This window comes from Mesoplodon densirostris, chromosome 2 (genome assembly GCF_025265405.1).
Source record: "Mesoplodon densirostris isolate mMesDen1 chromosome 2, mMesDen1 primary haplotype, whole genome shotgun sequence".
Lineage (NCBI taxonomy): Eukaryota > Metazoa > Chordata > Mammalia > Artiodactyla > Ziphiidae > Mesoplodon > Mesoplodon densirostris.
Genome location: NC_082662.1, coordinates 166,689,334 through 166,833,512, shown reverse-complemented (window position 1 = coordinate 166,833,512; position 144,179 = coordinate 166,689,334). Strand labels below are relative to the sequence as shown.

The 144,179-nt window shown below is 41.5% G+C and overlaps 1 protein-coding gene across 1 annotated transcript; it reads right to left on the bottom strand.

Moving 5' to 3' along the window:
* Positions 1-43,388: 43,388 nt before the first annotated feature.
* On the bottom strand, positions 43,389-141,851 carry ADCY10 (adenylate cyclase 10). The gene is made up of 32 exons (XM_060088611.1): positions 141,701-141,851; positions 140,912-141,016; positions 139,633-139,671; positions 139,289-139,432; positions 136,210-136,415; positions 133,819-133,915; positions 129,655-129,743; positions 126,446-126,637; positions 123,841-123,959; positions 122,517-122,593; positions 120,529-120,718; positions 117,309-117,364; positions 107,442-107,595; positions 105,052-105,244; positions 104,446-104,532; positions 99,440-99,714; positions 97,861-97,997; positions 85,934-86,062; positions 84,004-84,285; positions 83,594-83,884; positions 69,414-69,483; positions 68,388-68,619; positions 66,139-66,246; positions 65,450-65,631; positions 61,789-61,945; positions 59,558-59,762; positions 59,383-59,479; positions 58,728-58,843; positions 57,779-57,896; positions 55,679-55,874; positions 44,112-44,300; positions 43,389-43,550 (listed from the first exon to the last, which is right to left on the bottom strand). Exons 1-32 carry the CDS (start codon positions 141,849-141,851, stop codon positions 43,389-43,391), a joined length of 4,845 nt encoding a protein of 1,614 aa, XP_059944594.1.
* Between the last annotated feature and the right edge of the window lie 2,328 nt (positions 141,852-144,179).

Sequence of the window (144,179 nt, the reverse complement as noted above, 5' to 3'; positions counted from 1 at the left end):
AATGAAGAGGAAATAGGCAGTCTACCTGAAAAAGAATTCAGAAAAATGATAGTAAACATGATCCAAAATCTTGGAAATACAATAGAGAAAATGCAAGAAACATTTAACAAAGACCTACTAGAACTAAAGATGAAACAAGCAACAATGAAAAACACAATAAATGAAATTAAAAATACTCTAGCTGCGGGCTTCGCAGGTGGTGCAGTGGTTCAGAGTCCGCCTGCTGATACAGGGGACACGGGTTCGTGCCCCGGAATGGGAGGATCACACATGCCGCAGAGAGGCTGGGCCCGTGAGCCATGACCGCTGAGCCTGCATGTCCGGAGCCTGTGCTCTGCACTGGGAGAGGCCACAACAGTGAGAGGCCTGCGTACCACAAAAAAACAAACAAACAAAAAAAAACTCTAGCTGGGATTAAGAGCAGAATAACTGAGGCAGAAGAACGGATATATGACCTGGAAGATAAAATAGTGGAAATGACTACTGTAGAGCAGAATAAAGAAAAAAGACTGAAAAGAACTGAGGACAACTCAGAGACCTCTGGGACAACATTAAATGCACCAACATTCGAATTATAGGGGTTCCAGAAGAAGGAGAGAAAAAGAAAGGGACTGAGAAAATATTTGAAGAGATTATAGTTGAAAACTTCCCTAATATGGGAAAGGAAATAGTTGATATCAAGTCCAGGAAGCACAGAGAGTCCCATACAGGATAAATCCAAGGAGAAATACGCCAAGACACATATTAATCAAACTGTCAAAAATTAACTACAAAGAAAACATATTAAAAGCAACAAGGGAAAAACAACAAATAACACACAAGGGAATCCCCATAAGGTTAACAGCTGATGTGTCAGCAGAAACTCTGCAAGCCAGAAGGGACTGGCAGGACGAAGGAGAAAAAGCTGAAACCAAGATTACTCTACCCAGCAAGGATCTCATTCAGATTTGATGGAGAAATTAAAACATTTACAGACAAGGAAGAGCTGAGAGAGTTCAGCACCACGAAACCAGCTTTAAAACAAATGCTAAAGGAACTTCTCTAGGCAAGAAACACAAGAGAAGGGAAAGACCTACAATAACGAACCCAAAACAATTAAGAATATGGAAATAGGAACATACATATTGATAATTACCTTAAAGGTAAATGGACTAAATGCTCCCACCAAAAGATACAGATTGGCTGAATGGATACAAAAACAAGACCCATATATACGCTGTCTACAAGAGACCCACTTCACACCTAGAGAAACATACAGACTGAAAGTAACGGAATGGAAAAAGATATTCCATGCAAATGGAAACAAAAAGAAAGCTGGAGTAGCAATTCTCATATCAGACAAAATAGACTTTAAAATAAAGACTATTAGAAGAGACAAAGAAGGACACTACATAAAGATCAAGGGATCGATCCAAGAAGAAGATATATCAACTGTAAATATTTATGGACCCAACATAGGAGCACCTCAATACAAAAGGCAAATACGAACACCCATAAAAGGGGAAAATGACAGTAACACATTCATAGTAGAGGACTTTAACACCCCACTTTCACCAATGGACAGATCATCCAAAATAAATATAAATAAGGAAACACAAGCTTTAAATGATATATTAAACAAGATGGACTTAATTGATATTTATAAGACATTCCATCCAAAAGCAACAGAATACACACTTTTCTCAAGTGCTCATGGAACATTCTCCAGCATAGATCATATCTTGGGTCACAAATCAAGCCTTCGTAAATTTAAGATAATTGAAATTGTATCAAGTATCTTTTTCGACCACAACGCTATAAGACAAGATATCAATTACAGGAAAAGAGCTGTAAAAATTACAAACACATGGAGGCTAAACAATACACTACTTAATAACGAAGTGATCACTGAAGAAATCAAAGAGGAAATCAAAAAATACATACAAAAAAATGACAATGGAGACACGATGACCCACAACCTCTGGGATGCAACAAAAGCAGTTCTAAGAGGGAAGATTATAGGAATAAAATCATACCTTAAGAAACAGGAAACACCTCGAATAAACAACCTAACTTTGCACATAAAGCAATTAGAGAAAGATCAAAAAATAGGCATTTCCCCAAAGAAGATACACAGACTGCCAACAAACACATGGAAGAATGCTCAACATCATTAATCATTAGAGAAATGCAAATCGAAACTACAATGAGATATCATCTCACACCAGTCAGAATAGCCATCATCAAAAATTCTAGAAACAATAAATGCTGGAAAGGGTGTTGGAAAAAGGGAACACTCTTGCACTGCTGGTGGGAATGTGAACTGGTACAGCCACTATGGAGAACAGTATGGAGGTTCCTTAAAAAACTACAAATAGAACTACCATATGACCCAGCAATTCCACTACTGGGCATATACCCTGAGAAAAGCATATTTCAAGAAGAGTCATGTACGAAAATGTTCATTGCAGCTCTATGTACAATAGCCAGGAGATGGAAACAACCAAAGTGTCCATCATTGGATGAATGGATAAAGAAGATGTGGCACCTATATACAATGGAATATTATTCAGCCATAAAAAGAAACGAAACTGAGCAATTTGTAATGAGGTGGATAGACCTAGAGTCTGTCATACAGAGTGAAGTAAGTCAGAAAGACAAAGACAAATACTGTATGCTAACACATGTATATGGAATTTAAGAAAAAAAGAAAGTCATGAAGAACCTAGGGGTAAGACAGGAATAAAGACACAGACCTACTAGAGAATGGACTTGAGGATATGGGGAGGGGGAAGGGTAAGCTGTGACAAAGCGAGAGAGAGGCATGGACATATATACACTACCAAACGTAAGGTAGATAGCTAGTGGGAAGCAGCTGCATAGCACAGGGAGATCAGCTCGGTGCTTTGTGACTGCCTGGAGGGGTGGGATAGGGAGGGTGGGAGGGAGACGCAAAAGGGAGGGGATATGGGAACATATGTATATGTATAACTGATTAAATTTGTAAAAAAAAAAAAAAAAAAAAAGAAACAGAAAACACCTCGAATAAACAACCTAACCTTGCACATAAAGCAATTAGAGAAAGATCAAAAAAACACAAAGTTAGCAGAAGGAAAGAAATTATAAAAATCACATCAGAAATAAATGAAACAGGAATGAAGGAAACGATACCAAAGATCAATAAAACTAAAAGCTGGTTCTTTGAGAAGGTAAACAAAATTGATAAACCATTAGTGAGACTCATCAAGAAGAAAAGGGAGAAGACTCAAATCAATAGAGTTAGAAATGAAAAAGGAGAAGTAACAACTGACACTGCAGAAATACAAAACATCATGAGAGATTACTACAAGCAACTCTATGCCAATAAAATGGACAACCTGGAAGTAATGGACATATTCTTAGAAATGCACAACCTGCCACGACTGAATCAGGAAGAAATAGAAAATATGAACACACCAATGCCAAGCACTGAAATTGAAACTGTGAGTAAAAATCTTCTAACAAACAAAAGCCCATGACCAGATGGCTTCACAGGCGAATTCTATCAAACATTTAGAGAAGAGATAACACCTATCCTTCTCAAACTCTTCCAAAATAGAGCAGAGGGGGTAACACTCCCAAACTCATTCTACGAGGCCACCATCACCCTGATACCAAAACCAGACAACGATGTCACAAAGAAAGAAAACTACAGGCCAATATCACTGATGAACATAGATGCAAAAATCCTCAACAAAATACTAGCAAACAGAATCCAACAGCACATTAAAAGGATCATACACCATGTCCAAGTAGGGTTTATTCCAGGAATGCAAGGATTCTTCAATATACGCAAATCAATCAACGTGATACACCATATTAACAAATTGAAGGAGAAAACACATATGATCATCTCAATAGATGCAGAGAAACATGTGACAAAATTCAACACTCATTGATGATAAAAACCCTGCAGAAAGTAGGCATAGAGGGAACTTTCCTCAACATAATAAAGGCCATATATGACAAACCCACAGCCAACATCATCTTCAAAGGTGAAAAACTGAAAGCATTTCCACTAAGATCAGGAAAAAGACAAGGTTGCCCACTGTCACCACACTTATTCAAAATAGTTTTGGAAGTTTTAGCCACAGCAACCAGAGAAGAAAAAGAAATAAAAGGAATCCAAATCGGAAAAGAAGAAGTAAAGCTGTCACTGTTTGCAGATGACATGATACTCTACATAGAGAATCCTAAAGATGCTACCAGAAAACTACTAGAGCCAATCAATTAATCTGGTAAAGTAGCAGGATGAAAAATAAGGCACAGAAATCTCTGGCATTCCTGTACACTAATGAGGAAAAATCTCAATATGAAATCAAGAAAACACTCCCATTTACCATGGCAACAAAAAGAATAAAATAACTAGGAATAAACCTACCTGAAGAGACAAAAGACCTCTATGCAGAAAATTAAAAGACACTGATGCAAGAAATTAAAGATGATACAAATAGATGGAGAGATATACCATGTTCTTGGATTGGAAGAATCAACATTGTGAAAATGACTCTACTACCCAAAGCAATCTACAGATTCAATGCAATCCCTATCAAACGGCCACTGGCAGTTTTCACAGAACTAGAACAAAGAATTTCACAATTTGTATGGAAACACAAAAGACCCCGAATGGCCAAAGCACTCCTGAGAAGGAGAAAGGGAGCTGGAGGAATCAGGCTCCCCGACTTCATACAATACTACAAAGCTACAGTAATGCAGACAGTATGGTACTGGCACAAAAACAGAAATACAGATCAATGGAACAGGACAGAATGCCCAGAGATAAACCCACGCACATATGGTCACCTTATCTTTGATAAAGGAGGCAGGAATATACACTGCAGAAAGGACAGCCTCTTCAGTAAGTGGTGCTGGGAAAACTGGAGAGCTACATGTAAAAGTATGAGATTAGATCACTCGCCAATACCATACACAAAAATAAGCTCAAAATGGATGAAAGACCTAAATGTAAAGACAGAAACTATCAACCTCTTAGAGGAAAACATAGGCAGAACCCTCTATGACATAAATCACAGCAAGATCCTTTTTGACCCACCTCCTAGAGAAAGGGAAATAAAAACAAAAATAAACAAATGGGACCTAATGAAACTTCAAAGCTTCTTCCCAGCAAAGGAAACCATAAACAAGACCAAAACACAACCATAAACAAGACCAAAACACAACCCTCAGAATGGGAGAAAATATTTGAAAATGAAGCAACTGAGAAAGGATTAATCTCCAAAATTTATAAGCAGCTCATGCAGCTCAATAACAAAAAAAAACAAGCAACCCAATCCAAAAATGGGCAGAAGACCTAAATAGGCATTTCTTCAAAGAAGATATACAGACTGCCAACAAACACATGGAAGAATGCTCAACATCATTAATCATTAGAGAAATGCAAATCCAAACTACAATGAGATATCATCTCACACCAGTCAGAATGGCCATCATCAAAAAATCTAGAAACAATAAAATGCTGGAAAGGGTGTGGGAAAAAGGGAACACTCTTGCACTGCTGGTGGGAATGTGAACTGGTACAGCCACTATGGAGAACAGTATGGAGGTTCCTTAAAAAACTACAAATAGAACTACCATATGACCCAGCAATCCCACTACTGGGCATATACCCTGAGAAAAGCATAATTCAAAAAGAGTCATGTACGAAAATGTTCATTGCAGCTCTATGTACAATAGCCAGGAGATGGAAACAACCAAAGTGTCCATCATTGGATGAATGGATAAAGAAGATGTGGCACCTATATACAATGGAATATTATTCAGCCATAAAAAGAAACGAAACTGAGCAATTTGTAATGAGGTGGATAGACCTAGAGTCTGTCATACAGAGTGAAGTAAGTCAGAAAGACAAAGACAAATACCGTATGCTAACACATATATATGGAATTTAAGAAAAAAAGAATGTCATGAAGAACCTAGGGGTAAGACAGGAATAAAGACACAGACCTACTAGAGAATGGACTTGAGGATATGGGGAGGGGGAAGGGTAAGCTGTGACAAAGCAAGAGAGAGAGGCATGGACATATATACACTACCAAATGTAAAATAGATAGCTAGTGGGAAGCAGCCGCACAGCTCAGGAAGATCAGCTTGGTGCTTTGTGACCGCCTGGAGGGGTGGGATAGGGAGGTTGGGAGGGAGGGAGACGCAAGAGGGAAGAGATATGGGAACATATGTGTATGTATAATGATTCACTTTATTATAAAGCAGAAACTAACATACCATTATAAAGCAATTATACTCCAATAAAGATGTTAAAAAAAAAAAGGAAACAGGAAACATCTCGAATAAACAACCTAACCTTACACCTAAACAATTAGAGAAAGAAGAAGAAAACAACCCCAATATTAGCAGAAGGGAAGAAATCATAAACGTCAGATCAGAAATAAATGAAAAAAAGTGACGGAAACAATAGCAAAGATCAATAAAACTTAAAACTGGTTCTTTGAGAAGGTAAACAAAATTCATAAACCATTAGCCAGACTCATCAAGAAAAAAAGGGAGAAGACTCAAATCAATAGAATTAGAAATGAAAAAGGAGAAGTAAAAACGGACACTGCAGAAATACAAAATATCATGAGAGATTACTACAAGCAACTCTATGCCAATAAAATGGACAACCTGGAAGAAATGGACAAATTCTTAGAAATGCACAACCTGCCAAGACGGAATCAGGAAGAAATAGAAAATATGAACAGACCAATGCCAAGCACTGAAATTGAAACTCTGAGTAAAAATCTTCTAAAAAAGAAAAGACCAGGACCAGATGGCTTTACAGGCGAATTCTATCAAAGATTTTGAGAAGAGTTAACACCTATCCTTCTCAAACTCTTCCAAAATAGAGCAGAGGGAGGAACACTCCCAAACTCATTCTACGAGGCCACCATCACCCTGATACCAAAACCAGACAAGGATGTCTCAAAGAAAGAAAACTACAGGCCAATATCACTGATGAACATAGATGCAAAAATCCTCAACAAAATACTAGCAAACAGAATCCAACAGCACATTAAAAGGATCATACACCATGTCCAAGTAGGGTTTATTCCAGGAATGCAAGGATTCTTCAATATACGCAAATCAATCAACGTGATACACCATATTAACAAATTGAAGGAGAAAACACATATGATCATCTCAATAGATGCAGAGAAACATGTGACAAAATTCAACACTCATTGATGATAAAAACCCTGCAGAAAGTAGGCATAGAGGGAACTTTCCTCAACATAATAAAGGCCATATATGACAAACCCACAGCCAACATCATCTTCAAAGGTGAAAAACTGAAAGCATTTCCACTAAGATCAGGAAAAAGACAAGGTTGCCCACTGTCACCACACTTATTCAAAATAGTTTTGGAAGTTTTAGCCACAGCAACCAGAGAAGAAAAAGAAATAAAAGGAATCCAAATCGGAAAAGAAGAAGTAAAGCTGTCACTGTTTGCAGATGACATGATACTCTACATAGAGAATCCTAAAGATGCTACCAGAAAACTACTAGAGCCAATCAATTAATCTGGTAAAGTAGCAGGATGAAAAATAAGGCACAGAAATCTCTGGCATTCCTGTACACTAATGAGGAAAAATCTCAATATGAAATCAAGAAAACACTCCCATTTACCATGGCAACAAAAAGAATAAAATAACTAGGAATAAACCTACCTGAAGAGACAAAAGACCTCTATGCAGAAAATTAAAAGACACTGATGCAAGAAATTAAAGATGATACAAATAGATGGAGAGATATACCATGTTCTTGGATTGGAAGAATCAACATTGTGAAAATGACTCTACTACCCAAAGCAATCTACAGATTCAATGCAATCCCTATCAAACGGCCACTGGCAGTTTTCACAGAACTAGAACAAAGAATTTCACAATTTGTATGGAAACACAAAAGACCCCGAATGGCCAAAGCACTCCTGAGAAGGAGAAAGGGAGCTGGAGGAATCAGGCTCCCCGACTTCATACAATACTACAAAGCTACAGTAATGCAGACAGTATGGTACTGGCACAAAAACAGAAATACAGATCAATGGAACAGGACAGAATGCCCAGAGATAAACCCACGCACATATGGTCACCTTATCTTTGATAAAGGAGGCAGGAATATACACTGCAGAAAGGACAGCCTCTTCAGTAAGTGGTGCTGGGAAAACTGGAGAGCTACATGTAAAAGTATGAGATTAGATCACTCGCCAATACCATACACAAAAATAAGCTCAAAATGGATGAAAGACCTAAATGTAAAGACAGAAACTATCAACCTCTTAGAGGAAAACATAGGCAGAACCCTCTATGACATAAATCACAGCAAGATCCTTTTTGACCCACCTCCTAGAGAAAGGGAAATAAAAACAAAAATAAACAAATGGGACCTAATGAAACTTCAAAGCTTCTTCCCAGCAAAGGAAACCATAAACAAGACCAAAACACAACCATAAACAAGACCAAAACACAACCCTCAGAATGGGAGAAAATATTTGAAAATGAAGCAACTGAGAAAGGATTAATCTCCAAAATTTATAAGCAGCTCATGCAGCTCAATAACAAAAAAAAACAAGCAACCCAATCCAAAAATGGGCAGAAGACCTAAATAGGCATTTCTTCAAAGAAGATATACAGACTGCCAACAAACACATGGAAGAATGCTCAACATCATTAATCATTAGAGAAATGCAAATCCAAACTACAATGAGATATCATCTCACACCAGTCAGAATGGCCATCATCAAAAAATCTAGAAACAATAAAATGCTGGAAAGGGTGTGGGAAAAAGGGAACACTCTTGCACTGCTGGTGGGAATGTGAACTGGTACAGCCACTATGGAGAACAGTATGGAGGTTCCTTAAAAAACTACAAATAGAACTACCATATGACCCAGCAATCCCACTACTGGGCATATACCCTGAGAAAAGCATAATTCAAAAAGAGTCATGTACGAAAATGTTCATTGCAGCTCTATGTACAATAGCCAGGAGATGGAAACAACCAAAGTGTCCATCATTGGATGAATGGATAAAGAAGATGTGGCACCTATATACAATGGAATATTATTCAGCCATAAAAAGAAACGAAACTGAGCAATTTGTAATGAGGTGGATAGACCTAGAGTCTGTCATACAGAGTGAAGTAAGTCAGAAAGACAAAGACAAATACCGTATGCTAACACATATATATGGAATTTAAGAAAAAAAGAATGTCATGAAGAACCTAGGGGTAAGACAGGAATAAAGACACAGACCTACTAGAGAATGGACTTGAGGATATGGGGAGGGGGAAGGGTAAGCTGTGACAAAGCAAGAGAGAGAGGCATGGACATATATACACTACCAAATGTAAAATAGATAGCTAGTGGGAAGCAGCCGCACAGCTCAGGAAGATCAGCTTGGTGCTTTGTGACCGCCTGGAGGGGTGGGATAGGGAGGTTGGGAGGGAGGGAGACGCAAGAGGGAAGAGATATGGGAACATATGTGTATGTATAATGATTCACTTTATTATAAAGCAGAAACTAACATACCATTATAAAGCAATTATACTCCAATAAAGATGTTAAAAAAAAAAAGGAAACAGGAAACATCTCGAATAAACAACCTAACCTTACACCTAAACAATTAGAGAAAGAAGAAGAAAACAACCCCAATATTAGCAGAAGGGAAGAAATCATAAACGTCAGATCAGAAATAAATGAAAAAAAGTGACGGAAACAATAGCAAAGATCAATAAAACTTAAAACTGGTTCTTTGAGAAGGTAAACAAAATTCATAAACCATTAGCCAGACTCATCAAGAAAAAAAGGGAGAAGACTCAAATCAATAGAATTAGAAATGAAAAAGGAGAAGTAAAAACGGACACTGCAGAAATACAAAATATCATGAGAGATTACTACAAGCAACTCTATGCCAATAAAATGGACAACCTGGAAGAAATGGACAAATTCTTAGAAATGCACAACCTGCCAAGACGGAATCAGGAAGAAATAGAAAATATGAACAGACCAATGCCAAGCACTGAAATTGAAACTCTGAGTAAAAATCTTCTAAAAAAGAAAAGACCAGGACCAGATTGCTTTACAGGCGAATTCTATCAAAGATTTTGAGAAGAGTTAACACCTATCCTTCTCAAACTCTTCCAAAATAGAGCAGAGGGAGGAACACTCCCAAACTCATTCTACGAGGCCACCATCACCCTGATACCAAAACCAGACAAGGATGTCTCAAAGAAAGAAAACTACAGGCCAATATCACTGATGAACATAGATGCAAAAATCCTCAACAAAATACTAGCAAACAGAATCCAACAGCACATTCAAAGGATCATACACCATGACCAAGTAGGGTTTATTCCAGGAATGCAAGGATTCTTCAATATACTCAAATCAATCAACGTGATACACCATATTAACAAATTGAAGGAGAAAAACCATATGATCATCTCAATAGATGCAGAGAAAGCTTCCGACAAAATTCAACACCCATTGATGATAAAAATGCTGCAGAAAGTAGGCATAGAGGGAACTTTCCTCAACATAATAAAGCCCATATATAACAAACCCACAGCCAACATCATCCTCAATGGTGAAAACGTAAAAGCGTTTCCACTAATATCAGGAACAAGACAAGGTTGCCCACTCTCACCACTCTTATTCAACATCGTTTTGGAAGTTTTAGCCACAGCAACCACAGAAGAAAAGGAAATAAAAGGAACCCAAATCAGAAAAAAAGAGGTAAAGCTGTCACTGTTTACAGATGACATGATATTCTACATAGAAAACCCTAAAGATACTACCAGAAAACTACTAGAGCTAATCAATGAATTTGCTAAAGCAGGTGGATGAAAAATAATGCTCAGAAATCTCTGGCATTCCTGTACCCTAATGATGAAATATCTGAAAAGGAAATCAAGAAAACACTCCCGTTTACCATTGCAACAAAAAGAATAAAATATCTAGGAATAAACCTACCTAAGGAGACCAAAGACCTGTATGCAGAAAATTAAAAGACACTGATGCAAGAAATTAAAAATGATACAAACAGATGGAGAGATATACCATGCTCTTGGATTGGAAGAATCAACATTGTGAAAATGACTCTACTACACAAAGTAATCTACAGATTCAATGCAATCCCTATCAAACGGCCACTGGCATTTTTCACAGAACTAGAACATAGAATTTCACAATTTGTATGGAAACACAAAAGACCCCGAATAGCCAAAGCAATCCTGGGAAGGAGAAACGGAGCTGGAGGAATCAGGCTCCCTGACTTCATACAATACTGCAAAGCTACAGTAATGCAGACAGTATGGTACTGGCACAAAAACAGAAAGATAGATCAATGGAACAGGATAGAAAGCCCAGAGATAAACCCACGCACATATGGTCACCTTATCTTTGACAAAGGTGGCAGGAATATACAGTGGAGAAAGGACAGCCTCTTCAGTAAGTGGTGCTGGGAAAACTGGACAGCTACATGTAAAAGTATGAGATTAGATCACTCCGTAACACCATACACAAAATTAAGCTCAATATGGATTAAAGACCTAAAGGTAAGGCCAGAAACTATCAACCTCTTAGAGGAAAACATAGGCAGAACCCTCTATGACATAAATCACAACAAGATCCTTTTTGACCCACCTCCTAGAGAAAGGGAAATAAAAACAAAACTAAACAAGTGGGACCTAATGAAACTTCAAAGCTTCTGCACAGCAAAGGAAACCATAAACAAGACCAAAACACAACCCTCAGAATGGGAGAAAATATTTGAAAATGAAGCAACTGAAAAAGGATTAAGCTCCAAAATTTATAAGTAGCACATGCAGCTCGATAACAAAAAAACAAACAACCCAATCCAAAAATGGGCAGAAGACCTAAATAGGCATTTCTCCAAAGAAGATATACAGACTGCCAACAAACACATGGAAGAATGCTCAACATCATTAATCATTAGAGAAATGCAAATCAAAACTACAATGAGATATCATCTCACACCAGTCAGAATGGCCATCATCAAAAAATCTAGAAACAATAAATGCTGCGAAGGGTGTGGGGAAAAGGGAACACTCTTGCACTGCTGGTGGGAATGTGAATTGGTACAGCCACTATGGAGAACAGTATGGAGGTTCCTTAAAAAACTACAAATAGAACTACCATATGACCCAGCAATTCCACTACTGGGCATATACCCTGAGAAAACCATAATTCAAAGAGTCATGTACTAAAATGTTCATTGCAGCTCTATGTACAATAGCCAGGAGATGGAAACAACCAAAGTGTCCATCATTGGATGAATGGATAAAGAAGATGTGGCACCTATATACAATGGAATATTATTGAGCAATAAAAAGCAACAAAATTCAGCTATTTGTAATGAGGTGGATAGACCTAGAGTCTGTCATACAGTGTGAAGTAAGTCAGAAAGACAAAGACAAATACCGTATGCTAACACATGTATATGGAATTTAAGAAAAAATGAATGTCATGAAGAACCTAGGGGTAAGACAGGAATAAAGACACAGACCTACTAGAGAATGGACTTGAGGATATGGGGAGGGGGAAGGGTAAGCTGTGACAAAGCAAGAGAGAGAGGCATGGACATATATACACTACCAAATGTAAAATAGATAGCTAGTGGGAAGCAGCCGCACAGCTCAGGAAGATCAGCTTGGTGCTTTGTGACCGCCTGGAGGGGTGGGATAGGGAGGTTGGGAGGGAGGGAGACGCAAGAGGGAAGAGATATGGGAACATATGTGTATGTATAATGATTCACTTTATTATAAAGCAGAAACTAACATACCATTATAAAGCAATTATACTCCAATAAAGATGTTAAAAAAAAAAAGGAAACAGGAAACATCTCGAATAAACAACCTAACCTTACACCTAAACAATTAGAGAAAGAAGAAGAAAACAACCCCAATATTAGCAGAAGGGAAGAAATCATAAACGTCAGATCAGAAATAAATGAAAAAAAGTGACGGAAACAATAGCAAAGATCAATAAAACTTAAAACTGGTTCTTTGAGAAGGTAAACAAAATTCATAAACCATTAGCCAGACTCATCAAGAAAAAAAGGGAGAAGACTCAAATCAATAGAATTAGAAATGAAAAAGGAGAAGTAAAAACGGACACTGCAGAAATACAAAATATCATGAGAGATTACTACAAGCAACTCTATGCCAATAAAATGGACAACCTGGAAGAAATGGACAAATTCTTAGAAATGCACAACCTGCCAAGACGGAATCAGGAAGAAATAGAAAATATGAACAGACCAATGCCAAGCACTGAAATTGAAACTCTGAGTAAATATCTTCTAACAAACAAAAGCCCAGGACCAGATGGCTTCACAGGCGAATTCTATCAAAGATTTTGAGAAGAGTTAACACCTATCCTTCTCAAACTCTTCCAAAATAGAGCAGAGGGAGGAACACTCCCAAACTCATTCTACGAGGCCACCATCACCCTGATACCAAAACCAGACAAGGATGTCTCAAAGAAAGAAAACTACAGGCCAATATCACTGATGAACATAGATGCAAAAATCCTCAACAAAATACTAGCAAACAGAATCCAACAGCACATTCAAAGGATCATACACCATGACCAAGTAGGGTTTATTCCAGGAATGCAAGGATTCTTCAATATACTCAAATCAATCAACGTGATACACCATATTAACAAATTGAAGGAGAAAAACCATATGATCATCTCAATAGATGCAGAGAAAGCTTCCGACAAAATTCAACACCCATTGATGATAAAAATGCTGCAGAAAGTAGGCATAGAGGGAACTTTCCTCAACATAATAAAGCCCATATATAACAAACCCACAGCCAACATCATCCTCAATGGTGAAAACGTAAAAGCGTTTCCACTAATATCAGGAACAAGACAAGGTTGCCCACTCTCACCACTCTTATTCAACATCGTTTTGGAAGTTTTAGCCACAGCAACCACAGAAGAAAAGGAAATAAAAGGAACCCAAATCAGAAAAAAAGAGGTAAAGCTGTCACTGTTTACAGATGACATGATATTCTACATAGAAAACCCTAAAGATACTACCAGAAAACTACTAGAGCTAATCAATGAATTTGCTAAAGCAGGTGGATGAAAAATAATGCTCAGAAATCTCTGGCATTCCTGTACCCTAATGATGAAATATCTGAAAAGGAAATCAAGAAAACACTCCCGTTTACCATTGCAACAAAAAGAATAAAATATCTAGGAATAAACCTACCTAAGGAGACCAAAGACCTGTATGCAGAAAATTAAAAGACACTGATGCAAGAAATTAAAAATGATACAAACAGATGGAGAGATATACCATGCTCTTGGATTGGAAGAATCAACATTGTGAAAATGACTCTACTACACAAAGTAATCTACAGATTCAATGCAATCCCTATCAAACGGCCACTGGCATTTTTCACAGAACTAGAACATAGAATTTCACAATTTGTATGGAAACACAAAAGACCCCGAATAGCCAAAGCAATCCTGGGAAGGAGAAACGGAGCTGGAGGAATCAGGCTCCCTGACTTCATACAATACTGCAAAGCTACAGTAATGCAGACAGTATGGTACTGGCACAAAAACAGAAAGATAGATCAATGGAACAGGATAGAAAGCCCAGAGATAAACCCACGCACATATGGTCACCTTATCTTTGACAAAGGTGGCAGGAATATACAGTGGAGAAAGGACAGCCTCTTCAGTAAGTGGTGCTGGGAAAACTGGACAGCTACATGTAAAAGTATGAGATTAGATCACTCCGTAACACCATACACAAAATTAAGCTCAATATGGATTAAAGACCTAAAGGTAAGGCCAGAAACTATCAACCTCTTAGAGGAAAACATAGGCAGAACCCTCTATGACATAAATCACAACAAGATCCTTTTTGACCCACCTCCTAGAGAAAGGGAAATAAAAACAAAACTAAACAAGTGGGACCTAATGAAACTTCAAAGCTTCTGCACAGCAAAGGAAACCATAAACAAGACCAAAACACAACCCTCAGAATGGGAGAAAATATTTGAAAATGAAGCAACTGAAAAAGGATTAAGCTCCAAAATTTATAAGTAGCACATGCAGCTCGATAACAAAAAAACAAACAACCCAATCCAAAAATGGGCAGAAGACCTAAATAGGCATTTCTCCAAAGAAGATATACAGACTGCCAACAAACACATGGAAGAATGCTCAACATCATTAATCATTAGAGAAATGCAAATCAAAACTACAATGAGATATCATCTCACACCAGTCAGAATGGCCATCATCAAAAAATCTAGAAACAATAAATGCTGCGAAGGGTGTGGGGAAAAGGGAACACTCTTGCACTGCTGGTGGGAATGTGAATTGGTACAGCCACTATGGAGAACAGTATGGAGGTTCCTTAAAAAACTACAAATAGAACTACCATATGACCCAGCAATTCCACTACTGGGCATATACCCTGAGAAAACCATAATTCAAAGAGTCATGTACTAAAATGTTCATTGCAGCTCTATGTACAATAGCCAGGAGATGGAAACAACCAAAGTGTCCATCATTGGATGAATGGATAAAGAAGATGTGGCACCTATATACAATGGAATATTATTGAGCAATAAAAAGCAACAAAATTCAGCTATTTGTAATGAGGTGGATAGACCTAGAGTCTGTCATACAGTGTGAAGTAAGTCAGAAAGACAAAGACAAATACCGTATGCTAACACATGTATATGGAATTTAAGAAAAAATGAATGTCATGAAGAACCTAGGGGTAAGACAGGAATAAAGACACAGACCTACTAGAGAATGGACTTGAGGATATGGGGAGGGGGAAGGGTAAGCTGTGACAAAGCAAGAGAGAGAGGCATGGACATATATACACTACCAAATGTAAAATAGATAGCTAGTGGGAAGCAGCCGCACAGCTCAGGAAGATCAGCTTGGTGCTTTGTGACCGCCTGGAGGGGTGGGATAGGGAGGTTGGGAGGGAGGGAGACGCAAGAGGGAAGAGATATGGGAACATATGTGTATGTATAATGATTCACTTTATTATAAAGCAGAAACTAACATACCATTATAAAGCAATTATACTCCAATAAAGATGTTAAAAAAAAAAAGGAAACAGGAAACATCTCGAATAAACAACCTAACCTTACACCTAAACAATTAGAGAAAGAAGAAGAAAACAACCCCAATATTAGCAGAAGGGAAGAAATCATAAACGTCAGATCAGAAATAAATGAAAAAAAGTGACGGAAACAATAGCAAAGATCAATAAAACTTAAAACTGGTTCTTTGAGAAGGTAAACAAAATTCATAAACCATTAGCCAGACTCATCAAGAAAAAAAGGGAGAAGACTCAAATCAATAGAATTAGAAATGAAAAAGGAGAAGTAAAAACGGACACTGCAGAAATACAAAATATCATGAGAGATTACTACAAGCAACTCTATGCCAATAAAATGGACAACCTGGAAGAAATGGACAAATTCTTAGAAATGCACAACCTGCCAAGACGGAATCAGGAAGAAATAGAAAATATGAACAGACCAATGCCAAGCACTGAAATTGAAACTCTGAGTAAATATCTTCTAACAAACAAAAGCCCAGGACCAGATGGCTTCACAGGCGAATTCTATCAAAGATTTTGAGAAGAGTTAACACCTATCCTTCTCAAACTCTTCCAAAATAGAGCAGAGGGAGGAACACTCCCAAACTCATTCTACGAGGCCACCATCACCCTGATACCAAAACCAGACAAGGATGTCTCAAAGAAAGAAAACTACAGGCCAATATCACTGATGAACATAGATGCAAAAATCCTCAACAAAATACTAGCAAACAGAATCCAACAGCACATTCAAAGGATCATACACCATGACCAAGTAGGGTTTATTCCAGGAATGCAAGGATTCTTCAATATACTCAAATCAATCAACGTGATACACCATATTAACAAATTGAAGGAGAAAAACCATATGATCATCTCAATAGATGCAGAGAAAGCTTCCGACAAAATTCAACACCCATTGATGATAAAAATGCTGCAGAAAGTAGGCATAGAGGGAACTTTCCTCAACATAATAAAGCCCATATATAACAAACCCACAGCCAACATCATCCTCAATGGTGAAAACGTAAAAGCGTTTCCACTAATATCAGGAACAAGACAAGGTTGCCCACTCTCACCACTCTTATTCAACATCGTTTTGGAAGTTTTAGCCACAGCAACCACAGAAGAAAAGGAAATAAAAGGAACCCAAATCAGAAAAAAAGAGGTAAAGCTGTCACTGTTTACAGATGACATGATATTCTACATAGAAAACCCTAAAGATACTACCAGAAAACTACTAGAGCTAATCAATGAATTTGCTAAAGCAGGTGGATGAAAAATAATGCTCAGAAATCTCTGGCATTCCTGTACCCTAATGATGAAATATCTGAAAAGGAAATCAAGAAAACACTCCCGTTTACCATTGCAACAAAAAGAATAAAATATCTAGGAATAAACCTACCTAAGGAGACCAAAGACCTGTATGCAGAAAATTAAAAGACACTGATGCAAGAAATTAAAAATGATACAAACAGATGGAGAGATATACCATGCTCTTGGATTGGAAGAATCAACATTGTGAAAATGACTCTACTACACAAAGTAATCTACAGATTCAATGCAATCCCTATCAAACGGCCACTGGCATTTTTCACAGAACTAGAACATAGAATTTCACAATTTGTATGGAAACACAAAAGACCCCGAATAGCCAAAGCAATCCTGGGAAGGAGAAACGGAGCTGGAGGAATCAGGCTCCCTGACTTCATACAATACTGCAAAGCTACAGTAATGCAGACAGTATGGTACTGGCACAAAAACAGAAAGATAGATCAATGGAACAGGATAGAAAGCCCAGAGATAAACCCACGCACATATGGTCACCTTATCTTTGACAAAGGTGGCAGGAATATACAGTGGAGAAAGGACAGCCTCTTCAGTAAGTGGTGCTGGGAAAACTGGACAGCTACATGTAAAAGTATGAGATTAGATCACTCCGTAACACCATACATAAAATTAAGCTCAATATGGATTAAAGACCTAAAGGTAAGGCCAGAAACTATCAACCTCTTAGAGGAAAACATAGGCAGAACCCTCTATGACATAAATCACAACAAGATCCTTTTTGACCCACCTCCTAGAGAAAGGGAAATAAAAACAAAACTAAACAAGTGGGACCTAATGAAACTTCAAAGCTTCTGCACAGCAAAGGAAACCATAAACAAGACCAAAACACAACCCTCAGAATGGGAGAAAATATTTGAAAATGAAGCAACTGAAAAAGGATTAAGCTCCAAAATTTATAAGTAGCACATGCAGCTCGATAACAAAAAAACAAACAACCCAATCCAAAAATGGGCAGAAGACCTAAATAGGCATTTCTCCAAAGAAGATATACAGACTGCCAACAAACACATGGAAGAATGCTCAACATCATTAATCATTAGAGAAATGCAAATCAAAACTACAATGAGATATCATCTCACACCAGTCAGAATGGCCATCATCAAAAAATCTAGAAACAATAAATGCTGCGAAGGGTGTGGGGAAAAGGGAACACTCTTGCACTGCTGGTGGGAATGTGAATTGGTACAGCCACTATGGAGAACAGTATGGAGGTTCCTTAAAAAACTACAAATAGAACTACCATATGACCCAGCAATTCCACTACTGGGCATATACCCTGAGAAAACCATAATTCAAAGAGTCATGTACTAAAATGTTCATTGCAGCTCTATGTACAATAGCCAGGAGATGGAAACAACCAAAGTGTCCATCATTGGATGAATGGATAAAGAAGATGTGGCACCTATATACAATGGAATATTATTGAGCAATAAAAAGCAACAAAATTCAGCTATTTGTAATGAGGTGGATAGACCTAGAGTCTGTCATACAGTGTGAAGTAAGTCAGAAAGACAAAGACAAATACCGTATGCTAACACATGTATATGGAATTTAAGAAAAAATGAATGTCATGAAGAACCTAGGGGTAAGACAGGAATAAAGACACAGACCTACTAGAGAATGGACTTGAGGATATGGGGAGGGGGAAGGGTAAGCTGTGACAAAGCAAGAGAGAGAGGCATGGACATATATACACTACCAAATGTAAAATAGATAGCTAGTGGGAAGCAGCCGCACAGCTCAGGAAGATCAGCTTGGTGCTTTGTGACCGCCTGGAGGGGTGGGATAGGGAGGTTGGGAGGGAGGGAGACGCAAGAGGGAAGAGATATGGGAACATATGTGTATGTATAATGATTCACTTTATTATAAAGCAGAAACTAACATACCATTATAAAGCAATTATACTCCAATAAAGATGTTAAAAAAAAAAAGGAAACAGGAAACATCTCGAATAAACAACCTAACCTTACACCTAAACAATTAGAGAAAGAAGAAGAAAACAACCCCAATATTAGCAGAAGGGAAGAAATCATAAACGTCAGATCAGAAATAAATGAAAAAAAGTGACGGAAACAATAGCAAAGATCAATAAAACTTAAAACTGGTTCTTTGAGAAGGTAAACAAAATTCATAAACCATTAGCCAGACTCATCAAGAAAAAAAGGGAGAAGACTCAAATCAATAGAATTAGAAATGAAAAAGGAGAAGTAAAAACGGACACTGCAGAAATACAAAATATCATGAGAGATTACTACAAGCAACTCTATGCCAATAAAATGGACAACCTGGAAGAAATGGACAAATTCTTAGAAATGCACAACCTGCCAAGACGGAATCAGGAAGAAATAGAAAATATGAACAGACCAATGCCAAGCACTGAAATTGAAACTCTGAGTAAATATCTTCTAACAAACAAAAGCCCAGGACCAGATGGCTTCACAGGCGAATTCTATCAAAGATTTTGAGAAGAGTTAACACCTATCCTTCTCAAACTCTTCCAAAATAGAGCAGAGGGAGGAACACTCCCAAACTCATTCTACGAGGCCACCATCACCCTGATACCAAAACCAGACAAGGATGTCTCAAAGAAAGAAAACTACAGGCCAATATCACTGATGAACATAGATGCAAAAATCCTCAACAAAATACTAGCAAACAGAATCCAACAGCACATTCAAAGGATCATACACCATGACCAAGTAGGGTTTATTCCAGGAATGCAAGGATTCTTCAATATACTCAAATCAATCAACGTGATACACCATATTAACAAATTGAAGGAGAAAAACCATATGATCATCTCAATAGATGCAGAGAAAGCTTCCGACAAAATTCAACACCCATTGATGATAAAAATGCTGCAGAAAGTAGGCATAGAGGGAACTTTCCTCAACATAATAAAGCCCATATATAACAAACCCACAGCCAACATCATCCTCAATGGTGAAAACGTAAAAGCGTTTCCACTAATATCAGGAACAAGACAAGGTTGCCCACTCTCACCACTCTTATTCAACATCGTTTTGGAAGTTTTAGCCACAGCAACCACAGAAGAAAAGGAAATAAAAGGAACCCAAATCAGAAAAAAAGAGGTAAAGCTGTCACTGTTTACAGATGACATGATATTCTACATAGAAAACCCTAAAGATACTACCAGAAAACTACTAGAGCTAATCAATGAATTTGCTAAAGCAGGTGGATGAAAAATAATGCTCAGAAATCTCTGGCATTCCTGTACCCTAATGATGAAATATCTGAAAAGGAAATCAAGAAAACACTCCCGTTTACCATTGCAACAAAAAGAATAAAATATCTAGGAATAAACCTACCTAAGGAGACCAAAGACCTGTATGCAGAAAATTAAAAGACACTGATGCAAGAAATTAAAAATGATACAAACAGATGGAGAGATATACCATGCTCTTGGATTGGAAGAATCAACATTGTGAAAATGACTCTACTACACAAAGTAATCTACAGATTCAATGCAATCCCTATCAAACGGCCACTGGCATTTTTCACAGAACTAGAACATAGAATTTCACAATTTGTATGGAAACACAAAAGACCCCGAATAGCCAAAGCAATCCTGGGAAGGAGAAACGGAGCTGGAGGAATCAGGCTCCCTGACTTCATACAATACTGCAAAGCTACAGTAATGCAGACAGTATGGTACTGGCACAAAAACAGAAAGATAGATCAATGGAACAGGATAGAAAGCCCAGAGATAAACCCACGCACATATGGTCACCTTATCTTTGACAAAGGTGGCAGGAATATACAGTGGAGAAAGGACAGCCTCTTCAGTAAGTGGTGCTGGGAAAACTGGACAGCTACATGTAAAAGTATGAGATTAGATCACTCCGTAACACCATACATAAAATTAAGCTCAATATGGATTAAAGACCTAAAGGTAAGGCCAGAAACTATCAACCTCTTAGAGGAAAACATAGGCAGAACCCTCTATGACATAAATCACAACAAGATCCTTTTTGACCCACCTCCTAGAGAAAGGGAAATAAAAACAAAACTAAACAAGTGGGACCTAATGAAACTTCAAAGCTTCTGCACAGCAAAGGAAACCATAAACAAGACCAAAACACAACCCTCAGAATGGGAGAAAATATTTGAAAATGAAGCAACTGAAAAAGGATTAAGCTCCAAAATTTATAAGTAGCACATGCAGCTCGATAACAAAAAAACAAACAACCCAATCCAAAAATGGGCAGAAGACCTAAATAGGCATTTCTCCAAAGAAGATATACAGACTGCCAACAAACACATGGAAGAATGCTCAACATCATTAATCATTAGAGAAATGCAAATCAAAACTACAATGAGATATCATCTCACACCAGTCAGAATGGCCATCATCAAAAAATCTAGAAACAATAAATGCTGCGAAGGGTGTGGGGAAAAGGGAACACTCTTGCACTGCTGGTGGGAATGTGAATTGGTACAGCCACTATGGAGAACAGTATGGAGGTTCCTTAAAAAACTACAAATAGAACTACCATATGACCCAGCAATTCCACTACTGGGCATATACCCTGAGAAAACCATAATTCAAAGAGTCATGTACTAAAATGTTCATTGCAGCTCTATGTACAATAGCCAGGAGATGGAAACAACCAAAGTGTCCATCATTGGATGAATGGATAAAGAAGATGTGGCACCTATATACAATGGAATATTATTGAGCAATAAAAAGCAACAAAATTCAGCTATTTGTAATGAGGTGGATAGACCTAGAGTCTGTCATACAGTGTGAAGTAAGTCAGAAAGACAAAGACAAATACCGTATGCTAACACATGTATATGGAATTTAAGAAAAAATGAATGTCATGAAGAACCTAGGGGTAAGACAGGAATAAAGACACAGACCTACTAGAGAATGGACTTGAGGATATGGGGAGGGGGAAGGGTAAGCTGTGACAAAGCAAGAGAGAGAGGCATGGACATATATACACTACCAAATGTAAAATAGATAGCTAGTGGGAAGCAGCCGCACAGCTCAGGAAGATCAGCTTGGTGCTTTGTGACCGCCTGGAGGGGTGGGATAGGGAGGTTGGGAGGGAGGGAGACGCAAGAGGGAAGAGATATGGGAACATATGTGTATGTATAATGATTCACTTTATTATAAAGCAGAAACTAACATACCATTATAAAGCAATTATACTCCAATAAAGATGTTAAAAAAAAAAAGGAAACAGGAAACATCTCGAATAAACAACCTAACCTTACACCTAAACAATTAGAGAAAGAAGAAGAAAACAACCCCAATATTAGCAGAAGGGAAGAAATCATAAACGTCAGATCAGAAATAAATGAAAAAAAGTGACAGAAACAATAGCAAAGATCAATAAAACTTAAAACTGGTTCTTTGAGAAGGTAAACAAAATTCATAAACCATTAGCCAGACTCATCAAGAAAAAAAGGGAGAAGACTCAAATCAATAGAATTAGAAATGAAAAAGGAGAAGTAAAAACGGACACTGCAGAAATACAAAATATCATGAGAGATTACTACAAGCAACTCTATGCCAATAAAATGGACAACCTGGAAGAAATGGACAAATTCTTAGAAATGCACAACCTGCCAAGACGGAATCAGGAAGAAATAGAAAATATGAACAGACCAATGCCAAGCACTGAAATTGAAACTCTGAGTAAATATCTTCTAACAAACAAAAGCCCAGGACCAGATGGCTTCACAGGCGAATTCTATCAAAGATTTTGAGAAGAGTTAACACCTATCCTTCTCAAACTCTTCCAAAATAGAGCAGAGGGAGGAACACTCCCAAACTCATTCTACGAGGCCACCATCACCCTGATACCAAAACCAGACAAGGATGTCTCAAAGAAAGAAAACTACAGGCCAATATCACTGATGAACATAGATGCAAAATTCCTCAACAAAATACTATCAAACAGAAATCAACAGCACATTCAAAGGATCATACACCATGACCAAGTAGGGTTTATTCCAAGAATGTAAGGATTCTTCAATATACGCAAATCAATCAACGTGATACACCATATTAACAAATTGAAGGAGAAAAACCATATGATCATCTCAATAGATGCAGAGAAAGATTTCGACAAAATTCAACACCCATTGGTGATAAAAATCCAGCAGAAAATAGGCATAGAGGGAACTTTCCTCAACATAATAAAGGCCATATATGACAAACCCACAGCCAACATCATCCTCAATGGTGAAAAAGTGAAAGCATTTCCACTAAGATCAGGAACAAGACAAGGTTGCCCACTCTCACCACTCTTATTCAACATAGTTTAGGAAGTTTTAGCCACAGCAACCACAGAAGAAAAGGAAATAAAAGGAATCCAAATCGGAAAAGAAGAAGTAAAGCTGTCACTGTTTGCAAATGACATGATAATATACACAGAGAATCCTAAAGATGCTACCAGAAAGCTACTAGAGCTAATCAATGAATTTGGTGAAGTAGCAGGATGAAAAATAATGCACAGAAATCTCTGGCATTCCTGTACACTAATGAGGAAAAATCTGAAAGTGATATCAAGAAAACACTCACATTTACCATTGTAATAAAAAGAATAAAATATCTAAGAATAAACCTACCTAAAGAGACAAAAGACCTATATGCAGAAAATTAAAAGACACTAATGCAAGAAATTAAAGATGATACAAATAGATGGAGAGATATACCATGTTCTTGGATTGGAAGAATCAACATTGTGAAAATGATTCTACTACCTAAAGCAATCTACAGATTCAATGCAATCCCTATGAAACTGCCACTGGCAGTTTTCACAGAATTAGAACAAAGAATTTCACAATTTGTATGGAAACACAAAAGACCCCGAATAGCCACAGCAATCCTGAAGAGGAGAAACGGAGCTGGAGGAATCAGCCTCCCTGACTTCAAAGGATACTGCAAAGCTACAGTAATCAAGACATTATTGTACTGGCAAAAAAACAGAAATATAGATCAATGGAACAGGATAGAAAGCCCAGAGATAAACCCACGCATATATGGTCACCTTATCTTTGATAAAGGAGGCAGGAATGTACAGTGGAGAAAGGACAGCCTCTTCAGTAAGTGGTGCTGGGAAAACTGGACAGCTACATGTAAAAGTATGAGATTAGATCACTCCCTAACACCATACACAAAATTAAGCTCAAAATGGATTAAAGACCTAAAGGTAAGGCCAGAAACTATCAATCTCTTAGAGGAAAACATAGGCAGAACCCTCTATGACATAAATCACAGCAAGATCCTTTTTGACCCACCTCCTAGAGAAATGGAAATAAAAACAAAAATAAACAAATGGGACCTAATGAAACTTCAAAGCTTCTGCTCAGCAAAGGAAACCATAAACAAGACCAAAACACAACCATAAACAAGACCAAAACACAACCCTCAGAATGGGAGAAAATATATGAAAATGAAGCAACTGACAAAGGATTAATCTCCAAAATTTATAAGCAGCTCATGCAGCTCAATAACAAAAACACCAACAACCCAATCCAAAAATGGGCAGAAGACCTAAATAGGCATTTCTCCAAAGAAGATATACAAACTGCCAACAAACACATGGAAGAATGCTCAACATCATTAATCATTAGAGAAATGCAAATCAAAACTACAATGAGATATCATCTCACACCAGTCAGAATGGCCATCATCAAAAAATCTAGAAACAATAAATGCTGGAGAGGGTGTGGGAAAAAGGGAACACTCTTGCACTGCTGGTGGGAATGTGAATTGGTACAGCCACTATGGAGAACAGTATGGAGGTTCCTTAAAAAACTACAAATAGAACTACCATATGACCCAGCAATTCCACTACTGGGCATATACCCTGAGAAAAGCATATTTCAAGAAGAGTCATGTACGAAAATGTTCATTGCAGCTCTATGTACAATAGCCAGGAGATGGAAACAACCTAAGTGTCCATTATTGGATGAATGGATAAAGAAGATGTGGCACATATATACAATGGAATATTATTCAGCCATAAAAAGAAACGAAATTGAGCAATTTGTAATGAGGTGGATAGACCTAGAGTCTGTCATACAGAGTGAAGTAAGTCAGAAAAACAAAGACAAATACCGTATGCTAACACATGTATATGGAATTTAAGAAAAAAAGAATGTCATGAGGAACCTACGGGTAGGACAGGAATAAAGACACAGACCTACTAGAGAATGGGCTTGAGGATATGGGGAGGGGGAAGGGTAAGTTGTGACAAAGCGAGAGAGACGCATGGACATATATACACTACCAAATGTAAAATAGATAGCTACTGGGAAGCAGCCGCATAGCACAGGAAGATCAGCTCAGTGCTTTGAGAAGGCCTGGAGGGGTGGGGGATAGGGAGGTTGGGAGGGAGGGAGACGCAAGAGGGAAGAGATATGGGAACATATGTATATGTATAACTGATTCACGTTGTTACAAAGCAGAAACTAACACACCACTGTAAAGCAATTATACTCCAATAAAGATGTTTAAAAAAAAAAGGAAACAGGAAACATCTCGAATAAACAACCTAACCTTACACCTAAACAATTAGAGAAAGAATGACAACAAAACGCCAACGTTAGCAGAAGGGAAGAAATCATAAAAGTCAGATCAGAAATAAATGAAAAAAAAAATGAAGGAACCGATAGCAAAGATCAATAAAACTTAAAGCTGGTTCTTTGAGAAGGTAAACAAAATTGATAAACCATTAGCCAGACTCATCAAGAAAAAAAGGGAGAAGACTCAAATCAAAAGAATTAGAAATGAAAAAGGAGAAGTAACAATGGACAGTGCAGAAATACAAAGATCATGAGAGATTACTACAAGCAACTCTATGCCAATAAAATGGACAACCTGGAAGAAATGGACAAATTCTTAGAAATGCACAACCCTCCAAGACTGAATCAGGAAGAAATAGAAAATATGAACAGACCAATCACAAGCACTGAAACTGAAACTGTGAGTAAAAATCTTCTAACAAACAAAAGCCCAGGACCAGATGGCTTCACAGGCGAATTCTATCAAACATTTAGAGAAGAGCTAACACCTATCCTTCTCAAACTCTTCCAAAATAGAGCAGAGGGAGGAAGACTCCCAAACTCATTCTATGAGGCCAAAATCACCCTGATACCAAAACCACACAAGGATGTCACAAGAAAGAAAATTCCAAGCCAATATCACTGATGAACATAGCTGCAAAAATGCTCAACAAAATACTAGCAAACAGAATCCAACAGCACATTAAAAGGATCATACACCATGTCCAAGTAGGGTTTATTCCAGGAATGCAAGGATTCTTCAATATATGCATATCAATCAATGTGATACACCATATTAACAAATTGAAGGAGAACAGCCATATGATCATCTCAATAGATGCAGAGAAACATGCGACAAAATTCAACACCCATTGATGATAAAAACCCTGCAGAAAGTAGGCATAGGGGCAACTTTCCTCAACATAATAAAGCCCATATATGACAAACCCACAGCCAACATCGTCCTCAATGGTGAAAAACTGAAAGCATTTCCACTAAGATCAGGAAGAAGACAAGGTTGCCTACTCTCACCACTCTTATTCAACGTAGTTTTGGAAGTTTTAGCCACAGCAACCAGAGAAGAAAAGGAAATAAAAGGAACCCAAATCGGAAAAGAAGAAGTAAAGCTGTCACTGTTTGCAGATGACATGATACTATACATAGATAATCCTATAGATGCTACCAGAAAACCACTAGAGCTAATCAATGAATTTGGTAAAGTAGCAGGATAAAATAATAATGCACAGAAATCTATGGCATTCCTGTACACTAATGAGGAAAAATCTGAAAGTGAAATCAAGAAAACACTCCCATTTACCATTGCAACAAAAAGAATAGAATATCTAGGAATAAACCTACCTAAGGAGACAAAAGACCTGTATGCAGAAAATTATAAGACAGTAATGAAAGAAATTAAAGATGATACAAATAGATGGAGAGATATACCATGTTCTTGGATTGGAAGAATCAACATTGTGAAAATGACTCTACTACACAAAGCAATCTACAGATTCAATGCAACGCCTATCAAAATGCCACTGGCAGTTTTCACAGAACTAGAACAAAGAATTTCACAATTTGTATGGAAACACAAAAGACCCCGAATAGCCAAAGCAATCTTGAGAACGAGAAACAGAACTGGAGGAATCAGGCTCTCTGACTTCAAACGATACTGCAAAGCTACAGTAATCAAGACATTATTGTACTGGCAAAAAACAGAAGTATAGATCAATGGAACAGGATAGAAAGCCCAGAGATAAACCCACGCATATATGGTCACCTTATCTTTGATAAAGGAGGCAGGAACGTACAGTGGAGAAAGGACAGCCTCTTCAGTAAGTGGTGCTGGGAAAACTGGACAGCTACATGTAAAAGTATGAGATTAGATCACTCCCTAACACCATACACAAAAATAAGCTCAAAATGGATTAAAGACCTAAAGGTATGGCCAGAACCTATAAAACTCTTAGAGGAAAACATAGGCAGAACCCTCTATGACATAAATCACAGCAAGATCCTTTTTGACCCACCTCCTAGAGAAAGGAAAATAAAAACAAAACTAAACAAGTGGGACCTAATGAAACTTCAAAGCTTCTGCACAGCAAAGGAAACCATAAACAAGACCAAAACACAACCCTCAGAATGGGAGAAAATATTTGAAAATGAAGCAACTGACAAAGGATTAATCTCCAAAATTTATAAGTAGCTCATGCAGCTCGATAACAAAAAAACAAACAACCCAATCCAAAAATGGGCAGAAGACCTAAATAGGCATTTCTCCAAAGAAGATATACAGACTGCCAACAAACACATGGAAGAATGCTCAACATCATTAATCATTAGAGAAATGCAAATCAAAACTACAATGAGATATCATCTCACACCAGTCAGAATGGCCATCATCAAAAAATCTAGAAACAATAAATGCTGCGAAGGGTGTGGAAAAAAGGGAACACTCTTGCACTGCTGGTGGGAATGTGAACTGGTACAGCCACTATGGAAAACAGTATGGAGGTTCCATTAAAAACTACAAATAAAACTACCATATGACCCAGCAATCCCATTACTGGGCATATACCCTGAGAAAACCATGATTCAAAAAGAGTCGTGTACCAAAATGTTCATTGCAGGTCTATGTACAATAGCCAGGAGATGGAAACAACCTAAGTGTCCATCATCGGATGAATGGACATATATACAATGGAATATTATTCAGCCATAAAAAGAAATGAAATTGAGCTATTTGTAGTGAGGTGGACAGACCTAGAGTCTGTCATACAGAGTGAAGTAAGTCAGAAAGACAAAGACAAATACCGTATGCTATCACATGTATAGGGAATTTAAGAAAAAAGAATGTCATGAAGAACCTAGGGGTAAGACAGGAATAAAGACACAGACCTACTAGAGAATGGACTTGAGGATATAGGGAGCGGGAAGGGTAAGCTGTGACAAAGCGAGAGAGAGGCATGGACATAAATACAGTACCAAACGTAAGGTAGATAGATAGTGAGAAGCAGCCACACAGCATAGGAAGATCAGCTCGGTGCTTTGTGACTGCCTCGGGGGGTGGGATAGGGAGGCTGACTCAAGAGGGAAGAGATATGGGAACTTATGTATATTTATAACTGATTCACTTTGCTATAAAGCAGAAACTAACACACCATTGTAAAGCAATTATACTCCAATAAAAATAAATAAATAAATAACTACAATGAGGTATCACCTCACACCAGTCAGAATTGCCATCATTAGAAAGTCTACAAATAATGCAAGAGAGGATGTGGAGAAAAGGAAACCCTCCTACACTATTGGTGGGAATGTAAATTGGTGCAGCCACTATGCAGAACCATATGGGTCATCCTTAAAACTAAAAATAGAGTTGCCACTTGATCTAGCAATCCCACTCCGGGGCATATGTCTGTAAAAGATGAAAACTTGTTTGAAAAGATACATGCAACTCCATGTTCACTGCAGCATTATTTCAGTATCCAAGACATGGAAGCAACATAAACGTCCATTGACAAATGAATGGATAAAGAAGATGTGGAATGGGCTTCCCTGGTGGCAGAGTGGTTGAGAGTCCACCTGCCAATGCAGGGGACACGGGTTCATGCCCTGGTTCGAGAACATCCCACATGCCACGGAGCCACTAGGCCTGTGAGCCATGTCCGTTGAGCCTGCTCGTCCAGAGCCTGTGCTCTGCAATAGGAGAGGTCACAACAGTGAAAGGCCCGCATACCGCAAAAAAAGAAAAAAAAAAGTTGTGGAACAAATATACAATGGAATATGACTCAGTCATAGAAAGGAATGCAACAACATGGATGGACCTAGAGATTATCATACTAAGTGAAATAAGTCAGCGAAAGTCAAGTATCATATGATATCACTTATATGTGGAATCTAAAAATGATACAAATGAACTTATTTACAAAACAGAAATAGACTCAGACATAGAAAACAAACTTGTGTTTACCAAAGAGAAAAGGTGAAGAGAGGAATTAATTAGGAGTTTTGGATTAATATTATATATAAAATAGATAACAAAAACCTACTGTATAGCACAGGGAATTATATTCAACATCTTGTAACAGCCTATAATGGAAAAGAATGTGAAAAAGAATATACCTATGTATATAACTGAATCACTTTGCTTTATACCTGAAACTAAATACAACATTGTAAATTGACTATACTTCAATAAAAATATTTTTTTAATTAAAAAAGAAGAAAGACAAGGACTTCCGTGGCGACACAGTGGTTAAGAATCCACCTGCCAATGCAGGGGACACGGGTTCGAGCCCTGGTCCGGGAAGATCCCACATGCCACGGAGCAACTAAGCCCATGTGCCACAACTACTGAGCCTGTGCTCTAGAGCCTACGAGCCACAACTACTGAGCCCGCATGCCGCAACTACTGAAGCCCCCACTCCTAGAGCCTGCACTCCACAATAAGAGAAGCCACTGCAATGAGAAGCCTGCGCAACGCAACAAAGAGTAACCCCCACTCGCCACAACTAAAGAAAGCCCGCACGCAGAAACGAAGACCCAACACAGCCAAAAAATAAATAAAATTAAAATAAATTAATTTTTAAAAAGACAAATGTGGTCCCTATCAAATTACCCATGACATTTTTCACAAAACTAGAACAAATCATCCTAAAATTTATATGGAACCATAAAAGACCTAAAATTGCCAAAGCAATCCTGAGGAAAAAGAACAAAGCAGGAGGCATTACCCTCCCAGAGTTCAGACAATACTACAAAGCTACAGTAATCAAAACAGTGTGGCACTGGCACAAAAACAGACATATGGATTGATGGAACAGAATAAAGAGTCCAGAAATAAACCCACACACCTATAGTCAATTAATCTTCAACTAAGGAGGCAAAAATATACGATGGGTAACAGTCTCTTCAGCAAGTGGTGTTGGGAAAGTTGGACAGCTGCATGCAAATCAATTAAAGAACACACCACACAAAAAAATAAACTCAAAATGGCTTAAAGACTTAAATATGACATGACACCATAAAACTCCTAGAACATAGGCAAAACATTCTGACATAAATCATACAAATGTTTTCTTAAGTCAGTCTTCCAAGGCAATAGAAATAAAAGCAAAACAAAACAAATGGAACCTAATGAATCTTACAAGCCTTTGCACAGCAAAGGAAACCATAAACAAAACAAAAAGACAACCTATAGAATGGGAGAAAACATTTGCAAACTACGCAACTGACAAGAGCTTAATTTCCAAAATATAAAAAGAGTTCATAAAACTTAACAGCAGGGCTTCCCTGGTGGCACAGTGGTTGAGAGTCCGCCTGCTGATGCAGGCGACACGGGTTTGTGCCCCAGTCCGGGAAGATCCCATGTGCCGCGGAGCAGCTGGGCCCGTGAGCCATGGCCACTGGGCCTGCACATCCGGAGCCTGTGCTCTGCAACAGGAGAGGCCACAACAGTGAGAGGCCCGCGTACCACAAAAAAAAACCAAACAAAAAAAAACAAAAAAACTCAACAGCAACAAAAAACAGCCCATTCGAAAAATGAGCAGAAGACCTAAATAGACATTTCTACAAAGAAGATGTACAGATGGCCAATAGGTACCTGAAAAGATGCTCAATATCGCTAATTATTAGAGAAATACAAATCAAAACTACAATGAGATACCACCTCACACCAGTCAGAGTGGCCATCATTAAAAAGTCTACAAATAACAAATGCTGGAGAGGGTGTGGAGAAAAGGGAACCCTCCTACACTGTTGGTGGGAATGTAAATTGGTGCAGCCACTATGGAGAAGAGTATGGAGGTTCCTCAAAAAACTAGAGTTGTCATATTATCCAGCAGTCCCACTCCTGGGCATATATTTGGACAAAACTATAATTCAAAAAGATACATGCACCCCTATGTTCATAGCAGCACTATTCACAATAGCCAAGACATGGGACAACCTAAATGTCCATTGAGAGATGAATGGACAAAGAAGATGTGGTACAAATATACAATGGAATACTAATAAGTAATAAAATAATGCCATTTGCATCAACATGGATGGACCTAGACATTATCATACTAATTGAAGTATGTCAGAAAGAGAAAGAGAAATACCATATGATATCACTTATATGTGGAATCTAAAATATGACACAAGTGAACTTATCTATGAAACAGACTCACATATATAGAGAAGAGACATTGTAGTTGCCTGTGGGAGTGTATGTCCTGTGAACCACGTCATGTGTGATGTGGCAGAAAAAGAACAGAGATACTTCCCCCAGCCCACAAGGGCAGCAGTAATGAAATCAGGTTCTCTTGGTCCCTCCCAAATTAGAATTAAGTATTGGGGAGTTTCCTCCTTCTGCTGGGACTCTGACTTCCAAGCTGCACAAGAAACATACCAACCAAACACATACATATTTCTGAGGGTGACTACAGCCCCAAGGGAGCTGGCTTAGCGTTTAAAAGGGAACCTTGGGTACTCTTTTGCCCCTTACAGCCACAGGCCCCCTTCTGACTCCTCTAGGTGATTACATTGCTAACCACATTTCAGAACAAATGGCAGGGCAACAGTCTTGGCTACCAGGGAAGAGGGAGGATACCAATTATAGGGGGAATTGACATCAGGTTTGCTCATTGGTTATGAGGGAAACCAGCAGAGGAGCAGGTCCCTCCTAGCCCTCAGGTTAGGACTGTCCTGGGCAGGTGTTTCCCTTTGATAAACTAGCAGGGTGGAGCTGTTCTGGCCTAAGGATTAGAACAATCATGAGCTCGGGGCAGGGGTTGGAGGGCAAGCACTTGGGCAGTTACTGTTTAGGTTCCATGATTAAGAGGGAGTCAGGTTAGTTAGGGCGTAGGTAAGGCAGGGACTGGTTAAACAGGGGATGTACAGAGAGCAAGAGAGCAGCCATCTTGAGTGGCCTGATCATACACTCCACCCCTACATACACTGCTTGACCCTCACAATCTTGGCCCTCCCCTCTTCTGTGATATCCCTGGGGTCAGGTATGTAGAGGTGCCCTGCAACTAGATGCCACAAATACAATACAAACAACAGCAGCTAAAGGAGGTGAGTAAGACACCTAGTATGCTAAAGATAGTAGCTGTCTATAGCTACTATTGTTTGCACCACCCAAGCAAGTGGGTGCCCTACAAAGGAACTCAGGATGCAAACTAGGGCCCCATACCACTGCCCAGGAGCCTGGAGGATTGTGTTCTTCATGCCAGCTGTAAATAACTCATTGTCTGGGCCCCGATAGTGCTGGGCATATATGGTGGGTTTCATGCCTAGTTTTCTTAATACATCTTTTTTTTTTTTTTTTTTTTTTTTTTGCAGTACGCGGGCCTCTCACTGTTGCTGCCTCTCCCGTTGCGGAGCACAGGTTCCAGAAGCACAGGCTCCAGACGCGCAGGCTCAGCGGCCATGGCTCACGGGCCCAGCCGCTCCGCGGCATGTGGGATCTTCCCAGACCGGGTCACGAACCCGTGTCCCCTGCATCGGGAGGCAGACTCTCAACCACTGCGTCACCAGGGAAGCCCTCTTAATACATCTTGTAGTTTTTCCATGGTTTGCCAATGGAGAGGAGGAGGAGGTACATCCCCTTCATTGGGCCAGGTGGCGCAGCAGGCAGCCATTATCCAAGAGAGCAAGGAAATCACTTTGCCCTCATTGATGGCCCCATATAAATGCTCCGAGAGGGCTGGGTGCCTAGTCACAGAGGCCGTCTTTGATATATCCAGGCCAGTTAACATCATGCCTTCCCCACCAACATCCCAGATATGCAGCAACCAAGCCACGACTGATTCCCTCCCCTTTTGTCTAAATTTGTCACCCAGTTCAACTAGTTCAGTCTGGTTGCAGTGTCTGAGGGTGGCCAGTTAGCCCCACTCTGGGGGAGGGAGCAGATCGTCATCTACACTCTGTGGTCTAAGCTGATATTTATATTTGGTGGTCATCACAGGGCCAGCCACTGGCCTCACTGAGACAAGGAGTCCTATGACCTCATCCCAATCTTCCTCATCAGTGCTCTCGTAGGGTCCCATACTTTGGGGTCCCAATTTGGACAGGCCATGACCATCCGGACTCTCTGTCAGGGAAGCTGCCTCCCCTTTAGCTGGGCCACGCAGCAGGCTAATGTCTCTAATGTCCAATCTTGTTCCCTCAATCTAGCCACTAATGTGTCTGTAGTTCCAGTTTGGGCCAGCTTAGTGTTTTCTCTCAAGTTTTTACTTTTTAAAATTTATTAATTAATTTAGTTTTGGCTGCGTTGGATCTTCGTTGCTGTGTGCGGACATTTCTCTGGTTGCGGTGAGCGGGGGCTACTCTTCGTTGCAGTGCGCGGGCTTCTCATTGCGGTGGCTTCTCTTGTTGCAGAGCACGGGCTCTAGGCGCCCCGGCTTCAGTAGTTGTGGCTCGCGGGCTCTAGAGCACAGGCTTAGTATTTGTGGTGCACGGGCTTAGTTGCTCCACGGCATGTGGGATCTTCCCGGGCCAGGGCTCAAAACCGTGTCCCCTGCATTGGCAGACGGATTCTTAACCACTGCACCACCAGTGAAGTCCTTCTCTCAAGGTTTTTTGTTTTTTGGTTTTTTTTTTGCGTTACGCGGGCCTCTCACTGTCGCGGCCCCTCCCGCCGCGGAGCACAGGCTCCAGACGCGCTGGCCCATCGGCCACGGCCCACGGGCCCAGCTGCTCCGCGACCGGGGCACGAACCTGCGCCCCCAGCATCGGCAGGCAGACTCCCAACCACTGCACCACCAGGGAACCCCTCTCTCAAGTTTTAATTCCTCCTCTAGACGCCTAACCTCAGCCTTGGCTAATAGTTCACCATCCATGGCCTTTCTTAACACAGCAAGCAACGGCCAGCCCACAGCTGCAGCCACTGCCTTATTATCTAACTTCTTTTCTCCCACTGTAATGGAGGCCAATAGCTCTGCAATACCCTTAGGGGTATCTATGAGTTCTCCGTACTCTCTTGGCGGCCCCCATTTATCAAGAACAGCCGCCAAAGGGTCCCACATGCTAGCGCACAGCCACCCTGGAATTTTCCTGGCAACTTTCCATTCCCCATCCTTATTTCCCGACATCTCAGCACTCACGGGAGTTTCCTCGGCCTCCTGGCTGTCTAGACAATTGCTGGGTGCACCTCACAGGCCTGCAAAGCTTGTAGTTGCCCAGCCACAAGACCAAAGAAAGAGCCTGGAGGCACCGACAGAGACGTCAGTGATTTATGGGAGCGGGGAGCTTACACGTCCGAAGCAAGGTCCTGGAGCAACACTGCACCGTGGAAGGCTGACGGCAGGCAGGACGAGGCAGCGGTCTTCTACCAGGGGGAGGGGGAAGCTACCACTTACAGGGGGAATTGACATCAGGTTGGCTCATTGGTTACCAGGGGAAACAGGGAGGAGCAAGTCAGATGTTACTTGGGGCAGATGTTTCCCTTACATAAACTACCTGGATGGAGCCATTCTGGCCTAATTAGAACAATTACCAGCTGGGGGTGGGGGAGAGGAAGAGTAGGTGGGGGCCAAGCACAGGGGCAGTTACCAATTAGGCTCTATGATTAAGAGGTGAGGTCAGTCTCGTATAGATGAGGCAGGGACTGGGAGTACGGGAAGTGCAGAGGGCAAGAGAACAGCAATCTTGAGTGGCCTGATCATACAGCAGGTTCCCCCATACACGTTTTTCCTGTACATTCAAGATTTTGTATTAAGAAGAAATTCAAATGTTGCAGGAAAGAAAGTGGGGCACAAGAGGATGGTCACATCCCAGGTCTCAGGCTAGTCCCTGGGACAGCCACCAAGTGTGGGTTCTTGACATTGTGCAGGAAAGAATTCAAGAGCGAGTCACAGTAAAGTGAAAGAAGGTTTATTCAGGGAGATACACACTCCATAGACAGTGTGTGGGCCATCTCAGAAGGCGAGAGGTCCCAGGGTACAGGGTTGTCAGTTTTTATAGGGTTGGATAATTTCATAGGCTAATGAGTGGGAGGATTATTCCAACTATTTGGGGGAAGGGGCGGGGATTTCCAGGAATTGGACACCTGCCCACTTTTTGGCCTTTTATGGTCGGCCTTGGAACTGTCACGGCGCCTGTGGGTGGGTCATTTATCATATGCTGATGTATTACAATGAGCGTACACTGAGGCTCAAGGTCTAGTGGAAGTCAATTATCTGCCATTTTGGACCTAGTTGGTTCTATGGTTCTAACCAGTTTATGTCATGTCCTCAATGGCTGTCAGTCTTTTAAAGGTTGTGCCCTGCTCCCTTCCTGTCTCACAAACATGCACAAAAGAAGAAAGAATAGTAAAATCAACCTCCATATCCCCATCCTCAGTAATTACTTCATCCATCCCTTTTATCTTTTTCCTTTTTCTGAATTATTTTAAAACAAATCTCCAAATTGTATCATTTCACCTCTACATCCTTTGGCGTGCATCTTTAAAACATATGGACATTTTCTTACATAACCATAACGTCCTGTCACATTTGATGGAAACATTTTAAAAAACACGTTTAAAGGAACAATTCCTTGATTTCATCTAATACCCCGTTCATACTCAAATTTCCCCTTGTCTCAAAAACGGCCTTTTTCCAAATGGTTTCTTCTAATCAGGATAGAGATACGTTTCCACTAAAGATGTCTTGCCTGTTTTAAAAACAAAAATGGGGCAAGAGTGCTCTTCTGTTTGCTTTCTCCCCTGGACATTGTGTCTGAGAAGCGTCCGTGTGAGTACGGAAAGAACTAGGCCATTATTATTAACACCTGCAGGGCCTTCTCTTGTATTGATATGTAAACAGATAGGTTAGGGGGTCCCCAGAGAAAGAGAACCGGGAATGGCTTTCTTGACATAAGAGAAGCCTCTTTGGCCTAAGCCATTTTGTGATCTAAGCCTGGCCACAGTGCTTGCCCTTGAACAGGTCTCAGTAATTAATGATCTTTAGGGAACAGAGGAATGCAGGAACAGAGGAAAGGCAGGCAAACACTAGTGCAGTGATAAAGCAGAGTCCTAGTTCCTCTTAGTTTCTTCCCCTACTTAATAATATATCTTTGAGTTCTGCAGGAACTAAGGCCCCCACCCAGGTGGAGGGTGGGATGATGTTGACCTTCCTGATTTCAATCAGCTAAAGCTTGTACTCTGTCGACCTTTGCCCCAATTCTATGCTGAATTCTCCTCTGCTCAAGCCCCTTTATAAATATGCATGTATCCTTAGCTTAAAACTTCCCCAATTTTGCTGTTCAGGGAGATACTGCTTTGAGAAAAATCCCCGGTATTCTCCTTACTTGCCGCAAGTAATAATACATCCTTTCTTCTCCTGACCTTTGGCTTGGTTGTATCTATTGGCTCTACAGGCACCAAGAGGTGAACCCAGTTTTGGGGTAACAGATGTGTCATAAAGTTGTAAACCATTTCTGGATATTTAGGTTGTTTCCAGTTGTCTTGTGTTGGGACTTCCCTGGTGGTCCAGTGGTTAAGACTCCACGCTTCCACTGCAGGGAATGTGGGTTTAATCCCTGGTTGGGGAACTAAGATCCCGCATGCTGTGCAGCCAAAAAAAAAAAAGTCCTACAACCAGGTGTTCTGTTTTGTCTATCACAAGTGGTACTGTAGTTGTTGTTTGTCCATATGAACTATTAAAGAAAAAAAAAAGCCAAATTCAAATCTCTTGCAGCCACGGAAAAGCAGCTCAGGATGAAAGAGAAGTCGTCCTGGACCTGGAAATGGGACCTAAGTCTGAAGGCGATGCTGGCGGCAATCAAGCTCCCCTCCCCTCCTCACATCCTGGCGAAAGGCTGCTCTCAGGTCGGACTGAGTCAGGTTGTAAGAAAAACAACCGGGGCGGAAGGCAGGAGGGAGCTCTAGAACCTCCAGGAGACCCGGCTGTGTTTACAAGAAGGAAGCACAAATCTTTCAAGCTCTGAGAGTCCCAGGGCAACAGCTGCTTCCAGCGTCTGTTTCCTCCTGCAAACAGGATGTTAAACTATTGTCCCTTCTTGGCTCAGGGTTTGCGTTTAATTGTCCATCCATTCCTTCACTGTGGGCTTTATGGATCTGGCCTTTCTTATTCCAGAATGTAAGGAAGGTCTGGGATTTTTTTTTTTTTAATCTCTCAACATCTGGGAAGAGGAAGTTTGACAGGTTTAGTATTCTCCCATTTGCTTTCGAACCCTGCCATCGAGTGCTGTGTGGCTAACACATTTGTGGTCACTTTGTCCTTTGGGGCATTAAGTAATTTCAGGCCTGTGTACCTAATTACTGCTCTGCTGTGGGCACGGGGGACATGGCAAGGCTAAGGCCGGCTTGCTTAAGGTCTGAGGTTTCTCTTCCCCCAATAAGGACACCCTGGGGACTGAGTTTTGAATCTAGATTCAATCTACGTTCTTTCTCTTGCTTTGAATAGAATTGGGGGTGTGTGTGGGGGGGTGGCTTGTTGTTTTGTTTTGTTTTCTTAAATTAGAGAGTCTCTTTCAACTAGACAAAAGAAACATAAATTCTAAACCTATTTTGTAGGGAATCTCTTAGAATGTACAATAGACCCAGAGGAATATGGATCATTTTGCAAAACCCAGTCATTGATCTTGCTGGCCCAGCAGAACCCTAGGGGCTTTGTTTATAACATGTCTGGGTGTTCCTACAAGCCATTCCTGAAGGAAGTGGGTCTGGCAGAGGGGGAAATGGCTCTGAAAAGCGTATTCAAGGATCTTGGTCCCAAAGAATGTAAAACTTCTGTGGAGCACAGGGGTGCTGGCAGCCAGCAAGTGCCACGCTGCTCTGTGTCCTTTAGCTGAGGCAGCTAAATTGAGCTCCCGGGTTAAAGGATAAGAACCAGCACCGTATCATCGGGAAGGAGCACACAATGCAGAGGGCACAGGGTGAATCCTCTGACACAGGACACCTCAAGACACGCCAGGCTCAGACAGGAGGCTAAGCTCATGATTGAATGTTGGCTAATTGAGGTTGAACAAGAGAGAAAAAAGCCCAAGGGAGAAAAGTGAAATAAACTGAGGAGAAGAGCTAGCAGTAGGATGGAAATAACTGGCCTCCTTCCACGACCTCTCCCAAAAATACCAGAAGAGAAAGTGAAAGGTTTGGGTTCATTGTAAATTTTCTGTCTATTTCAATTAATTTCAAGAGTTTAGATTATGACTTTTCCAGAGCCACCCTTCAGGCCTCTTCCTGCCTGTGAGCCCGCATGCATTAAAGTCATTGCAAAATGCAATCCCTTCTTGTGGAGGCAAGGGCCTGGTAAAGCAACCTCACCGCTGTATGACCTGGGCATTCGACTAACATCTGATCTATTATTAAGCACTAGTTTGGCATCCTGGAATCACATTAATTGGAGAAATACATTTTTAGCCTAACTGGCCTGATACATTTTCTCCTTTGTATTAATAATTCCCCTCTGATCCAAGCTGGTATTATTCTCTGACCAGCCCCTAGATAGTTAAGAAACATATCTATGGAAAAATTTTCAAAGAGCCCAGATTCTTGCATCTTCCCATACATAAAAAAGCACTAGGGCCTCCCTGGTGGCGCAGTGGTTGGGAGTCCGCCTGCCGATGCAGGGGATACGGGTTCGTGCCCCGGTCTGGGAGGATCCCATATGCCGCGGAGCGGCTGGGCCCGTGAGCCATGGCCGCTGGGCCTGCGCGTCCGGAGCCTGTGCTCCGCAACGGGAGAGGCCACGACGGTGAGAGGCCCGCATACCGCAAAAAAAAAAAAAAAAAAAAAAAAAAAAAAAGCACTAAACTCATTAATTTGAGATGTCTGTTCTTTGTGATTAGCAGTAATCTTTTTATGTTCAACTACATGTTTTGTTTTTTTTCCAGAAAAAAAAATTCATATATATTCTGGCTCCTCCCCTACTTCTATGGAACAGTTTCTCAGACAACTGAGAGGCTGTCTCCTGTGATATCGTCCTCAGTAAGACACTGAATAAACTCAGCTCACAGCTCTTAGGTTGTCCATGTTTTTTTTTTAAATAGACATCTGTAACCGCTGTGCGGACGGTTTCTTATTCATCATTGTAACCCAAGTACAGAGTCTGGCTAGCAGAGTTGATGATAAGTAATTTTTGTTGATTTCCCTGGAAGCCCATATAGTTTACTCATTCAATAAATACCAGGTTCCTACTTCTAAGAGTGCTTGTAAGAATTAACTTAAGATGATCAAATGAAAATGTGGTTAAATCACTAATTCACATTTTCTAAGCACTGACTATATATCCAGGCACTGAGCATAGTGCTGGAGATCGGGGACGGGGACAGAGCCTCTGCCCTCTAGGAACTCATAGACTTGGGGAAGAGAGTTCACAGGCTCATGAGAAGGAAGGAAGGAAAGAAAGGGAAAAGAAAGAAAGAAAGAAGGAAAGAAAGAGAGGGAGAGAGAAAGAGAGAGAGGAAGGGAGGAAGGAAGAAAGAAAAGATGGGGCTTCACTTCTCCGTTACTCTCTGTTCCTGAAATCTTCGTAAATTATCTGCCTTCTCCTAAAAAGAATTCTAGCCAGAATCTGCCTTCTCAAGTGATGTTCCTGAGAACTTTATGCTGGAAGCGCCCTGTAGATAATGAGGGGAGCTACCGTGGGAGCTGACAAGGCTCTAACTGTTCAGGGCTGAGGCTGTAGCGCTGAAGACAAAAGCTTGGAGCTTGACCAGAAACTGTTCCTTGGGCCACGGCCAGAGCAAAGAGCTGGTGCTGCCATCTGCTGGCCACGGAGAAGGTGGACCCACACCCCGCCTGTTAGGAGGAGTGAATGGCTACCTGATGGGGAGGGATGGGAACCTGTCACAACCTGTTTAGTTTAGAGGTGAGGAAGCTGACGAAAAGGTCACATAACTGGTTTGTGGTGTAGCTGGGGCCAGAAAGCAAGTTCAGGATTCCTGTAAAGCCTGATGCCTGCTCCTCTGGATTCAGACACGTGGAATGTAAAATCTCTAAGTTGCAGTTTGGCCTTTTCCTACTTCTTCCTCTGTTTTCACTTTCTTTGATCAGTCCTTAGGGAATTACCTCATTGTACTTCTAGTAACAGGCTGCCCTCCCCCTGTCGACCTCCTCCAGTCTTTGCTTTGGCTTGGTCAGAGGCCACTAAAATAAAGTGAAAGAAGTTTTGAAAATCTTGGAGGATGAAGGACTGTGGGCACAACCCAGCCCCCAGTTTCTCCCTGGAGGACTTCATCTGGGAGGTGCTGGTAACGTAAATGAAAGGTTCTGCTCCAGGAGGGGGCATGTAGGGGGGGCTGGAAGGACGGCACTTCACTTCCAGGACAGCACAGCCTCTGCAGAACAGACCCTCAGATGCTTGGCCGAGGACATCTCCTATAAGCTCCATGTCAAACACCTCTCTGCTATAGGCCAAGCGTTGCTCTCACTTTTCTCCTCATGTTCACCCACTCTCCCTTACACACTCACCTATCTTCAACCACACTTGCCCTCCACCCTCATCTGGAAGGCACAGGGTAATCAAAATGACTTCGTGTCAGAGGCAGTTCAGCTAAGTCTTCAGAGATGTCTGGGTTTTGTGTGTGCTACTCTCTCCACGATGCTGTTTGCTGTGTACACACCTCTAGTATAATTACAGTGAAATATGGGCTAAGTGAGGTTGATTTGTGTGTCTGTTTCCTCTACAGGACCTATGAGTTTACCAAGGTCAAGGATTGTGTCTTTTATGTCTTTGTGTCTTCATCTCTGGTACTTAATCAATGCCTGATGCATGGTGATCAGTCAAAAAAAAGGTTAGTTGGATGAGTAAATAAGTGAATGATTAAGATGAATGTTACATAAAATAATGAAGGCAATTAGAAAGCAAGGAATTTTTATGTAGCACATGAGACAAGTGTGCCACTTTCAGGATGACAGCTTTGAAGGGGACAATATTTATGCAAAGTTCAATATTTGATGCATTTGTTTAAAATCAGTCATCTGTCTAATACTAATTTTTTGCTTGTATGGCACAGTGTAATTTTTCAATTCCTTTTTACAACTCTATTATTTTACTTGATACCCACACCCAGCGCTGAAATAGGGAGGTTAGGTGATGAGCCCCCAGGATTATGCTTGTGGCAGAGCTCATGTTAGAACCTAATGCTCTGATCTCCTAGCCAGCTGTCCTTACCACCATGTCAGGGCCCAGGCCCCTGTGACTAACCTCCTGGTATCAACTGGGATTATCCAACCTCCTTAGTAGAACTCAGTTATATTACCAGGAGGAAAAACACAGCTTTGCCTTCTGCAGAAGGACAATGAAATACAGGCCTATGAAAGAACTCACCCACATGGGGCACTGCCTGTGGAAATCACTAGGAGAATTTGAGGTGTACGTTAAAGTTAGACACATCGATGTCCATCAGAAGAACCTCTTTCCAGGATCAAAAGTTGACTAGAGTCAACAAAATAGAAATCCTGGGGCACCTGCTTGAGGAGGCCACCTGGGTCTGTAAAATGAGTGAACACGAGGGAGCTGCAGCAACGCAGAGAGGGGCTGAATCTACACGTGTTCCACATGAACCATCAGAGGCACAAAGTGCCTATAAGAACTGTTCTGCCTGCCAACAAAGAGAGACAGTGACCACAGATGTCTCTAAGGCAGCTTCTCCAACATCTGGGAAATTAAGTTGAATGCTATGACTTTGCTAAATATAGAAATATATCAACTCTAAGCATGTAAAAGATACATCAAAATTGCTAATCTTTCCATTTAAAAATTTATTTCCAGGAGTTCCCTGGTGGCCTAGTGGTTAGGATTCTGGGCTTTCAAGGTGGTGGCCTGGGTTCAATCCCTGGCCGGGGAACTGAGATTCCACAAGCCGCTCAGCCAAAAAAAAAAAAAAAAGTATTTTCACAGATATTTGATGCATGTGGTTAGAGGGGCTTTGGAGGCTGCAGTCTTTGCACAACAAAGGGGTGTCTTTTCAAATCTTGCCCTTACAGACCATGAGGAGAATTTGCTATTTGTAATCCTGGGCTATATACAAAAGATTAAACAACTGGACATTTAAAAATAACCATTTTCAGTTTAATAGATTAACTAGAAGTGTATCTGTTGCAACATGTACCATTTTGATATTAAAATTTTTTGATCTGATACAATTTTGCATGGGCTGAAAATAAACAGGTCAAGCTAAAACAACATGAAAGGCAAAGGGAATTTGTGTAAAGCTGGGAGAAAGGAAAGTATGACACTACCAACCCTTTCTAACCCTCCAGACAGAGGAGAAACCAACAGGTCTGGTTCTGTGTCCGGAACAGAAGGGAATATGCAGGAACCTGGATGGTGCTGCCTATAAAGAAAGGTTAATAATGGATAATCACAAGAGAATGAGTCTTACTAAAATCTTTGTTCTCTTCATGAAATGTTAGAAAGGATTGTCCAGGATATTAACTCTCATCAGGAATTTGTTTTTTTGAATATCCTGCATGTTTACCTTGCCTGATACAACTTTTTCCCATGGTGGGAGACTCAAGAGTGTCTGAAGCCACTGGTCTTCTGTTAACTCAGAGCTTGAGTACCACCATTCCTGAGAGGAGACAAAGAGAACACAGAATTCATCAGTGCTCCTCAGCTTGTGTGGTCAAGAGTGGGGTAATCCCAAAATGGTCAAATGTCCCTGAGCTTTTAAAACCAGGCGAACCCACAGGCAAACAATGAATTTTGCCACCCAAACTAGGATACTAACACATGACTCTTTAAGTAGAAGTGTACATCCATTCACTTATTCAACAAATACCGAGTATAAGGCACTATGCTAGGGACCCAGTGGTTTTTGCATTCTAAGAGTTCATGTTCTTGAAGGGAGGCAACACATGGAACACAAAGTGGAATGTGGTGAGACCTATGAGAAGGTGGAGATCTTGCTAAAGGGGATTTACAGGAGGGGAAGATCCCATGAGAACTCAAAGGGGAAGAGGAGGTGCAAATATCTGACCTATGGACGTGTCACCCCTTTCAGTAAGGGTCCAGAAAAGCCTCTGATGGCCTTTCACACCTGGTGAAACCCAGCCAGGCAGTGGGCTTCTGGGGCTCCTTCGCATACCCTGTGGGCATCCCCTTCCCCAGCTTGCTAGCTGATGCTACATACTTTGCTCATGTTCAGCCAGCATCTCTCCAGCACATTCCCTTGTGCTTCACAGAGCTGTAAGGCTGTGTTCAGGAAGAGGTTGCAGTTCTGCCTGTCTCCCATGAGTATACAGACATAGGCCATCAGGTGGTAGAGCCTTGGGTAGAAGACAGGCCCAGTGGTATTTTGAGCCACCAGATTCTCCAAGTTCTAAAGAAAAAAGCCACATATCAGAATCAGAAACGGGTCCTTGACTGGGAAGATTTTTCCCTCTCAGATGATTTGGGATTATTTCAAGGGTATAAGCAATCAAGCAAAAAAGCATATTACAGAGACATACATAGAAAGTAGTGGAGATTAGATGATAAATGTCAGGTGGAGTAGCCCCAGTGGTCTACCCAGACCAAGAATGTGATATGGGTGGGCTCAATAACCCTTTCTGGCAACCACTTTTTAAAAATGAAACTAGGTCCCCATGAAACTCAGTTACCCTGCTGGGTTTATGATTAACCTCTCTATCTAAAACTTTATTCTCTTTCTTGTTCTGCCTCCCTGTTCCCCCCGGGATTGAGGGGTATCAAAGAAAGGGGGTGACTGAAACTAAGCAGGACCCTGCAGGGCTCTCCCACATACGAAAGCCCTTCTGTGTCCCCTGTTTCCTGTTTGTAGAAAAGGGCTTTGGTCTTCTAGGCCTTCCCTGAGTTCCAAAGGGCAGACTCAAGCAGTTACTAATTAGGGAAGTGAGGGGACGCAGAAAAATAGTCAAGAAACAATAGTTCAATGATAAAACAGGGTCCTAGCTCCTCCCCAAGGGATATACATCACAATCTGATACATATCTTTGAGTTGTTCTGCAGGAACTAAGACCCCCACCCAGGTAGAGGATTGCGACTACATGCTGACTACAATATACAGACCCAGACTGGTTGGAACCAGAAGGTTGATGATTAAGATTCCTGAAACACCACCCTATTACATCACCACCAGCCAATCAGAATAAAGTCATGTACCCTGCAGCCCTCACCCCAAAATGTTGCCTTTAAAAACCCTTCCCTGAGGGACTTCCCTGATGGTTCAATGGTTAAGAATCTGCCTTCCAGTGGGGGGGACATGGGTTTGATCCCTGCTCAGGGAACTAAGATCCCACGTGCTGTGGGGCAACTAAGCCTGTGCACTCTAGAGCCTGTGCACCACAACTAGAGAGCCTGCATGCTGCAACTAATGAGCCTGCACACTCTAGAACCCGCGTGCCACAGCGAAGATCCCACGTGCCGCAACTAAGACCTGACGCAGCCAAATAAATAAATAAATATTAAAAAAATAAAAATAAAAACCCTTCCCTGAAAATCTTTTGGGAGTTTGGGTCTTTTGAACATGAGCCGCCCATTCTCCTTGTTGGGCCTGACAACAAATGCTGTACTCTCCTTCACCACTACCTGGTGTCAGTAAATTGGCTTTGCTGTGTGGTGGGCAAGCAGACCGAAGTTCAGTTCAGTAACAACAACAAAACCACAATATTTTCTTTTAATTACCAAAGCAATATAAGTTAATTTTCAAAATTTAGAGAATTATACCTCAATTGAAAAAAAAATGTAGACATTGGAGAGGGAGGAAAAAACGAACAAACAACTCAGAATTTAGGGGGGAAAATGAGGATAGAAAAAAAATCACTCGTAACTGTAACACCTAAAAAGAAATATTTTCACATTTGGATACATACTCTCCCGTTTTTTTATTTCTTTGCTGTGGACAGGGAACGTTGCCCACCATCGCAGTTCTACAAGAATCAAGCCATTAGCCACTGCAGCCATCCACCGATGGTGGGGCCTGAGAAAAACAGGAAGCATTTTGTGCTTTGGATACTGGCCATAGATAGTTAAGATGCATATCTAAGGAATAATTTCAATGAACCCAGATCCTTGCATCTTCTGTACATAGAAAAGTGCTAAAGTCATTAACTTGAGATATGTGTTCTTTGTGACTAGCAGTAATCTTTTGATGTTCTCCCCAGGAAAAAACTCCTATATATCCTGTCTCCTTCCTTACTTCTTCAGAGCAGTTACTCAAAAGCTATCTGAGGGGGCCTCCCTGGTGGCGCAGTGGTTGGGAGTCCGCCTGCCGATGCAGGGGATGCGGGTTCGTGCCCCGGTCTGGGAGGATCCCATATGCCGCGGAGCGGCTGGGCCCGTGAGCCATGGCCGCTGGGCCTGCGCATCCGGAGCCTGTGCTCTGCAACGGGGGAGGCCACAGCAGTGAGAGGCCCGCATACCACAAAAAAAAAAAAAAAAAAAAAAAGCTATCTGAGAGGCCATCCTCCAGGCTACAGCTATAGTCCTCAGTAAGATCCCTGAAGAAAATTTAACTTGCAACTTTTAGGTTGTGTGTTTTTCTTCAGTCGACACTGCCTTCACTTACACACACACACACACACACACACACACACATATACACACACACTCATACCCACCACAACTGGGATCATACTGAAACAGGAGGGAAGGGGACAGGGAACAATCTTTGAAAGAATAACACAGCCCGAGGACATGACATAAACTGATTAAAACCAAATGGGTCCAAGGTGGCGGACAAGTTGACTTCCACTAGACCTTGAGCCTCAGTATACACTCACTGTAATACATCAGCAAGCTAAATGACACACCCACAGGTACCATGACAGTTCCAAGGATCCATAAGGATCAAAAAGTGGGCAGTGGCCCAATTCCTGGAAATCCCCACCCCTTCCCTGAAATAGCTGGAATACTCCTCCCACTCATTAGCCTATGAAATTACCCACCCCTATAAAAACTGACAACCCCCATACCCTGGTGCCTTTCTCACCTTCTGAAATGGCCCACACTCTGTCTGTGGAGTGTGTTTCTTCCGAGGCCTTTCTCACCTTCTGAGATGGTCCACATACTGTCTCTGGAGTGTGTTTCTCTCTAAATAAAGCCATTTCTTACCTATCACTTTGTCTCTCACTGAATTCTTTCTGCGATTAGACATCAAAAACCTGAGCTTCAGTAAGCCCTGAAACCAGGAGTGTGATCTCAGTCGGAAGACTATGGGTTTTGGCTGGGTTCAAGTCCCGGCACGTGGGTTCTAGTCCCAATCTGAGGTGCATAGTTTCAAAATTAATCACCAATACAGTAACAGTTTTTTCTCATTTACCACCATGTTAGGAATTTTTTCCAATGACATGATTCTTTTTTTTCTTTTCTTTTTTTTAACATCTTTATTGAGGTATAATTGCTTTACATTCTTGTGTTAGTTGCTGCTGTATAACAAAGTGAATCAGCTATATGTATACATATATCCCCATATCCCCTCCCTCTTGGGTCTCCCTCCCACCCTCCCTATCCCACCCCTCTAAGTGGACACAAAGCACCGAGCTGATCTCCCAGTGCTACGTGGCTGCTTCCCACTAGCTATCTATTTTACATTTGGTAGTGTATATATGTCCATGCCACTCTATCACTTCGCCCCAGCTTATCCTTCCCCCTCCCTGTGTCCTCAAGTCCATTCTCTACGTCTTTGTCTTTATTCCAGTCCTCCCCTTAGGTTCATCAGAATCATTTTTTTTTTTAGATTCCATATATATGTGTTAGCATACAGTATTTGTTTTTCTCTTTCTAACTTACTTCACTCGGTATGACAGACTCTAGGTCCATCCACCTCATTACAAATAACTCACTTTTGTTTCTTTTTATGGCTGAGTAATACTCCATTGTATATATGTGCCACATCTTTATCCATTCATCTGTTGATGGACACTTAGGTTGCTTTCATGTCCTGGCTATTGTAAATAGTGCTGCAATGAACATTGTGGTACATGTCTCTTTTTGAATTATGGTTTTGTCAGGGTATATGCCCAGTAGTGGGATTGCTGGTCATTAGTTCTATTTGTAGTTTTGTAAGGAACCTCCATACTGTTGTCCATAGTGGCTGTATCAATTTACATTCCCACCAACAGTGCGACAGGGTTCCCTTTCCTCCACACCCTCTCCAGCATTTATTGTTTGTAGATTTTTTGATAATGGCCATTCTGACCAGTGTGAGGTGATACCTCATTGTAGTTTTGATTTGCATTTCTCTAATGATTAGTGATGTTAAGCATCCTTTCATGTGTTTGTTGATAATCTGTATATCTTCTTGGAAGAAATGTCTATTTAAGTCTTCTGTCCATTTTTTGATTGGGTTGTATGTTTTTTTGATATTGAGCTACATGAGCTGCCTGTATATTTTGGAGATTAATCCTTTGTCAGTTGCGTTGTTTGCAAATAGTTTCTCCCATTCTGAGGGTTGTCTTTTCGTCTTGTTTATGGTTTCCTTTGCTGTGCAAAAGCTTTGAAGTTTCATTAGGTCCTGTTTGTTTATTTTTGTTTTTATTTCCATTACTCTAGGAGGTGGGTCAAAAAGGATCTTTCTGTGATTTATGTCATAGAGTGTTCTGCCTATGTTTTCCTCTAAGAGTTTGATGGTGTCTGGCCTTACATTTAGGTCTTTAATCCATTTTGAATTTATTTTTGTGTATGGTGTTAGGAAGTGTTCTAATTTCATTCTTTTACATGTAGCTGTCCAGTTTTCCCAGCACCACTTATTGAAGAGGCTGTCCTTTCTCCGTTGTATATTCTTGCCTCCTTTGTCAAAGATAAGGTGACCATTTGTGCGTGGGTTTATCTCTGCGCTTTCTATCCTGTTCCATTGATCTGTACTTCTGTTTCTGTGCCAGTACCATACTGTCTTGATTACTGTAGCTTTGCAGTATAGTCTGAAGTCAGGGAGCCTGATTCCTCCAGCTCCATTTTTCTTTCTCAAGATTGCTTTGGCAATTCGGGGTCTTTGGTGTTTCCATACAAATTGTGAAACTTTTTGTTCCAGTTCTGTGAAAAATGCCATTGTAGTTTGATAGGAATTGTATTGAATCTGTAGACTGATTTGGGTAGTATAGTCATTTTCACAATGTTGATTATTCCAATCCAAGAACATGGTATATCTTTCCATCTGTTTGTATCACCTTTAATTTCTTTCATCGGTGCCTTATAGTTTTCTGCATACAGGTCCTTTGTCTCCTTAGGTAGCTTTATTCCTAGGTATTTATTCTTTTTGTTGCAATGGTAAATGGGAGTGTTTCCTTAATTTTTCTTTCAGATATTTTGTCATTAGTGTATAGGAATGAAAGACATTTCTGTGCATTAATTTTGTATCCTGCTACTTTACCAAATTCATTGATTAGCTCTAGTAGTTTTCTGGTAGCATCTTTAGGATTCTCTATGTATAGTATCATGTCATGTGCAAACAGTGACAGTTTTACTTCTTCTTTTAAAATTTGGATTCCTTTTATTTCTTTTTCTTCTCTGATTGCTGTGGCCAAAACTTCCAAAACTATGTTGAATAATTGTGGTGAGAGTGGGCAGCCTTGTCTTGTTCCTGATCTTAGTGGAAATGGTTTCAATTTTTCACCATTGAGAATTATGATCCCTTGATCATTATGTAGTGTCTTTCTTTGTCTCTTGTAATAGTCTTTATTTTAAAGTCTATTTTACCTGATATGAGAATTGCTATGCCAGCTTTGTTTCAATTTCTATTAGCATGGAATATCTTTTTCCATCCCCTCACTTTCAGTCTGTATGTGTCCCTAGGTCTGAAGTTGGTCTGTTGTAGACAGCATATATATGGGTCTTGTTTTTGTATCCATTCAGCCAGTCTATGTCTTTTAGTTGGAGAATTTAATCCATTTACATTTAAGGTAATTATCCATATGTATGTTCCTATTCCCATTTTCTTAATTGTTTGGGGTTTGTTATTGTAGGTCTTTTCCTTCTCTTGTGTTTCCTGCCTAGAGAAGTTCCTTTAGCATTTGCTGTAAAGCTGGTTTGGTGGTGCTGAATTCTCTTAGCTTTTGCTTGCCTGTAAAGGTTTTAATTTCTCCGTCGAATTTGAATAAGATCCTTGCTGGATAGAGTAATCTTGGTTGTAGGGTTTTCCCTTTCACACTTTAAATATGTCCTGCCACTCCCTTCTGGCTTACAGAGTTTCTGCTGAAAGATCAGCTGTTAAACTTATGGGGATTCCCTTGTATGTTATTTGTTGCTTTTCCCTTCCTGCTTTTAATATTTTTTCTTTGTATTTAAATTGTGATGGTTTGACTAATATGTGTCTTGGCATGTTTCTCTTTGGATTTATCCTGTTTGGGACTCTCTGCACTTCCTGGACTTGATTGACTGTTTCCTTTCCCGTATTAGGTGATTTATTCTGACCAAGAAGCCATCCCTTGAGCACTGGCTAAGGGAGTATTCAAATAAGCAGTTATAATGCGATGGGGAAGTTTTCAACTATAAGCTCTTCAAAGAACTTTTCAGTCCCTTTTTTTTTTTTTTTTTTTCTTTTTGCGGTATGTGGGCCTCTCACTGTTGTGGCCTCTCCCGTTGCGGAGCACAGGCTCCGGATGCGCAGGCCCAGCGGCCATGGCTCACGGGCCCAGCCGCTCCGTGGCATATGGGATCCTCCCAGACCGGGGCACGAACCCGTATCCCCTGCATCGGCAGGCGGACTCTTAACCACTTGCGCCACCTGGGAGGCCCCAGTCCCTTTTTTTTTTCTCTTCTTCTTCTGGGACCCCTATAATTTGAATGTTGTGTTTAATGTTGTCCCAGGGGTCTCTGAGACTGTCCTCAATTCTTTTCATTCTTTTTCTTTATTCTGCTCCGTGTTAGTTATTTCTGCTATTTTATCTTCCAGGTCACTTATCCATTCTTCTGCATCAGTTATTCTGCTATTGATTCCTTCTGGAGAATTTTAAATTTCATTTATTGTGTTGTTCATCATTGTTTGTTTGCTCTTTAGTTCTTCTAGGTCCTTGTTAAACATTTCTTGTATTTTCTCATTCTATTTCCAAGATTTTGGATCATCTTTACTATCATTACTCTGAATTCTTTTTCAGGTAGGCTACCTATTTCCTCTTCATTTGTTTGGTCGGTTGGGTTTTTACCTTGCTCCTTCATCTGCTGTGTGTTTTTCTGTCTTCTCATTTTGCTTATCTTACTGTGTTTGGGGTCTCCTTTTTGCAGGCTGCAGGTTCGTAGTTCCTGTTGTTTTTGGTGTCTGTCTCCAGTGGCTAAGGTTGGTTCAGTGGGTTATGTAGGCTTCCTGGTGGAGGAGACTGGTGCTGTGTTCTGGTGGATGAAGCTGAATCTTGTCTTTCTGGTGGGCAGGACCACGTCTGGTGGTGTGTTTTGGGGTGTCTGTGAACTTAGTATGATTTTAGGCAGCCTCTCTGCTAATGGGTGGGGTTGTGTTCCTGTCTTGCTAGTTGTTTGGCATGGGGTGTCCAGCACTGGAGCTTGCTGGTCATTGAGTGGAGCTGGGTCTTAGTGTTAAGATGGAGATCACTGGGAGAGCTCTCGCCGATTGATATTACGTGGGGCCAGGAGGTCTCTAGTGGTCCAATGTCCTGAACTCGGCTCTCCCACCTCAGAGGCTCAGGACTGACACTTGCTGGAGCACCAAGACCCTGTCAGCCATATGGCGTAGACAACTGTGCTAAAAATCTGGCTGGTATCTTGGATTTCTCTTTGCTGGGCGATTTATCCTGAGCAAGACACCATCCCTTGAGCACCAGCTAAGGGAGTATTCAAATAAGCAGTTAAAATGCAGTGCAGGCAACATGGGAATGAGGATCCTCTGGGAGAACACAAAGCAGGACTTCTTAATTTCTCCTGGAAGATGTGGAAGGGATGTGAGATCTGAAGGAAGAATACATGGCCAGAGAAACAATGTTGAAAGAAAGCAGATTATATATATGAAGGCGCTAGACAAGGGTGGATGATTGTTGCAAGAATTAAAAATAGTTCTGAAAGTCTGAAGAGTAGATTTGGGTAAAGGGAGTTAAAGAAAAACTGGAGATGAAGCTGAGGTGACATGCAGATGCTCTATCTTAAAGGGCTCTTTTCAACGACATGACTCTTTTACACAGATCTCACAAATTCAAATGCTGACAGAGCTGGGCAAGAAACATAAATAAGAGGCTGAATGTAGCAAGATAAGAAGCAGAGGGGATTATGTCATACTGGAGAGGGTATGCCCTAAATGTCACCCCTCGTCAATTCCAGCCAGTAGCTGCCCTTTAGGATTGGGGTCTAGAGTCACCAGATACTCCAATTTTTAAAAGAAGAGTAAGAAATTCAGATTTTTTTTAAATGTGAAAGCATCCCAGGGACTTCCCTGGTGGTCCAGTGGTAAAGAATCCACCTTACAATGCAGGGGATACCGGTTCGATCCCTGGTCAGGGAACTAAGATCCCACATGCTGTGGGGCAAATAAGCCCATGCGCCACAACTACTGAGCTTACATGCCTCAACTAGAGAGCCCACGTGCCACAAACTACAGAGCCCACGTGCTCTGAAGCCTGAGCACCACAACTAGAGAGAGAAAAACCCTCATGCCACAACTAGAGAGAAGCCTGTGTGCCGCAATGAAGAGCCCATGAGCTGCAACGAAAAGATCCCACATGCTGCAACTAAGACCCAACGCAGCCAAAAATAAATAAAATATCTTTAAAAGAAAAGAAAAAAAAATCCCAATGTTTAAATACACCATTTCTGACTTAACCAATATTTTTGAAAGGCATATGACTTTTATTTTCCCCTAGTTTTTTAAATACTATAAACCTGAGATCAACATCTTTATAGATAAATTTTTGTTTGCCATCTGATTATTTCCTTAGGTTAGTTCCTAGGAGGAGAATTAAATGATGTGCATATTTTAAAGATATTCATGCATTTTTCCAGAATGCTCTCTAGAAAGTTTATGAGAGTCCTTCAGAGTATGAATGTGTCTTCTCTCATGTTTTTGCGAACTTGATGGTCAACAATACAATGTCTTTTTCTTTTACTGCATTTACTTCAATTTCATAGAAATGGATTGAAACATTGAGTTTTCCTGACTAACCTGTTACATGTTTATTTTGTCTATCAATTATTTATTCAAGAAATTAAACACCTACTATGTGTAACCAAGCAGGACCCTATGGGGCCTTCTCGGGACAGACCGCTCCCACCATGTCCTCTGCCTTCCTCTTATTTGTAGAAAAGCTGTGGTCTCCCAGGCCTCCCCTGTGTCACAAAAACCTGGCTCAAGAATTAATGATTGAAAGGATATGACCATGTAGTGACAAAAATGGCAGTCGGGCCAGGAGCACTAGTAACAATTTAAACAGTACATCAGCCATATGGCAGTCACAGAACCTTTAGTTCCTCCATGAAGTAACTAGATAACAGTACCTGTTGCACATTTCCTGAGTTGTTTTATAGATGTTAGAAGTTAAGTACTTAATGACCATGAGATATAGCCCCTAGACCTACTGGAGCCTGAGGATTGATGGCATTAACCCCTGTGACACTGCCCTGTTACCTCACCATCAGTCAGTCAGAGAAATGTGTACGAGCTGATCACACACCCTGTGAATCTTCTCCCTCACCTTGCCTTTAAAAATGCTTCCCTGAAACCTTTTGGGGAGTTTGGGTTTTTTGAGCATTAGCTGCCCCAGACTCCTTGTCTGGCACCTTACAGTAAACGCTGCACTTTCCTTCACCACACCTGGTGTCAGTAGATTAGCTTTACTGCATGTGGGAGAACGAGCCCAAGTTTGGTTCAGTAACGTGTAAAAGGCATTGCTCTGTGTACTGTGGGAGATACTAAGTTTGATTTTGTGTTCTTTTGTGTTCTTGTGTTCTTTCTACTCCCCACCTCTACCACTCTCTCTCATTCCTGGGCTTCCCAGCCCCATCCCCTTCTGGAACTCAAATCACAAACTCCTTGAGTACAAAGACAACATTGTACACATCTTTGTTGTAATCCCAATAGCACCTATTGTGTTTTTAACCTGTACTGTCTTTGGGATAGGTGAGTTTTATACTTTGCTACTCATTAAATAAAGAGGTGCTTTCTTTTAATGAGCTGCTAATTTATCTACCTGGATTTCCATATATCAGGTTGGCCAAACTTGTGGTACCCCTTTATTAGCACTGAATATTTAAAAGTGATAATGACAGTCAATTCATATGTCATACGTAATGTGCCTGGTATTTGAAAGGAAAAAGAGAATGTTGGAATAAATTAAATCATGTTTAAGATGGTAAAAATCTATTTTTTTAAAACAACATGAAGTTAAGCATGTTTTAAATCCTTCACAAGTAATTTTCTTAAGGAAAGGCATTTGCTCCATCAAATTACATGAACTAAATTACATAATACACATAATAATTACATAAGTCATATGTAATACATAATTACATAAAACAAAATGTTTTATATCCCCAAACAATTTCCATATACTGTGTGAGAACCAGAAGAATGTTTTATGAATCAGAAATATAAATACATGTTCTATGTCAAAGAGTACATACCTCCAAGCAGTGATGACAGTGAACTTCTGTGTTTTTGGAGGCGGCGATTTAGTCAGCTGGGTGTGAACAAATTGCAGGAAGAGATGCTGAGGTTGAGTGTGCTATGAGAGTGGTAGGGAGTGGGCTCCCACCTGGGCAAATTCAAGACTTTTCTATCCAGCAGCAGTGAAAAAGACCCAGCCCATAACAATGCCTCTGAAGATTAAATGAGCTACTATTCTTCACTGGTCTCAAGATGCCTTGTTTTGAAACATTTTAACATCTCTGAAATAGGGATGTGCCTTAAAATCATCAGCATCTAGATTCTACCAACAACCTGAAGGAACCTGCAAGCAGGTTCTTCCCTAGATCATGGGAAAACACCTCAGCCAACACCTTGATTTTAGCCTTGTAAGACCCTCAGCAGAGAACCCAGCCGAGCCCATCCAGACTTTTGACTGCTAAGCCGGGAGATGAGAAAACAAGTGCTGTCATTTAAGCTGTTAAGGTTGTGTACTTGGAGACATAGCAGTAGACAAGGAATTCACCGGCATTCAGTTTCTAAGAGAACAAGGCAAACACTTGTTAAGACGACCCTGGAGGTTCAGCCCCTCGTTCTCTTAGTGGGGCTTGCCCATGCTGGGCTGTAGACTCTGGGAGGCAGGCACCAGGTTTAATTTGCTCACCCTTGTACCCCAACACCTAGTACCAGGTCCTTACTACGTATCAGTTGAATGTTTTAAATTGCTGTGTGCAAAGATTTATCTCCCAAGATGTTTATCATAGCAACAGCAATAAAGTACTACAGAACAATTCTATCTAAGAATAGTTTGGCAATATCATCTAATAGTATATATAAACTAAAATACTAGGCTTCCTTTTAACTAGTGGTGCAGAAAACAATTTAATGGCAGGGAATTATTCATAAATATATCTTATTTAGTAGCAAGTTTAAAAAATGGAAATGCATGCACACACATGGAAGAAAACTTGGAAAGTGAAATCTCAATATGTATAAAGTGATTATCTCTGAGTAGTAAGGTTGTGGGCCATTTATATTCTAATTATGGGGAGGGAGTGGCCTTCAGAAACTTAAACTATAAAACACGTGTAACTTCTGTAATCAGAGAAAATAATTATCACAGGAGGTAGAGAAAAATCCATTTAAGGCATGATTTACCGGGGAAACCAGAGAAGAGGCCTTACCTTGAGTAGGTCAACTCCACTGTCCTGAGCATTCTCTGATTGTTCTTCAATTTGCTTTTGAAGGTAGAGAACTTGCCCTTCCATGTACCTACTGAGGCCTATGCAGTAAAGAGCTGCTGGGGTTCTTCTTGACACTAGACTTTTGGCTCTGTTGGAAAATATGTGAAAGTTGTCCCACTCCTGAAGTCTGGCATACCTGTATCACCACAGAAGAATAAGAAAAATCCCCATCACCTTTGGAATGGGCTGGTTTCCTGAAATAGGTCTCTCTAGAGGTGTAGCTCCTAGTACGTTGGTCTCTGGAAGCCTGCCACTGGCCTATTCAGGGAAAATTATGTGATATGGAGCAAGGACAGAATAGAATTTTTTGATGATTTCAAATGAACATAATTGGGGGGAATACTTGGGCAATAGTAGCTACCATTTCATTCCTTGGACTCTTTAAAGTGAGGGAATTTCCTGGAAGTCCAGTGGTTAGGACTCCTCACTTTTACTACCAGGGGCCCAGAGTTCAATCCCTAGTCAGGGAACTAAGATCCCACAGGCTGTTCGGTGTGGCCAGAAAAAAAAAAATGAAACAGATCAGGCACTTGGAGTTATAAATTCTGGGGCTTGAAGAAATTGCTCTGATTTCAAAGAGAGATAGCCTGGGCTGATACTACTCAAGGTGTGGGCCACAGACAGGCATCATCAGTACCATCTGAGTGCTCCTTAGAAATGCAAGCTCTCTGGTCCAATCCAGACCTACTGAATCAGACAGACTCTGGGGATGGGGCCAGAAATCTGAGTTAACAAACTCTCCAGATGATTCCTATGCCCATAAAGTGGGAGCAGTATTGGCCTAAGCTACAACTGTTGCAAGAACTCTTCAGGTGAGGTAGAGTAGAATAAGAAATTAGGGTGATTTTTGGGCTTTAGATTCCTTGAACTTTAACTCACAAGGGCAAATTAATTTGACTTTGAACTTTCACTTCTTTAGACTTTAGCTGGCAAGGGCAATTGATTTTTTGCATTTTAATTTCTCCCAATGAGTTTTATAATAAGAGGAGATTTCTATTCAAATTTGAAACTGCTCTGGTTTGTGGCACTTTATATAGGAATGTCTTCGTATTATCATTTAATCTCATCACAAAATCTTTAGATACTGGACAACATGACTGCATATATAATTTGAGATGGGAAGTGGAATAGGGAATGACTTTCAGTCTTGGGGATGGCTGTGGAAGTAATTTATTTAATGTTCTGGAGCCTTACTGTCCATCTACTTCCTTGAAGCTAAAGCCATAGCTACAGGCTTATTGAGTTTAAAAAATGTAATGGGTTAAGGAGATTAAGCCTCAGGCTTAATGGGTTAATGGGGATACAGGAAGCCTGCTTCTTCCACCCTCCTGAAGTTTCCTTCCATGTGAGGGAGCTCCACTGGTGCAAAGCTCCACATTTCTTTCCCTGCCTCACTCACTCCTCCAATGACAAGGGGTGACTTAGTAGGCTGGTGACTTTGGGACAGAAATTAGGCAGGTGTAGCTCTCTTTCATCTTGAGAGCCAGTGAGACCCACGGGGAGCATGGTACTCCCTGCCTCAATGGGGTGGGGAGGGGGTGGAGTTTTCTAGAACTGCCTGCTGCTGATGGGTAAGTCTAATCCTGGGTTCAATATTAGGAAGCTCACTTGCCTGCAGATACAAGCCATATCCTCCAGCATCGGCTCTATTAACAATGATTATGATTCCATCTTGGGGGTGGGGGGGGTAAGTTGTGCTATTTATTAGTCTCCCTCAAACCCCCAACACTTCTCAGAAGCAAGTACTCTCTTCTTATTCATCTCTGTATTAATACTGTACTCTATGTATGCAATAAATGTTTGTTGCATTGAGTACAATTGAAGTGGCATCGCTTTACTGGCCTCAGTTGAGTGGGATGAACTAGGTGATTCCCGAAGTGTTTTTCAGTATAAATCTGCTCTGTCACTTTCAATCTGTCTTAGGTATAAATTAAAAGTACTTTCTCTTTCTTTTCTTTCCTTTTTTCAAATCTCATAGAACTCTTCCAGAATTCAACATTTTCAAATTTGGGAATTTAGTGGTATGCAACACATTGTTACCAGATAGCTATACATGAGTAAAGTCCCAGGAGGATTCCACTTTGGAACTTCAGTATTCTGTTGTCTTCGTTTTGGTGTATGAATTCCAAACATTCTTCAAATGACCTATAAACAAAGCCTAAAAAAGAGAGAAACAGGAGAGCTTGGCTGGTAGATTGGGGGTGGAGGGGTGTCGTCTTTCTGGCCTAACAGCTCCCAGGAGAATTTCCCACTGTGAGGACAGGCCTCGGTCTCTGATTACTTTATGAATCCAAAGGGTCCCACGGATTACAGCAACCAGGTGACTGCACTGCCCTGTGTTTGCTGAGTCCCTGCTTTTGTGGAAGTTTATGTGTATAAGATACAAGTCCATAATATCAACTAGGCAGGAGTGGGGTTTAAACCAACCCTCCCTGCTTGAGCCCAAGGAATCAGCCTCAGCGCAGCCTGGGACTTCTCAGTCTTCGCGTTCACACTTCCCTTGCTGGCAGCAATATCCACATCCCTAGTTGAAAATATGGCTGGGAAAAAGAATGCCCAGTTTGGCCCCTCTGGTTTAATATGTACACTGAGGCCTGCCTACCTGGTGTAACAAGAAGGTTATCAGGAAAGAACTTGTTTTCCAAATCACTAACAGCTGCCAGTGCCTGGAACCCTCACCTCACCATTAGCAGCCCTACCCTTCATTTTCAAGCAGGAAGTCTCTAAGTCTGTCCTGCTAAAAATTAAATGCCCTAGTAGAAGCCACATAGTAAGATACAGTCAGTCACCATCACTTGTGTGACAAATGATCTGACACTTTAACTGGCAGCTTCAATTCTAAATTCTCTTCCTTATTGGTCCCTTGCAATCCTTGCACCTTCTAGCCAGAAACCCAGTGGTCTCAAAGCCCTAGCCCTGTCACCTGCCACACCACACCAACGCAAGTGTTATCCCCCCAGTTTCTTACAAATTCCAAGGCCATGCTCACCAGAATAAAGCATGATGTCCAGGCAGACAAAATAGAAAAATGCCTTGCTGAAGATATGCTCTTCTGCTACAGAAAGATCCCACAGCCACCCCAGCACCTGGATCAGTTGCTTGTATCTATGGATAAGAAAAGGTGGTAGGATTAAAAAATAGTGTGTGGGGAGAGAAGGAAGTTCAGTCCTAGTCTCAGTCCTGCCCAGCCATTCAGGACCAAGTACGATTCTTCAACAGACTTCAATCCCACTCCTAAATCTCAAGTTGGCTCTCTGTTCAAACTGTTCTCTCCTGGACCTTTCTATCAGGGTGGCCAGAGTCAGGCCAAGTTGGCCTGTGCCTCTGGTCCTGGCTGCTATTCTCTGGGCATTTGCCTCCCCTGTGAGACTGTTCCCTTTCTTCCACCTGGCAGTGGTGGAGGCCTGATTCCCACAGTGGGGCTGACTGTGTGACCCTCCTCCAGCCACTGGCCAGAGCAACCAGGTTAGAGGTGATGCCTGTGATAGAGTAGTGGTATCCCAAGGATGATGATTATCAGTTACATCAGCTTCTGGTAAACCTTACTTCCTGCCCCACCCTATGGCCGGGGTTAAGTAAACCCAGAACATTCCATTAATATGGCTTTCTTCCTCTAATTTTGGAAAATGCCTTGAGATAAATACCTGTTTTTCAAGAAGAGGGATTTACAAAGCCAGCAGAGGACCAGATAGTGTTTGTTGGGATTACGAAGCAATGACCACATCTTGTGGGCTCGAGAGCCTGGGAAGAAAACAATTCCAGTATATTTCTGGGCATTACTTGTATCTGCAAGTTCTTTCTTGACCAGCCAGGTCTTACCTAAGTCAATGGCCAAGTCCAAGTGACCCATTAGGAACTTGATATAGCAAAGTGTATCAGCCACGTAGGTCATGATTTCAACACCCTCGCGTTTCAGGGGGAGGTTGAAGATGTGCTCCATGGTCATGACCTCATATTTGAACCATATGCCCTGGTAGCCGGCTAGATGGTGGTACAGTGAATAGTCCAGGTAGGCCTTAATGATCTGAAACGGCAGCAGTGGAGGAGAAGAGGAGAGACGGGGCAAGACTGGGATGGAACCCGAAGCAGAAAGCCCAGGATATCACCAATCATCTGCCAGTAAACATGGATTTATTAAGCTTGGGAATGGAGCCCGACATTTGGCAAAACCATAGGCTTAGATACAGAAATCCAGCTGAGTTTCTGCCACCTATTTAATGCATGATCCAGGACAAGCTCAATGGCCCCTTTTGCCCACACAGGGTCCTTAAACAAAATATATGAATTTTAATTTTTGTGAAAAATAAAAGCAATAGCTTATATGTGTGGATATATGACTGCATACCAAAAAGCCTGGAAGGATTCATTCCAAACTACCAAATGGGTAACTATAAAAAGCAGTTACCTATTTGTTGCAGTTGTAGTAGAGATTTGAGGGACTTTTTACTTTATGCATTTCTGTGATGTTTAATTTATTGTTATAACAAGCATGTATTGCTTTTGTTGTTTAACAATAAAGGAAGGTTGGTTTGGTTTTGTTTGCTTTCAAAAAAATGTTAAGGACTCTAGTTCTAAACTTAACTGGGAGATTGAAGAGAAGGTGGTTACTCTTTAAACAACTCTTCAATCTGGTGATGCTGTCGTCGTTGACATGGTTCCTGGCAAACCCACGTGGGTTAAGAGCTTCTCTGACTATCCTCCTCTGGGCCGTTTTGCTGTTCGTGACTTGAGACAGACAGTTGCTGTGGGTGTCATCAAAGCAGTGGACAAGAAGGCAGCTGGGGTTGGCAAGGTCACCAGGTCTGCCCAGAAAGCTCAGAAGGCTAAATGAATATTATCCCCAATACCTGCCACCCCAGTCTTAACCAGTGCTGGAAGAAGTCTTAGAACTGTTTGTTTCAACTGGCCATTTAAGTTTAATAATTAGCAAAAGACTGGTTAATGATAACAGTGCATGGTAAAACCTTCAGAAAGAAGGGAGAATGTTTTGTGGACCATTTGTTTTGTGTGTAGCAGTTTTTCAGGAAAAACAGTGAAAGAACTTGAAATGGGCCAAAACAAAAAAAATTCAGTGCGTGTCCTGTCTAGCTCACTCATCAAGGTTATCTCTGCCTTTCACTGCCTTTGGGAAACTGGTAGTAATGTAAATGATTCTTTTTCATAGAAATAGAAATGTTCGGTGGAATACAAGTGATTCTATTCTTGCCCTGTGACTAGACTAGTTTTGTATACATTCATAAATTAAATTCTCCTGGGAACCAGTTGTAACATCTTACTAGTTCTCTCACTAACTTTCACTAACTTTAATGAGCTCAATAACATCTTTGCTGCGTGTTCTTTTACTTTTACTTTTTTTGGCCATGCTGTGCAGCCTGTGGGATTTTAGTTCCCCGACCAGAGATTGAACCCAGGCCCTCGGCAGTGAGAGCACGGAGTCCTAACCTCTGGACTGCCAGGGAATGATTTTATCTTTTTAAAAGAATTATCCTGTTACATTTTCCTTTTTCACCCTCATTCTCTTACAAGTACAATGTGGAGTTTTCCAACGGAGAGTTATGTGACATTACAAGGAAGTGAAAGTAGAAGCAGATTGAGAATCTGTCTTCTGTGAAGTCAGACATTAAGGTATTTGCAAAAATGTAATACCTGCCATTCTTCTCACAAAATTTTTTGTTTTGGGAAATAGAGTTTTTTTCAATGAAAATGTTAATTATGTTCATATGTCATGGGTTTATTTTCTTTAAAAAAATATTTTTAAAGTATCAGTTTTTGTTTCTTATATGACAGTATCAATAGATATACCCCATAAAAATATATGATCCCATATAAAAAATATAAATATATAAACCCATATAAAAAGCTTTGAGGTCCTAAATTATTAGGAGTATGAGGGGATCCTGGGACCAAAATGTTTGACAACTGCTAGCCTCAGCAGAACAATCTAGTCTGGAAGGTTTTTATTAAATCTTCATGATTTTGAATTTTGATTGGCTTTCACTAGGCTTTTCTCTCCAAATGAGATTCAGAAACGTAAAAAGCAGCTACCCTACCTGGAAATCATCTTGAGTTTCCAGGGCAGTATTCACTTGCATCAGGACTGCCAGGTGGCAATAATACTTGTAGTGCAAAAAATAATTTAAGCTATAGATCTGCCACAGTAAGGAGAAGCAAGTGGTTTGCTGGTAAAGTTGCGCCAGCCTCTTCTTCCTATTAGATAAAGTACACACATGGGACATAAGAAGAAGGTATCGCCACCAGCATGCTTGAGGGAAGCGCAGGGGCAGAGTCCTCACTACTGGCTTGGGGGTCAAAACAGACTTGAGTTTGAGGCCTGTTTCCTTTACGTGGAAATTAACATGCACGTCAATTTTTTTTTTCATTTTCAGCATAGTATTTTTTTATTGACACAGTTGATTTACAATGTTGTGTTAATTTCTGCTGTACAGCAAAGTGATTCCGTTATACATATGTATATTGATACATTAGCTTTTTGTTTTTTGTTTTTGCGGTACGCGGGCCTCCCACTGCTGTGGCCTCTCCCGTTGCGGAGCACAGGCTCCGGACGCGCAGGCTCAGCGGCCATGGCTCACGGGCCCAGCCGCTCCGTGGCATGTGGGATCTTCCTGGACCAGGGCACAAACCCGTGTCCCCTGCATCAGCAGGCAGACTCTCAACCACTGCGCCACCAGGGAAGCCCTGTGGAGTCTCTTTTATAGGAGCTCTAATCCCAGTCATGAAGGCTCCACCCTCATAACCTTATCATGTCCTAAAGGCCCCACCTACTATTACCGTCACTTTTGGGAGTTAGAATTCAACTTATGAATTTTGGGGGATGCATTCAGACCACAGCAGAATGGGCTTGTTTAAAAGGCTCATTTCCTTTGTTGAGCTGAGTTCCTGGCCCCTTTCCACCATGTGAGGATACGACAAGAAGCCTGTGACCCTGAAGAGGGCCCCGGCCCAGCCACGCTGGCACTAGGACCTCAGACTTCCAGCCTCCAGAATTGTGAGCAATAAACTTCTGCTGTTAATAAGGCACCCGGCCTGTGGTATTTTGTCACAGCAGTCCAAACAGACTAAAACACATTCTGACAACGGAGTGGAATGTTGCAGGAGATGGTGAACTTCCTGTGCTGGAATTATTCAAGGGAAGGATGGCTGACCACCTACCGAGAATGTTTGGGGTCTCAGCCTCAGCGTCCACAAGTCATTTAACTGGTAACTTAGCCCCCAATCTTCTCTATTTGTGATAAAAATGGGATCCTAAACTGGCTGCAATATTAGTAATTTAACAAAGTCAAGAAAACAAAATATAACTAGAAATAACTATCAAAAAGCAGATTTTAGGGCTTCCCTGGTGGCGCAGTAGTTGAGGGTCTGCCTGCTGATGCAGGGGACATGGGTTCGTGCCCTGGTCTGGGAAGATTCCACATGCCGTGGAGCGGCTGGGCCCGTGAGCCATGGCCACTGAGCCTGCGCGTCCGGAGCCTGTGCTCCGCAAACAGAGAGGCCGCGGCAGGGAGAAGCCCACGTACCGCAAAAAAAAAAAAAAAAAAAAAAGGAAGATTTTAAATAAAGATGAGAAGAAAGGAAGATATCCTAGAGATTCTTAAAGAAGAATTCCAGGTACTTTCAGTTTAGACATTGATGGCATTCATTCTGTTGTGGAAGTTATTTTTTAGTTTCTAAGGAAACATGGAGAAGGTAAAATCCCTTATAACATAGGGAGTTCATGAAGCTGTAGAAATTCTGACATTAAATATTGTTTCTTAATGTCCTTATTTTTGAGATGAGAACCTTTCGACTGGACAGCATTTTAAGCCAATTGTTCTGTAGTTTCTTCCTGATCATCACTTTTTCACCTTCTCCTCTTGTGCAGGTACTTCTTATTCCTTTTACAAAATATGGCTGTACATTAGGCTTGTCAGATTTAGGGAATGAAAATATGGGATGCCAAGTTAAATCTGAATTTCAAAACAATTCTTTTAGAATGCATATGTCCTAAATATCTTGTGTGATATAAGGTATACTAAAAAAAATCATGTATTATTGATCTGAATTTTAAATTCAACTAGGCATCCTTTATTTCATCTGGCAGCCCTCTGTGACCCAAACTCCAATTCTCTCTTACCTCTCCGAGAGATCTCTGCTGAACTTCTCCCCGCCCCTCCCCCTCCTGGTGTCTCCTGAGGCAGCAAGCTTAGATTCTCAGGAGCCTGTCCCCAGCCTGCAAAGGAGCTCAGCTGCACCCTATTTCCATCCCAGCCTCCCCCATAGTCAAGGGAACACTTCCAGGAAACTGGGGAAGGCAGTTTTTGGTGGGGTTGCCCAAGAATTGCAGCCATTTGCCCATAGAAATAGATACTTGTATTTCAGGCAGAACCTGTGGGAATATTGCAGCTGGCCTCTCCCAAGATGGAAGAGATCTACTGCCAGCTCTCCAGATCCCCAACTAGGTGGCATCTCTCTTGGTATGAATTGCTAGGTAGGTGGAATACATTTTTTTTTTTTTTTTTCTTTTTGCTGTATGCGGGCCTCTCACTGTTGTGGCCTCTCCCGTTGCGGAGCACAGGCTCCGGATGCGCAGGCCCAGCGGCCATGGCTCACGGGCCCAGCCGCTCCGCGGCATATGGGATCCTCCCAGACCGGGGCACGAACCCGTATCCCCTGCATCGGCAGGCGGACTCTTAACCACTGCGCCACCAGGGAGGCCCGGTGGAATACATTTTTAAAACTTTTATTGTGGAAAATTTCAAACATGCACACACAGTAAAACAGAAAAATATAATGAGCCACATGTACCCAGCATCCAGCTTCAGCAACTATCAACATTCTTATTACATCTGTCCTTCTACTCATTGTTTCCTTCTCCTACCCCACCTCATTATTTTTGTTTGTTTTTGTTTTTTGTTTTGTTTTGTTTTTTGCAGTACGCGGGCCTCTCACTGTTGTGGCCTCTCCTGTTGCGGAGCACAGGCTCTGGACGCACAGGCCCAGTAGCCATGGCCCACGGGCCCAGTTGCTCCGCGGCACGTGGGATCTTCCCGGACCAGGGCACGAACCCGTGTCTCCTGCATCGGCAGGCGGACTCTCAACCACTGCGCCACCAGGGAAGCCCCCCACCTCATTATTTTTTATAGTTCTTTTATAGATAAAATTTACATACATTGAAATGTACATATCTTAATGGTATAATCTTGACCAGTGGATACCCCATGTAACCCATGTATCTATATAGAGTTACAAAAATGGGTGGGCTGTTTTGTCTTTTGGCAGATGTCTTCAGGACCTGCCATTTTTCTTTGGGGCAGGGACAATACCCAGGGTTTTAGCACTGAATTGGAAGAGGACTTGTGACTGAGGGTCTAGGAACAGGTGGTGCAGATTCCCATTGGAACATGGATGGCCAGAGGGGTTAGTGGGTAAGATGAGTGGGGAGGGGCACTGGAGCTCACCTTGCAAAGGGCTCCCTTAAGGTTTTGTCACCTGAACTCCCTTTGGCAAAAGCTGCCTGTTAAGTTGTTCTGAGGCAACCCAGCCCTGGCCTGGGAGCCCCGCTCCCACTCATCCCTTCCCACACCAGTGAGCCACCAGGACTCCTTGCGCCCGCTAGAGGCCCAGGCTTTGGGGGCTGACTGTTGGACTATGTGTAGCTCTCTCTCCTCTGGGGAGTGAGATGAGACACCCAGCTCTCCCCAGCTCCTTCCTTACCCTGGAGGTGAGCTCTCTTGGGCCTGCTGATTCTGATTCACATAATGAAAGTGTCTGTTTTTTTCAACATGCATCTGGAGAAACAAGGAGATTAAGTTGTAAGGAAAGATTCGATTGAGGAGCTTCAAGGCCTTCCTCAGCATTTTCTTGGCAAGCACCATCTGGCCCATGTTGAAACAGACCTACAAGGAGAAGAAAGGGGAAGAAAGGAAAAGAAGAAAAGCAGTGATTCTAGGCTTGGTTGGTATGTTCCAAAAATACATAGTTAAGGAATCTTATCCAAAAAAGGTCATTTAAGGCCCAGGAACAAGATCTCCCTGTGCCTGGCACAATCGGAAATGTTTCTTGGATGTATCTGTGGAAGGATGGTTGAATGACTAGGACTTTGCATCCTCATTGTTCATCATCTACCTCTGAGAAAATGTTTACCTATTCCTGTCCCTTTTGGGAGGTTGTTAGAAAAACATTTCATAAAGCTGTCAACTGAGAGGCTAAAGATCATCTTGCTGCAGACAAGGGATGGTGAGGAGGTTTGAGGCCCAGGGCTTGGGGTTCTGGAGTCTTGGGAAAGATCTGTGGCAGAGGATGGGAGGAGGATGTAGAAAGCATAGGGATGACTTCTACTACTTCTTCTACGTAAAGCCCCAGTGATAAAGAACAGATGAACCACGTTTCTAATGGTTTCTTACCTGACCTTTGAGGGTATAAAAGGTAGTCCACTCAAAAGTCTTACTCCAAGATTTTTCCTTCTTGAGAATTTTCAGCAACCTCTCTCCCTCATTCAAATATATGTAAGCCTGCAACCAGCACAAGGAGTAGAAGGTATTGAGTCATCAGGGATTGGGACCACAGAGGGGCCATTGCCCCAGACTCTACTGAAGGAAGAGAAGCAGGACCACCCAGCTCCCACCTCCATCTCTTCCTTCAGCTCCTGATCAGAGTCCTTCAAACTCTAGACAGAAAGGGTGGGGAAAGTTCCTGCTGAAGATATGGGTCACCTTCATGTCCCTCTTGATCCACTGAATCTCTCATTCTAGAGGATGAATATAGAAACCTCCTCCTTTCCTCATGTTGTCTTGTAAGTCACCTTACCTGAAGTTTTCCCCGGGGCGATTGCCCTCTTTGAGTAATTCCATCGCCAACCTCCCTATTTCCAACAGTGTACTCATGGCTCCTGAGGGCATCCTCACATCTATGACAAGCCAGCCTCTACTTTTGGAATGAGTTATGAACCACCCCCATTTCTTTTGCCAGGGCCATCATTGGGAAGTGGAAGAGGAAGGTAAGGCCCTGAGCAACATTTCTCCCTTCATCTTCAACGTCCTATGACATCGCGAAGAGAGTCTTGGCACTTGTAAACACCAAGGCAAGGTCAGACTTGAAGAGTAAAATAAGGTGAGGCACTGTCCCCAAGTCTCATGCAGCCTAAGGCGTATGTGTTGGATGCAGAAAGAGGGAGACAAGGTTTCTTTGCTGGGAGACGGGGAAGCAAATGGCACATTTTGGGATCCTGCACTGGGGCTCTGCTTCCAATCATTGTTTTCCTGAACATTCGTCACTCCCTGGATAATGAGATGAGGGTGAGCACAGGTTTAGTAAGTTAGCCCCCAAGGCTGCCTAAATCTTCTCTTCCTGGTACTCACTGGCCACATTACTGCCTTCTTCACACATGTGTATAAAATATGCACAGGAACCTTTTTTTTTTTTTTTTTTTTTTTTTTTGCGGTATGCGGGCCTCTCACTGTTGTGGCCTCCCCCGTTGCGGAGCACAGGCTCCGGACGCGCAGGCTCCGGACGCGCAGGCTCAGCGGCCATGGCTCACGGGCCCAGCCGCTCCGCGGCATATGGGATCCTCCCAGACCGGGGCACGAACCCGTATCCCCTGCATCGGCAGGCGGACTCTCAACCACTTGCGCCACCAGGGAGGCCCCACAGGAACCTTTTGTTCATAAATATTTGAGAGAACCACAGCTTACTGACATTTTTAATGGTTTCATTTTTAAATTTTATATAACTCTAAGGTGTGGAGTTTAATCAGGCCACAACTGTAAAATCGGAAACAGTCCACAAGTGCAGGCATCAAGGGTGGCAGCCATAGCTACTCGGGTGTAGGAGGCTCCGCCCAGAGAGGCGTCTCCTCAGGTGAGCTCGTGGAAGCTGAGTCAGCCAGCTGCTCTATGAAAAGTGGTCTAAGGTCAAATAAGTTTGAGAGACAAAATATGTCTCAGTCCTAGCCCAACCCTCTGGGAGATTTCTATGGATGTTAGCATATTAAGACCCTGAAATATCTGTAGTACAAAAATCTGTTTAGCTTTATTCAGCTCGGCGCTTCCCAACTTACTTAAAAATAAATTCTTTTATTTCATTATAGGTATCAAATCCCCACATTTCTAAGGGCATATTGCCCTGGAAGGTTATTTACAATTATCCTAGAGAAATAGTCACTAGGGCTTTGGTGGCCTAAAGGTATGTATGATAAGTTAGCACAAGTTACATGAAGACCAAAGTGAGTGAGCCCCTTCAGGGGTCACAAGACTAAAACTAGATTTGTGCTTACTCAAAGACCTACAGGTCTTTGTGCTGACAGATACTTGGGGAAGACAGAGAGCAAATGCGGCTGGGACATTACTGAGGAAGACTCTACTGAAACTGAAGAGTTGAAACCAGGGTCCCATGTAGGTAGACAATTCATAGCAAGTTTCTAATGACGGCAGTATTTTAAATGATGTATAATGCTAGTTGTGGTTTGTTCTGACTTTTTCACAATCTCAGGCCATTTCCTTTCTGAGCAATTTGATTTTCAAAGAAGGGGTTGCTGCTCAGAATCAAGAACATGAAGTAATAATAATTTTTAAAAAAACACTAGAGCTTTCTTTCTGGTCCTGTGGGCTGTAGGTCTGTCTCAAAGGTGGAGGGGATCTGGGCAGAAACAGCTTACCATATAATTATCACCCAAGATGAGATAAGCAGACGCAAGTTCTAGGAAGTAATATAAGGCTTTGTTGTTTTCTCCCAAAGCCAGAAAATGGTGAGCCAGAGGCATGATGACAATCTCTAGGATTTCCTCACACTGGCAAGATTCCAGAGGGATGATGTCATTCTCAGATGTCCTCATTTTTGATATAATAAGGTCAAAGAAACTCAAGATCTTTTCTCTTATTTCTTCAGAACTGTCCAAATGCAGAAATAAATAGGAGTAATAATTTGTAGATGTAGTATAGTGTTTGATATGAAGATATCTTCAAAAACAAATAAAAGAGCAAGGTAAGAAAATCTAATGTAGATTTCTTCCATTTGGTGGTGGTTTTAGCATCTGTAAAACAACTCAGGAAGTGTGCATCATATACTATTATCTAGGTACTTCAAAGAGGAGCTACAGGGACTACCCTGATGGTGCAGTGGTTAAGACTCTGCATTCCTAATGCAGGGGGTCCGGTTTTGATCCCTGATCAGGAAGCTAGATCCCACATGCATGCATGCTGCAACTAAGGAGCTGGTGAGCCATAACTAAGGAGCCCGCCTGTCACAACTAAGGAGCCTATATGCTGCAACTACTGAGCCCACGTGCTCTGGAGCCTGTGTGCCACAACTAGAGAGAAGCCCGCACACCACAACGAAGAGCCTGCTTGCCGCAACGAAAGATCCCACATGCCACAACTGAGGAGCCCACCTGCCGTAACTAAGACCCAGTGCAACGAAATATGTAAATAAATATTTAAAACAAAACAGAACAAAAAAAACCCAAAGAGGAGCTACAGCAAAGGATATGGGGGAGGGGGTCTGTCCTGGGAAGGGCCCATAGGTTCCCGCTCCATTACATAACTACTGACCAAACTCACCACACACACCCTCTGATTTGCCTAAAAGACCCAGAGTACTGGCCAGAAAAATGATTCTAACAGTGTTCTGAATTTAATGCCAGTTGTTCATGCTCTACTTCCTAAACAATTATAGAAGCCTGTACCTGAGATTTTCGGAAAATATTTCAGATCTCTTAGAAGTCTCTATTCTGGAAAAGGTGATCTTTTCTTCAGCTGGAAAATAAACAAACAAGTGAGTTGTATGGGTCATTGAAATGTTCATGTGGCAGAGATGTCTGGTGTCCACTGAAGCTTCCTGTTCCCCTTCCACGACAAAGTTGTTGTTGCCCAGCCAGGATCTACATTTTCCAGTCCCCAACGCATCTTAAGTGAAGACATGTGTTTAGTTTGAAAATGGGATTCCATCAGAAGAAATATATGTCACCTCTGAATTGAGATGGTTAGATATCTTCACCACCTTCTCTTTCCAAAGGAAAACAAATTAATTGTGGGGATCTAAGGGATAGCAAATCTACAACATAGTCAGTGAGGCTGTGTCCCTGACTGACTGTGTTCAAGGCTATTTGACAACATTCTCATTGGATCATTACCTGGGCAGAAAAAAACTGTCATTCGACGGTGTTAGCCCACTGAAATGTTGGGGTTTGTTTTAGATGATAACATTATCCTAAATAATTTACCCTGCAGTAATTCAAACTATGAATTAATGATGCTGAAGAAAGCGATGTCAGCTTCTAATGGAGAAATACAGACAATTAATGGAATACCCCAAAGGGCTAACTTAAGGGCTGAGAGCCTTGAATTTAAAACCTTCAGTCTATCTAGACTTCAATAGGTTAGAAAATTCCATAATGATCTTAAAACAGAAAACAAATGAGGATTGTTGAAATCTAGCCACTTCTCCATTCAGGGAGAAGGAAGACTCCTAAAGAGGGGAAGGGACTTGTCTCAGATCATATATCTGTTCGTAATGGAAGTCTCCTGACTCCAAGGTGAATGCATTACTCCACAGATCTTTTAATTTATAAAATTCATATTGATACTTATCACCTTCTTCTGAAAGCTTTCTGTGCCCTTGCCCCATAGAATTAGTGCCTCAACTTGTGTGTGCCCATTGACCCCATGCAGACCTCTATCATCATCCTTTATCACACTGTATAAGGATTAATTTGCCCACCTCTCATAGTCTGCTGTCCAGTTTATCTCTAGTGACTAGAGGCTGAATAAATTGAATTATGCCTTTATCCTCCTATTCCTCTAAAACTTTCTTGTCAGGGTTACCAGTGACAACCAAGTTGCTAAATCCAAAGGTTACAACTTTGTCTGCATCTTATTACACCTCTTGGCAGCATTTACAACAACTGACCACTCCCTTTTTTCACCGGCTTTCATAATACCCGTTCCCTTGTTTCCCTCCCTCATTGGTTGCTCACTTTACTGGCTCCTACTCCTCTCTCAATGTTCCAAATTTTGGTAAGCCTCAGTTTGACTGTGGGCTCTTTTCTCCATCCAAATTTCTCCCTAGATAATTTCACCTGCCCATGACTTTAAATTCTACCCACATGACAATGACTTTTGGTTTTACATCTTTAAGACTTGACATCAACCCTTACCTACTGACTCATATATCCAAGTGTCTCCTTGGCAGCTACCACGTGGATGCCTAATTGCAAAATTAAAATGATCTAAACCGAACTCTTGAATCTCTTTTCCATAAACCTATATCCACCAACGTTTCGCCTTAGTCAGCATCACTGCCGTATTCATTTCTCAAGGCATCACTGCCATATTCATCTCCTCAAGGCAAAAACCTAGACAATGTGCTTGATTCTTTTCTTTCCCTCACCCTTATCCCCATTCAGTCCATCAGAAAGTCCCATTATGTCTACTCCAATACATATCTGAATCCGTCTTCTTCTGTCCATCTTCTCTATAGCACCACCCTAGTCCATCACCAAATTTCATCTAGACACATGTGAAAAAATGATCTCCCTCCTATTCCTATCCTCTTCAATCTGTTTTCTATAAAGAAGGCAGAGTAAGTTTTTAAAAACATGATTCAGGACTTCCCTGGTGGTGCAGTGATTAAGAATCCACCTGCCAATGCAGGGGACACGGGTTCGAGCCCTGGTCCGGGAAGATCCCACATGCTGTAGAGCAACTAAGCCCATGTGTCACAACTACTGAGCCTGAGCTCTAGACCCCATGCTCCACAATGAGAGAAGCCACCGCAATGAGAGAAGCCACTGCAATGAGAACCCCATGCATCGCAATGAAGAGTAGCCCCCACTCGCCACAACTAGAGACAAAAAAAAAAAAAGGCCCACGCACAGCAATGAAGACCCAATGCAGCCAAAAATAAAAAAATGAAATAATAATTTTTAAAAAATGATTCAGATCTCAGTGGCAGAAACTGCTTGTTTCCTATCTCAACTTCCATTGTCCCTTTTCTCCTTAGTAATAGAACTCAATTTTACTTGGGGAAGCTACATTTTCCAACCTCCCTTGCAACTGGATATGTAGCCATGTGACGTATTGTATTGTATTGTATTGTATTGGTCCTTGAGATATAAGGGGAGTATTGGGTAGGAAGAATTCTAGAAAACTACTGAAAAAGGAAGGGGCATCCCTTTCATTTTTTGGTTTCTTTTCTCCTCCTTCTAGTGTTAAATGTGAACATGATGTCTGGAACTCCAGCTACCATTTTGAACCAAGGATCTCTGATGATCATGAAGCCTCCATACCAGTTCCAGTGATGAGACAAGCATTTTACATAGAGAGAAATACATTTAGGGACTTTAATAATAAATTTAAGCCACTCTAGCTGGGTCCTTGTTATATGCAGCCAATACTAATTCTAATCAATACTTTTCTAATGCGTTCTAATCCATTTGGAATAAAATTCAGAATATTTCTCAAGGCCTCCAAGTTCTCCTGATGCTTCTATTAATTGTTTATTGTCTATCAGCCTCTATTAAAATTCAATATATGAGAATAGACACGTCTGCCATTTTCACCACTATATCCCCAATGCCTAGATCACTGCCTGACACAAAATAGATACTCAATAAATGCGTGTTTTTTGGGGAAAAAAAATCAATGATTAAAAATAAAATGCTGGGCTTCCCTGGTGGCTCAGTGGTTGACAGCCCGCCTGCCAATGCAGGGGACACGGGTTCGTGCCCCGGTCCAGGAAGATCCCACGTGCCGCGGAGCAGCTGGGCCCGTGAGCCATGGCCGCTGGGCCTGCGCGTCCGGAGCCTGTGCTCCACAATGGGAGAGGCCACAACAGTGAGAGGCCCGTGTACAGCAAAAATAATAATAATAAATAAATAAATAAAACAAAATAAATAAAATGCTATTCCTTCTTCAGCATCCTATATGTTTTGTTTTATATTTCAAATTGTAATAGTGATAGAATGAGATGCGGAGAAAAGCAATATTGGCCAAATAAAGCAAATAAAGTCAGGATACATAAGATATGATTTTTGTCATATCATTTACCCCTTGAGTGAATCATATTATTTTTAGGTCTCAATTTTCTTCATTTATGAAGGAAATATATTAAAAGTTCCCTACTTCAAAGAGGACCTGTAAAAATCAAAAGAAAAGAAATATACGGAATGCTTGTAGGTTCTCAGAAGAAAGGAGAAAAGCAAAGATAGTACTTGCTCACCTGTGGTTTCAAAGACTCAGAAATAAGACTTCAAGTTCAAGATGAAAAACTCACCTCTCTTATTTATCTCCTGAGCTCCAGGTCCAGCACATTTTACCCCATTAAAACAAGAATAAAATAATTTTTGAAAGCATAAACTCACAATATACAGAATGGAAGGGGTCAATTCCTATCTTAGGGCCATTACTCTGGCCCTCTCCTCTGCCTAGAATGCTCTTCCCCAGCCATCCATACAATAAAATCCCTCATTTCCTTTGCCTTTCCATGAATCTTACCTCTCACTGAGGGCTACCCTAATGACTCTGCACTCGTAATCTCCCTTGCCCTACCCAACATTCTTTTCTGCTTTTCTCCTTGGGATCACTTATACATACTATAGAATTTACTTCTTTGTTAATGTTTTCTCTCCATTGTTTGCTTCTCCCCAATAGAATGCTGTTTTGTTCCCTGATGCATCTAAGATGCCTAGAGCACTGTCTGACATATATCAGAAACCCAATAAATATTTGCTGAATGAGTAAATGAAACATTAAATGAGATTTCACCACATGTCAAGAAGATCAAGGAAAGAGAGGAGTGGAGCAAGAAGAATTAGGTGGAGCAAGAGCCCAGGAGGGAGCCCATGGGCTGTCGATCCTTGGAATGGATCAAGAGTCAGAAAATAAGTTTTTAGGAAGGACATGAGGATTGGTAGAGAATTGAAAAGGTAAGCAACTTCCTCACTATCTGATTCATAGCTAATGCTGTGTCCTTGAACCTCTTATGATATGTCCTTCTCCAGCATTTCTTAAAAGCATACCTCATGGACTTCCCTGGTGGCACAGTGGTTAAGAATCTGCCTGCCAATGCAGGGGACATGGGTTTGAGCCCTGGTCCAGGAAGATCCCACATACCGTAGAGCAACTAAGCCTGTGAGCCACAACTACTGAACCTGTGCTCTAGAGCTGGTGCTCCACAACAAGAGTAGCCACCACAATGAGAAACCAGTGCACTGCAACAAAGAGTAGACCCACTCGCCGCAACTAGAGAAGGCCTGCACACAGCAACAAAGACCCAATGCAGCCAAAAATATAATAAAATAAAATAAAAATAAATATTAAAAAAAAAAGCATACCTCACACTTTGGGAGATTCAGGGGTAATGGACAGACTGTCCAGCCAAGATTGAAGCAGGATATTATAAAGAAGACATTGCAAAAAAAGAACTTTCCTAGAAACTCTAGGAAAAATAAACTTCTGTTAAGAAATCTATTCACGAAGAGAAACCAAGATGGTGCAGTAGAAGGACATGCTCTCACTCCCTTTTGTGAGAACACCAGAATCACAACTAGCTGCTGGACAATCATCAACAGGAAGACACTGGAACTCACCAAAAAAGATACCCCACATCCAAAGACAAAGGAGAAGCCACAATGAGATGGTAGGAGGGGCGCAATCTCAGTAAAATCAAATCCCATAACTGCTGGGTGTGCAACTCACAGACTGGAGAACACTTATACCACAGAAGTCCACCCACTTGAGTGAAGGTTCTGAGCCCCACGTCAGGCTTCCCAACCTGGGGGTCTGGCAACAGGAGGAGGAATTCCTAGAGAATCAGACTTTGAAGCCTAGTGGGAATTGATTGCAGGACTTAGACAGGACTGGGGAAAACAGACACCCCAAACTTGGAGGGCACACACAAAGTAGTGTGCGCATCGGGACCCATGGGAAGAAGCAGTGACCCCAGGGGAGACTGAACCAGACCTACCTGCTAGTGTTGGAGGGTCTCCTGCACAGGCAGCAGGTGGCTGTGGCTCACTGTGGGGACAAAGGCACTGGCAGCAGAAGTTCTGGGAAGTACTCCTTGGCATGAGCCCTCCCAGGGTCTGTCATTAGCCCCACCAAAGAGCCCAGGTAGTCTTCAGTGTTGGGTTGCCTCAGGCCAAACAACCAACAGGGAGGGAACCCAGCCCCACTCATAGCAGTCAAGTGGATTAAAGATTTACTGAGCTCTGCCCACCAGAGCAACAGTCAGCTCTACCCACCACCAGTCCCCCCCCATCAGGAAACTTACATAAGCCTCTTAGATAGCCTCATCCACCAGAGGGCAGACAGCGGAAGCAAGAAGAGCTACAATCCTGCAGCCTGTGGGAAAAAAAACACATTCACAGAAAGAGACAAGATGAAAAGGCAGAGGGCTATGTACCAGATGAAAGAACAAGATAAAACCCCAGAAAAACAACTAGATGAAGTGAAGATAGGCAACCTTCCACAAAAACAATTCAGAATAATGATAGTGAAGATGATCCAGGACCTCAGAAAAAGAATGGAGGCAAAGATCGAGAATATGCAAGAAATCTTTAACAAAGACCTAGAAGAATTAAAGAACAAACAAACAGAGATGAATAATACAACAACTAAAATGAAAACTACACTAGAAGGAATCAATAGCAGAATAACTGAGGCAGAAGAACGGATAAGTGACCTGGAAGACAGAAAGGTGGAACTCACTGCTGCGGAACAGAATAAAGAAAAAAGAATGAAAAGAAATGAAAACAGCCTAACAGACCTCTGGGACAACATTAAACGCAACAACATTTGCATTATAAGGGTCCCAGAAAGAGAAGAGAGAGAGAAAGGACCAGAGAAAATATTTGAAGAGATTATAGTCGAAAACTTCCCTAACATGGGAAAGGAAATAGCCACCCAAGTCCACGAAGTGCAGAGAGTCCCATACAGGATAAACCCAAGGAGAAACACACCAAGACAGATAGTAATCAAATTGGCAAAAATTAAAGGCAAAGAAAAATTATTGAAAGTAGCAAAGGAAAAACGAAAAATAACATACAAGGGAACCCCCATAAGGTTAACAGGTGATTTCTCAGCAGAAACTCTACAAGCCAGAAGGGAGTGCCATGACATACTTAAAGAGATGAAAGGGAAGAACCTACAACCAAGACTACTCTACCGGGCAAGGATCTCATTCAGATTCGATGGAGAAATCAAAAGCTTTACAGACAAGCAAAAGCTAAGAGAATTTAGCACCACCAAACCAGCTCTACAACAAATGCTAAAGGAACTTCTCTAAGTGGGAAACACAAGAGAAGAAAAGGACCTACAAAAACAAACCCAAAACAATTAAGAAAACAGTCATAGGAACATACATATCAATAATTACCTTAAACGTTAATGGATTAAATGCTCCAACCAAAAGACACAGTCTTGCTGAATGGATACAAAAACAAGACCCATATATATGCTGTCTACAAGAGACCCACTTCAGACCTAGGGACACATACAGACTGAAAGTGAGGGGATGGAAAAAGTTATTCCATGCCAATGGAAATCAAAAGAAAGTTGGAGTAGCAATACTCCTATCAGATAAAATAGACTTTAAAATAAAGAATGTTACAAGAGACAAGGAAGGACACTACGTAATGATCAAGGGATCAATCCAAGAAGAAGATATAACAACTATAAATATATATACACCCAACATAGGAGCACCTCAATACATAAGGTAACTGCTAATAGCTATAAAAGAGGAAATCTACAGTAATACAATAATAGTGGGGGACTTTAACACCTCACTTACACCAATGGACAGATCATCTAAAATGAAAATAAATATGGAAACAGAAGCTTTAAATGACACAATAGACCAGATAGATTTAATTGATATTTATAGGACATTCCACCCCAAAACAGATTACACTTTCTTCTCAAGTGCGCATGGAATATTCTCTAGGATAGATCACATTTGGGTCACAAATCAAGCCTCAGTAAATTTAAGAAAATTGAAATCATATCAAGGATCTGTTCTGACCACAACACTATGAGATTAGAAATGAATTACAGGGAAAAAAAAACGTAAAAAACACAAACACATGGAGGCTAAACAATACGTTACTAAATAACCAAGAGATCACTGAACAAATCAGAGAGGAAATCAAAAAATACCTAGAGACAAATGACAATGAAAACACGATGATCCAAAACCTATGGAATGCAGCAAAAGCAGTTCTAAGAGGAAAGTTTATAGCTATACAAGCTTACCTCAAGAAACAAGAAAAATCTCAAATAAACAATCTAACCTTACACCTAAAGGAACTACAGAAAGAAGAACAAACAAAACCCAAAGTTAGCAGAAGGAGAGAAATCATCAAGATCAGAGCAGAAATAAATGAAATAGAAACAAAGAAAACAATAGCAAAGATCAATAAAACTAAAAGCTGGTTCTTTGAGAAGATAAACAAAATTGGTAAACCATTAGCCAGACTCATCAAGAAAAAGAGGGAGAAGACTCAAATCAATAAAATTAGAAATGAAAAAGGAGAAATTACAACAGACACTGCAGAAATACAAAGCATCCTAAGAGACTACTACAAGCAACTCTATGACAATAAAATGGACAACCTGGAAGAAATGGACCAATTCTTAGAAAGGTATAACCTTCCAAGACTGAACCAGGAAGAAACAGAAAATATGAACAGACCAATCACAAGGAATGAAATTGAAACTGTGATTAAAAATCTTCCAACCAACAAAAGTCCAGGCCAGATGGCTTCACAGGTGAATTCTATCAAACATTTAGAGAAGAGCTAACACCCATCCTTCTCAAACTCTTCCAAACAATTGCAGAGGAAGGAACATTCCCGAACTCATTCTACGAGGCCACCATCACCCTGATACCAAAACCAGTCAAAGATACTACAAAAAAAGAAAATTACAGACCAATATTACTGATGAATATAGATGGAAAAATCCTCAACAAAATACTAGCAAACAGAATCCAACAATACAATAAAAGGATCATACACCATGATCAAGTGGGATTTATTGCAGGGATGCAAGGATTCTTCAATATATGCAAATCAATCAATGTGACACACCATATTAACAAACTGAAGAATAAAAACCATATGATCATCTCAATAGACACAGAAAAAGCTTTTGACAAAATTCAACACAGATTTATGATAAAAACTCTCCAGAAAGTGGGCATAGTAAGAACCTATCTCAACATATTAAAGGCCATATATGACAAACCCACAGCAAACATCATTCTCAATGGTGAAAAACTGAAAGCATTTCTTCTAAGATCAGGAACAAGACAAGAATGTCCACTCTCACTACTATTATTCAACATAGTTTTGGAAGTCCTAGCCATGGCAATCCGAGAAGAAAAAGAAATAAAAGGAATACAAATTGGAAGAGAAGAAGTAAAACTGTCACTGTTTGCAGATGACATGATACTATACATAGAGAATCCTAAAGATGCCACCAGAAAGCTACTAGAGGTAATCAATGAATTTGGTAAAGTTGCAGGATACAAAATTAAGGCACAGAAATCTCTTGCAATCCTATACACTAATGACGAAAAATCTGAAAGAGAAATTAAGGAAACACTCCCATTTACCACTGCAACAAAAAGAATAAAATACCTAGGAATAAACCTATCTAGGGAGACAAAAGATCTGTATGCTGAAAACTATAAGACACTGATGAAAGAAATTAAAGATGATACAAACAGATGGAGAGATATACCATGTTCTTGGATTGGAAGAATCAATATTGTGAAAATGACTCTACTACCCAAAGCAATCTACAGATTCAATGCAATCCCTATCAAACTACCAATGGCATTTTTTATGGAACTAGAACAAAAACTCTTAAAATTTGTATGGAAACACAAAAGACCCCGAATAGCCAAAGCAGTCTTGAGGGAAAAAAACGGAGTGGCAGGAATCAGACTCCTTGACTTCAGACTATACTACAAAGCTACAGTAATCAGGACAATACGGTACTGGCACAAAAACAGAAACATAGATCTATGGAACAAGGTAGAAATCCCAGAGATAAACCCATGTACCTATGGTCAAATAATCTATGACAAAGGAAGCAAGGATATGCAATGGAGAAAAGACAGTCTCTTCAATAAGTGGTGCTGGGAAAACTGGACAGCTACATGTAAAAGAATGAAATTAGAACACTCCCTAACACCATACACAAAAATAAAATCAAAATGGATTTGAGACCTAAATGTAAGACCGGACACTATAAAACTCTTAGAGGAAAACATAGGAAGAACACTCTTTGACATAAATCATAGCACGATATTTTTTGATCCACCTCCTAGAGTAATGGAAATAAAAAAAAAAATAAAGAAATGGGACTTAATGAAACTTCAAAGCCTTTACACAGCAAAGGAAACCATAAACAAGATGAAAAGACAACCCTCAGAATGGGAGAAAACTTTTGCAAACAAATCAGCAGACAAAGGATTAATCTCCAAAATATATAAACAGCTCATGCAGCTCAATATTAAAGAAACAAACAACCCAATCCAAAAATGGGCAGAAGACCTAAATAGACATTTCTCCAAAGAAGACATACAGATGGCCAAGAAGCACATGAAAAGCTGCTCAGCATCACTAATTATTAGAGAAATGCAAATCAGAACTACAATGAGGATCACCTCACACCAGTTAGAATGGGCATCATCAGAAAACCTACAAACAACAAGTGCTGGCTAGGATGTGGAGAAAAGGGAACCCTCTTGCACTGTTGGTGGGAATGTAAATTGATACAGCCACTATGGAGAACAGTATGGAGGTTCCTTAGAGAAGTAAAAATAGAACTACCATATGGCCCAGCAATCCCACTACTGGGCATATACCCAGAGAAAACCATAATTCAAAAAGATGCATGCACCCCAATGTTCATTGCAGCTCTATTTACAATAGCCAGGTCATGGAAGCAACCTAAATGCCCATCGACAGACAAATGGATAAAGTTGTGGTACATATATACAATGGAATATTACTCAGCCATAAAAAGGAATGAAATTGGGTCATTTGTTGAGACATGGATGGATCTAGAGACTGTCATACAGAGTGAAGTAAGTCAGAAAGAGAAAAACAAATATCGTATATTAACGCAGGTATGTGGAACCTAGAAAAATGGTACCAATGAACCGGTTTGCAGGGCAGAAGTTGAGACACAGATATAGAAAACAAACGTATGGACACCGAGCGGGGAAAGCTGCAGGTGGGTGGGGATGGTGGTGTGATGAATTGGGCGATTGGGATTGACATGTATACACTGATATATAATTGATGACTAATAAGAACCTGCTGTATAAAAAATAAATAAAATTAAATTAAAAATAAGAAATCTATTCACAGTATATTACTACTTAGTTCTCTAATGGACAGCATTTTCATAGTCTTAATAATGTAAATACTTGATTGATTTATCTAATGATAGTTCTATAACAATATTGGAGGAGAGGTGCCCAAGAGTGGTGTAATAGAGTTAAATCCTTACCTACCATAGCAAGACTAAAACAGATGATGTCAAATTTGATTTTTAAAAAGGCAGCATTAACATACCACTTAGTATATGGAAGTAATGACTAGAGGGAACAGCTAAGTTAAAAATGTTTGCCCCTGAGAAGAAATACTGAAGATACATATGCAGGGCAGTAGGTCATGGGACTATTGCTTTTATGGTAAAACTTTCAGGAAATCTAAAAAATGTCTTTATGTGAAGATGTCTAGTTGATACTCTTTTAAATAGGTGAAAAATTATAAGGGAAATAGCCAAGCCCTGGTCTCACTCAGGTGGAGGTTCTGTTAAAGGACATCAGTAGATATGACTTAGAGATATCTGGTAACATATGCTCCAGAGTCAAACGGTTAAGGAACATTGGAGAACCTGAAATAACTGGAGTTGTTTCCTTTGGTGGCCCTAGCCAGCCTGCTTAAGACCAACGAACTACTCAGGCTGAACTGTCTGCTAACTGCCAGCTGATTTTACCCCTCACCAAATAAATAATTAAAACATACATATATAATATATGTAGTTTATATATAATTTATTTATATATATAATGTGTATATAAAATAAGACTCACTGATCCCACAGAGTCTGGAATACAGTAAGTCCCCTACATACGAATGAGTTCCATTCGGAGAACACGTTCAAGTCCAATTTGTTCGTAAGTCCAACAAAGTTAGCCTTGGTACCCAACTAACACAATCATCTGTATAGTACTGTACTGTAATAAGTTTATAATACTTTTCACACAAATAATACATAAAAAACAAACACAAAAGTAAAGCATTTTTAATCTTACAGTACAGTATCTTGAAAAGTACAGTAGTACCAGCTACATCACTGCTGCTTTTATGCTTGCTTCTGGACATCCTGGGCTTGTAATAAAGACACTGTACTACTGTACTCTATACAGTACTGTAAAGTACACAAAAGCACCACCACTTGTAGAGGATGCACACATGACAATGTACGCCAGACACGTGAACTAACTTACATGACTGGACATGCGAATGCACGTTCACATCTTTGAAAGTTCACAACTTGAAGGTCCGTATAATGGGGACTTAGTGTATTCTTTCCCTTTTCTCTTATCTCTGTCAGTTGACTCTCTCCTATTAATGCTTTCATTGATGCCTTGACTATGGCCCTGTGTTGGGATCCTTCACTGAAGATCCCTTGATCCAGTCAGGCATCCTCTTCAGCTCTCCATCGCCTGCCCTCTTGGTGCCTGTTTTATTCTAGCAGCCCACTACTAGGGGTCTTCTCACACTCCTAGGGGTACTCTTGGGAACAACTTAAAATGATGCCAGGCTGGCTTTTTCTCCCAGGTGAGTTATATCTGATTTATAGGAAACCCTCACACATCCTTTCCCAAGCTCTGGGAGGGCAGGTTGATCCTGGTGCAGCCACAGGCCACTCTGGCCTCATTAGGTGTGAGGTCTTCTGTGTAATCTAACTGATTCCAAGGAAGACATCTTCCTAGCACTGAGGTGATAAAGGAAGCAACCCACTTGAGGAAGGTACACAGTACCTTCTCAGTTCTTGCCAAATCTCTCCACAAATCCTGGCCCTCTCCACACTATTCCTCATTTTTACGTCTTGAATGTGGATGAAGGATCCAATATTATAAATGATTCTCAGCTATTTCTTTTATAGAGTCTGTACATCCATCTATTTACCTCACTTTGGATTTCAACATCCATTGTATCCTGGTGCTTGGTACAAATTTCAATTTCAACATCATGTTACATGTATACCACTAATAGTATAATAATAATAACACTTTTCCAATTTTGGAAAAAATATACTGCATGAGGGGAAATGTAGTAACTACTAGTAAAAAACACTAGGTTCATCTACATGTCCATCTCTCTGACATCTTCCTGCCCCAGTGGGATGAGACTAATGCTGAATCTCATTATCTTTGTGCCCACACCCTCAGAAACTTGAAACCTTCATGTATAGACTCTCTTTATATATATAGACCCTAAGGCTCTGAACTTAAAGCCTGATTTCTCTTTTTTTAAAAGGGGAGATTGGCAAATGTTAGTGCAGTGTCAATTATAGGCTTAAATCACAGGACAAAGCTGCTTTCTCCCTGATCAAGTATTGCAAAGGAATCACCTTCCTTACTCTCTGATTCATACCTCATGCTGTATCTATGGACCTCTTCCAGTCTCCTTGGCCAGTATTACCTAAAATCCAGTCCTGTGCTTTGGGAAGCTCAAGTGTAATGGTAGAGCATGAACTCAGGAATTAGACTGACCTGGGAGTGAATAAAGTCTATTACTTGCTCTGTGGCACTGGGCAAGTTATCTAATCTTCCAGAACATCAATTTTCTTATCTATAAAATGAAAATAACCCTCTACCTTGGAGGGTTGATAAGAGAATGAAATGAGAATGCAGGTAAAATAGAGGAAGAAAGAGAAAAAATATTTATTTGTACCTACTATATGCTGGGCACTTTACATACATTCTTTCCCAATTTTTCATATACTTATAAGATAGGAGTCCTCTATGTGTAGCCTGTTTTCCTGACCAGAATTAGTCATAATCATGGAGACCCTGTGACTAGGGCAGGAAGTCCACCGGGTGTTCCCTGGCCACCCCCGAATGAGAGCTGGAGTTGGCGCTGCTGCCCTAAATCTGACATCCATCGTGCCTGCAGTAACTGAGTCCCTGGGCCCTTATGCCCCTTGAATCCTTACTACGTTTTCCCAGATCATGTGGCCAGTTTGTGCTATCAGTTTGTAACTTTCTTACTTGCATTTCAGATGGTCTTGAATCCCTGTCCTAAACCCAAGCCCTCTTTTCTGGGGGCCCTGACATGCTTAGTCCTGGCTAATTCTCTCCCACTCATATATTTTTTCCACTGGAACCTTGTTTCAAACTAGACAGAGCATCAACATTTTACCTGCCAAGAAACACCACTCCCTCTCGGATCTTGCTCCCCCCTCCACTTCATGTTAGACCCCGCTCCCTACCCACTACCCTCCTTGGATTCCATCCCTTGGTGCGAATGAAGCTGGGTCTGTTTTATTCCTTTGGACATTTTAATTTGGGCTCTGGTCAAACCCCATTTTGCCAGAGTCCCTACCCCCGAATCCTCCCTGACAGTCTCACAGTGAGATTGGTTCTGCCAACTCAGCTACATGTATACTCCCCAACTTCCTGCCCTGCTGACCTACGCTGCTCACGTCTCATCATTCGTGGTGCCCGAGCCTGCAGAGGACTTGAAATCCTCATGGTCCAGACCCACTTCTTCTAGGTCTTGTCTCCACGTTCCCCAGTTATAGTTAGGACTAATTAGGAATGAAGAAAGTTTACCTTGAAATCCATGGGACTTAGCCATCTTCCTAATGGTATCCAAGTCCAAAGTGTTGAGCCGGATGTCCACTGCAAAGTGATGAAAGGGGACGAAGTCTCCACTTCGGCAGTGGTCACACCTGTGGGCGTTTTCTTCCAGAAAGTGGGCACATTTCAAGTGCATGGCTTTCTTCTGGTCTTTCAGCCACAGCTCATAGGCTGTTTTCTGCATCATCGGGCTGCAGAATCGAATGATGTGGCACTCAATCACCTCACTTTCCAGCTCACAGAGCTCTTCCTCTTTGCCATGGGCTAAGGACAGAAAGGCAGTGGGCAACAAATCAGTCCCTGCCACAAAATACAGATCAGTTCTTTTAGCAAGATGTGCCTTAAACTAAAGGAAATATGGGTCACCTCCGGGCTCTACTTACCCATTCCTTCAGAGGGTGGTTGCAGAGAGAGGGAACGATAATTCACCTCAAACGAGGCCGCGTTCTGTTTTAGGGCTATTCGGAGCTCCTTGCCATTCCGGAAACAATCAAAGACGTTGGATTCCACGAGGGTTGCCAGGGCATTGATCATCTTCTTCATGTTCCAACAAGGGAGAATCTCAAACAACAGTTCCGTAGTGAAGGTCAGGCCAATGATGGCTGCACATCTCACCAACATCTGGTGGGACAGGCTCATGCTATCCAGCTGGACCAGAGAGATTTCTGCAGGTGGAAAGCCACACAGTAGGGAACTAGTCATTTGTCTTTATCAAATACATTCTAGAGATGGATAACTGTCCTGTTCTATAGTTCTTGTTCAATAGAACTACACCCAGCTGAGCTAGGCCAAAAGAAGTATTTGCTTAGTAGCTATTTCACGGATAGCACTTGTGTCAGGAGTACAAAAGATGGAGATGCTATGACCTAAAAATATGCATGTCCCATTGGCCACGACAATAAGATTGATTTCAAGGTGTTCTGATTTTGTGTGAAAGTGTGACAAGGGTGTGTGAGGAGAGCAGAGGTCGTGGTGAGAAGTGGTCAGAAGGAGTAGGGCCTGCCATCCGTGCTCTGTGGTGACTTCTCCAGCTGCTCATTCTCTGTCTTCTTCACTGGCTGCCCTTTCTCCTGGAGCTTCCCAGCAATAAGCTTTCTCTCTATCTGCCCCAGGGATTCAGTTATTCTTGTGACAACCCATTACCATCTCTATAGGCTGATGACCAAGTGTCAGAGAGCTCCTAGCTCCAATTCCATCTTCTCATCTAAGCTCGGGTATCATAGCTCACATGGCTTCTTGGACATCTTGACCAGGATGTCCTTCTATTACATCACCCTCCTCAGGGACAAAATATGAACTTCTCAATATGTCCACAGAACACTGTAGAAACCAAGCTAGTCCAGATATAAGTAGGGTTAGCAGATGTAAGCTTTTATATGTAGAACAGATAAACAAAGCCTACTGTATAGCACAGAGAACTATATTCAGTATCCTATAATAAACCATAATAGAAAAAAATATTAAAAATAAAAAAAGAATGTGGGAATTCCCTGGTTGCCTAGTGGTTAGGATTCAGGCTTTCACTGCCGTGGCCTGGGTTCAATCCCGGGTAGTGGAACTGCGATCCCGCAAGCTGCACGGTGTGGTCAAAAAAAAAAAAAAAAAAGAATATATATATATATATATATATATATATATATATATATATATATATATGTATAACTGAATCACTTGGCTGTATAGCAGAAATTAACACAACATTGTAAATCAACTATACTGCAATAAAAAATATTGATTAAAAGAAACCAAGCTAATCCACCTTGCTATTTTAGTAGACATAGTGAATGAAACACAAATGTTGCTCTTTTGGAGACAGAGAACTTGAGGTCTCATCCTTGTACTAAACACTTGAAGTTGAACATTTTATAGATGGCATGGATTGGAGCTGAATGCATGCTAGAACACTGCTTGAAATTCATTTTTCTTGAAATGAATAACAGTATATCCCTGATATAAATTCCCTTGTTTGTCATTTCTTACGGAAGTAGATAGCAGGAAAAGTATCACTGTTAGATTTTCTCTCTCATTATTTGATTTCTGTTTAATTGAAAATGTACTATACCTCATTCTTTTATGCAGTTGAATAAAACTTTGTTCAAATCAGACTCCAGCATATGCACAGGGATAAGGTGGCTCCTGTTTAGAAGCAGAAAAGCCAAGCCTGCAATGGAACCTTCCCATTGCCTGGGCAACACAAAACAAAGAACAAAGCCAGTCTTCTATCTTCCTTTCTCCTTTGTTGGAGGCATCCTAGAGAAAGCAAGAGGGGAATCTAGGTCCTGGAAAATGAACACCAGGTCAAATTTTCTTTACCTTTTAATGATGTTGGCAGTGACAAGTTTTTCAATCTGACACCACTAGCAAGGTTACAGACTTCTTCATTTCCCTCCTCAAGACCAAAAGTAAATATTTTTAAGTCCTCTGTTGGCTTAGCAAAATTCTCTATAGAGAGGTAAAAGGGAAGAAAAGTTGAGAGTCACTGTTATTATCTGGATTTTCCAATAAACTTCGAGATGGGTCTCACATGAGAAAGAGCAGGCAGAGATGTGTGTTGGCTTGAAAAGTATTCTGGAATACTGTGTTTTAAGTAAAACTGATATATGAAAATCAAAATTTACTCAAAACATGTTTTTCCTCCCCTCCCGCCAAGAAAAAAAAGATTGGTAATAACTACAGGATGTCTTCCATAAGACATGCAGTTTTACAAATATAGCTTATATTATACACTTATATATATACTTGTATGCACATTGAAATACCAACACTCGGAGGCAAACACATTCTGTGGAAGACTGTACTCTACTTAAGATGTGGTTATTGTCAGAAAGAGATATTAAAAATGGTGAAGATTTCAAGATGGCAGAGGAGTAAGACGTGGAGATCACCTTCCTCCCCACAAATACATCAAAAATACATCTACATGTGGAACAACCCCTACAGAACACCTACTGAATACTGGCAGAAGACCTCAGACTTCCCAAAAGGGTGTGTGAGGAGAGGGGATTCAGAACACCTCCTAAACGAGCTCTAGAGACAGGTGCGATCCGCGACTATCAGCACAGACACCAGAGATGGGCATGAAACACTAAGGCTGCTGCTGCAGCCACCAAGAAGCCTGTGTGCAAGCACAGGTCACTAACCACACCTCCCCTCTCAGGAGCCTGTGCAGCCTCCCACTTCCAGGGTCCCGTGATTCAGGGACAACTTCCCTGGGAGAACACACAGCATGCCTCAGGCTGTTGAAACATCATGCTGGCCTCTGCCGCTGCGGGCTCACTTGCATTCTGTACCCCTCCCTCCCCCTGGCCTGAGTGAGCCAGTGCCCCCGAATCAGCTGCTGCTTTAACTCCATCCTGTCTGAGTGAAGAAGAGATGCCCTCAGGCGACCTACACGCAGAGGCAGGGCCAAATCCAAAGCTGAACCCCAGGAGCTGTGTGAACAAAGAAAAGAGAGGGAAATCTCTCCCAGCAGCCCCAGGAGCAGCTGATTAAATCTCCACAATCACCTTGATGTACCCTGCATCTGTGGAATACCTGAATAGACAACGAATCATCCCAAAATTGATGCAGTGGACATTGGGAGCAACTGTAGACTTGGGGTTTGCTTTCTGCATCTAATTTGTTTCTGGCTTTATGTTTATTTCAGTTTAGTATTTAGAGCTTATTATCACTGCTAGATTTGTTTATTGATTTCGTTGCTCTCTTCCTTTTCTTATATATATATATTTTTTCTTTTTCTCTTTTTTTAAAATAAATTTATTTATTTATTTATTTATTTTGGCTGCGTTGGGTCTTTGTTGCTGCGTGTGGGCCTTCTCTATTTGCGCCGAGGGGGGGCTACTCTTTATTGCAGTGTGTAGGCTTCTGATTGTGGTGGCTGCTCTTGTTGCGGAGCACGGGCTCTAGGCGTGCGGGCTTCAGTAGTAGTGGCTCGCAGGCTCTAGAGCTCAGGCTCAGTAGTTGTGGCACACAGGCTTAGCTGCTCCGTGGCATGTGGAATCTTCCCAGACCAGGGCTTGAACCCGTGTCCCCAGCATTGGCAGGCAGATTCTTAACCACTGCACCACCAGGGAAGACCCTCTTATTTTTCTTTTTGTGAGTGTGTATGTGTATGCTTCTTTGTGTGATTTTGTCTGTATAGCTTTGCTTTTACCATTGGCCTAGGGTTCTGTCTGTCTGTTTTGTTCTTTGTTTTTCTTTTTTGCATAGTTTTTAGCGCTTGTTATCATTGGTGGATTTGTTTTTTGGTTTGGTTGCTGTCTTCTTTCTTTCCTTTGTTTTTATTACTTTTTATTTTTTTTAAGTTTTAACAATATATATTTAATTTTTATTTTAATTCTTTTCTTTTCTTTTTTTTCTTTTTCCTTCTCCCTTTTCTTCTGAGCCAAGTGGGTGACAGGGTTTTGGTGCTCTGGCCAAGTGTCAGGCCTGAGCCTCTGAGGTGGGAGAGCTAAGTTCAGGACATGGACCACCTGAGACCACCCGGCCCCACATAATATCAAATGGCAAAAGCTCTCACAGAGAGCTCCATCTCAGCAATAAGACCCAGCTCCACTCAACAACCAGCAAGCTACAGTGCTAGACACCCTGTGCCAAACAACTAGCAAGACAGGAACACAACCCCACCCATTAGCAGAGAGGCTGCCTGAAAATCATACTAAGTTCACAGACACCCCAAAAGGCACCATCGGACGTGCTCCTGCCCACCAGAAAGACAAGATGAAGCCTCATCCACCAGAACACAGGCACCAGTCCCCTTCACCAGAAAGCCTACACAACTCACTGAACCAAACTTACCCACTGGGGGCAGAAACCAAAAACGACGGGAAGTACGAACCTGCAGGCTGCGAAAAGGAGACCCCAAACACAGTAAGTTAAGCAAAATGAGAAGACAGAGAAATACATAGCAGATGAAGGAGCAAGATAAAAACCCAACAGACCAAACAAATGAAGAGGAAATAGGGAGCCTACCTGAAAAAGAATTCAGTACTGATAGTAAAGATGATCCAAAATCTTGCCAATAGAATGGAGAAAAGACAAGAAACGTTTAACAAGGACCTAGAAGAACTAAAGAGCAAACAAACAATGATGAACAACACAATAAATGAAATTAAAAATTCTCTAGAAGGAATCAATAGCAGAATAACTGAGGCAGAAGAACGGATAAGTGACCTGGAAGATAAAATATTGGAAATAACTATCACCAAGCAGAATGAAGAAAAAAGACTGGAAAGAATTGAGACAGTCTCAGAGACCTCTGGGACAACATTAAATGCACCAACATTCTAATTATAGGGGTCTCAGAAGAACAAGAGAAAAAAAAGGGACTGAGAAAACATTTGAAGAGATTATAGCTGAAAACTTCCCTAATATGGGAAAGGAAATAGTCAATCAAGTCCAAGAAGCACAGAGAGTCCCATATAGGAAAAATCCGAGGAAAAACATGCCAAGACACATATTAATCAAATTATCAAAAATTAAATATAAAGGAAAAATATTAAAAGCAGCAAGGGAAAATCAACAAATAACATACACGGGAATCCCCATAAGGTTAACAGCTGATCCATCAGCAGAAACTTTGCAAGCCAGAAGGGAGTTGCAGGACATATTTAAAGTGATGAAAGGGAAAAACCTACAACCAAGATAACTCTACCTAGCAAGGATCTCATTCAGACTCGACGGAGAAATTAACAGCTTTACAGACAAGCAAAGCCTAAGAGAATTCAGCACCACCAAACCAGCTTTACAACAAATGCTAAAGGAACTTCTCTAGGCAGGAAACACAAGAGAAGGAAAAGACCTACAATAACAAACCCAAAACAATTAAGAAAATGGTAATAGGAACATACATATGGAAAATTACCTTAAATGTAAACGGATTAAATGCTCCAATGAAAAGACATACACTGGCTGAATGGGCTCAAAAACAAGACCCGTATATATGCTGTCTACAAGAGACCCACTTCAGACCTAGGGACACATATAGACTGAAAGTGAGGGGATGGAAAAAGATATTCCATACAAATGGAAATCAAAAGAAAGCTGGCGTAGCAACTCTTATATCAGACAAAATAGACTTTAAAATAAAAACTATTACAAGACACAAAGAAGGACACTACAGGGCCTCCCTGGTGGCGCAGTGGTTAAGAGTCCGCCTGCCGATGCAGGGGATACGGGTTCGTGCCCCGGTCTGGGAGGATCCCATATGCCGTGGAGCGGCTGGGCCCGTGAGCCATGGCCGCTGGGCCTGCGCGTCCGGAGCCTGTGCTCCGCAACGGGAGAGGCCACAACAGTGAGAGGCCCACATACCGCAAAAAGAAAAAAAAAAAAAAAAAAAGAAGGACACTACATAATGATCAAGGATCAATCCAAGAAGAAGATATAACAATTGCAAATATTTATGTACCCAACACAGAAGTACCTCAATACATAAGGCAAATGCTAACTGCCATAAAACGAGAAATCAACAGTAACACAATCATAGTAGAGGACGTTAACACTTCACTTACACCAATGGACAGATCATCCAAAATGAAAATAAATAAGGAAACACAAGTTTTAAATGATACATTAAACAAGATGGACTTAATTCATATTTGTAGGACAATCCATCCAAAAACAACAGAAAACACTTTCTTCTCAAGTGCTCATGGAACATTCTCCAGGATAGACCATATCTTTGGTCACAAATCAAGCCTTGGTAAATTTAAGAAAATTGAAATTGTATCAGGTATCTTTATCGACCACAACACTATGAGACTAGATATCAATTACAGGAAAAGATCTGTAAAAAATACAAACACATGGAGGCTAAACAGTACAATATTAATAACCAAGAGATCACTGAAGAAATCAAAGAGGAAATCAAAAAATACCTAGAAACAAATGACAATGAAAACACGATGACCCAAAACCTATGGGATGCAGCAAAAAGAGTTCTAAGAGGGAAGTTTATAGCAATACAATCCAACCTCAAGAAAGAAGAAACATCTCAAATAAACAACCTAACCTTACACCTAAAGCAGTTAGAGAAAGAAGAACAAAAAAATTCCAAAGTTAGAAGAAGGAAAGGAATCATAAAGACCCGATCAGAAATGAAGGAAATGATAGCTAAGATCAATAAAACTAAAAGCTGGTTCTTTGAGAAGGTAAACAAAATTCATAAACCATTAGCCAGACTCATGAAGGAAAAAATGGAGAAGACTCAAATAAACAGAATTAGAAATGAAAAAGAAGTAAAAACTGACACTGCAGAAATACAAAGGATCATGAGACATTACTACAAGAAACTCTATGCCAATAAAATGGACAACTTGGAAGAAATGGACAAATTCTCAGAAAAGCACAACCTTCTGAGACTGAACCAGGAAGGAATAGAAATTATAAACAGACCAATCACAAGCACTGAAATTGAAACTGCGATTAAAAATCTTCCAACAAACAAAAGTCCAGGACCACATGGCTTCACAGGTAAATGCTATCAAACATTTAGAGAACAGCTAACATCCATCCTTCTCAAACTCTTCCAAAATATTGCAGAGGAAGGAAAGCTCCCAAACTCATTCTATGAGGCCACCATCACCCTGATACCAAAATCAGACAAACATACTGCAAAAAAAGAAAATTACAGACCAATATCACTGATGAATATAGATGTAGAACTCCTCAACAAAATACTAGCAAGCAGAATCGAACAGCACATTAAAGGGATCATACACCATGATCAAGTGGGGTTTATCCCAGGAATGCAAGGATTCTTCAATACATGCAAATCAATCAATGTGATACACCATATTAAGAAACTGAAGGAGAAAAACCATATGATCATCTCAATAGATGCAAATAAAGCTTTCGACAAAATTCAACACCTATTTATGATAAAATTCCTCCAGAGAATAAGCATAGAGGGAACTTACCGGAACATAATAAAGGCCATATATGACAAACCAACAGTCAGCATTGTTCTCAATGGTGAAAAACTGAAACCATTTCCACTAAGATAAGGAACAAGACAAGGCTGCCCATTCTCACCACTATTATTCAACATAGTTTTGGAAGTTTTAGCCACAGCAATCAGAGAAGAAAAGAAATAAAAGGAATCTAAATCGGAAAAGAAGAAGTAAAACTGACATTATTTGCAGATGACATGATACTATACATACAGAATCCTAAAGATGCTACCAGAAAACTGCTAGAGCTGATCAATGAATTTCGTAAAGTAGCAGGATACAAAATTAATGCACAAAAATCTCTTGCATTCCTAGACACTAATGATGAAAAATCTGAAAGAGAAATTAAGGAAACACTCCCATTTACCACTGCAACAAAAATAATAAAATACCTAGGAATAAACCTACCTAAGGAGACAAAAAACCTGTATGCAGAAAACTATAAGACACTGATGAGAGAAATTGAAGATGATACAAACAGATGGAGAGATATACCATGTTCTTGGATTGGAATAATCAACGTTGTGAAAATGACTATACTACCCAAAGCAATCTACAGATTCAATGCAATCCCTATCAAACTACCATTGGCATTTTTGACAAAACCAGAACAAAAAATTTCACAATTTGCATGGAAACACAAAAGACCCCAAATAGCTAAAGCAATCTTGAGAAAGAAAAACGGAGCTGGAGGAATCAGGCTCCCTCACTTCAGACTATATTACAAAGCTACAGTAATCAAGCCAGTATGGTACTTGCACAGAAACAGAATACAGATCAATGGAACGGGATAGAAAGCCCAGAGATAAACCCACACACATATGATCAACTAATCTATGCTAAAGGAGGCAAGGATATACAATGGAGAAAAGGCAGCCTCTTCAATAAGTGGTGCTGGGAAAACTGGACAGCTACATGTAAAAGAATGAAATTAGAACACTCCCTAACACCATACACAAAAATAAAGTCAAAATGGATTAAAGACCTAAATGTAAGGCCAGACATTATAAAACCCTTAGAGGAAAACATAGGCAGAACACTGTATGACATAAATCACAGCAAGGTCCTTTTTGACCCACCTCCTAGAGAAATGGAAATAAAAGCAAAAATAAACAAATGGGACCTAATGAAACTTAAAAACTTTTGCACAGCAAAGGAAACTAGAAACAAAATGAAAAGACAACCGTCAGAATGGGAAACAATATTTGCAAATGAAGCAACTGACAAAAGATTAATTTCCAAAATATACAAGCAGCTCGTGCAGCTCAGTATCAAAAAAAAACAAACAACCCAATCCCAAAATGGGCAGAAGACCTAAATAGACATTTCTCCAAAGAGGATATACAGATTGCCAACAAACACATGAAAGGATGCTCAACATCACTAATCATTAGAGAAATGCAAATCAAAACTACAATGAGGTATCACCGCACACTGGTCAGAATGGCCATCATCAAAAAATCTAGAAACAATAAATGCTGGAGAGGGTGTGGAGAAAAGGGAACCCTGTTGTGCTGTTGGTGGGAACGTAAATTGATACAGCCACTATGGAGAACAGTATGGAGGTTCCTTAAAAAACTACAAATAGAACTACCATATGACCCAGCAATCCCAGTACTGGCCATATACCCTGAGAAAACCATAATTCAAAAAGAGTCATGTACCACAATGTTCACTGAAGCACTATTTACAATAGCCCGGAGATGGAAGCAACCTAGGTGCCCGTTGAATGATGAATGGATAAAGAAGGTGTGCCACATATATACAATGGAGTATTACTCAGCCATAAAAAGAAATGAAATTGAGTTATTTATAGTGAGGTGGATGGACCTAGAGACTGCCATACAGAGTGAAGTAAGTCAGAAAGAAAAAAACAAATACCGTATGCTAACGCATATATATGGAATCTAAAAAGAAAAATGGTTCTGAAAACTTAGGGGCAGGACAGGAATAAAGACGCAGATGTAGAATGGACTTGAGGACACTGGGAGGGGGAAGGGTAAGCTGGGACGACGTGAGGAGTGGCATGAAGATATACACACTACCAAATGTAAAATAGCTAGTGAGTAGCAGCTGCATGGCACAGGGAGATCAGCTCGGTGCTTTGTATCCACCTAGAGGGTGGGATAGGGAGGGTGGGAGGGAGACGCAAGAGAGAGGAGAAATGGGGATAAATGTACATGTATAGATGATTCACTTTGTTATACAGTGGAAACTAACACACCATTGTAAAGCAATTATACTCCAATAAAGGTGTTAAGAAAAAGACAACAATCTGACCAAAATCCTTAAGATTATAACTTTCAGCAACGTAATTTTTCATATTAGAAACTCATATGATTATAGTGATCCAGAAAAAATATGTTGAAAAAAGATGCTCATAGTCTCCTTAAACATTAAAATATTGTAAATAGCCTAAATATCCAGCCATAACACAGTGATTACCTTAAATATTACATAGCCATAATGGTAAAATTGTTGAGGAATATTGAGTTTGGAAAATCTTCAGCTGAGTCAAGTAGGATAGTAAGTATACCATATGATACCAAGAAAAAAAAAAAGGTGAAGTTTGAATAGTGAGCTTGCCTAGTCATTTTTCTCCTGGTACTCCAAAATGCATTACTTATTTGTCCCTCCAGTCATTCATTAACAGTTGAGTTGCAAGACACTGAAATAGGTGATGTGGAAATATGAGGGTGAACATACTAAGTTCCCGACCTCCTGGAAAGATAAGGTATATACACAGAGAGCCAGACGACCAGGCAGTAAACAAGTGCCACGTGAGTAGGCACAGACAGTAAGGGCTGGAGAGTTCATTTCAACACAGTACAGACTTTTTATGCACCATAACCTGGGAAGGCTATAAATGTGGCTAATGCATGCTTCCAGCCCTCAAGGATCTTAACATTTATGGAGACAGATATTTAGGCAACTAATCATAATACAGGAAAAGTGACTTAATAAGATAATCTCCTAATGTGAGTCAGTTTTGTGAAAGAAATAAACCTGGTGATAGAGACTAACAGGAAAGTGCAGAGAGAGGAAGGCCTTCCTTAAGCAGGGCATGGTCAGAGAAAGCGGCTGTGAGGAGGTAACACCTGAGCTAAGGGAGAGAGGGAGCAGGTATGTGAAATGCCAGAGGAGAGGGAGCAGAAAGGAGCTCGGGTGTTGGAGGAGCAGAAATGTGGCTGGAGCACATTTCAGACTATTGGTGAGGCCACAGAGCGGGTGGAAGGAAGCTCCCTCAGGGATCTCCAGTCCAAGGTAAGGAGTTTGGATTTCATTGTACACTCAGAGGGAAACCACTAAAAGTTGTCTGGTTTTTTTTTTTTTTTTTTTTGCAGTACACGGGCCTCTCACTGTTGTGGCCTCTCCCGTTGCGGAGCACAGGCTCCGGATGTGCAGGCGCAGTGGCCATGGTTCACGGGCCTAGCCACTCCATGGCATGTGGGATCTTCCCCGACCGGGGCACAAACCAGTGTCCCCTGCATCAGCAGGCGGACTCTCAACCACTGTGCCACCAGGGAAGCCCCAAGTTGTTTGGTTTTTAAAAAATTTATTTTATTTGGTCAGTTTCAAATTTATGAAAAGTTGTAAGAATAACACTATATAGTCTTTATTCCAATTCATCTACTGTTAACATTTTGCTCCATTTTTTATAGCCTTTGTTCTCTCTATATGTACTTATTTTTTCTAAAGCATTTCATTTGAGTGTTAAGTTGCATAATTCATGCCCTTTAACCCCCAAATACTTTACTCTGAATTTCCCAAGAATAACAACATTCTCTTACATAAGTAGAATATACTTATCATCTTCAGAAAATTTAACATTGATACAATAATTTACTGTCCATAATCCAGTTTTGTCAACTGACTCAGTAATGTTCTTTAACATTCTTTTTCTTTTTTTTTGTAAGCAGCCCAGATGTCCTCCAACAGGTGAATGGAGGTATGTCCATACCATGGAACACTACTCAGCAGCTAATAAGACCAAACTATTGACACACACAACAACGTAGATAATCTCCAGAGAGTTACATTGAGTGAAAAAAGAATCTCAAAAGATTACATATACAATATTATTCCACTTATAAAAATTCTTAAAATGACAAACTTATAGAAATGGAGAACTGATTAGTGATTACCAGGGGTTAAGAAGGAAGTAGGGGTAGGAGAGAAGTGGGGGGTGGCTATCATAGGGCAATATAAGGGATCCTCATGGTGATGGAAATGTTCTGTATCTTGACTGCATCAATATTAACATCCTCGTTGTGATATATATATATTTTTAACATCTTTATTGGACCTGGTTGTGATATTATACTGTAGTTTTGCTGATGCTACTACTGGGGAAAACTAGGTAAAGGGTATACAGAATCTCTCTATATTATTTTTTACAATGGCCTGTAAATTAATAATCACCTCAAAAAGTTTAATTAAAAAAATCAATGAGACAGCAAAGTATTATTGTATTCAGTCACTTCATTTATACTCCAAGAGGTCCCCAGAATGCTTCCTGTGGTGTCAGACAGAGAGAAGGTGCTCAGTAGATGTTTGTTGAATGAATAAATAAGAAAGGATTTGAGTTTCCTTTACCACCACCCCCCATTTTATAGCAGGTACCTGGCCATAAAGGTTGTGACTAATCCTAAAATACTAGCTATTAAATGGCATATGTGGAACTGGAACTCTGGACTCCTAACTTCAAGGCCAACATTTTCTTTTGATTACATCTTTTTTTTTAACATCTTTATTGGAGTATAATTGCTTTACAATGGTGTATTAGTTTCTGTTTTATAACAAAGTGAATCAGTTATACATATACATATGTCCCCATATCTCTTCCCTCTTGCATCTCCCTCCCTCCCAACCTCCCTATCCCACCCCTCTAGGTGGTCACAAAGCACCGAGCTGATCTCCCTGTGCTATGTGGCTGCTTCCCACTAGCTATCTATTTTACATTTGGTAGTGTGTATATGTCCATGCCACTCTCTTTGTCCCAGCTTACCCTTCCCCTTCCCTGTATCCTCAAGTCCATTCTCTAGTAGTCTAGTCTTTATTCCCATCTTGCCCCTAGGTTCTTCATGACCTTTTTTTTTAGATTCCATACATATGTGTTAGCATACTGTATTTATTTTTCTCTTTCTGACTTACTTCACTCTGTATGACAGTCTCTAGGTCCATCTACCTCACTACAAATAACTCAATTTCGTTTCTTTGTATGGCTGAGTAATATTCCATTGTATATATGTGCCACATCTTCTTTATCCATTCATCTGTTGATGGACACTTAGGTTGTTTCCATCTCCTGGCTATTGTACATAGAGCTGCAATGAACATTTTAGTACATGACTCTTTTTGAATTATGGCTTTCTCAGGATATATGCCCAGTAGTGGGATTGCTGGGTCATATGGTAGTTCTATTTTTAGTTTTTAAGGAACCTCCATAGTGTTCTCCATAGTGGCTGTATCACCTTACATTCCCACTAACAGTGCAACAGGGTTCCCTTTTCTCCACACCCTCTCCAGCATTTATTGTTTGTGGAATTTTTGATGATGGCCATTCTGACCGGTGTGAGGTGATAGAAAGCCCAGAGATGATTACATCTTTATATTCTCTCTTTTCATGGAAGAGATGCTATCTCTTAAACCTTCATGGTCTCCTTTGTGTCAAAACATAGTTTCTTCCTTTCTTTCTTTCTTTTTATTTTTGCTAGAATATGATTTTTTTCTTCTCATCACTGCTGTCTCCCTAAACAACTAGTATATCCACCACAGACATTTTCTTATCATTCATGTTAACCTTAATCCTCTACATCCCAGCTTGCATCCTTACCCCATTGCCCAACCCCTACCCTTCTCCCTTCACTGAAACTATTTTCTTAAAAATTCCAACTGCCCTCTTTGTGACATCATCTCAAAGTTCATCCTTCTGTATGTCTCTGTAGCATGAGAACCTTGTTGACAATTCACTTTGAGCTAATAATTTTACCTCTGGAAAACAAGTTATCCTTTTTCCCAGATAACATCTACATCCCCCGTCAGTTCTGATTCTGGGCTTTAAGATTCTCCAGTATTCTTTCATTTCTATTACAGGTCTACATTCTTTCTCCCAGTTCAGTGAGTCCTGGGCAATGTTAAGTTCTCTCACTATCTGGGATATCAAGTCCACCGTTCTTTGCCTCCCCAAAACCTCTGACCTGTATAGGAAGCAGCCTATGGAAAAGCCCATGCTTGCCACCCTCTCTGCAGAAGGAGACAGGGAGAAAGAACCATCATTATGGGACTTACTGAACAGGTTATTCCAGGTCACATTTGTCTTTTCCTCAGACTCTATTGTTTGGAAAACGAGTACCCTGTGATGGTCCAGGTTTTTAAGCAATTCTTCACAGTAAAATGGAATCCCACAGCTTCCCTCGGCCAGGTACCTGTAGTGAAAATAATGCAATCTATTTATATCAAAGAACCATCTTTGGGGCTTCCCTGGTGGTGCAGTGGTTGAGAGTCCACCTGCTAACGCAGGGGACACGGGTTCCTGCCCTGGTCCGGGAAGATCACACGTGCCACGAAGTGGCTGGGCCTGTGAGCCGTGGCCGCTGAGCCTGCGAGTCTGGAGCCTGTGCTCCGCAACAGTGAGAGGCCCGCGTACCGCAAAAAAAAAAAAAAAAAAAAAAAGTAAATGCATATATAATAAATGTATACATATATAATAAATACATACATAATAAATAAATAAATACATATATACAGAGAGAAAGAGGGAGAGACAGAGAGACAAAGGGAAAGAACACACAAAATTCATGCCTGGAGTTATTTTATTTATTTATTTTTTTTGTGGTACGCGGGCCTCTCACTGCTGTGGCCTCTCCCATTGCGGAGCACAGGCTCCGGACGCGCAGGCTCAGCGGCCATGGCTCACGGGCCCAGCCGCTCCGCGGCATGTGGGATCCTCCCAGACCGGGGCACGAACCCATGTCCCCTGCATCGGCAGGCGGATTCTCAACCACTGCGCCACCAGGGAAGCCCCTGGAGTTATTTTAAATGAGACTTTGTCCAAGATGTTTCTCTTCCAGAAGCAAAGCAACCTCATTAGAAAGAACAGATACAGATACCAAGGTGGCTTGTAAACAGCCAGCTAAGGAAGAGGCATTGTCCATGTTGTTAAGGGGACTGCTGTCAAGACCCCAGGAGAGGAGTCACTGAGAAGCTCAGGGAGCACTGACGTCACCATCTACCATGACAGGGAACACCAGCACCAGACCACGTTATTGCCAGCGACTAAGACCTTGCTCAGCTGTGGGCTGTGGTTCTTAAGGCTTTTACCAGTTTGCCTTTCATGTTACCTGCCCACGACAGCGCCCTTGGTCACTGTGGGTTAGAGTGAGTGTACCCATAGCCTGCATGATGAAAGGGAAACAAAACTGATGTCCTAAGCAACGTCTGAGACGGTGTAACAGGGACCATAACAAGGAAAAGTGGGGCTTCCCTGGTGGCGCAGTGGTTGAGAGTCCGCCTGCCGATGCAGGGGACATGGGTTCGTGCCCCGGCCCGGGAAGATCCCACATGCCGTGGAGCGGCTGGGCCCGTGAGCCACGGCCACTGAGCCTGTGCGTCTGGAGCTTGTGCTCCACAACGGGAGAGGCCACAACAGTGAGAGGCCCGCGTACCACAAAAAAAAAAAAAAAAAAAAAAAAAGGAAAAGTGAGCAGCATCCATCCTATCAAGCAGGTTCAGTGGCCCCTTTGAAAGGCGGGCCCAGCAAGAATCCTGAAATGGCCACTTTTAGACACATCTTAAGGAATCTGATGAAGTCTGGACCTGGAGAATGAGTGCAGATGTCAAGGCCTCAGGATAGAAATAGGTTACTCACGCATCTAGTTCTTTGGGGATGCCCCTGACGTTGAGGTCTAGGCAGACCTTGTTGAGGATGTCCTTAGGCTGCACGGCTCCAAGGGTGACATAGGTGGTGTTCCTGTTCTTCATTATGGCACTGGCAGCTGCACAGGGTATGTCGATGAAGGGAGACAGGGACATGATGATGAAGATGGGAACAGACCGGATAAGCTTCTCCATAAAGGTCCAGGAGGCTGAATCGATAAACTGGCCTTCATCGATGATGAAAATAATCCTTTCCTCTTTCACTGTCTGGACAAGGTGGAGAAACAGAAAGAAAAATGCTGTAGGACTTCAGGGGTTTTTTTGTTTTTGTTTCTGTTTGTTTTTTTGCCCGCACCAAGCAGCTTGCAGGATCTCAGTTCCCCGACCAGGGATTGAACCCAGGCCATGGCAGCGAAAGCGCCAAATCCTAACTAGACCACTAGGGAACTCCCGTGACTTCAGTTTTTTATACACATGTATGGGTACGCATGTGTATCCACCGAGTTTTGTGAAGCTAAGTTAAATCGGTTCTTTCTAATAACTTTGTGTTAATTTAGATTCCGCTAATTGGAATCTGTGGCAATTGGGACAGAACTGGCTGGAATAGACTCTTACTTGGTCAAATCTTTGTGTAAAGATAATGTAAATATATAGGATAGATGGGGTTTTAGTCAAGTTAAACAGCCATTACATAAAAATTACTGAGGTTTACTTCAAGTCATTCTCATCTATTGAAAAATGAAGGTCTCCTGGAAATACTTATTTGACATTTATTCAACCAACATCGATTCAACACATACTTACGAAGCACCCACTGGGCTAGGTGCTGGAGGCAGAGTGCTGAGAGAAACTCACCTGGTCCTTGCCCTGCTGGCAGTTTATGCTGTTCTAGCTTGAACTATGGCACATGTTACACTTAAAAACAGATCGTGTGTCCCTTTTCTTGTGTAGAGTACCTTTCCCTAACTAGTCTGAATTATTTATTTACTCATTAAGCATTTATTGTGCATCTGTTAGGGTCAGGTACTGTTTTAAGCACTGGGGAGAAAGTATTAGACAAAATATAGAGCTTACATTTACTGTGAGCCCCTGCATAGCGGGCCCTGCAATTCCATAGTGTAAGATGTCTAAATGGAGAAAACCTTCCCCACTCTTACTGCTCCAGACTGCTCTTGGCTTCTTTTGTTTCCCTCTGGGAAGAGATTGGGTTAAGCCATTCTTTCCCTCTGCATGTTTTTATAAACTAGAGCAGCAAAGGCTACATTCAAATTTCGAATTTCAGAAGATGATCATTATAAAGTATTATAGCCTGCCTTATCACATATATGTAAGTCCCCTCTTACAGCCCCATTCTGTCGCCAGATCGTTAGTTCTTCACTGACCCTGAGAACATTTTAATGAATAGGAGTTAGCATCCCATTGTTTTGTTTTGTTTTGTATTTGACTAATATCTTTAAAACTACGGGGCAGGGAATTCCCTGGTGGCTCAGTGGTTGAGAGTCTGTCTGCCAATGCAGGGGACACAGGTTCGAGCCCTGGTCCAGGGAGATCCCACATGCCACAGAGCAACTAAGCCCATGCACCACAACTACTGAGCCTGTGCTCTAGAGCCCACAAGCCACAACTACTAAGCCTGAAAGCCATAACTACTAAAGCCTGCGCACCTAGAGCCCGTGCTCCACAGCAAGAGAAGCCACCGCAATGAGAAGACCACGAATCGCAACAAAGAGTAGCCCCCACTCACCGCAACTAGAAAAAGCCCCCGTGCAGCAACAAAGACCCAATGCAGCCAAATAAATAAATAAATAAATAAAAACTACAGGGCAGTTAGAAATGTGAGTTTTAGTCACAGAATAGACTTGTCAGTGAATTATCTGTGAATTGGGGAGAGTAAAGCAGGAACCAAAAAACCTACATGAATTCAATAGTACATCAATGGCGCCAGCTTCTTCACATTTAAAATGAGGAGACTGAAATATTACTCAGCCATAAAAAAGAACGAAATAATGCCATTTACAGCGACATGGATGGACCTAAATATTATCACACTAAGTGAAGTAAGTCAGACAGAGAAAGACAAATATCATGTGATATCACTTATATGTGGAATCTAAAAAAATGGTACAAATGAACCTATTTACAAAACAGAAACAGAATCACAGATGTAGAACACAAACTTATGGTTACAAAGGGGGAAAGGTGGGGGGAGGGATAAACTGGGAGATTGGGATTGACATATACACACTACTATATATAAAATAGATAGCTAACAAGAACCTACTTTATAGCACAGGGAACTCTACTCAACACTCCGTAATGACCCATATGGGAATAGAATCTAAAAAAGAGTGGATATATATATATATATATATATATATGTATAACTGATTCACTTTGCTGTACACAACAAACTAACACAACATAGAAACTAACACAACACTGTAAATCAACTATACTCCAATAAAAATTAATTAAAAAATAAGATAAAATGAGGAGATGGAATCAGGTCCTCTCTGATGTGAAAAAAGCCAACACTTACACTGCACCTACTATGTTCCCAGCACTGTGTGATGTGCTTTCATAAATGAACTTATTTAAAATCTTCGTTAACGGACTTCCCTGGTGTTGCAGTGGTTAAGAATCCACCTGCCAATGTAGGGGACATGGGTTCGAGCCCTGGTCCGGGAAGATCCCACATGCTGCAGAGCAACTAAGCCCATGCGCCACAACTACTGAGCCTGCGCTCTAGAGCCCACGAGCCACGACTACTGAGCCTGAGTGCCGCAACTACTGAGCCCACATGCGGCAACTACTGAAGCCCGTGCGCCTAGAGCCCGTGCTCCGCAACAAGAGAAGCCACTGCAATGAGAAGCCCGCGCACCGCAACGAAGAGTAGCCCCTGCTCACCGCAACTAGAGAAAGCCCGTGCGCAGCAACAAAGACCCAATGCAGCCAAAACAAATTTTTTTAATTAAAAAAAAAATCTTCGTAACATTCATAGGAGGTGGCACTATTGAATCTATTTACTGAGAAAATTTAGGCACAGAGAAGTTAAGCCACTTGCCTGAAGTCATACTGACAGTAAAGGATCCAAAGATTGTTGTCATAGCACAGAGTCAAAGCACAGCTTTACTCATGGTTTCCAACTAGGTTGTGGATCGGAACCAACTGAAAAGTTTCAAAACAAAAACAAATAACTAGGGCCTCCCTGGTGGCGCAAGTGGTTGAGAGTCCGCCTGCCGATGCAGGGGATACGGGTTCGTGCCCCGGTCTGGGAGGATCCCATATGCCGCGGAGCGGCTGGGCCCGTGAGCCATGGCCGCTGAGCCTGCGCGTCCGGAGCCTGCGCGTCCGGAGCCTGTGCTCCGCAACGGGGGAGGCCACAACAGTGAGAGGCCCGCATACCGCAAAAAAAAAAAAAAAAACAAATAACTAAACAGATTCCTAGGCCCAAACGAAGCCCTTTTCAATTTGGGGTAGAATTCACAAATCCATATATTTTATGAAGCTTCCTGGATACTTGTGATGCAAACAGTCCAAAGCCTGACATTTAGAAACTACTGATATAGCCTTATTTGCCTGGAGTGGAGAAGAAGGAAGTTGTATTATAAACTTACACAATGCCACAAACTTGAATTGTTTATTTATTATGTGCCAGACACTCTGCTGGTCAATAGTGATACAAAAATGAGAAAGAGGCTCCCTTTCCTTAAGAAGCTCACAACCTCCTGAGGGGGAGAGACACATATATAAGTAGCAAATTGCAATACAGTATGGAAAATACAATAAGAAATATGTTCAAAGTGTTACAGAAACACAGCAGAAGAGGAATTGGTCATGCCTTGTGATTTGGGGGAGTTCTCACTGAAGAGGTGACGTTGAATGATGAGTAGCATTTCTCCAGGTTAAAAAAAAAAAAGTCTTTTGGCTTTTATCTCATTAGTATTGAGAATTACTTGGATAGTAGTATAAAGCACAGGTTGGAGCGATTTGCATACACTTTGGCAGTTGTATGGAGGATGAATTGGAGTGGAGCGGTATGAGGCACAGAGATTAGTTGGAAAGGTATGGAAATAGTCCAGGAAGAGAAAGAGGCTGAACTACAGTAGGGAACAGAGGACGGGGAGATTCCAGAGTCAGTCTGAGGTAGACACGGTAGGACTTGTCAACTGAGTAAATGTAGAAGATGTGGCAACTGGTGAGGAAGGGAGCAAAGATAACTTTAAATGATGTGTGAATGAATTTGCTATTAACTAAATCAGGATCAAGATGAGGGAGATAGGGCAATAAAGTAGGGAAAAAATGAATTTAGTATTAGACACTGAACTGAGTGTGAGTCCCCATATCCAAGTGGAATATACAGTTATTGGACATATGGTTTTGGTGCTTATACGAGAGCTGAGGAATGGGATATAAAGTTGGTGATCATCAACATACAATGGACAGTCACGATATTATTCAGAGAGCAAAAGTTAACATTGGTTGAGTGTTTCCAATGAAAGAGGCACAATTCTAAGTTTTACACATAATCTAGTCATTTAAACCTTACAACCCTGTGAGCCAGGTACTATTATTTCCTCATTTTATAGAAGGTAAAGTAAAAGCATGGACAGGTTGAGTCACTTGGTCAAGGTTACCCAGGTAGCAAGTGACAGGCCTAAGGGCTCAAACCTTGGCAGACTGATTACAGAGCCTATATACATAACCAGTTTGATAGCCTGCATCTCATACAGAGGGAGAGAAAAAGAGGACTGGTTTTAAGGCGAGGCCAAACTCCCAGGAGTAATGTTAAAGGACTCCTTTCAAGCACAGCTAAATTCTGAACAGAGTCTTAGCTTGAGGTTTGGAAGGATGGAGGAAAATGAAACACTTTGGGTTAAAGCTTTCACATACTTCAAAGCTTCTTGCCATTGGAGTCTAAACCCTTGAGGTCACCTGGTTTTGCGGTGAGACGCCTAGTTTCCCCCTCCCCATTATTTGACCTATAGACGCTCTTACTTGCTCCAAGATCTTCATAAACAACGCTTCCAACTGCTTCTGCTTTCTCGTGGTGCTCATCCTGGAAACCTCTCGTGAAATAGGGAACTGTATAAAGAATTATGAAAATATTGAGTATGGGCAAATAGCAGAGGGAAATACTAGTTGTATGACTCTGGTAATTCACTTTACTGTTCTGTGCCTTAAAATCCTCATGTGCTAGGTAATCCATAACATCCCTTCCAGCTCTAATACTCTAGGTCATTGAATCGAATAGATACAGGGAAGAACAGAGCACATTCTTGTCTTTGCCTTGGCAGTCACCTGTGGGAGCAGAGTGATTTCGTGCCCTGGACTAGCTAGTATAGTACAGCTACGATGGGAAGGTGAGAAAAGAAATGAATCAGCAGGTGGCTATTTGTGTTTTCTTGAGTCTGGTACCAATATATCTCAGGAAGGTGGCTCATTCAAGGATTGGGAGCCATTTCCTTACCACCTGGACGTTGCAGATGAGAAAAGAAGAGGATAATAAAGGCCAAGGAGATGCAAAGTCATAAAGCATCAGGGAGGAGTGGCCACATCTGCCCCCTCACTATTTCTCACAGGAGTCTAACACTAGCCAGTTACCTGCACATGGAAAATGTCATTAAGAAGACAATGGAACTTTTCATCCAGCAGTGACTTGACTTTCTTTTGAAGGTTGGTCTGTCGTTCTTTATAATGTTTGCAAGTATCCAGACCTAGTACATTGGCCATGAGTATCTGGATGGTATAAAAATTTTGATGGAAGCTGATCTTAGTCAACGCAATAGCAATAGTCCTGTTTATAAGAAAGTCAGGAATCAGAGTTTTAAAATATATTTTTTGAAAACAATAAAGGTTGAAGGAAAGCCCTGACTCTTCATATTCAGTTGTAATGACAGATCTCCCAAGCTATCTGGAAGCTGTTCTTTATTTGTGCTTCAGATACCCTCCCTTATTCCACTATGTTTCTAAGCTCTGTAAATGTATCCTAGCTATCCCCTCTTCTCTAGCCCTACCACCAATGCCTGGGTTCAGGCCCTCATACTCTCACCTATACTCCCTAACAGCATACTACTACCCCTGTCTAGCAACAAGACTCTCTGAAGGCATCACCTTTATAGAAGCCTGAAGCACCTAGGTAGATGCAAGTCTAGGTTAAGTCTAGACTCCTTCATGTGACATATAAGCCTTTCCAAGTCCTCATTGTCATTTCTTGCCACTCTCTGCCCAGCAGTCTCCCCTCCACCAACAACAAACCAGTGAGTGTTCCCTGCACATCCAACTGTTTCTTCTCTTTATGCCTTTGCTTTCCTCGGCCTGGAGTGTTATCACTTCTCACAGTCCCTCCTAATCCCTCGTTTCCTGTTCATTTATAAATCTCAGCTCAGGAGTAACCTCCTGGAAATCTTCCCTGATGCCCTCAGGTTGGATGACATACCCCCCTTCTCGTAGTTTTTACAGTACTCTATGGCATGCTTCTATCACTGTCCTCACCACCTTCTATTTTTACTGTCATCTCTCTTTCCTTCTCTTTTGTGAGAACTCCTTGAGGGTAGGGATCAGGTATTATTCATCTTCAAGGCTTTGCAACTTGTTATGGATTGATTTAGGCACCCCTTCCCCCCACCAATTCATATGCTGAAGTGTTAGCCCTCAGAATGTGACCTTATTTGGGAATAGGGTCATTACAGATGTAACTAGGTAAGTTAAGATGAGGCCATACTGGAATAGGGTGGGCCCCTAATCCAATATGACTGTCTCTTTATAGGAAGGGGAAATTTGGGGGATTCCCTGGCGGTCCAGTGGTTAGGACTCAGTGCTTTCACTGGTGTGGCCCAGGTTCAATCCCTGGTTGGGGAACTAAGATCCCGCAAGCCACGCAGTGGGAAAAAAAAAAGAAGAGGGAAATTTTTGGACACAGACAGCACACATGGAGAACATCATGTGAAGATGGAGGCAGAGACTGGGGTGATGCTTCTACAAGCCAATGAACACCAATGACTGCCAGCAAGCCACCAGAAGCTAGGAAAGAGGCACAGAACAGATTGTCCCTCACAGCTGATGGAAGGAACCAACTTTACGACACCTGGATCTTGGACTTCTACCCTCCTGTACACCGAGACAATATACTTCTCTCGCTTAAGCCACCTAGCTTGTGGTGTTTTGTCATGGTAGCTCTAGCAAATTAATATAGCGCTTAGTTCCTGGAACATAGTAGGTACTCAGTAAGTGATGGAATAAATGAGTGTCTTCTGGTTATTTTGAATTATCCCTTCAGCAATGTTAAAGATATTTTAAAACTAGTCTTTCTCAGGCCTGACATTAAAAAAGAGTAGAAACACAGCTAAAAGTAAGATTAATCAGAATTTTCCCCTTAAAGCCTTTAGGTTAGATGGTGAAAGGATGTGAGACACCATTACCATTGTCTTGGTCATCATCACTGTTAGTGAATACCATACCGTCCACCTCCATGAGATGGGTTGTCCCAAAGAGAGACCTCATGACATTCCTTATATGAAAAGAGACAAACAGCATGAGGTAAGTACATCAGCTCTGCCTTCCGAAGGAAACTCTAGAGGCCTTTCATTCTCTAACCATACTCTCAGGGCTCAGTGGTTTGAACTAGTGATTCCCTGTCGGCCACATGGATAAACTTAGTATTTGTTCTGCAAACCCAATCTATCCTCAACATTTATACCAGTTGTTCTCAAACTGTGCATTAGGAAACTTAAAAATATCAATGTCCAAGCCCGTCCTGGCATTAAATCAGGATCTCCAGGGGTCAGCCCATCTTCCATTTTCTCAGTTCGATATGTTTATCATTAATTACGTATCTAGCACAAGGGGCATGACACCCAATAATAACTGATAGATTGTGGATAGTTTACATAAGGCAACTTATATAAAGGAGAGGAACATTGAAACAAATGAAACTCTTAAAGATGTCAGGATTCTCTGGATTCACAAAAAAATGGTCATTGCAAGACACTCACCTGTGGTTCTCACCTTGAGCCAGGTACTCAATTTCCACTAGTATCTGGCTTTTTCCATATCCAGATAATCCTTCGTACATCAGGACTCGGCTGCAGTTAGATATCAAAAATTCCTTCATAGTACACATGAAGTATTTGATCTCCTTATCGCGTCCTGTTATTTTCATTTTTTAAAAAAGGAGAAAACCCACTCAACATAAAATAGTCTAGAAACATAAAAAAGCACATAGTGATACAGCTTCTAAGAATACCCTTGGAATTTCCATGGCATTGTTCATGGAGTTTCTTGAGGTCCTGTGCACTTTAAAATTTTTAAAAATCTTTCTCTAGAACTTTCCAGTTAAGAGTGTGGTTTTACAGTTTTGTTTTGTTTTGATTCCCACAAGCTGTGAGGGAAAGGATTCTTATAATGCTCATTATGATGTCCATTTAACTTTAGTGTAGAAAACTGAGATTTGCTTAAATTATACAACCAGGAATTAAACCAGGGCTATCTGACCCTAATGCTTGTTTTCTTTTCCTTTTTCTGTAACACACTAGAAGTAACTATAGATTATTACATTAGGAAATCAACTTATTAAAGTTAGGGTTCCCATGTTGAACAATATGGATAAAAATTTTTTATTTCCGATTCTGTGACGGAAACTTGCTCTTTGTAAATGAGAAATTATACTTATCTCAGGGCTACTATAAGTATTAACAGTGATAAAAAAATTCAATTTCCTAGCCGGGCTCTTTGGTGGAGCTAATGGCAGAATCTGGGAGGGCTCACGCCAAGGAGTACTTCCCAGAACTTCTGCTGCCAGTGTCCTTGTCCTTACGGTGAGGCACAGCCACCCCCGCCGCTGCAGAAGCCCCTCCAACACTACCAGAAAACTGAAGCTTAGAAGTTAAACATTTTGAGAGAGCAGGAAGATGGCGGAAGAGTAAGACACGCAGATCACCTTCCTCTCCACAGATACACCAGAAATACAGCTACACGTGGAACAACTCCTACAGAACACCTACTGAACGCTGGCAGAAGACCTCAGACCCCCCAAAAGGCAAGAAAGTCCCCACGTACCTGGGTAGGGCAAAAGAAAAAAGAATAAACAGAGACAAAAGGATAGGGACGGGACCTGCACCAGTCGGAGGGAGCTGTGAAGGAGGAAAGGTTTCCACACACTAGAAGCCCCTTCGCAGGCGGAGACTGCGGGTGGAGGCGGGGAAAAGCTTTGGAGCTGAGGAGGAGAGCGCAGCAACAGGGGTGCGGAGGGCAAAGCGGAGAGATTCCCGCACAGGGGATCGATGGTGCCGACCGGCACTCACCAGCCCGAGAGGCTTGTCTGCTCACCCGCCGGGGCGGGCGGGGCTGGGAGCTGAGGCTCGGGCTTCGGTCAGAGCGCAGGGAGAGGACTGGGGGCGTGAACACAGCCTGAAGGGGTTAGAGCGCCACGGCTAGCCGGGAGGGAGTCTGGGGAAAAGTCTGGACCTGCCGAAGAGGTAAGAGACTTTTTCTTCCCTCTTTGTTTCCTGGTGCGCCAGGAGAGAGGATTAAGAGTGCTGCTTAAAGGAGCTCCGGCCCGGAGGAAGATGGCGGAAGAGTAAGACGCGGAGATCACCTTCCTCCCCACAGATACATCAGAAATTCATCTACACGTGGAACAACTCCTACAGAACACCTACTGAACGCTGACAGAAGACCTCAGACCCCCCAAAAGGCAAGAAACTCCCCACATACCTGGGTAGGGCAAAAGAAAAAAAGAATAAACAGAGACAATAGGATAGGGACGGGACCTGCACCAGTGGGAGGGAGCCGTGAAGGAGGAAAGGTTTCCACACACTACAAGCCCCTTCGCGGGCGGAGACTGCAGGTGGCGGAGGGGGAAAGCTTCGGAGTAGCGGAGGAGAGCACAGCAACAGGGGTGTGGAGGGCAAAGCGGAGAGATTCCGGCACAGAGTATCGGTGCCCTCAGGCACACACCAGCCCGAGAGGCTTTGGCCGCCGGGGCGGGCGGGGCTGGGAGCTGAGGCTCGGGTATCGGCTTTCAGTCGGAGCGCAGGGAGAGGACTGGGGCTGGCGGCAGGAAGAGAGCCTGAAGGGGTTAGTGCACCACGGCTAGCCCGGAGGGAGTCCGGGGAAAGGGTCTGGAGCTGCCGAAGAGTCAAGAGACTTTTTTCCCTCTTGTTTCCTGGTGCGCGAGGAGAGGGCATTAAGAGGGCTGCTTGGGGAAGCGCCGGAGACAGGCGCGGACCTCGGAGACGGGCGTGGGACGCTGGGGCTGCTGCTGCCGCCGCCGCCGCCGCGGGGCCTGTGTGCGAGCGCGGGTCACTGTCCGCCCCGCCTTCCGGGGGGCCTGTGCACCCCGCCACTGCCGGGGTCCCGGGACCCGGGGACGACTTTCCCGGGAAAGCGCACGGAGCGCCTCGGGCTGCTGCAACGTCACGCCGGCCTCTGCCGCCGCAGGCCCGCCCCACACTGCGCGCCCCTCCCTCCCCTCTGCCTGAGTGAGCCACTGCGCGCCCCTCCCTCCCCTCTGCCTGAGTGAGCCACTGCGCGCCCCTCCCTCCCCTCTGCCTGAGTGAGACACTGCGCGCCCCTCCCTCCCCTCTGCCTGAGTGAGCCAGAGGCCCCGAATCAGCGGCTCCTTTAAACCCGTCCTGCCTGAGCGAAGAACTGACGCCCTCCAGCGACCTACGCGCAGAGGCGGGGCCAGGTCCAAGGCTGAGACCCGGGAGCTGTGAGAGCAGAGACAGGGAAATCTCTCTGTGCAGCCCCGGAGGCAGCGGATTAAAGCTCCACGGCCCATTTGATGTGCCCTGCGTCTGTGGAGTGCATAAATGGACAGAGAATCATCCTAAATTGAGGAAGTGGACTTTGAGGACAAGATTTAAGACTTTCCCCCCTTTTCCTCTTTTTACAACGAATTATCCCAAATTAAGGAGGTGGACTTAGAGAGCAAGATTTCAGACTTCTCGCCCTTTTCCTCTTTTTACAATGAATTATCCCAAATTGAGGAGGTGGACTTGGAGAGCAAGATTTTTGATTTTTCCCCCTGCTCTCTTTTTGTGAATGTGTGGATGAAAGGCTCTTGGTGCTGCAGCCAGGAGTCAGTGCTGTGCCTCTGAAGTGGGAGAGCCAACTTCAAGACACGGGTCCACAAGAGACCTCCCAGCTCCACATAATATCAAGCAGCGAAAATCTCCCAGAGATCTCCATCTCAACACCAGCACCCAGCTTCAGTCAACGACCAGCAAGCTACAGTGCTGGTCACCCTATGCCAAGCAACTAGCAAGGCAGGAACACAACCCCACCCATTAGCAGAGAGGCAACTTAAAAACATAATAAGGCCACAGGCACCCCAAAACACACCACCAGACGTGGACCTGTCCACCAGAAAGACAAGATCGAGCCTCAACCACCAGAACACAGGCATTAGTCCCCCCCACCAGGAAGCCTACACAACCTACTGAAACAACCTTAGCCACGGGGGACAGACACCAAAAACAACAGGAACTACGAATCTGCACCCTGCAAAAAGGAGACCCCAAACACAGTAACATAAGCAAAATGAGAAGGCAGAAAAACACACAGCAGGTGAAGGAGCAAGATAAAAACCTACCAGACCTAACAAAAGAAGAGGTAATAGGCAGTCTACCTGAAAAAGAATTCAGAATAATAATAGTAAAGCTGATCCAAGATTCTATTTCCAAGATCCAAAATCTTGGAAATAGAATAGACAAAATGCAAGAAACAGTTAACAAGGACCTAGAAGAACTAAAGATGAATCAAGCATTGATTAAAAACACAATAAATGAAATGAAAAATACTCTAGATGGGATCAATAGCAGAATAACTGAGGCAGAAGAACAGATAAGTGAGGTGGAAGATAAAATAGTGGAAATAACTGATGCAGAGCAAAATAAAGAAAAAAGAATGAAAAGAACAGAGGACAGTCTCAGAGACCTCTGGGACAACATTAAACGCACCAACATTCGAATTATAGGGGTTCCAGAAGAAGAAGAGAAAAAGAAAGGGACTGAGAAAATATTTGAAGAGATTATAGTTGAAAACTTCCCTAATATGGGAAAGGAAATAGTTAATCAAGTGCAGGAGGCACAGAGAGTCCCATACAGAATAAATCCAAGGAGAAATACGCCAAGACACATATTAATCAAACTGTCAAAAATTAAACACAAAGAAATCATATTAAAAGCAGCAAGGGAAAAACAACAAATAACACACAAGGGAATCCCCATCAGGTTAACAGCTGATCTCTCAGCAGAAACTCTACAAGCCAGAAGGGAGTGGCAGGACATAATTAAAGTGATGAAGGAGAGAAGCCTGCAACCAAGATTACTCTACCCAGCAAGGATCTCATTCAGATTTGATGGAGAAATTAAAACCTTTACAGACAAGCAAAAGCTGAGAGAGTTCAGCACCACCAAACCAGCTTTACAACAAATGCTAAAGGAACTTCTCTAGGCAAGAAACACAGCAGAAGGAATATACCTACAATAACGAACCCAAAGCAATTAAGGAAATGGGAATAGGAACATACATATCAATAATTACCTTAAATGTAAATGGACTAAATGCTCCCACCAAAAGACACAGAGTGGCTGAATGGATACAAATACAAGACCCATATATATGCTATCTACAAGAGACCCACTTCAGACCTAGAGACACATACAGATTGAAAGTAAGGGGATGGAAAAAGATATTGCATGCAAATGGAAATCAAAAGAAAGCTGGAGTAGCAATTCTTATATCAGACAAAATAGACTTTAAAATAAAGACTATTAGAAGAGACAAAGAAGGACACTACATAACGATAAAGGGATCGATCCAAGAAGAAGATATAAAAATTGTAAATATTTATGCACCCAACATAGAAGCACCTCAATACATAAGGTAAATACTAACAGCCATAAAACGGGAAATCAACAGTAACACAATCATAGTAGGAGACTTTAACACCCAACTTTCACCAATGGACAGATCATCCAAAATGAAAATAAATAAGGAAACACGAGCTTTAAATGATACATTAAACAAGATGGACTTAATTGATATTTATAGGACATTCCATCCAAAAACAACAGAATACACATTTTTCTCAAGTGCTCATGGAACATTCTCCAGGATAGATCATATCTTGGGTCACAAATCAAGCCTTGGTAAATTTAAGAATATTGAAATTGTATCAAGTATCTTTTCCGACCACAATGCTATGAGACTAGACATCAATTACAGGAAAAGATCTGTAAAAAGTACAAACACATGGAGGCTAAACAATACACTACTCAATAACGAAGTGATCACTGAAGAAATCAAAGAGGAAATTAAAAAATACCTAGAAGCAAATGACAATGGAGACACGATGACCCAAAACCTATGGGACGCAGCAAAAGCAGTTCTAAGGGGGAAGTTTATAGCAATACAATCCCACCTTAAGAAACAGGAAACATCTCGAATAAACAACCAAACTTGCACCTAAAGCAATTAGAGAAAGAAGAACAAGGAAACCCCAAAGTTAGCAGAAGGAAAGAAATCATAAAGATCAGATCAGAAATACATGAAAAATAAATGAAGGAAACGATAGCAAAGATCAATAAAACTAAAAGCTGTTTCTTTGAGAAGATAAACAAAATTGAGAAACCATTAGCCAGACTCATCAAGAAAAAAAGGGAGAAGACTCAAATCAATAGAATTAGAAATGAAAAAGGAGAAGTAACAACTGACACTGCAGAAATACAAAACACCATGAGAGATTACTACAAGCAACTCTATGCCAATAAAATGGACAACCTGGAAGAAATGGACAAATTCTTAGAAATGCACAACCTGCCAAGACTGAATCAGGAAGAAATAGAAAATATGAACAGACCAATCACAAGCACCGAAATTGAAACTGTGAGTAAAATTCTTCTAAGAAACAAAAGCCCAGGACCAGATGGCTTTACAGGCGAATTCTATCAAATATTTAGAGAAGAGCTAACACCTATCCTTCTCAGACTCTTCCAAAATATAGGAGAGAGAGGAACACTCCCAAACTCATTCTACGAGGCCACCATCATCCTGATACCAAAACCAGACAAGGATGTCACAAAGAAAGAACACTACAGGCCAATATCACTGATGAACATAGATGCAAAAATCCTCAACAAAATACTAGCAAACAGAATCCAACAGCACATTAAAAGGATCATACACCATGACTAAGTAGGGTTTATTCCAGGAATGCAAGGATTCTTCAATATACGCAAATCAATCAACGTGATACACCATATTAACAAATTGAAGGAGAAAAACCATATGATCATCTCAATAGATGCAGAGAAAGCTTTCAACAAACTTCAACACCCATTGATGATAAAAATCCTGCAGAAAGTAGGCATAGAAGGAACTTTCCTCAATATAATAAAGGTTTTATATATGACAAACCCACAACCAACATCATCCTCAATGGTGAAAAACTGAAAGCATTTCCACTAAGATCTGGAAAAAGACAGGTTGCTCACTCTTACCACTGTTATTCACCATAGTTTTGGAAGTTTCAGCCATGGCAATCAGAGAAGAAAAGGAAATAAAAGGAATCCAAATCGGAAAAGAAGAAGTAAAGCTGTCACTGTTTGCAGATGACATGATACTATACATAGAGAATCCTAAAGATGCTACTAGAAAACTACTAGAGCTAATCAATGAATTTGGTAAAGTTGCAGGATACAAAATTAATGCACAGAAATCTCTGGCATTCCTATATACTAATGATGAAAAATCTGAAAGTGAAATCAAGGAAACACTCCCATTTACCATTGCAACAAAAAGAATAAAATATCTAGGAATAAACCTACCTAAGGAGACAAAAGACCTGTATGCAGAAAATTATAAGACACTGATGAAAGAAATTAAAGATGATACAAATAGATGGAGAGATGTACCATGTTCTTGGATTGGAAGAATCAACATTGTGAAAATGACTCTACTACCCAAAGCAATCTACAGATTCAATGCAATCCCTATCAAACTACCACTGGCATTTTTCACAGAACTAGAACAAAAAATTTCACAATTTGTATGGAAACACAAAAGACCCCGAATAGCCAAAGCAATCTTGAGAACAAAAAATGGAGCTGGAGGAATCAGGCTCCCTGACTTCAGACTATACTGCAAAGCTACAGTAATCAAGACAGTATGGTACTGGCACAAAAACAGAAATATAGATCAATGGAACAGAATAGAAAGACCAGAGATAAACCCACACACATATGGTCACCTTATCTTTGATAAAGGAGGCAGGAATGTACAGTGGAGAAAGGACAGCCTCTTCATAAGTGGTGCTGGGAAAACTGGACAGGTACATGTAAAAGTATGAGATTAGAACACTCCCTAACACCATACACAAAAATAAGCTCAAAATGGATTAAAGTCCTAAATATAAGGCCAGAAACTATCACACTCTTAGAGGAAAACACAGACAGAATACTCTATGACATAAATCACAGCAAGATTCTTTTTGACCCACCTCCTAGAGAAATGGAAATAAAAACAAAAATAAACAAAAGGGACCTAATGAAACTACAAAGCTTTTGCACAGCAAAGGAAACCATAAACAAGACCAAAAGACAACCCTCAGAATGGGAGAAAATATTTGCAAATGAAGCAACTGACAAATGATTAATCTCCAAAATTTATAAGCAGCTCATGCAGCTCAATAACAAAAAAACAAACAACCCAATCCAAAAATGGGCAGGAGACCTCAATAGACATTTCTCCAAAGAAGATATACAGATTGCCAACAAAAACATGAAAGAATGCTCAACATCATTAATGATTAGAGAAATGCAAATCAAAACTACAATGAGATATCATCTCACACCAGTCAGAATGGCCATCATCAAAAAATCTAGAAACAATAAATGCTGGATGGGGTGTGGAGAAAAGGGAACACTCTTGCACTGCTGGTGGGTATGTGAATTGGTACAGCCACTATGGAGAACAGTATGGAGGTTCCTTACAAAACTACAAATAGAACTACCATACGACCCAGCAATCCCACTACTGAGCATATACCCTGAGAAAACCATAATTCAAAAAGAGTCATGTACCAGAATGTTCATTGCAGCTCTATGTACAATAGCCAGGACATGGAAACAACCTAAGTGTCCATCATCAGATGAATGGATAAAGAAGGTGTGGCACATATATACAATGGAGTATTACTCAGCCATAAAAAGAAACGAAATTGAGTTATTTGTAGTGAGGTGGATGGACCTAGAGTCTGTCATACAGAGTGAAGTAAGTCAGAAAGAGAAAGACAAATACCGTATGCTAACACATATATATGGAATATAGAAAAAAAATGTCATGAAGAACCTAGGGGTGAGACGGGAATAGAGACACAGACCTACTAGAGAATGGACTTGAGGATATGGGGAGGGGGAAGGGTAAGCTGTGACAAAGTGTGAGAGTGGCATGGACATATATACACTACCAAACATAAAATAGATAGCTAGTGGGAAGCAGCCGCATAGCACAGGGAGATCAGCTCGGTGCTTTGTGACCGCCTGGAGGGGTGGGATAGGGAGGGTGGGAGGGAGGGAGACGCAAGAGGAAAGGGATTTGGGAACAGATGTATATGTATGACTGATTCACTTTGTTATAAAGCAGAAACTAAAAAAAAAATAAAATTTGTGTTCATTAAATACATCACTAATAGAGTAAAAAGGCAAGCAGAGAATGGGAAAAGTTACATACAGTAAAAACAAATGGACCCATTTTCATAATATATAAATAATTCCAACAGAACTATAAAAAAATACAATCCAATTGAAAAATAGACAAAAGATTTCTACAGACACTTTATAAAAGATGATTTCCAAATGGCCAATAAATATTTGGAAAAGGCACTCAAGCACATCAGGGAAATACAGATGGAAACCATGGTGAGATACCACTATAAACCCAACAGAATTATTAAAATTATAAAGACTGAGAAAACTATGTACCAAAATTGTACCCTTTGCCCCAACAGTATCACTCCTATATATATATACTCAACAGCAGAAATGCATACATATGTTCACCATAAGACTTGTACAAAAATCTTTATGGCAGTATTATTCATAAGAACCCAAACTGTAAACAACTCAAATGTTGTACAAAAGCAGAATGAATACATTGTTATATATTTATAAAAGGGAATATAGTCATCCCTCTGTATCCACAGGAGATTGGTTCCAGGACCCCCGGGGATATCAAAATCTGCGGATGCTCAAGTCCCTTATATAAAATGGTGTAGTATTTGCATATAACCTAAACACATCCTCCTGTATACTTTATCTCATCTCTAGGTTGATTATAATAGTAAATACAATGTAAATGCTATGTAAATAGTTGCCGGTGTGCAGCAAATTCAAGTTTTGCTTTTGGGAATTTTCTGGAATTAAAAAAAATTTTTTGTTTTGATTTGTGGTTGCTTGAATCCATGGATGCACACCCTGCAGATACAGAGGGCCAACTGTACTACAGCAATGAAAATGAATGAATTATAGCTACATCCAACAATATGGATGAATTTCATAATGTAATGTTGATTAAAAGAAGGCTTATGTAATTACACAATATATGATTTCATTCATATAAATTTTAAGAACAGGCCTAAGTAATTTAGGGTGTTAGAAATCTTTGGGTAAAGGGAGAGGGATAAAGTATGTGAGGGTTTCCAGAGTACTGTTATTTTTCTATTTCTTGGCCTGGATGGTGATTATACATTCATTTTGTGATAATTCATTAAGCTGAAGACTTATCATTGGTGTACTTCTCTGTATGTCTTTTTATAGTTCAATAAAGAGGTTTAAAAATCAAGGCTTACTACCTACCTAGCAAAGGGTAACCCTCATTTCTGTTGCAGATGAGGTATGCCATCCCAAACATGCTGAAGAGAAGAAAAGAAAAGATGTTAGCATCAAAACAGGGAAATACTGAGAGCCAGAGGGACTAGTTCTTAGTTCCCAGAAAGCCTCCTTTTCAGTCTCTAACAGGAATCTATCCCCTGTTATCAAGGGGTCTATCAAGGGGTGCAGATGCCAAGAGGAAGGGAAAGGAGAAGTTCTTACCTGGTAATAGAGTCTCCAAACAACTTATGTAGCTGCCTTTACCACAGCACCTGGTACGTTGTTCAAAAAATGCTTGTTGAGTCTGCATTGGTAGAACTGACCCTTTTCTAGGGAAACCAGACACCCAGTATGGGACCCAATACAGTTAGATGTGTTATACTGTCTCACAGCATGGAAAGATTCTACCAATTGCTCAAACAATGACAGTTCACCTTTGTGGAGCACATGCTATGTGCCTGGCAGTTTCAAGTGCTGTACATGTACCATTTTCTTTACTCCTGACAAAAACCTTATTAAGAAGGTATTATTATTATGTCCATTTTACAAATTAGAAAATTGAGGTACAGAGAATTTAACTTGAACAAGATCCCATGGCTAGTGGTGACAGAGGATAGTGACAGAGTCAGTATCTAAAACTAGGCTAGGGGCATATGTTTGCCCACTGCATAATATCATCTCTTGAAGGGGCCTTTTTAGACAAATGGCTCATTCCCTTGTTTATACTATTATACTACCTTGTTATGCCTCTGTTATAGCTCATACCAAAGTTTCCTAGGTAATATACACCTAATTTTGTGTATGTTGTCTTCCCCATTAGATTTCAGGACAGGAACCAGGCCCTGTTCATATTTGTATGTGTATTTCTATAGTCTCTTATTTGCAGAGATGGTACAGAGAAACCATAAAGGGGGCAGACTTTGGGATCCGATAGTCCTGGTAGTTTCAGAAACAGTAGAGAGTTTCTGTGGTAGACTGACTGTATAAATGGTGCCACGTCTTCATCCTTACTTGTATCTATGTCCTTTGCTATGTACTGTACCTTTGCAGTGTCCTCCCACCCTGGGCTCAGACTTGTGAATGTTTTGGCCAATGGGATGTTAGCAAACATGACATAGAGGCTTGAAAAATGCTTGCTCTATCTTGATCTTCTGATATTGCCATGACTACATGCCTGGGTTAGCCCAATATAAGATGAGACACATAGAGTCAAACTGTCCCAGTTATGTCAGCCAAAATTCCCAGTTATTCCACCTGAGGTCATCCTGGATCAGCCAACAACCTGTTGAACCCCAGGCATGTCTAGGAAAGATCATCCAAATCTGCCAAGATCAGCTGAACCCCACATATTCATGAGATAAATAAAAATTTACTGTTGTATACAACTGAGGTTTTGTGGTTGACTATAATGCAGCATTATTGTGGCATTTTGAACCTTGGCTCAATTATTTACTAGATTTATGACTATGGACAAGTCATTTAACATCTCAGAGTCTCAGTTTTTAAATTTATATAATAGGGTTAATAATAGTTTGTTTCTACCTCATATAGTTGATATTGAGGTAAAGTGCCTAATATTTAATAAGGGCTCACAAAAATTATTATTCATTCATTTATTCGAACAGCATTTTATTGATGATCTACACATGCCAAGAACAGTGCTGAGCCCTGGGAATACAAAGATGAATAATAAAGACTCCTTGAACCAATTATAGCCCCGATTCTGTCATCTGACCCTTTAAGACCTAGATTCTAGCTTGCTAGTATAAAGAATAATACCTTTTCACTTTCCATCCACCAAGCACTTCCATATAGAGCTTTCCATGCTGTTCATTCATTTATTCATCATTACTGATGCCTACCAAGCATTGGGGATATAAGAATGAACAAGAAATAATCACTATCCTCAAAAAGTTCCCAGTGTAGTAGGTGAAAAGGCACATCGAGTCTGTGATTGTGATGAGCGTAATGAATGTTCTAATGTGCTATAGAGTTACACAGAGGAGGAAACAGCTAAACTGTCTGAGCTGGGGCTGGGTAGCTTCCAAAGGCAGCTTCAGAGAGGAGGAGATCCTTGAGCTGGATTTCAAAAACTGACTGTGTTAGCATACGGTATTTGTTTTTCTCTTTCTGACTTACTTAACTCTGTATGACAGACTCTAGGTCCACCCACCTCACTACAAATTTCATATGGAATCTAAAAAAAAAAAAAAGAAAATGGCTCTGAAGAACCTAGGGGCAGGACAGCAATGAAGACGCAGAGGTAGAGAATGGACTTGAGGAGACGGGGAGGGGGAAGGGTAAGCTGGGATGAAGTGAGAGAGTAGCATTGACATGTATACACTACCAAATGTAAAATAGAGAGCTACTGGGAAGCAGCCACATAGTACAGGGAGATCGGCTCAGTGCTTTGTGACCACCTAGAGGGGTGGGATAGGGAGGGTGGGAGGGAGACGCAAGAGGGAGGGCAATATGGGGATATATGTATACATATAACTGATTCACTATGTTATACAGCAGAAACTAACACAACATTGTAAAGCAATTATACTCCAATAAAGATGTTAAAAAAAAATACTGACTGTGGTTTTCCTAGGAGACTGGGGATGGAATGAGTGAAAGGGAAGATAATCCCCTTAGAACCCCCCCTGGCACCCCACCCAGAGGAAAGGGCACAGGAGGAGATGAGGTAGGAAAGGCAGGTGGTTACTTTGTATGTCATTGCAAGGAATTTGAAAATTATCATGAAAATGATTGGAAGATACTGAGGGGTTTTAAGCCCCAATGCGAGAGCAAGTTGGGCTTTGAGGGAATGTATTTCACTAAACACTTAGAGGAGGAGCAATCCCTGTCAATGCCTGGACACACAATTGACATGATCAATAGTTAATGGTTGGTGATTGGGTCCATGTGGGTCCAAATAGAAACTCGAATGAGGGGATTCTCTGTTCTCTTTACACAACCTTTGAAGAATTACCCTCATAGTCTCAGAACTGAGGGTACAATGGGATCTTCCACCGTGCTATAGTATCAGCAGGATGGAGGAAGATGAAGGAATTTGAAATCTGGGCCTTGGTCTGGGAAGGAATAGATTTTAATTTCATGAGCTGGCTTTGAATCTGAAATGGGTGACCTGTCATTTTGCTATCATACTTGTCCCACTTCTTTACTAAAAAGTACTGCAAGATCAATGCCCCACACTCACACTTTCTCATTAAGGCCCAAACACTGATACACTGGTCCAGAATCTGCAACACCTTTCATGACTTTCTTTGGAAGCTCTTTAAAAAAGTAGGCTGGTAGGTTGCTGCCATTGTAGGTGACGGAGTCACAGGTCACGATTCCTGGGTAGTACATCATCATCCTGGCAGCTATGTTGACTTTTTGACCAATGACTATAATAAGGAGAGAGAAAGGCAAAGAGCTGGGAGAAAACAGCCATTGAACTGAGTGTAATCTGAGGCATACTGTCCCCAAACGGCATTGTTACCCTTTACTCCCTTTGCCTCTCATGGATGACACAGCAATCTCACCTTCAACTACCCACATTCAGCCAATGGCTATTTAAAAATATATAAGGAGTTAACTCATTTAGCCACCTGGGAGGCTAAGGGGATGATCTGCTCAGGGATAGCTGGACCCTGAATATGGAGAGGATTTTGTTAAGTGGGATGGTGGACAGGGCCTGAGGGCCCTCAGATGAGGTATACTTGGTCTTCTGCTACAAGAGAGATAAGCAGAAGCTTGTGCCTGGAACAGTGATCTCCAATTGGTTCTGCATGTTCCTGTGTATGAGCCTTCATTTAATTTTTTAAGAGTGAGTAAATGGGGCTGGAAGGAGTGTGTGTGTAGAACTGGTTTAGGGGATATTGTAAGAGGTAATATACTGTAGTGCACAGAGTCTGAAAGCAGGTTATGCAGGTTTGGATCTCAGCTCTACCTCTAACTACTATATGTAAATTACTTGGGCAAAATACTTGAACTCTTCCATGCCTCAGTTTTCTAATCTGTAAAATGGGGTTGATAATAGTACCTCTCTCAGAGGGTAGTTTATGAAGATTAATGAGTTAATACACATAAAGAACTTCGAGAAGTGCCGGGCTGCTAGTAAGCCCTCAGTTAATACTACTACTAATTAGGTATTAAATGTTGCACTTTGACATAAACTTGAATATTCCTGAGTAAGATATTCATTTTTTAAAAACAGTTTATTATGGGGAAATTTGACCATACAATAAAGCATGGTATCATCAATCTATATACCCATCACCCAGTCCCCAAAACCATTAACCCGTGGCCAATCCCGCTCCATCCCCATTCCCATCCACTCTCCACCCTGTATTATTCTGAAGAAAATCTCAGATGTCGTATCATTCCAGACATAACTATTTCAGTTTTATATGTATTCAGTATTTTAGATGTATTATTTCTGAACATTTAAAACCGTAATAGGATTGAAGAGGAAAAAGCAGTGAAATCTTAAGATAACACCTACTTACTATTTCCTTTTGAGATTAGTACTATTTATCAGTAATGCCAATATTCATAATTTTTAAGAAGCAGTCCTGGGGCTTCCCTGGTGGCGCAGTGGTTAAGAATCCCCCTGCCAATTCAGGGGACAGGGGTTCGAGCCCTGGTCCAGGTAGATCCCACATGCCACGGAGCAACAAAGCCCGTGCGCCAGAACTACTGAGCCTGCACACCTAGAGCCCGTGCTCCGCAACAAGAGAAGCCACCGCAATGAGAAGCCCGCACACCGCAACAAAGAGTAGCCCCCGCTCGCCGTAACTAGAGAAAGTCCGTGCGCAGCAACGAAGACCCAAAGCAGCCAAAAATAAATAAATTTTAAAAAAAAAGCAGTCCTAACCTATCCCAGGAATTAAGAGGAGTAACTGTTTAATGTGAACAGAAAATTAACATAAAGGCCCATCGTCCCACGAGCTTAAGGCCCCCCATGGCTCCCCTCCAATGACTGCATATTTCTTATACTCAATCATAGCCCCAGAAGTGCATATTTACAATCATTGAGCTGTCCAGGGGCAAAGCTATATGGCTTGGTTCCATCTGGAAGACTGCAAACTTTCTGAACGCAGGGCCCACGTCTCACTTATTTTTGTCCTTCCTCCCACCAAGCCCAGTGGCAAGGCACAGTGTTTGCTGAAAGGAAGATGGAGATAAGTGAGCCCAGCACACCTGTGTACTCGTGCCTCACAGAGTGTCCAACGATTCCGCAGAAGACAATCCCGCTGGCCACGCCTATGGAAACAGTGCTGGCTCCAGGCAGAAAGAGAGTTGTGAGGAAAGAGAAAAAGACAGTGAGCACAGAGAAGGCAGGGAGGGTGGGGACAAGGTGATGAATGGGATGGGGGAGGGGTGGGAAAGGATTTTCAAGAAATAACTCTCTTCCCTTTGTAGTTAGGTTAGGGCAATTGTACATGGCCTGGAGATGTAAAGGAGGGGCAGTTTGTGACAGAGAACTGAGTTCTTAGAAGAGATAACTCAGTTCACTTTTCTGCTACTTTTAAGTATTCATCTGATCTATTTTTCTGTAAAATAAGCTCATCACCCCAAATGGACTTTCAATATAGAATGACTTTGAGTAACAATTTTAACTATCTTTTGTGATTGCTAGAAAGAACAAGGTCATTGTTTTGAAAGGAAGTAACTCAGTGTGTGGCATCAAAAGCTAACTTTGCTAATGCACACAGATGACTAGAGGCTGAGAAGGTGGAATATTTAGGGCAAGGGGTGGTACCTGTTAGAGTAGACCAGAGTGGGCTGCAAGTAGGGTCACTGGGGTGCTCAGTCTGGGGGAGCCTGAGGGCACTGGGCTCTTGGACAGCCGGGGTTGAGGATGGTAAACGTTATCTTGACAGTTTTACTCAGTGGATCATCTTGAGGCCAGATCAATATATAAATTTCCAACCCAAGGACTTACTTTATCTCCTAGTTATTAAAAATCAACTCAGGGGCTTCCCTGGTGGCGCAGTGGTTGAGAGTCCGCCTGCCAATGCAGGGGACATGGGTTCGTGCCCCGGTCTGGGAGGATCTCACATGCTGCAGAGCGGCTGGGCCCGTGAGCCATGGCCGCTGGGCCTGTGTGTCCGGAGCCTGTGCTCCGCAACGGGAGAGGCCACAACAGTGAGAGGCCCACATACCGCAAAAAAAAAAAAAAAAAAAAAAATCAACTCAGGTCTCCAACATAGTTGGGAGTGTGACCTCTACCAGAAAGTAAGCCAGAATAGAGAGAGACAACTCAGTTCGACTCTCTCTGGTACATTTGGACTTTTTAGGAGTATCCTTTCTCCACCTGGCCTTGACCATCCCCCATCTGACTGCGTCAGGGCTGGGTTTGCTCACCCTACCTGTACATTAGATGAGTAATGAATGCAGACATAAGGGCACCCAGGCAAGAACAGCCTTCTCCTGCCTTCCTCTTCCCTGACACTTGTCCTATCTCCCCATATCCTACAACAGGGTCAGGGACCAGACGGAATCAGGGTCTGGAAACACTCACTGGATCTTGTGGACGTGAGAGCAGAAGTCAAATATATCCACAGCACTTTCCAAGGCATGACTGACCTCATCAGGTGCCTTTTCCCCGGGAAAACCAAAGACACAGAGAAAGGAGCAGCCCTGTGAGGGAGAGAATCAGCAAACACAACTGGTGGACAGTCAGCTTTAAACTGGACCAGCTAGAAGGCCCAGTGGAGGGTGGGCAGCAATTTTCACTCTCTGAAACAAATGTCATCATGATTTCTCTCACACCCATTTTATTTTTAGTAAACTCCATGTAACTTCTAGTGCATCATCAACAGTAGGGCTTGAGCCTGAGAGGGGCTTGTTTTTGCTCCAGAGATAGTGGGTTGTACTGAGCTATTTGTGTGCACCCTCCTCTACTCTCTCCTGTGGCCAAGGTCTTGGGCTGCAAGGTACTAAGTTTAAGGCCAAGAAGCAGCACAGAGCAAAAGGTACCAGCTCTGGAATCAAGAAATCTGTGTTCTCAGGCCACTTCCCAAGTGTAGAAACTTGGACAAGTCAATTACACTCTATGAACTTCAGTTTATGAATCTGAAAATGGGTATAACCTAGTCTTGCTGAGGTTGGTTAGGCTACTGAAAATATTAATATATTATATATACATATTCACACATATATACACATATACCTTATAAACTCTAAAGTTCTTTTCAGATATTATTATTCATTTTTCTTAAGGATAAAGGCTTAAGCTGGGAGTGGTTTTTCTCACAAAAAGTTAACTCTTTCAAGCAGAAACTCTAAAACTTTACTACCAGTCCCTTAAAAAATGATCTCAGATGCTGTTTTCTGTAAGAAAAGGACATAATGAATCTTAAGCCCAATGAGTTAAAAATTTGAGTCTATGTATGTTATATCCTGATAAAATGCAAAAGAACAGTAAAATGCCTCAATTTCTTCAACCCTCTCCAAAAAGAAGCTGACCAAGAATCAAATCCTAATTGGCGCTGGGTTCTCTTGTGATGTGCGAGGGGAGCCCTGAATCCAGGTCTGTCAAGAGACTAGAGGACAGCCCCTCTGGGGCCACTGGTGGGTCTGCTTTGCCTGGAAATTCTGTCCAGTGGCTTGGGAAGGTCTCACGCTGGCAGTGACACTAGCATCTCTCATCTGCTGAGTGCTGACGTGAACTAGGCATTGCAACAAGCGCTTCACACATATATTTTTTAAAACTTGCAACAATCATTTGAGGCAAATACTATCCCCATTTAAATAATATCCCTATTTTTATTCAGGAACAAACCAAGTCTCCGAGAAGTTCAATGACTTGCTAAGGTCACACAGCTGGGAATTGTTGGACCCAGGAACTGTCTCTCCAGGAATTGTCTGGAGTGTCTGTTAGACACTGAAGACTGTTCTCTTAGGTTCTATGCTCTTTTCTGATGATACTCATGAATGAATATGGAAGAAAGTACTAGAGCGCACTGTGCTGGAGGGCCCCACTCCCTCAGAAGCACAGAGTTTATTTTTTCTACAAAGAATTTGTTCTTTCTGCCTGGTTCTGGGACAACGTGTGTGAGTCACCCATCTTTGCAGCCCTAGCTTTCAGTGGCTATGAAATGCTCAATAAATGCTTAGTGAATGAATGAGTGTGGGGCAGTAATTGAGTGCCCTGCTCTTAAGATACAGAAACACCTGAGATGGGGAGTCAATTCTCATGAGCACTTCTGTGATAATTTATCACATCATTTTTCTCTGAATTGAATAAGAGCAGGTTGAAAACACTGAGAGCTAGAGGTGACACCCACACCCCACCCACCCCAACTGATTAAGAAACTGAAAGGGGAACTGGAAGTGTACATATGGCAGGTGGAGATTATCAGAAATTACAGCTTCTGGGGTATGACGGTTACTAGAAACCTGACCTAAAATCTCTGGGAGATGCATTATACCCTGGGTTACAGACATACATATGTATAGTGAAAGCTAGTTCAACACAGTGGTTAAGAGCACAGACGAAGGGCTTCCCTGGTGGCGCAGTGGTTGAGAGTCCGCCTGCCGATGCAGGGGACACGGGTTTGTGCCCCGGTCGGGGAAGTTCCCGCATGCCGCGGAGCGGCTGGTCCCGTGAGCCATGGCCGCTGAGCTTGCACGTCCAGAGCCTGTGCTCCGCAACAGGAGAGACCACAACAGTGAGAGGCCCGCGTACCACAAAAAAGGAAAAAAAAAAAAGAAGAGAAAAAAGAAAAAAAAAAAAAGAGCACAGACGAAGAAGGCACATTACCTGGGTTTGAATCCCAGTCCACCATTTAATCTCATCTTGTCTCAGTATACTCATCTCTACCTAAACCTCCTCATCTGTAAATTGGGGACAATAAGAACAGTACCTACCTCTTAGAGTAGTCATGAGGAGAAATGAGTAAAATATGTAAAGTGTGGAGAACAATGCCTGGCACAGAGTGAGTGCCATATCCACCATGTAAGCTGTCATTATAACTATGAATAAAGACTGATAGTTCTACGTTAAAGGTGTCTATTCCCTCCCTCTCCCCCGTGTCCATTCCCTCCCTCTCCCCCGTGTCCATAGACATGAATGCTAACCTTAAATTATTGGTAGGTTCCCATACCTTAAGTGGGAAATTTACCTTGTCAAACATGAAGACTTTGTTGATTTGGCCTCGGAAGACCTTCAGGACAGAATTAATGTGCACGCAGGCATCCTGGATGGCTAAGCCTATGACTTCTGCTTTGTCTTGGTCCTTAAACATCAGGTTCACAAACACGATAGTCACTGGGCGAAGCTCAGACAAATAACCCCGAAGCTGTTTGTCATCAATCTGCAATTTAGAGGGAAGCTTTCCTTAACATGTGTCCTTGGCAGTGGATCTTTCCTCCCAATATCACCCCTACACCCGAAATTATCACTGGGATAGAACTAGCCTTTTGAGATTCTCTAAGGGAAGCTGAAGTTATCAAAGTTGGGAGGTACAACACAGAGGAGGCAACCCAAAGTAAAAAAGATGGAAATGGAATGGCCTATCGAAACCTCTTCCAATGAGAAACTACACCCCTGCTCATTTTTGGCCAGACACCACTCCCTTGCCCCAACTGCTAGCTCCCTCATGCCAATATGAGCCATCACAATAAAAAAAGGACTGCTCTTCTTTTGGCTCCCTTACGATGTAGGAATAAGCATAGCACGCTATGTAAGTCAACCTTACATTTTCATAGTAAGGTAACTTCCAGAATATTTTCATAGTCTATCCTATTTTATCCTCAGATGAAATAAAATCAGCATTATTATGCCCATTTTACTAATTAGATAACTGAGAGATGGAGAAATAATATAATTTTCCCAAGTCACATGGGGAAACAGTAGCAAACAAAAATGCAAATCTACAGACTTCTAGTCCAACATTCCATTTATAACATTCCCCTGCCTCTTGGGGTGGTATATTTCATTCAGCTCCCATCTCTTCTCTAAGTCTATCCACAACAGGCACAGGGAAAGGAAAGGAGGGTGTTCCCAAATTATCCCTGCCTATATCATCAGCCCTGAATTTTGTTAAATTAACTGCATAGCAAGCCAATGGGGGAGAATCACTGCATTTTTTCTCCCCCAAATAGCACAAAAGTGTCAAATTCTCCATTGGCTATATGAAACACATCTTCTGGATGAAAGAGGAAATTGTGTCTAGGGAGTCTTGCAGGCTGAGACACTCCTGGTTTCATGTAATTTGAGGCTTTTCATAAAAGAGAATTTAATAATTTCTAACTCACCAATATGATAATTTTCTGAGTTTCCAAATGAATTTCTTAAATAAGTATCCATAATTAATATTAAATACATAATTTTAAATATGTTAAATAAATAAATAAATAAATAAATTTAAAATTTATTCTATCAGGCCATGTGTTCTGAGTTTTGGTTTGGAAAATGCAACCACATCTCTGTTCTTTCTTGTTTTAAAAAACATTTCTTTCTATTATATGCCTACAACTCTCTGTTTTGTTTTACCTTGAATTTTTAAGGGTGCTTTTAATTTTTTAAACTATTTTTATTTTTTAAATTTATTTTATTTATTTTTGGCTGCATTGGGTTTTCATTGTTGCACTCGGGCTTTCTCTAGTTGCAGCAAGGGCTACTCTTTGCTGCAGTGCACGCGTTTCTCATTGTGGTGGCTTCTCTTTGCTGCAGAGCACGGGCTCTAGGCGTTCGGGCTTCAGTAGCTGTAGCACGCATGCTCAGTAGTTGTGGCTCATGGGCTCTAGAGCGCAGGTTCAGTAGTTATGGTACACAGGCTTACTTGCTCCGCGGCATGTGGGATCTTCCCGTACCAGGGATCGAATCCATGTCCCCTGCATTGGCAGGTGGATTCTTAACCACTGTGCCACCAGGGAAGTCCCCACATCTCTGTTCTTGAAGTGCAGGGACAGGCCTTGGTAAAGCTGTAAAAGGTTTCTCTTTTGCCGCCTTTCAGCCCCCTTAGCTGTTATATCTTCAGCTGGTGCTCGTCATTCCTACTCACAATTTTCACAGTGACTCACGGAGTCTCACATATCCCATTCCTGTAGACCTTGCTCTCAGCTGGTAACAGCTGAAGAAGCATAATGTGTTATATCTCTTAGAGGGAGGGAGGGGAAGAGGGAGTGGCTCTCTTGAGCTTCAAAAACCTTGAAGAGTTGAACAATTGCAGCCACTAAAGGTAGTGTTTCTAAATTGAGCAGAATGTGGAGGGGTGCATTCTGATAGCTCTTCAACCCACACTGTGAAGGCAGCTGCCCACTGATCAGGCTTGTCCTACAAAGATTTCCTCTAGGGCACAACTGCATTTTGATGGGATTAAGAATTAAAACAGCCATATATTAGAGGCAGTGTATAGCCTGTGCAAAAAACATAGGGTTCAGAGAGAACAGGGTTCAAATCCTAGCCACATTTCCTACTTTACAACCTCAGCAAAGTTCGTGGCATCCTCTGGGTCTGTTTTCTCACATATAAGGGATAAAGATATCTGCCAAGGATTGTGAAGAATAAATATATGAAAGGGTAGAGGGACTTCCCTGGTGGTGCAGTGGATAGGACTCCGAGCTCCCAACGCAGGGGCCCTGGGTTCAATCCCTGGTCAGGGAATTAGATCCCACGTGCATGCTGCAACTAGGAGTTCACATGCCACAACTAAGTAGCCCGCCTGCCACAGCTAAGACCCGGTGCAACCAAAAAAATAAATATTAAAAAAAAACGGTGAACCACTTGGCTATAAATGTAGTTCAGATATATGTAGGCTATAAAAACAAAGAAAGAAAGAAAGAAAGAAAGAAAGAAAGAGTAGAGTGTCTGGCATATGGTGAGTGCTCAGTAACAGTTATAATTTGCACAGATTAATGCATTTGAGAGAACCTAGATCTAAGCAAATGCAAAGGGAAAACTTTGGGGGCTGGAGGTAGTTCTGAGAGTTCTAATTATCTGTATTAACTTTCAAAGCTTAAGATCCAATTCAAGTGACTTAAGAGAAACAGTGTCATTCACTTGATGTCTTTCTGCTATGTGGCCTATAGAAAGGGTAACCATATGTTCTTATATACTTGGGACAGTTTCAGTTTGCCCAGTTGTGTAAGGCAACACAGTCCTAGTTTACGCCTGTTGTCACAGTGTAATTATGAATAATGCCCCTTTAACTCTTAAAAGTATCCTGATGTGAACAATAAACGTTTCAGTCACCTAGGCATGGAGAATGTCAGCCCCACCTCTTTTTACTTCAATGAAACATTTTACAAGCTACTGATTTTCTTGATCTTAACAGCTGTCCAAGATCCCTGACACACCAAAAGCCAATAAATTAAAATGTGAAAATACCTGTTTCGATATGCTTTCCATCACATACTTTTGTAGGGACAACTCCAGTTCAGGATCGGACTCCAGCATGCAAACAAGCCTCAGGAGGTCTAAGAGGGCAGAAGGAGGGGCAGGCTCAGAAAGGGAAGCTTGGCTCTGCAGTGCTAGAGAGAGGCATCTCCCAGTCCCCATTCCCTTGGGCAGTGGTCTTCACTGTTCAGTCAGGACACTCTGGGCTACCTAGTGGCCAAACAGGGCCAAGGGAAATCCAATGAGAAGTTCTCAGAAGTCACGGGTTTCCCAAAATTCAGTTGTGTGTAGCTCAAAACGCTGTTCTAATTGTCATCACGCTTCAGAACTTAAGGAGACTTTCACCTCCATACTTGGCCTAAAAGTCTTGCCACAGGTGATGGGAATGGAGAGATGAGGGAATGCCAATGGAGGACAATGGTGACAGAATGTAGGGGATGACAGAGTTGAAAGAGCAGCACAAGTAAGATTCAGGACACTGGCTTCTGATCTCAGGTTTGATACCAACTCACTGTGTGACTCTGGACAAGTCGCTTTACTGCCCTGGTTGACTCCTACTTCCTTGTCCAGGGGGAAAATAGCACTGGGGTTTCATTATCTCTATGGTTCTCGTTACTGTAATGGTTGATGGTTCCATACTCTAAAATAGACTGATAGGAGGTGGTAAGAATGAGCTTGAAGAAATCAAAAAATGAGGGAGAAAGAAAGGATGATAGGCTTTTAGCAGAGAATAAAATAATGATAATGTGAAAAAAATAGTTGAAAAATAACAATGGAGTCTGAAAGGGATACAAATTAAGAAGAAAATTTAATTTTAAAGTCTTTATGGAATATATTCAAAACCTAGTATATTTAAAACACCATGCTAGGCACTGTGTGGGGAAAAAAAGTCATTAGGAAACTTGGACTTTTTCCTGGAGGCACTGACTTATGGACATTTAAGTATAATATTTTTAGAGAATTTAAATAGAAAAGAGGCCAAATGGGCTAAAAGATTATAAAGACCAGAGAGATTCAGAGGAAGCAGGGGCCTAGACAAACTGGTTTAATCTGACAAGGGTTCAAAGGAGAACTAGGGATTTTACTCAGTCTTGAATGACTTACAGCTTTTTCCTAGAAGGATTGAGGAGGGCATTCCTAGCAGAGGGAACCAAGTTGGTTAAAGTCAAGAATGAGCACAGTATGTTACTCTAGCCTGCCTGGAGCCCCATGTGAATATTGGAGATTAACAAGAAATGACATTAAATAGACTGTGGAAAAAGGCAAAGAGCTCAGGAACAGAGCAGGAGTTGTAAAGGTCTAGACCATTAAGGTGGTAATGGTTATGGAGACAAAACTTATAAAGAATTTGGCTGGTTTTCAGTTTCTAGTACCTGAGAGTAACTTATAAATCTTTGGGATTTCCCAGTTAATAGGATTGTCTCTGTTATTCACTGTGGGCCCTTTGGACCACACCTGAATTTATGCTAATGAGATGATTCAGGATAGGGGTCTATCTGGAAAGACCAAGCACATGATAAGAGGGTTGGGGCTTTGAGCCTGGTGATTAGAGCCTGACCTCCAGGACTTCTGAGGAGGGAATGGGGACTGGAGATTTAGTTCAATTGCAAGGTCAATGATTCAATCAACATGGCTACTTAATTAAATGCCATTAAAATCTCTGAACCCTCAAAAGCTTGGGTGAGCTTCCCTGGTTGGTAATCATACCTTGATGTGCAGGGAGAGTGATGTGTCCTGAGGATACAGAAGCTTCATATTTGGGACTCTCCCAGACCTCACCCTATGTGTCTAGAGATAAATACAACATTTGTATCCTTTACACTAAAGCCATCATCATAAGCATAGCACTTTCCTGAATTCTGTGAGTTATAGTGAATATTGAACTATAGTGAATTATTTATTGAACCTGAGAGCACTGTGGGAACCCTTGGATCTGTAGCCAGTTGGTCAGAAGTGCAGGTGGCCTGGTGATCTCAGAGCTTGCAGCTGGTGTCTGAAATAAGGAGAGTCTTATGGAGGACTCCACCTATCTGTGCTAACTCCAGGTAATTAGCACCAGAATTGCACTGAAGTATTGCAGTGACCAAAATAAGGCCAGAAGAAGCTCTTTATTGAAGGCATCCTTAAGATCTAGGAGTTGGGATGGGATACAAGTCAAGGAGTGTCACCAGACTTTCTCCATCTTTGGAGCTTTTGGGTTCTTGGCCTTTCCTGGTCAATTTTCCTGCAGTTCCCCTCAGTGTCCCTCCCAACCCATTACCTACTGCAGTTTTGTAAAATTACAGTCTACTATTTGTGATGTTCAAAATATTCAAGACCTACACATAAATGATGAGAAAGAAAAATGATTCAAAGATATTTCTGAAGTTTCTAGTTTGGATGAAGAAATGGTTTTTTGGGAAAGATAAGTAGCATAGAATTTAGACAATGTTGAAATAAATTTCTAGGCCCAAGATGGAGCTGTTCCCTGCCCAGGGTGCCATGTCAGCAAACCAAGACTTAGATAACGTTTGTTTCCCTGTAAATGCTCCTCTTAACCAGAAATGCAATAATCTAGTCAGCCAATCCCCAAATGCCAAGCCAACTCTGGGCCTTCTCACCCCAAACAAGACTAACTATAAAGGGCTTCCCTGGTGGCGCAGTGGTTGAGAGTCCGCCTGCCGACGCAGGGGACACGGGTTCGTGGCCCGGTCCGGGAAGATCCTGCGTGCCGCGGAGCGGCTGGGCCCGTGAGCCATGGCCACTGAGCCTGCGCGTCCGGAGCCTGTGCTCCACAATGGGAGAGGCCACAACAGTAAGAGGCCCGCGTACTGCAAAAAAAAAAAAAAAAAAAAAGACTAACTATATGACCCCAGCCAATCAGATATTTTTTATTTGTCTCTTCCTTTATTCTTTACCCTATAAAAGCTTCTTGCCCTCCACACCATTTTGCAGAAGACTGTCTACTTCATGAAGTGTTAAAGTTTGTTTTGGGGCTTCCCTGGTGGTGCGGTGGTTAAGAGTCCGCCTGCCAATGCAGGGGACACGGGTTCGAGCCCTGGTCCGGGAAGATCCCACATGCCGCAGAGCAACTAAGCTCATGTGCCACAACTACTGAGCCTGCGCTCTAGAGTCTGTGAGCCACAGCTACGGAGCCTGCGTGCTGCTACTACTGAAGCCCATGCACCCTAGAGCCTGTGCTCCACAACAAGAGACGCCACCACAATGAGAGGCCCGCACTGCAACGAAGAGTAGCCCCCGCTCACCACAACTAGAGAAAGCCCGCGCACAGCAACAAAGACCCAACGCAGCCAAAAATAAGTAAATAAAATAAATTTAAAAATTAAAAAAAAAAAGTTTGTTTTGTATCACCTAAATTGTCCTGCTTTCCTCACCCTAGTCCCAGCCCTGTGGAGTCATGGGGAAATCCAGCATAGATGAATGGTTCCACAAAAGGTGGGTAGAGAAGACCAGTCAAGGACAGATCCCTGAAATCATCAACATTTAAGGAATAGAAAGGGCACTGAAAATGGGTAGTTTGAGGGGTAAAAGCAAAACTAGGAAGGAATATTCTTGAAAGCAAGGAAAGAGGAGAAGGTAGTATCCAGAAAAAGAGAGTATCTAAAGCCAAGCACCTAGTATGAGGCCTGAAGAGAGGTCAGCTGGTTTGGTAAGTTGATGGTTATTAGTGACCTTGACATAAACAGTCTCAGTAGACAGGAGAAGTGGACAGAAGCTAGATGTCAGGGGCTCAAGACTGACAAGTAGGTGAACACATGCCCCCTCACCTCCGAGGTGCATGTAATCAATGCTTATTAGGTGAATAAGTAAATGAGAGGATAGAAGAAAAGGCAGAGACATACAGATTACTATTCTGAGAAGTTTGGTGGTGAAGGTTAGAAGGGAAAAGTAGGGTTCATAGAAGTTTTATTTTTTTCTTTTATCATGGAGAAGACTTGCAAATGTTTGGACGATGAGGGAAGGAGTCATTGCCAAGGGAGAGGTAGAGGAGCTGAGGAAGGTTGTGGGGAATGGGAAGGACGTCCCTTTTGTGTGCTGCTGGGACTGGGAGCTGTACTGAGGAGGCCAATCACTTGTAATGGAGCCCCTGGCATTGGATAAGACCCTACTGACCAATTGTAGAGACAAAGGCTTTTGTCTATAGAGGGTACTTACTTTTGCGGTCACTAGAAGGATAATAATCCATGAAAGCCATACACTTTGCGAAAAATTCGTCAAAGTTAAAAGAAGAGGGTGGTTTTAAGAAATTAACCTAAATTGAAAAAAAAAAAAGAGAAGTTTTTGGTTATTCTGAGGGCTGTCTGGTCCTTTGAATGTAATTTCTCAACAGAAAGGGCAGGGTGTATGCTTTTGAATATCCAGGACATGATAAACAGAGACTAGCATACTTAAGCAATGAAGAGTTTTATTTGCCTGTGACTACATTAAAAATATCTCCGATTGGTCATTAAAATCTCAATCTTTGGTATATGGGCTTCCCTGGTGGCGCAGTGGTTGGGAGTCCGCCTGCTGATGCAGGGGACACTGGTTCGTGCCCCGGTCCGGGAAGATCCCACATGCCACGGAGCGGCTGGGCCCGTGAGCCATGGCCGCTGAGCCTGCGCGTCCGGAGCCTGTGCTCCAAAACGGGAGAGGCCACAACGGTGAGAGGCCCGCGTACCGCAAAAAAAAAAAAAACCCCAAAACCCCTCAATCTTTGGTATATACACCGAGGACTATTCCAAGGGGCTGACCTGTATACTTTTCCAGTCTTAGAACTTTCTTCTTCTTTTTCTTATTCTTTTATAATTTTTAATTCAAATAAATCCTGGTTAAACTGTACATCATTTCTTTCTTACAAGCGTAAAAAGACAAAGGGTGCTAATGCCCCAAAAGGTATCAAGAACAGCACCAGTAATAAGATTCATATCAAACCATGAACCCCAAGATATGATACATGGAGAATGGCACAACCTCGTTTCTGTGACATTCTTGCCCCCCAAATGGATAACCTTAGTCCAATAATGAGAAACTATCAGGCAAAACCAGACAGAGGGACATACACTAAAATAACTGATTAATGCTCTTCTTACATGTCAAGGTCGTAAAAGACAAGGAAAAACTAAAAAACTGTTTTAGAGATTGCAGGAGGCTAGGTAAAAATAACAAAATGTGGTGTGAGATCACGGATAGAATCCTGGAACATTCCACTGAGGACTTTAGTGGGAAAACAGGTGAAATCCAAATAAGGCCTTTAATTAGTGAGTAGTATTGCACCAATGTTAATTTTCAGGTTTTGACTATTGCACTCTGGTTATGAAGAATGCTAACATTTGGGGAAGCTGGGTAAGGGATATATGCAAACACTCATATTATTTTTGAACTTTCTTGTGAGTCTAAAATTAATTTAAAAATTAAAAACAATTTTTAAAAGTATACGGAATGATTGAAGAAGATGGGGAATGGGGGGCATTGCTATCACCCAGCTAGGTCATGCAGCTGGGATGTGTATTACTGGGAGAGTGAGTGGGGGAGGGCTGTGAGGGTTGTAGACTGATGCATACCTAGTACATTGTGTGTGGGGGGATGAGGAGGCTCTCATCTTTGCCTGCAATTCCATGTGTTCACCATCTTTTCTTTCCATCTGCCAAGCAGTCTCATTCTTGGTTCATCTAGCAGCACAGCTCTGCCCCCTTTCTCTAACTGGCTATATCCCAAGGACAGTTCTGCTTATAGTTGGTCTTCAACTTAACTACAGTGCTTTCTACTAGGCAGGGCCACAAGAAAAGTCTCTTCCTTCACTAATCTTTGCTGCCCCTGCTCACCTTCAATCCTCACCCTCAGTGATTCCTCACCCTGAGTTAGGAGAGTGTTGAGTAGAGAACCTGAAGGCCAATGGCAGCCATCAAAACTACAACCCTCTGCTCCTAGGGAATAGCCAGGAGACTCTTCCTTTCATTAAGCAAGGGCACTAGTCCCCCCAAAGGCCTCCATACCGAAATTCCACATCCTTAGTTACCACGGAGAAGCCTGATCATTTCCTCTTGAACTCACCAGCCTTGGTTCCTCCCAGAGGAGGTGTTCTGGACCAATACTTTACTTATTTATTTATTTATTTATTTATTTGGCTGTGTTGGGTCCTCGTTGCTGCACGCAGGCTTTCCTCTAGTTGCAGGGAGCGGGGCCTACTCTTCATTGTGGTGCGTGGGCTTCTCATTGCGGTGGCTTCTCTTGTTGCGGAGCACAGACTCTAGGCGCCCGGGCTTCAGCAGTTGTGGCATGAAGGCTCAGTAGTTTTGGCTCACGGGCTTAGCTGCTTTGTGGCATGTGGGATCTTCCCGGACAAGGGCTCGAACCCATGTCCCCTGCATTGGCAGGCGGATTCTTAACCACTGTGCCACCAGGGAAGTCCCTGGATCAATACTTTTTAATCTAACCCAGACTGACCGCATCCAAGTCTCCAGCCTGGAAGCTTCATGGAACCAGTGGCTTCCTAGTGGCTTTTCTGACAGGAGGCCCCTGGCACAGACTGGCAGAACTTTCTGCAAATGACAGGATCACACCTACCTTTACTGCTCTCTGATCTGGAATCCTCTCAATTTCAATCATGCTCCGGTCACAGAGCTGCCAGCAGTTTGGTGATAGAATGACATCATTCATCTGGGCCATGTTCTGCGCCAGGCGCACGTCATCCACTGCCTGACCAATCACTAGAAAGTAGTTTCGAGTTTCATCTCCAAAGACCAACATGGTGATGTGGCCGGCAGCCAGGCCTGGCAAGAAGGCAAGCAATGGATTTGCATGAGAAGTTCTGGCTTAGTCCCCAGCAGCATGGGTTCTTGGACAAATCAGAATCTTGAGCATCCCAGAGCAAAATCTAGTTTCTAAAATTTTACATGGAAATCAGAGCAGTCTATTCTGGGCCTGGCCCTTCCCAAACTCCTTTTCTCCCAAAGCTAGCAAGTTACCCACTTGTTTTCACCTTTCTATGACATTTAGCTCCCTAGATGGCCCTATCAGTCCCCAAAATTATTTTATCTTTTCTTCAATTTATTTATACTTTGACTTATTTACACTTCTTATTTATACAGAGGACAGTTTTAATGATTTCTGTTTGGGAACAACTTGCATTTTATCAGAGATTGAGGGTCTAGCTGAAAAGAAGCACTTAGGGTGAAATTTCAGGCAATAGCCAGAAAAGAAAAGGTAGGGGAAAGGAACAGGCATTTTGACCGTCAAGTTCTATCCCAAGAATGTGTCCTCCAGTTGTTTTCAAGTTGGGAGCTGAAGGTTTTGGTAGCAAAGCAACAGAAGAGAGAATGTTGTAAAATATGACATGTATACAAAATGTATGTATACATGAACTGTAAGTGATACACAGTTCTTTTAAATGACTATAATTAACATAATCAAAGTTTGTTTTTTATCTTTGCTCTCTGCCATGCTGATTTGTCAAAGCTGATTTCCCCTGATATATACATATGGTTTGTTTTCCCTCTGAAACATACTGATGCTTAGGCTCACTAAAAGAAAAGTTATTGCATTGGAAATAAAACCAAAAATAAACAAATGGGACCTAATCAAACTTACAAGCTTTTGCAAAGCAAAGGAAACCATAAAAACAAACAAAAAACAGAAAAGACGACCTACAGAATGGGAGAAAATATTTGCAAATGATGTGACAGGCTAAGGCTTAATCTCCAAAATATACAAATGGCTCATACAACTCAACAACAAAAAAACAAACAACCCAATAGAAAAATGGGGAGAAGACCTTAAGAGACATTTCTCCAAAGAAGACATACAGATGGCCAGTAGGTGCATGAAAAGATGCTCAACATCACGAATTATTAGAGAAATGCAAATCAAAACTACAATGAGGTACCACCTCACACCAGTCAGAATGGCCATCATTAATAAGTCTACAAATAACAAATGCTGGAGAGGGTGTGGAGGAAAGGGAACTCCTACACTGTTGGTGGGAATGTAAGTTGGTTCAGCCACTATGGAAAACACTGTGGAGGTTCCTCAGTAAACTAAAAATAGAATTACCATATGACCCAGCAATCCCACTCCTGGGCATATACCTGGACAAAACTATAATTCAAAAAGATACATGTACCCCTATATTCATAGCAGCACGATTCACAATAGCCAAAACATGGAAACAACCTAAATGCCCACTGACAGATGAATGGATAAAGAAGATGTGGTACATATATACAATGGAATACTACTCAGCCATAAAAAAGAACGAAATAATGCCATTTGCAGCAACATGGATGCAACTAGATATTATCATACTAGTGAAGTCAGAAAGAGAAAGACAAATACCATATGATATCACTTATATGTGGAATCTAAAATATGGCACAAATGAACCTATCTACAAAACAGAAACAGACTCATAGACATAGAGAACAGACTTATGGTTGCCAAAGGAAGGACTGGGAGTTTGGGATTAGCAGATGTAAACTATTATATATAGGATGGATAAACAACAAGGTCCTACTGTATAGCACAGGGAACTATATTGAATATCCTGTGATAAACCATAATGGAAAAGCATATAAAAAAAAGAATGTATGTATATAAGTGACTCAATTTGCTGTACAGCAGAGATTGGTACAGCATTGTAAATTAACTATACTTCAAATTTAAAAATTTAAAAACAAATAAAATTAAATTTAAAAAAAAGAAAAAAAAATTTACTGGAACCACATCACTTCTCTAACAGCCAATCAGCATACACATGAAGGGTCCCCATCATTTCCAAGAAGGATTATATGTCAAAACTCTCTAGGTGTTAACTTGGAAAAATAAGATTCAGTATTATAACAACTTTGATTATTTTTTCAACAGAAGATTTAACTAATTTGGAAATTCTGAATAACCTAAAGAAAACTGAGAAGCAGTTAATTGGATAACTTCTGATCTTCTCATCATCTCTGATACTCGAGAATTATAAAGTTTACAAAGTTTAGTTAGGCAAAAGCTAACACCAACAGCAACAGCTGTAACTCATCATTTACACTTCTCAGAATCTCATTCCCCACCTGTGAAATCCTTTGATGCCTGTACCTCAGGACTGTGGTGAAGTGGAAATGACAAAGTGTAATGTCTGCAACACAATTGGAAATATGTGTGATTGTTATTGTACGTGTGAATTTAAGAAGCCCTCTATTAAGTGGAGCTGTGTTGCAGGTTGAACTTGTAAGCTTTTCTTGGACATGATTCTTATGAAGTGGGGGAGGACCAGTCTTACGACATTGCTGAATCTATGTAATCACAAGCTGCTCGCTGTTGTGCTTAATGACATATATTGTTGACAGAAGCAAGACCTAATCATAATAACAGCAATAGTAACGATAAAGACTATTTTGTGGAGTGGTGTCTATGTGCCGGGTACTATACTAACCACTTAAGTTTACTTTTTTGTAAGAGTCTCTGGGGTAGATATTAGTTCTCTTAACGGATAAGTGAGGGAACCAAAATTCACATTCTGGTTAACCTAATCCAAAGTTCAAGACAAGATGGTGGACCTGAGTCACAGTGTTCTACTGTTTTCTCTTTAGCGGGGAGATGCCTCAGGAGTCAGGACCTATATCCAAACTGCTATAGCATCTCTTCTTTCTCAAGAGCTTACCTATCTTGACTCGGACATCCAGGCCTTCTTCAGACTCCTGGGTCTCAAACAATCCATGGATCTCCAGGCTACATTTAATTACCACCGTGATGATGTTTTTCAGTTGCCTCCGCTCCACCTTCCACAGGGCTAGCAGCGCATCACCTTGAAAAGGAAGACACACCGGAGGTCCTGCCCTGCCCTGGGGGTCAGTCTATTTTGTATGAAATCTGTACAGAATTACACTTCAAACATTTCTCCACCCAGTCTGCTGGCCACTGCTTTCTCTGAGATGCCTCCTTTGTCAGAGCACAGGCCCCTCGGCATTCCTTTCTTACCCCTGCTATGTCGGTAAGCCCCCATACCTGCAAATTTTAAGATGTCTCCTCCAAAAATCAACACTTCTGAGGAAAAAAAAAAAAGAGAGAAGGTAAAATCAAACTCTGGTTTCTTTCTTTTAAATTATGTGTTTCAGGTGTACAGAATAACTTTGATTTCTTAAAGCTAATAAAAAGAATCTACTCTTCAACAGTGGAATAGAAATTAGGTCAAGAGAAGAGCAATTCAGAGAATAGGTTTATACTAAAGATGTCATCTCAGACAAGGCACTTAAATCCATTTGAGTCTGTTTCCTCAACTGCAGAATGAGAACAGTGAACTAGATTATGTACCTGCTCTGTTTTTGTGAATGGGAAAAGATAGGAACGAAGACGGTGGGATTGATGAGGAGGCTTAAGGACAGCTATCCTACTCCCATGATAATGGGATGTTCTTCCCTGATCTATGTATGTGATGAGCAGGGGCTTGAGTGAGTGTGGGTGAGTACAGACATGAGTGACAGGACTCCATAAGAGCTGAAAATCAGAAAAAAAACACAACTATGGTCAACTTGGGTTTTGTTTATTACCAATTTGCATTTTGTTTACTTAGGCTTTCTGACATAAATGGACATTTTTCCTCTTATTTTTGCATCATTGCAAATTTGTTGAGCACCGCTGTGCTGAGTGTAATGCAAAAAGGAATTAGATACAGTTTCTGCTTTTAATGACAATCAAATTTTATCTAGTGGGTGATATTAAGATATTACTAGGGAACTCAGAGCCTAATAATAGACTAGACCTAAGATTTACCTTAATAGAATAAATCCTTTTCTTCATGAATAGTTTGAATTAATAATGCAAACAAGTTGTTAGGCAGAGGTTGAAAAGGAGACCAAAGTTGCAGTCAGCTGGAAGTACTTCAGAATCCATTATCAGGACACAAATTACTGACAAGTTGATTATAAATCACTCATCTATTCATACCATATTCTCTTAATGACTGTGTTTGAGTTATACTGATGCTAGCTTTTTGGAGTTATTGAATATAACTAAAAGAATTACTACTACAGTTCTTTTAAAAGTAGTCTCTAATTTAGTTTTGTAACTAATGCAAAACTAATCCCTCAAATAGTCTGTGTTAATGAGGTTTGATTGCATTCCTTCATTTGTACTGTATTATATTTCAAAAAGACTGGTTTCATACACATTTCATGGAGACAGTGAAGAATGCTAAGCAACAGTACTTTATCAGGTTATAACCACCAAATACAGAAAAACAATGAATTGAAATATGCTTAAGTCAGAAACCTATGGGGACACTTACTCTCCACTATTGCACTTATATAGTGGTTGAGGATCTCCACCAACTGCTCAGCCCCTCTGTCCATGTACATGGCTGTGCTGAACTTCTCAGTCATTGCAGTAAAACCTGTAATAAATGTGCAGCTAGTTTCCCTGGCTGCTGGGAGGAACCAAACAGTCAGGAGAAGAGGACCACACTGGTGAGCAGGGGGCCTCAGCTTTTAAGAACTGGCAGGGTTTCTCTTAAATGATCTATGTGTCTGGTCAAGTGTCAGATATTGGGCCTTCTCTATTTATTATTTTAGGGGTCAGGGAAAGGCACCAGATAACTCTTCCCTCCTAATTTCTCAACTTGTACAGGGATGACTGCAATTTCTTTAACTGGATATAGAACTTCCATTTCATGGCAATGAAAACTCATAAAATTCAAAGACTTCTGAAGAGGTGGCAAGTTTCCTGTTAAGCTGTAAACAACATCTGGAGAGGCCATTTTCTGAGGTCAATTTTGCCTGGGATGCTGTGGGGCATGGGGGGTTGAGTCAGTTGGGACAGGGCCATTGGAGCCTGAAGTTCCAGGCCTGTGACGTGGACATCTTAAAGATTTGCCCATTACTGGACATGCTGGGTAAGGGAAGAAGAAAGGGAGCCAGGTCCACAGGTTATCCCTCCTCCCTCCAGTTTTCTCAGTAGGAATATTTGCAGTAACAGCACAAAAACTCAAAAATGCTCCCCCACTCTGCAGTCAAGCTCTGCATGTGATTCCGATTCAAGCTTGTTGTTCCCGCACATTAAACATTCCTTTTGCACTTGCCTGAAATATCAACAAACATCAAGACTCCATCAAAATAATCCACAGAAGGTCGCTCTGGAGAAAAATCTCCATAGACAATGAGGTCCGGTAAATGAGCTGCTATTTTGACGATGGACCGATCCTGTGATTCATGTTCTCTTCGAGTGTTCATGTTAAGGCAAATGTTCAGGATTGTATGGTCACCGCAGGCAGTCCCCAGATAGACCTTCTGGAAAGCAAAGCTGAGAATGGAGGCAATCTGACTTACATTCATTCACTCACTTTCCTATTTCTTTCTTCCCTTTTGCTTTGTCTAACCTGTGGACTACTTATTTAAGTGGTTGAGGTGATAACGGCTGAGTTGTTGACCATGCATTTGCGTGAAGGGGTGAGCCCTCAGGGTACAAGTGCTATGGTAGAGGGGCCAGTAGCACTAATCCCTCCATCCAGGCCCCTTTTCCTTCTGTCCACAAGTCCCCCCTTTCCCTACCCCTCCCTTTTAATCTCTCATCTTTTCTCTCTCCTTTTTGAAAATTAAAAGAGAAAGTGTAGACATGAGTTTATGTTTGTGAATATTTATAAAAAGGTGAGTAGCAAAGTGGAGTATTATATATAAGAAAGAGATTGTTTTAAGGTATAGGCGTAAAGAAATAGAGGGAAAGAATTAAAAGGTGTGTGTATGTGTAAGACTTTAAACTGTAAGTGGGAGGAAATATTGTAATTTTAATGTGTTACCCAGTTAGCTTTGAGAAAACTAGGATTTCCTAAGGCATTCATTTAGCTGCTGCGGCTGAAGAAATGATCATGCCTGAACGTTGTAAAAATCATGCTCTACCACCCTGAAAAGGAATAGCATACCCAGTATTTTCAGAGCAATTCAAGTTCTTGGAATAAGTGATACAGATACTAAGTGAATTAAAAAAAAAAAAAAAGGAGGAGCTGATACTCATTAACATGGAGGACCTGGTTAATAATTTCAACCAAACATAGGTCATGTTGGGGTACATAAGAGTATTAGAAGGAATAAGTGAGTTAACATATATCTTAGAGTTCAGGAAAGAATTTTTTTTTTTTAAATCAGGGAAAACATTAGTATATTAGTATATTTAACAAACAAAAAAACCAAACCTTAAAATGGATGGAAACCTCTAAAAATGGGTACTAAATATTAAGTATTAGATAATCTTTAAAAGGAAAAACCTTGGTAAATGCAAATGTTAAGAAGTGAACAAAAGGGAGAAGTATATAACTAAGGTTAAAAAAAAAGAGTATCATTAAAACACAGCATATGCTAGGAACAGTCAATAGGTGACAAATACATCAAATAAAAAATTTCAGAGAGTGAATTTGATAAATGCTATATGAATTTATCAAAGAAGGGTGTGAGAATGCCCAGAATGAGCTGAGACTTAGGAAAAATGATGAAGTTAAGAAAACCCAGAGGGACTTTTAGGTTTTATTGAAAGCAAGGTAACACGTGGAACAACTCCTACAGAACACCTCCTGAACGCTGGCAGAAGACCTCAGACCTCCCAAAGGCAAGAAACTCCCCACGTACCTGGGTAGGGCAAAAGAAAAAAGAAGAAGAAACAGAGACAAAAGAATGGGGACGGGGGCTTCCCTCGTGGCGCAGTGGTTGAGAGTCCGTCTGCCGATGCAGGGGACTCAGGTTCGTGCCCCGGTCTGGGAGGATCCCACATGCCACGGAGCGGCTGGGCCCGTGAGCCATGGCCACTGGGCCTGCATGTCCGGAGCCTGTGCTCCGCAACGGGAGAGGCCACAGTAGTGAGAGGCCCGCGTACCGCAAAAAAAAAAAAAAAAAAAAAAAAAAAGAATGGGGACGGGACCTGCACCAGTGGGAGGGAGCCGTGAAGGAGGAAAGGTTTCCACACACTAGGAAGCCCCTTCACGGGCGGAGACTGCGGGTGGCGAAGCGGGGAGCTTCGGGGCTGAGAAGGAGAGCGCAGCAAAATGGGTACGGAGGGCAAAGCGGGGAGATTCCCGCACAGAGGATCGGGGCCGACCAGCACTCACCAGCCCGAGAGGCTTGTCTGCTCACCCGCCGGGGCGGGACTGGGGTTGGCGGTGTGAACACAGCCTGAAGGGGTTAGTGCACCACGGGTAGGAGGGAGGAAGTCCGGGGAAAAGTCTGGACCTGCCAAAGACGCAAGAGACTTTTTCTTCCCTCTTTGTTTCTTGGTGCGCGAGGAGAGGGGATTAAGAGCGCGTGCGCGAGGAGAGGGGATTAAGAGCGCATGCGCGAGGAGAGGGGCTTAAGAACGCTGCTTAAAGGAGCTCCAGAGACGGGCGCGACCCGCGGCTAAAAGCGCGGATCCCAGAGACGGGCATGAGACGCTAAGGCTGCTGCTGCCGCCACCAAGAAACCTGTGTGCGAGCGCAGGTCACTATCCACACCCCCTTTCCGGGGAGCCTGTGCAGCCCGCCACTGCCAGGGTCCCGGGATCCAGGAACAACTTACCCGGGAGAAAGCATGGCGCGC

What these genes read in the sequence shown, in the direction of transcription:
- ADCY10 (XM_060088611.1), bottom strand. Translation starts at nt 141,851, where the DNA reads ATGAACACTCGAAGAGAACATGAATCACAGGATCGGTCCATCGTCAAA. An exon ending in TCCTTCTAGTGACCGCAAAA is followed by an intron (nt 129,744 to 133,818) that starts GTAAGTACCCTC and finishes CTGCCCTCTTAG; the next exon opens with ACCTCCTGAGGCTTGTTTGC. An exon ending in TAAGTCCCATGGATTTCAAG is followed by an intron (nt 69,484 to 83,593) that starts GTAAACTTTCTT and finishes TTTATTTTCCAG; the next exon opens with CTGAAGAAAAGATCACCTTT.